Source organism: Gymnoscopelus braueri (assembly GCF_963280865.1).
Source record: "Gymnoscopelus braueri genome assembly, chromosome: 5".
Lineage (NCBI taxonomy): Eukaryota > Metazoa > Chordata > Actinopteri > Myctophiformes > Myctophidae > Gymnoscopelus > Gymnoscopelus braueri.
Window position 1 is genome coordinate 50,266,983 of NC_137606.1, and position 144,179 is coordinate 50,411,161.

The 144,179-nt window shown below is 40.6% G+C and overlaps 5 protein-coding genes across 9 annotated transcripts in view; 3 read left to right on the top strand and 2 right to left on the bottom strand.

Moving 5' to 3' along the window:
* Window positions 1-424, top strand: part of cldn15lb (claudin 15-like b) — a gene marked incomplete at both ends in the record, with an annotated part of 7,175 nt that extends 6,751 nt beyond the window's left edge. The window contains one exon of the mRNA XM_080429281.1: window positions 334-424. Within this exon, the coding sequence (XP_080285407.1) occupies window positions 334-424 (91 nt within the window). The remainder of the gene's footprint in view (window positions 1-333) is intronic.
* A 5,044-nt stretch (window positions 425-5,468) lies between these two features.
* atg16l1 (ATG16 autophagy related 16-like 1) lies at window positions 5,469-29,428 on the top strand. 5 transcript variants are annotated; one of them, XM_080427828.1, is made up of 21 exons: window positions 5,469-5,640; window positions 7,029-7,137; window positions 8,802-8,895; window positions 10,574-10,679; window positions 11,771-11,844; window positions 12,427-12,496; window positions 13,295-13,476; window positions 14,157-14,222; window positions 14,661-14,747; window positions 16,604-16,669; window positions 16,775-16,819; window positions 19,690-19,792; window positions 20,537-20,642; window positions 21,981-22,054; window positions 22,169-22,240; window positions 24,135-24,255; window positions 25,317-25,422; window positions 25,712-25,861; window positions 26,404-26,451; window positions 26,561-26,662; window positions 28,487-29,428. In XM_080427828.1, exons 2-21 carry the CDS (start codon window positions 7,035-7,037, stop codon window positions 28,578-28,580), a joined length of 1,869 nt encoding a protein of 622 aa, XP_080283954.1. In that variant the 5' UTR covers window positions 5,469-5,640; window positions 7,029-7,034; the 3' UTR covers window positions 28,581-29,428. The 5 variants fall into 5 exon arrangements, with proteins under 5 accessions (XP_080283954.1, XP_080283953.1, XP_080283955.1 ...); XM_080427827.1 differs by having other exon boundaries at window positions 5,469-5,628; XM_080427829.1 differs by lacking the exon at window positions 16,775-16,819 and having other exon boundaries at window positions 5,469-5,628.
* Window positions 29,429-44,476: 15,048 nt separating this feature from the next.
* Window positions 44,477-111,729, bottom strand: man2a1 (mannosidase, alpha, class 2A, member 1). Its single transcript, XM_080428956.1, has 25 exons — window positions 111,081-111,729; window positions 110,683-110,982; window positions 99,652-99,915; window positions 91,338-91,482; window positions 89,897-89,984; window positions 87,443-87,526; window positions 86,293-86,420; window positions 84,138-84,311; window positions 83,151-83,236; window positions 82,604-82,704; window positions 80,147-80,324; window positions 76,765-76,985; window positions 71,945-72,136; window positions 70,742-70,856; window positions 69,615-69,682; window positions 67,444-67,609; window positions 65,023-65,265; window positions 63,465-63,587; window positions 59,626-59,740; window positions 57,410-57,543; window positions 56,318-56,459; window positions 54,851-54,981; window positions 53,667-53,858; window positions 53,069-53,182; window positions 44,477-46,257 (listed from the first exon to the last, which is right to left on the bottom strand). Exons 2-25 carry the CDS (start codon window positions 110,815-110,817, stop codon window positions 46,075-46,077), a joined length of 3,522 nt encoding a protein of 1,173 aa, XP_080285082.1. The 5' UTR covers window positions 110,818-110,982; window positions 111,081-111,729; the 3' UTR covers window positions 44,477-46,074.
* A 4,280-nt stretch (window positions 111,730-116,009) lies between these two features.
* LOC308085967 (kelch domain-containing protein 3-like) lies at window positions 116,010-117,179 on the bottom strand (the record flags this gene model as incomplete). The annotated part of the gene is made up of 1 exon (XM_080429282.1): window positions 116,010-117,179. The coding sequence occupies one exon, from the start codon at window positions 117,177-117,179 to the stop codon at window positions 116,010-116,012; it is 1,170 nt and encodes a 389-aa protein (XP_080285408.1).
* Window positions 117,180-132,422: 15,243 nt separating this feature from the next.
* LOC308085968 (solute carrier family 35 member F2-like) overlaps window positions 132,423-144,179 on the top strand; it is a gene marked incomplete at both ends in the record, with an annotated part of 19,868 nt that continues 8,111 nt past the window's right edge. Inside the window, 8 exons of the mRNA XM_080429283.1 lie at window positions 132,423-132,487; window positions 136,257-136,432; window positions 137,856-137,983; window positions 139,193-139,352; window positions 140,029-140,185; window positions 141,547-141,599; window positions 141,980-142,134; window positions 143,386-143,595. Coding sequence (XP_080285409.1) covers window positions 132,423-132,487; window positions 136,257-136,432; window positions 137,856-137,983; window positions 139,193-139,352; window positions 140,029-140,185; window positions 141,547-141,599; window positions 141,980-142,134; window positions 143,386-143,595 — 1,104 coding nt within the window. The remainder of the gene's footprint in view (window positions 132,488-136,256; window positions 136,433-137,855; window positions 137,984-139,192; window positions 139,353-140,028; window positions 140,186-141,546; window positions 141,600-141,979; window positions 142,135-143,385; window positions 143,596-144,179) is intronic.

Below are 144,179 nucleotides of genomic sequence, written 5' to 3' on the forward strand. Positions count from 1 at the left end.
CATTAGTAATTAGCCTGTACGCTTTTAAAAACAAGAACAAATGGTGGTACCACGATAAGAATCATGTTTTGGTTGAATGGTTAGTCTGATATCATTCATGTATAGAATAAAATCAATAATCATACAACCATAAATATGGACAGCAGTCAAATAAATCATCTGTGTGCTGCAGGGGCGTAGCACCAAATTCTGGGCCCTGGGGACAAAGATTCACTGTGGGCCCCCATATGATTTTTTTTCTTTAAAAAAAAAATAGACTAAATTCAAAAGTAAAGAAAGGAATATGTATGTATTTTATACAACCTGTTATATTTGTGTTGTTTCCTGTCCCAGGAACTTCTCTTACAACTACAGCACCACCGACCACAAGATCTACAGAGCAGCTCCTATGTCAGAGACCGGCAGCTCCAAGGCTTACGTTTAAAAGTCTACGTCTCTGATTCAGTTCATTCTTCAACTGTTACTGTTGCTCCTTCTCTATTCTGGTACAGTCACATTGTGGCAGTACTCCTCTCTTATCTCTATTCTGTAATCCAGGCCCTTGTACTACTGTTGGTTGATTGTAAACGTTGCTTGTTCTATTGGACAAAGTGCCATTTTAACACTCAGGGGATATAAACTTTGCTTTGTATTTTGCTGTTGTAGTTTATTTTTCGTTTGTTTGTTGCAACGAAGCAACATTATAAACTACAGCTTGTTGTCTTGAAGTATCTCTTTAGATCATCTTACCACGACCTCAATTATTTTTCTTTTGTGAATTGTGAGATTATGTTTTCAAAAAGGAGTCCCACTGGGACTAGGCCAGGGGTCGTTTTTCAGGCCAAGGACCCCTTAGCCGAGAGACAGATGAAGCAGGGACCCCCACTACATATTGTATAACATTGTGTTGCAGATTAAACATTTTCATAGATTCCATAGATAGCTTCATAGGCTTGTTTGACAGCACTGCCATCAGTGTTGGATTCATGCTCATGTGCTTTCAGACAGTTAACCCTTTAAACCCTCAATATTTAGTCAACTTGACCGTTGGCTCTGTACTTGGTCTGCTCTTTTTCCTTCTACACCAACTCTCTGAAAATAGACGATCTCAGCTTGTAGATCTGCTATTTTGGGCTAATATTACCCATCACGCAAAGATTTGGTGGACCCCCTGTAGTTACTCTGAGGACCCCCTAGGGGTCCCGGACCCCCTGTTGAAGACCCGTGGACTAGGCTATAGTGCCATATGTAGACAAAACCTGGGAAATAAGCTGCATCAAAGATCAATTTTAGTTGATAACCTTACCTTCAGGCATAAAAGTTAGCCCTCCCTGCCAAGCAAAAGACATTCATGTGTGTGTGTGTGTGTGTGTGTGTGTGTGTGTGTGTGTGTGTGTGTGTGTGTGTGTGTGTGTGTGTGTGTGTGTGTGTGTGTGTGTGTGTGTGTGTGTGTGTGTGTGTGTGTGTGTGTGTGTGTGTGTGTGTGTGTGTGTGCGTGTGTGTGCGCGTGTGCGTGTGTGTGGGTGCGTGCGTGCGTGCGTGCGTGCCTGTGTGTGTGTGAGAACACACTTGGTTTGGTTCTTGAAGTTGACTCTTACCTGTAGCCTACTTCTCACTGTTATTTGCTGTTATGACACCTGCATTTTGCCACAGGGATCAATTCAGGTTTATCATTATATGTTTCTAATTCTATTTATTCTATTCAGACCGGAACATAATTTTGTGCAGTCAACGCACTTCTGCCCCTGACACTAGAGAGCAGTGATGAATGAGTTGTACTCTTTATGGAGAGTAACCCCCAAAATGATTAATTACTTTGATTGATTGAGTGAGTGACATCTTTATTGACAAAATACATTTTTTATAAAAAACAATAAAGCTTCAGAGTTTATTTCCATTGTGGTCCTTATTATTAATATGATCGTTCATATAAGTGTACATTATATTTAATTGCTGCAGTATTCAGTTTGTGATTGCCAGAACGCCATATTTACTGAAGACATTATCTCCCATAGCCTGTACATACGAGCAATGGTGTGCACTGTACACGATCCGGTTGTCTGGGAGACAGCTAGCCATGGTTCACATCACATGACGGTCGTCTGTTACGACTGTCATGGATGAACTTCAACCTGGTGTTTGTACTTTTTTAAATTTACGGCCCGTACATCTACATAAAGTTAAAATTTCAAATATAAAGTGCTTACCCCATGGCCATGGATGTTGAAATTATGTACGGTCTCTCAAAAGTACCCGTATCTTCCGTATTATTCAATAAAAATCATTTTGATGCGATTGGTGGCCATTTTCCCATATAGTTCATTATGTATCAAAGTGCAATACACCTTCCACCCAATAGGGTCACGTAGATGAACACATATGGAGAAACTACGGAGAAGGTGGCCACCGCTTTTTATTGAACAATACGGAACACGCAGGTACTTATGTAGATCTAGGATTACTTCTATGAAATGTACGTGAATACAGGTAAAACATCACATCATAGACTCCCAGTCCCACTCACCTACGATGCCTAGCGGCCAAATGGCCACATTGCATATTCATACCTTCAACTAACTCAGTGGTTCTCAAAGTGGGGTCTGGAGACCCCCAGGGGCCCTTGGGGGGGTTCCAGGGGGTCCCCAGCAAAATTACGAACAGAATGCATGTGAATGACTGTTCTGATCATACGTTTAAGCACTTCAGCCCCATTCAAAGTTTTAAAAAAATAGCTTATCTACAAGCTCATGTGTGATGCGACGCATCTTCCCCGGTATCTTCAGAGGTGCAGAAAGAATAGTCGAAATGTATGGAAAGAGCGTTTCAGTGAAAGTGTGTGTGAAGGTGTGTAGGTGTGTGTTAGTATCAGGATCAGAGAAGGACAGATTTCCTTGGCTCCAGTACAGTTGGACTCTGACTCAGCCCTCAGAACCCAGCACCTGGTACAAGCTGTCAAACCTCTCTGGGTTGTCAGGAAGCTGCTGCTCCTCGCACATCTCACACTGGTCAAATCATCAGACAGGATGTATTCTGGATGGGCAGTGTTGGGGTCCAGAATGACAGGAGTGTAGGAGACAATGTCCTTCATCTTATCCCAGACTCTGAAGGTCAGGTTTTTCAGGTGTTTTGCCTCATCTATCTATCAGTGCTCCGGAGACCAGCTGTGGGTCCTGCAGTGTGAACCCGACTCTTTCCACTGTGGCCTTGTAGTTCTACAGAAATGAGACGTGTTCAGCACTCAGCTCCTCCTCTATGGCTCTGATTGTGTTTGAAATGGTTGATATGTCTCTCAGACCATCAATCTTCTCCATCATCATCTGACTCCTCTGCTGCTCTTCCTCCCTCAGTGCAGTGATCCCAGCCTCCTCTTCGTCTTGTAGAAACTGATGAAGCTTCTTAAACTGGTCCTTCATCTGCGTCTCTGTGTGCCGGGTCTGGACCTTAATGTGTTCTGTTGTTTGGTCACAGACAGTTTGTTTTAACTTCATTGAAGACCTCCAGTTTATCTGGTAAAAAGCCTTCAGTGATGTCTGGACTTGGTCCTTGTGATCCAGCTTCGTCGACGGGTCTGATTCTGTGTTTGGTGTGTTTTTTACAATTTCGACACACAACACACACTGGCTGTTGACATTCCAGACAGAACAGTTTGAGTTCCTCAGCATGCAGGCTGCAGAGATCCTCAGACCCTGTTGAAGTTCTCTGATGTCTCTCCATATGAAGTTCTCACACAGGTTCTTCAGACCCGGGTTAAGAGGCGGTTCCATTGAATGTCTCTTCTTACAAACGGGACATTCCTTTATGTTCTTCTCTCTAAACCATTCCTGCAGACAGGCTTTACAGAAGCTGTGGCTACATGACAGAATAACAGGATCTTTGAAGATGTTGTGTCTTTCACAGGATAAATCCTCTTCTGTAAAAGACGACGACTGGGAAGTCATTTTGTGAAGCTACACACACTCTGATCGAGCCAGGAAATCAGCCAGTCAGTGGTGGTACTGGTAATACTGTGAATCCTGGTCCTTATTAAAGTCCATTCAGCAGACAGAGTCAGCAGCAGGTTGGAGTGGTCTAGGTCAGTATTCCCTCCTGTAGCTGCAATGACAGTGTGTCCTGGCTCCTCACACTGGGAGTTATGAATTTGATTTGATCTTATTACAACAGGTCAGGTGTGTGACCCAAACATATTGAATTGATTGAATGAGATGTGTGAAAGTCAGGACTGTCTTTTATTTATTATATTTCGTATACAGACAGGGAACCATAGAGAGAAATTTTCTTTTTTTTATCATCTCAGAGTGAGCTTTGACAGTGTTAAAAGTGCTTTACAATGTACAGCTCACATTAACCCTTTCACACACCGATGGCAGAGGCAGATATTCAACTCACCTACTTACAGGTCCATTTGGTTCCATTTACACTCTCAGAGTTACGGGGGTCCATGGCTCTAATGCATACCAAACTGAGGATCCTTGAAATAAAAAAAGTTTGAGAACCTCTGAACTAACTAACTAACTAACTAACTAACTAACTAACTACTGACAGACTGACTGACTGACTGACTGACTGACTGACTGACTGACTAAATAATATGAATAATACATCCATAATCCATATACCGTAAGTCCCATTGTCCCACAGTCCCACAGTACCTTACTTTATTTTTTTAAATACAAGCTCTATATGATTGGTATGAACATTGCCTTTTTTATCGTTGATTTTGTATATCTAAAGTGGTGGGAAAAGTACTCACATGTTTTACTTAAGTAGAAGTATCAATACTTCAATATATAAATACTCTGTTACAAGTAAAAGTCCGGAATTCAAAATTTACTTGAGTAAAGGTACAAATGTATTGGCATCAAAAATGTAGCCTGGTAAACCCTCCCTCCGGAAATCTCAATTCTATTTGATAATGGAATTGAGATTTCCGGAGGGAGGGTTTACCAGGCTATCAAAAATGTACTTATAGTTGAAAGTACTCATTATGCAGAATGTCCCATTTCACACATTTTCAAATGTATAAAACATGTATAAAAACCTTTTGGAAATAGCAGATCTACAAGCTTACAATGCGTCACATCGCGACGCATCGTGAGCATTGTGAGCTTGTATTTAGCGCTGAAGTGGTTAATGTATGTTTTGTAATAATAATCAAAATCTACAAAGTAACTAAAGTTTTAAAATATAATTAGTACGTAGTAAGTAAAAAGTACAATATTTACCTCTGAGATGTAGTGGAGTAGCCTAGAAGTAAAAATACAGAAAATTGGAAATACTCCAGTAAAGCTAAAATACCTCAAACTTGTACTTAAGTACAATACTTAAGTACATATACTTAGTTACTTTCCACCACTGTCTATAACCCACAAATAAAGTTGTTTAAAAAAAACCCCAAAAGAAACACGCCCTCCTCAAATAACCTCTATGCAAATCACACATGACGTCAACACATGACGTCAAAAGCCTGCGCCATCCCCGGAAGTGTCGGAGCCAAAATGGACGTGCAGTGGAACGAAGCGACAGAAGAGGCTGATGTTGGATAGAAGCTTTAATGACTGACTGTTATTCTCCTCGTTTCTCCTCAACAAGACGCGGTGTGCTCATACTTCCAACGCGGCGAGCAGCGCGGGGACACTTTGTTTAGATGCTGTGAGTTGGACGGTGTTTATCCTTTTATTTAATTACCTCTCTGCTTTGGGGCGTTGCGACTTTAGCTTTAGCATGCTAGGCTAACGTAGCATCATGTCAAGTCACGGCTCTTGTTGTTTCCACCGCTCTGTGGTTGATGTCAGTTAGCCAGGTAGTAAACACACACTGTGGTTAATGTCCAGGAGTGCTGGAAGAAGTACTCACATGTTTTACTTAAGTAACTAAGCAATACTGCAATGTAGATTTACTCTGTTACAAGTAGAAGTCCCGTATTCAAAATGTAGCCTACTTGAGTATAAGTACAAAAGTATTGGCATCAAAATATGCTTAAAAGTACCAAGTCAAAGTACTCCTTATGCAGAAATGTCCCATTTCAAGTTTTCAAAACGTTTAAATACCTTTTGAAAATATCATATAATTGTAGTGGAGTAAAAAGTACAATATTTGCCTCTGAGATGTACGTGGAGTAGAAGTAAAAGTAATACTCAAGTAAAGTAAAAAATACCTCAACATTTTACTTAAGTACAGTACTTGAGTACATTTACTTATACTTTTCACCACTGTTAATGTCAGTAGCCAGATGGTAAACAAACACTGCTCCTAATTGATGTATAATAACTCTTTAGTAAGACACTGTCGCCTGCCGACAAGGACGCGTTGTGAGCTTGTTTCTGTAGACCTGTTGTTGTCGGGAAGCAACACCTTAGTAAATGTGATGATGTCAACAACTGCGATCTGTTGTTTTTGTGTCGTAAATATGAGAAAGAAAAGGTTAGCATGAACAAAACAATCTTGATACACGGGCAACATTTGTTGCAATCTTAACTCTATATGAGGATCTATGCTAGTTTAAAACTAGGGTTGGGATCCTTTAGGATTTTACGATTCCGGTATCCGGTTCCTTAAAGATTCCCACTTAACGGTCCGATTCCTTAACGGTTCCATGTAACGATTCCTAGGGGGTTCCAAATGAACCCTTAACTCTGAGAGTGTAACTCTGAGAGTGGACCAAATGATTTGGTCCATTTGTACACTTGTAGATTTATGTTGGTCCTTGAAATAAAATAAGTTTGAGAACCACTGGTATTATAATTGTATAGCAGACATTAAGTCCACATACCAGCTCTAACAGTGTGATAAAACCGGTTCCGGAAACGGTTGCAAATGTGATGGAACCGATTCCGATTCCAAAACACAAGATTATTTCTTAAACAAAATGACACAAACCTTGAAGTGTCTGTTTTCAACATCTAACGTTTCAGTGCCCACGTCCAATTGACTGTGGAGAAATCATTGATATTTTGATTTTGCACGGGGGTTGTTTTTACTTAGTGAGATATCACATGTGGTCATGATGATGTTGTCGCATGTTTTTCATTCGTTCTGGTGTGTGTGGTTAGGTGGCCATGGAGCGGCGTGTGGAATGTACTTGGAAAAGACATATCGCTGAGCAGCTGAAACAGAGAGACCGAGTTCAGCGACACGCCTTTGAAGAAATCATCCACCAATGTTAGTATATCTCACACAACAAGCTAACACCAGACCACCCATCGACCACCCGTTCTCTACCTGTTTACAGGTGCAATCACATTACAGTAGAGCAGAGTCGGACAGTAGGACAGCTGTGATAAAGACACTGTAGGAGAGATAGAGACAGTAAGACAGCTGAGAGGGAGTCGGTGTAGGAGAGACGGAACATTAGGACAGGTGAACGGGACACAGTGTATTAGAGACGGACAGTAGGACAGCTGAGAGGGAGACGGTGTATGAGAGACTATGGTGGGCCATGAGAGAAGGAGACGGTGTAGGAGGGACTTGTCAGTGAGATAATGGTCTGGCAGGTACTATAATAAGCTTGTATGTGGTTTCTTGCCAACAGTTGGACGTACCGTAATGGAGTTTTGCAGGGAGTGCATCACTGCAGGCATTGCAGCATTGTCTGAAATGCTGATTGCTGACTGACGTTTGGCTGAGTAACGCTGGAGAGACCGTAGTCAATGGAGCTTGTCGGGTGTTCCTGTTTCAACCAGAACCATGCTATTATCTAGTTGAGCAAAACAAAGGATTGCTTGATTGTAAATTTGTAACAATGGAACAGTATTGGCAGTTTACCATAGCGAAAAACATAGCCAACATTCTAAACCATTTGGCACTGGATCATTTTATGCTTAATCTTGGCTGAGAAGGAAACCTTACAGTGCCACCACGGTGGTTTATTGGAGATCTGTGGAAATGATCATCTAGGATCGTCAGAATGCTCGTTGTTGTGTGGTTCAGTCTGAGAGGCAGACAGTAGGCGAGATAGATAGGACAGCTGAGAGGGAGACAGACCCATAATAATTAAAATCACATCATACAAATTATATTACTTGGAACTCAGACTTGGTGAACTAACGCTTTATTTAAACTGTCTGGTCATATGCCATGCAGGTGGATGCAGGTTTTTCATTCCAACCTATTAACCGAGTCAATCCTTCGTCTGTGGTTGATGGACAAGTTTATCTCCAAATGCTGCATTCACACGACAAAGAGTCGCCATTGAATTGTTGCTCAACTCGCCCGTTGACACCGTCAAGTGCACATGTGTGTGGCAGCAACAAGCAAGATTGCTGAAACAAGTTGAAGCCAGCTATGTTTTTTTATAGCTTTTGTAGCTGATCGCACAGTGACAAGTGTCGGCCTTCAGTTTGCATCTAGATGTTTCTAAGTGACTTGTGGCCTGTCGCTTTGTCGCCGCTTGTGTGAACGCAGCATTAATCTGTGAGCAGCAGATCAGGAGGTTTAATTAAGATTGGATCTGTGAACCCCTCACACTAGACACTACAGGATAATCTGGGCAGAGAAGGTTCTGACCAGCCTCAAACTAGGAACCCCCCCATGATTGTCGAAAGGGGCGTTTCCAACCCAAAATCTCCCCTCTGTAGTGTGAGCCCAGCTTTAATCACTGATGAAATCAGCTGGTGTCAGTCAGTGAAATCAGCTGGTGTTAGTCAGTGAAATCAGCTGGTGTCAGCCAGTGAAATCAGCTGGTGTCAGTCAGTGATATCAGCTGGTGAAGTCTTTGTTTAGAAGGAAAACCTGAACAGTTATCCACGATGGACGACTGGACAGCACTAAATATCAAAGCATTTTTTCCAATTTTCTGTGTGTTTTATGTGTGGTTGTTTCTTCAGACAACCGTCTGTTGGAGAAGTCGGACCTGCAGACTGTTCTGTCAGAACGCTACCAGACAGATAAATATGACGCCCAGAGGGGACATGAACCCAGGTAAAAGTAGAACTTTTATGGTTTTAGCATGTCAAGGTCAACCTCTGTGTTCCCTTTGCTGATCGGAAATTCATATATTTCAAGACATCGCTGACTTTTAAGTTTCGGTGCAAGCTTTGGTGATGCAATGGTAATGGTCACTTCCTTGTTATGCTGCAAGATTGTGAGCACTTTAAACTGAAGCCTTTGATTACATTTTGGTTGTAGAAGATGGGAGGATGAAAGGTGATTTATGCTTAGTTGCGCACCTGTAGCATACACCAAAAATAGCCGATCTACAAGCCCACAACGTGTCGCAGCACTTGACACGTTGAGCTTTTAGATCGGCTATTTTCGGTGCGTGAAGGCAACGCACGGCAGGCTTCAGGTGCTGGTGTAATGTGGTCCTCTGTACTACAGATATTTCAGCTGCAGCTAAAGGGAAACATTATAAATGTATGATGAATCTGAACATCACTGACTTGTTGAACCTGGTGCTATGAAGCTAGACGTTAAATTGCCATCCTACTCCCATCCCTACTGTTGTGCAATGGTTTCCAAACTGGGGGTCCCCAAATATTTTTTGGGGGGGGTCCCCAGATGATTAGCTTACTGTGCAACATTGTTTTCTCACTCAACAGTAAACAAAGAAACCATCTTACAGTATACGTGTATACAGGGTATCTGCACTTTTCGAAAGTTACAATTTAGGGACTTTTAATACCTCTAAAATGCAGAAGAAAAAAATACCATTAGTACGTCAAAAGTAACCAACAAACTCGCAACGCCTCGCATTACAATAGTCAAACTAAATGTAATGCCTCAACTCCTATATTTTCAAGTACTTGTCAGGGTGGGGGGTCCCCAGTTCAAATATGGTTATTTTGGTGGTCACGGCCTGAAAAGTTTGGGAACCCTTGCTGTAGTGTATGGTGACTCTGCTCATGGTGAGATGGACCCAATGAATGCACAATGAATACATGTATTAAAAACAAGTAGTCTACTATTACAGCATTACAATGAATGAGAAGTGGCATGGACTAATGCATTCTGGTTGTTAAAGTGACTATGTGTGGAATGATCACATGACTGGAAACTTGAACAGCAGACAGCAATTGGTCTCCCGGACGACAGGGTTATTATAAAATTGTGGAGGCATTGGGATGGAATTTATATTCCATGAGAGAGCCATTTTATTATGCGGGAGTTGTCTGTGAGATTCTAGTTAAATTACCATAATATATTAACCCAGGGATGGGCAACCTTTACTATCAAAGGAGCTTTTTTTTTGTGCCCATAAATGAATCTGTCTGGAGCCACAAAACATATTTGAGCCTTGTATGAAGGTTATTAAGTTAACAGCTTTCCACACCAGTAGGCTTATCTCCTGAGGTTGGACCTTTTTACAGTTGGAGAATGTAAGAATAACTTACCTAAATGAAAGTTGGAATGTAAAATTCATTTCCATATTGTTTTTCTTCCCAAAGCAACTTGGAGTGACTAGACGATGTGTGGTACTAGAGCTGCAGGTTGCCTACCCTTGTATTAACCTGCACTAGTAATACAACATTATTTCACCAGAGAATATTGACAGGTAGTACTTATCATGCTTGTCCTGATCAGTGCGGAGCCTTTATTTCCTTTGGTCATGCTGATCAACATCCTCTCTCTCTGTGTCTGTGTGTGTGTGTGTACACAGTGTGGGGTCAGACCCGGGCAGGAACGAGGCTTTGCAGCAGGAAATGTCACAGATGAGAATTAAACATCAGGAGGAACTGACCGAGTTGCACAAGAAAAGAGGAGAGGTCAGAATTCCGTTTTATCTTTCTGTGTGTCTGTATCTGTCTGCATGTGTCGGATAGTGCTGTGCAAAGAAAATCTATAAAGCTGATGTATCGATACATATGTTGTGTTTTATGATGCTCATGCAATATCTTTCCCGTGTGTGGGAGGGGCGGGCCCTTCATGCCTTAAAGAGCAATGAAATTGTAAACCTTGTTTAGCATTATTGAAGCGTTAACGCTCTCAGCCGTGGGTTGAAATGTTCTCTATTGCGCTTGGACCATGCCAATCTGTGGTGTTAAAGGAACATTTCCGCATTTTGTGGAGTCAAGCTCTGAATACCTTACCCTGTAGTAACTAGGGTTGGGATCCGGAATCGGAGTAACTGGATCCAACATTGAGGAACCGGAATTGGTTCCATCATATTTGGAACCGTTTCCGTAACCGGTTTTATCACACTTTCAGAGCTGGTATGTGGACTTCACGTCTGCTATACAATTCTAATACCTGTGGTTCTCAAACGTTTTAATTTCAAGGACCACCATAACTCTTGAGTTACTAGTCCATTTGGTTCCATTTGTACACTGAGTTACAGACCAGTCACCTGTATGTCTCAGAGTTACTGACCTCTAAGGGTCCATTTGGATTGGAACTACCTATAGTAATCGTTAAAGAGAACCGCTAAGGAATCGGACTGTTAAAGAACCAGAATCGTTTAAATCCTAAAGGATCCCAACCAAGCCCCCAGAACCCAGTGGTTGCATTGAAGCGCATTGGACATACTGGCCACTGTACATGAACGAGCGGAAACCGTTTTTGACGGGGCTGCGCACCGAGGTGATGCAAAACGTGTCGCAGAAACGCGTCGCATTTCCCAACCTGGAAGAAGGGGTGATTTCAGCCCATGCGCTGGGTGAGCAATTCAATGCAAGTGGATGGGAGGGGATATCCGGTGCACTCTCTATTATTTTTTTAACTCTATGATCCCAAACCTAGTATTAGCCACTCCCACCTACTCACATACTTTCTTCCTGTCAGATGAGGTGTAGCTGTTTTTTTGTTAGTTTACATGATGAACCATAATATCTGAGGTGTTTGATGTCCTGTGTTCCAGTTGGCATCAAGTGTAATAGATCTCAACAACCAAATCCACCTGAAGGACAAGGAGATCCAGAGCAATGAAGCCAAGTTAGTATGCACACACACACACACACACACACACACACACACACACACGTGGACATGCATGCAACACAATCACACCGTACATTATACACACTGTAGACATACTATACGTATACACAATCACATTGGCCACTTGAACATACGTCAACATCGCTGGTACATTAGCAGGGCCACCTTGCCATAACCCACTGCAAGAAATAAGTTTCAAGTACCTGAAACTAAAACCTATTTCTGTTTGATAATCATTACTGTTATCTAATTAAGATGAGGTGTTGTGGTACAAAAACCCACATTTTTAATTTAACAAAGTGTCCTGGATCATAGCATAACTATATGTGTGGCATTTGTAACAAACCAAACCACTTGAAAATGTGTTGCCAATATGGCGGCCGGCCATGGTGACGCATCACTCCAATGAACAGCAGTGGCCAATGCTGTACTATGTGTATATATCTAAGATTCATACATGCTATATGGAGCATTTTCTTGAATAAGTTGTGTGAAATGCAGTATTATATAATTATGTTAACAAATAAATCATTGTTGTCATTGCAAATGGAAATTATGTCCTTGTGTGTGTGTTAGGATGTTGGAGTACCAGCAGCAGATTTCTAGTCTAGAGGGAGAATGCAAAGAATTGAAGAGTAGCCTTCAGGTAACTATAACTACATACCAAAAGTTAAAGGGATATTTCACTTTAAAAAAAACTTTGGGTCATTTTATCATCTACTCAGGCTTTTGTGAGCCCCCCAGACCGTTTATAAGTTGCTTGATTCAGTATTTAGATATTTGATATTCATTTTATCAGACACGCCCCCTTCCTATATAAACCCATTATAACTTCAAACTCCATTTTAACCATGTTAGATTCATCAAAAACACCCGTCCTTGGTTCTGGTGACTCACCCTGCCCTCCTAAGACGCGAGGGCCATGTTTTTTCGATAACTTTTTTCATTTTTTTCATTTTTTTTTATTGTTTATTGTGCAAAGTTTTTTTGAAAGTGAAATATCCCTTTAATTATACTGAGGAGCTACCTTCAGGTAACTGTAACCATACAACAAACCAAGTTACACAAATAATATATAACTTTTATATCTAGATGTTTTTCCTGAGATGTGTGTGCTATATGTAAAGATTCTGATGTCTTTGGATCCTGAAACCTTTTCCCTTTTTTAACCCTTTAAGACCTGAGAAGATTCTAGAAATGTCTTCTAAATCCTAAAAAAAATTTGAAAAAAAAACCCAATTATTTTTTTCCTCGATTTTTCAAAAATAGCAGATCTACAAGTTCATAGCGCGGCACTCGGTGCCGCGCTATGAGCTTGTATATCTGCTATTTTTGAATAGCCTAAAGAAATCTAAAGTGACACAGATGCGTTCCAGGTATCAATGGGTTAAAATGTCATTGTCTTATGCATTTATGTGAGATAACGGAATGATAATGTATACAGGACCTGGAGCGAGCCAACCAGACCTTGAAGGATGAATACGACGCCCTCCAGATCACCTTCAGCGCCCTGGAGGAGAAGCTGAGGAAAACGACAGACGACAACCAGGAGCTGGTGTCCAGATGGATGGCTGAGAAGGCGCAGGAGGCCAACAAACTGAACGCTGAGAACGAAAAGGACACCAGGTACTACTACGCGCACTTGTGCAACAGAATTGGGAGTTGGAACATTATGAAATTGATAAATGGGTTGATTGGGTGAAACTGTTGGCCCGCCTGGAAATGTATTTTCTGTTTACTAAAATGCTGGGGAGACGGAGAGACCCCTGTTAATGAACAAACGCACACTCAATAGCAATGATTACTATGTATAGAACTTCTTTTACAAAAAAACATTCAATCACTTAACAACACCTTGTAATATTAACCCATTAATACCTGGAACTGTGTCATTTTTTTATTTGAGCTAAAAAGCATTATTTTACACTTTGGGCTATTCAAAAATAGCAGATCTACAAGCTCATAGCGCGGCACCGAGTGCCGCGCTACGAGCTTGTATATCTGCTATTTTTGAAAAATCATGAAAATGTGTGCAAATCTTTGAACATAATATATTTTTAAAGCGAACATTTTTAACTCAAATCTTTGCTTCTGGGGGTCCCTGGAACAAAATATTTTGATGGGGGTCGGCGGCCAAATACATATCATTTTGGGGGTCCTTGACATGAAAAAGAATGAGCACCACTGATATAGAAACATACGTTTTTCTGAATACTGTTGAGATTTAGGAGACATGTAGAATCGGCTTCAGGTCTCAATGGGTTAAATGTATGAGAATAATGTGTTTAATTATTGTGCTACTTCAGACGCAGACAAGCCAAACTTCAGAAGGATCTAGCTGATGCTGCCAAAGAACCCCTGCCCATCGACCAGTGAGTCCAGCTTTATGTCTTATGATTAACAGTGATTGTAGGTTTATGTCTATGATTTACAGTGATGGAGGTTTTAATTACTTGTAGTATTTAATAGAGCCTGCCTGACGCCAGATTATTGAGTCCGATCCCGAGTTTTGGCAGTCATAGATCAGCGTTTACCCATGTAAAAGAACTTTATTTTATTGAACCACTTAGCCCTGTTTAACAATCTTCAAGAATAGCGTATCTAAAAGCTCACAACGCGTCTCAATGTGAGGTGTTGTGAGCTTGTATTTTTGACCAAAATGGCGACGCCAAGGTTGAAAGTGGTAAAAAATCTGGACAAAATTGCAGATGTCGTCAAAAGGGCTCGAGTTGTTATTGCAAGACGTGCGATTTTAAAAATGATAAATGTATAAGGCCGTGGTGGTGATGTCGCTTGTTTCCTGTTCTCAGGGACGATGACATCGAGGTCCTGGCAGAAGACGGTGGGAAACCCACGGGGGAGCCGTCGCCCAACAGACCTCTCAGTAGAACTTCCAGGTTAGGATCTGGATCACCTTTTGTAGACCACTTTCAGTCTACTGCACTGGTTCTCTACCTCTACCTCAGTTACCACCAGGGGATCCAGTTGAACCCTACAGTCCTGTAACCCTGAGAGAGTATACTAAACAGTGGTGGAAAAAGTACTCAAATTCTTTACTTAAGTAAAAGTACCAATACTGCAATATAAAAATACTCTGTTACAAGTAAAAGTCCAGAATTAAAAATTTACTTGAGTAAAAGTACAAAAGTATTGGCATCAAAATGTACTTAAAGTACCAAAAGTAAAAGTACTAAATATTTGAAAATAGCAGATCTACAAGCTCACAACGCGTCGCATCGCGACGCGTTGTGAGCTTGTAGATCGGCTATTTTCAAATAGCTTAGGTATAAAATAGGGTTAAAGTGGGTAATGTATGTTTCTTTACATCATGATTTTTATCTGAAAAGTAACTAGTAACTATAGTTTTCAAATAAATGTAGTAGAGTAAAAGTACAATATTTGCCTCTGAGATGTAGTGGAGTAGAAGTAAAAGTATTGGAAATTGTAAATACTCAAGTAAAGTACAAATACCTCAAAATTGTACTTAAGTACAGTACTTAAGTAAATGTACTTAGTTACTTTCCACCAAAACAAATGGACCAGTTAGATTAGGGTCCCAGAGATAAAGATTTGTATCACTATGTACACTATGCAAGTGTCAAGATATACCATGTCCATCGTAGATTTTTACCTTGTTGTGACCATGTCACTTGATCTCTTCAACTCAGAAGTTAATAATCCCTTTGATTTGATTATACTAATTATCTATCAAGTTCTTGCATTATTTTCCTGTGAAGAGTGTTGCCGCCCAGCCTAGTTGATGCTACCTTGGACGACTCATACCAGCTGGACTTTCAGCTTTTCAACTTAGACCCCATTTGTAGCAGTGCTTCCTATGAGTTCAGTTCACATCTGCCCTCTGTTGGACCTCACCAGTACTCGCTAGTTTTCTATCTTTTGAGTTCAGTGCTATCATCATATAGTTTGTACCTGTTTCAGTCTAATATTTTAGTCCACAAAGGTGGAAAATGTGCAAAATAAAACTGCTGCAAGGTGCAGACGACTGACAAAGAACCCCAGGTTAAAAGACATGTTGGCTGTGATGCTTTAAATAAGCGAGTACTATTGATTGTCATGTTATTTATAGATATGAGCGTGGTAGCAATGTTGACATATCCAGGCACAGATATCATCATCAGACGTTGACACTGCTTAACCTTTTTCTTCCGGAGATGTTTAACCACTTGAACCCCAAAGGAAACGAAGCCAAAAATGGCAGATCTACAAGCTCACAATGTTTGAATGTGAGCTTGTAGGTCGGCTATTTTTGCCGACATTTGGTGTAGACAGAAAAAAAGTGGTCCAAGTACAGTTGCAACTATGGACCTAAGAGAGGGTTTAAGTGTTTAACTTTGGCAGGAGGTCCAAACTCGGACTGCAATTTATAATTTAGGCATTTAGCAGACGCTCTTAATCCAGAGCGACATACAGTGAGCAAGTTAAACGCAAGGTTATACATTAAATGCATAGACAGTGTAGTGCCTCAGTAATCTAGGATCATAGGTAAATCAAGAACATCATCATCAGTCTAAACTTTATAATATCAAAAAATAAACAATATGTACATTGAAACTATACAAACTAGACGACAAATTAATCTGGCATCTGTCTAAAAGCATGCTATCTAAATGACTTTTGAACCTTTGCATACGACTGCATGGTCGTCAAGGCTAGGGCAAGTCCTACGACAGGTTTTGAAATGGAGGCACTCGTATGGACTCGGTACTGAATGTTTTGTGGTGTTTTTATTTAGTAAACGGATGTCTCAGACTCAGACTCCTCCCGGCGGTCTACTAGACTCTATCTCCAACATGTTTGGGTATGTAAGTTAAACTGTTCACCCGTCTGTCTGATCTGTCTGTGCACCTGTCTTGACTTTCTATCCGTCTTGTCTGTCTGTGTCTACCTACCTGTCTGTCTGCAGCGTGTCAGATTGTGTTCAGCCTGGACTCGTCCCACCACACTACAGGTGAACATGTGCCTGTGTGAGGAAATGATAGGCCATAATAACTCCACTAGTAGACATGTACAGTAGTTGCTGTTCGGCAGAAACCTCTTATCTCATAGTATAACTTCATTTTTTTCCCCCCCCGTTAACCCATTAAGACCTGGGACGCATCCGTGTAATTTTTTTATTTGAGCTAAACATTATTTTACTTCTTTGGCTATTCAAAAATAGCAGATATACAAGCTCATGAAGCTCTTGAAAAATCAAGAAAATGTGTGCAAATATATTTATATTCTTTTAAAGCCAACATTTCTTACTCAAATCTTTGCTTCTGGGGGGTCCCTGGAACAACATATTTTGAGATGGGGGTCCGTGGCCAAATAAATATCATTTTGGGGGTCCATGACATGAAAAAGTTTGATCACCACTGATATAGAAACAGTTAGGATTTAGAAGACATTTGTAGAATCGGCTTCAGGTCTTAATGGGTTAATTAACGCCCTACTTGATCATACTACAGCGTCACACAAAAGCATCAAAGTAGCAGATCTGCAAGCTCGAAACGCGGCGCGAAGCGACACGTTTTTACCTTGTAGATCTGCTACTTTTGATGCTTTTGAATCCTGAAAAGTAACAGTTTTTGACATGAGGTTTCCACCCGACAGACGATATAGATTAATTATAAGAGTAGGGCTGGGCCATATGGACACAATCAAATGTCACCATGATGTTTGACCAAATACCTCTGTTGATATTGTAACTATTATCATATGGCGATATCAATTTATGTTTATAATTTTTCAAAAATAACAAATGGCCGATCTACAAGCTCACATCACGTGAGTATAAAATAAGGTGATTTGAAACCAGGAATATGTAACCATTTTATCATATCACAATATTGAATTCAAAAATCCTAGATTTAGTCTTATATCATATCTAGTCTTATATCATGATATGGATATAATGATGTACAGTATGTTGCCCAGCCCTAGGTAAGAGCCCAAACAGACCCAAGTCCCCTAAGCTGATACCAAAATGCCTTAATTGGCTAACCGGTTGAGGTGTTTATGGCGGCTCTGTACTATGAGTTTTAAGATGTGATCACCTAGCTTCTGCGGGATGTCATAAAAAAAAAACCAATACATTTCCATGTGAATTTTATCTAAACGGTGTAGGTTGTTCCTCTGCCAGTCACCCTGACAGGAAACCAGTTCACTTCCTTTATTATTCACATTCCCTTATGAAGAAGTGTGTCACGGTATAGTCACATGATGTGTTTGGACAGGTCAGTCAGGTGTGTGTGTGTGATGATGTTGTAAATAATACAACTTCACAACCAGTCAGCTTAAAGTTCATACAAGGAAGGTGCAGTAACGCCAACACTAAACCATTAACCACTAAAACCATATACTTTGTCTATAATTAGGCCCGCTCCTTTTCCCCCCCCGTCGATACCAAATCCTTTCGCCAAAAATAGCGGATCTACAAGCTCAAAAAGCTTTGCAATGAGACCCATTGTGCTATTTTTGCCGAATTTTGCCCCAGAATAAGGACACTAGGGCTCATGTGGTTAAACGATCTCAACACATAAGACACTAAAACGTAACAGAATATTATTCAATTTCTGACATGTTGCAGTGGACATTCACTAAGCCACTTTCATGCATTTAACTCCCTTTACCCCCAGGTTTTACCCATTTAAACTTAACTCATGGTGGCTCCAACACGCATTCTGTGATGAAATGTCCATGTTGCAGACGAGCTGAATAACGTGTCCAAAATTGGATACGTCTTTTTGTAGGGATGCAGCGATTGGGGAAATTCTGGGTCGATAACTGATGTTTTTTTTGTTATGAATTCCCCCTTTTGTGCCTGGGGAAACAAATGCATCATTATAAAAAAAATTATTCAGCCTTTCATATTTTTTTTTTTAATGATCATAAAATCAATCGGATTTATTAAACGGATAAACATTGGCCACAATCAACTTAACCCATTAATACCTGGGACGCATCTGTGTCACTTTTAGATTTCTTTAGGCTATTCAAAAATAGCAGATATACAAGCTCATAGCGCGGCACCGAGTGCCGCGCTACGAGCTTGTAGATCTGCTATTTTTGAAAAATCGTGAAAATTATTTTTAAAATATTTTTTTCCGATTTTTTTTTTAGGATTTTGAAAATGTTTAGAAGCGGCCTCAGGTCTTAATGGGTTAATGACACATCACGAGTATACAGGTGGTACGACGTGGTTGAAATTAGTTTTTTTGGTGATTTTCAGAAAGGGGGGAAAAAAGATGAGCACAGAGAAAATAAAAAACGGTAAAGAAACGTGTAAAAAAAATATAGTAGCAGGTTACGGTATGTACATGAATTTAGGCAAAAAATAGGAGCAACGCATTCGCAGGTTCACATAGACTGGTAGTCCACGTAGGAAGAATGTGATTAACCAATGTATGGACAACTAATTGACGCATCCCTGTCTTTTCATCTTGTAACTAAGTGCACCATCATCCATTTTCGGGGACTGAAAATAAGATGGTTTAGATGTGATACTAAACTCAGAAAAACACTGGAAAGAAAATAGTTTAAAATAAAACCGAGTAACGCACAGATGGAGCAAGATTAACTATCAAATACTGTCTGAAAAGACACCCCCCGCCCCCCCCCCCCCCAAAGCGTAAATATTATTTTGCCCATAATGACCTGCTTAAAATAGGGACACCAGATTGAAAGTCTTTAATGAAAACTGCACAGGATGAAATGAGATTCAATAATCATGTTAAAGTCGTTTGGCTATTTGGACATTTACACAATACCTGCTACACGCTATATGTTACGTGTTTAGGGTGTGTGAATGAATGATGTCGTGTCCGTCCGTCTCTGCAGCCGGAGAGCGGGCAACTCGTTCAGCTCGTCGCCAGATTGCCCAGAGACGCCGTCGGGCGGCTGTGCAGACGTCCGCCTCCCCTCCACCGCCCTGCACGTCTTTGTAAGTACCCCCCGTTTCCTGACTGTATAAGTACCTCCACTTCCTTCCCTTTTCTGAATCCTAAATGCCTTTTCCCTTTCCTGAATCCTAAATGCCTTTTCCCTTTTCTGAATCCTAAATGCCTTTTCCCTTTCCTGAATCCTAAATGCCTTTTCCCTTTCCTGAATCCTAAATGCCTTTTCCCTTTCTATTTTGACTATACAATAATTTCTTAACCACTCTGAGTCCAGCATTTAAGTGGTTAAGTATCGCCACATCCTGTCTCTAGTACCTCCACTTCCTTTCTGAATCCTAAGGGCCTTTTTCCCTTCCAAGTTCATGTTACAAATTAAACACTTAAGTCGATAAAAAAAACAATGTACCTGTAAGGTCAGTGATGAACTGTAAAAGGTCTGATTACCCATACAAGCCCCTCCCACCTGCCTTCTGGCTCCCAGCAGCCCCTGCTCTCTTTACCCAGCATGCTCTAGTGGTGCAGTGCTGGTCCCGGCGGGCTGCTGACATAACAGGATGTGACATCGCAGTGTGAGACAGTTAAGAGACCCTCCTGGCTCAGAGTGATGACTGACATCCAACACAACCAATCAGCAAGGAGCGTCGAGGTGGTGTGCGAGGGGGGCTTAGGGAACATGATCCCAAGTTTTCAATCTGAGACCAAAAACCATGAATGAAAAAAGCTTTTCATAAGTGTATTGAATCTGCGTTCAGTTGTGTGTGTGTGCGTGTGTGTGTGTTGGTGTCCAGGAAGCCCATGATGGAGAGGTGAATGCCGTGAGGTTCAGCCCTGGCTCCCGTCTCCTAGCAACCGGAGGGATGGACAGGCGGGTCAAACTGTGGGATGTGGTGGCAGGTAACCAATCTAAAAACACCTCACATCACATGACGCTGTCATTGAAAGGTCAGGGGGTCAGAGCTGAAGCAAATGTATTCTTTGAGCAGAGAGACACTATGTTGTCACTTAATATCTTGTGTCTTTTGGTTCCACACCCAGACAAGACCCTGAGTCTTCAACCCTTCATTTAAGTACAGACGGATGATGCTGCTCAATGCCACAAATCACCTTCCAAAGCAGCTTAGCCACTTTAATCCTGGCATCCCTATTTTGGGCATGTCATTATACCGTAGATGAAATACTTCAAAACAAATTCGGATATCTTTAAAAATAGTGAAAATAGCCATTTCTGTGAGGTTAGGTTTAGGCATAGATTCTATGAAGTTAGGTTTAGGCAAATTAGGGGCGGGCCCTGAGCAAAACCCTCTGAGAAAAGGGAGTCCCATGACCCTTCAGAGGAATTAACGTCCCACTTCACTAAACATGTCCTCGTTTCCGCCATACATTCTCGGTGGGACGGAATAAGACACTAAAGAGGCCACAAGTGAGGGGAGACGAGGATTTAATTGAAGGACCTGAGAGACGAACCCATTGGGTATCATTTTATTAGTCTTTGGTATGACTCGGAAGGGGATTGAACCCAGTACCTCCCAGTCTCACAAGGCCATAGAGTACAGACAAGAACTCAATGTCTGAGTTGAAGAGCAAACAGTGTTTTTGAAGAACCGTCTCCTCAGTGATGAGAGAGGGAGAGACACACACACACACACACACAGACAGACAGATTGTTGTTTCTACTGAAGGTCAGTGATGAACTGTAAAAGGTCTGATTACCCACACAATGCCCTCCCACCTGCACTCTGGCTCCCAGCAGCCCCTGCTCTCTTTACCCAGCATGCTCTAGTGGTGCAGTACTGGTCCCGGGGGGCCGCTGACATAACAGGATGTGACATCACAGTGTGAGACGGTTAAGAGACCCTACTGGCTCAGAGTGATGACTGACATCCAACACAACCAATCAGCAAGGAGTATCGGGTTGTGGGTGAGGGGGCTTAGGGAACATGATCCCAAGTTTTCAATCTGAGACCTTCAACACGAGAAGCTAAACTGAATGGTGCTTTTACAATGTTTTATTTTGAAAGGAAAAGCTGTTGAACATTTGCGATGTTTTATTCTGAAAGGAAATATATTGAACCTTTTACAGTGTGTTCAAAGTCGTAATTTCACGTTAAACTCCTGTCAAATAAATAATTGTCCAGATAGCTTTTGAAGAGTCTTTTCATTCACATTGTTTTGTCTGTTTGTGTGCCTGTATTGTGTGTGTGTGTGCGTGCGTGTGTATGTATGCATGCGCAGGTCGCTGTGAGCCCAAAGGACAGCCTCTGACGGGCAGCAATGCTGGAATCACCAGCATCGAGTTTGACAGTGCTGTAAGTTGATACATCTGCTACTATGACAGGAGTGTCTGTATCCATTAAGATCATATGATATGAAGATCAGATGTCGTGTTGAGTCAACGATGTGAATTTGTCTTTTCCTGACAGGGTACGTACCTGCTGGCAGCCTCTAATGACTTTGCCAGTCGCATCTGGACTGTAGACGACTTCAGACTGAGGGTGAGTACAAATGAAACGCTGAACACACTTTAAATAGTTGGCTAATAGTTTAACTAGTTATAGTTAAGATAACTAAAATAGCTGATCAATAACTGTTATACTTAAACACAAAACCTGGACAAACCTTTAATGTAACTGATTAGTAAATAAGTGTAAACGGAGTAGACTCGACATCCGGTAAACGGCTAACTCGCTCTGTACACAAGATTAAATCATTATTCGTTAGGACTGATTAGCTGAATCTTTTAACTAAATCAAAATACTGAGCTGCTTTCACATCTACTCTGGCGTTTGTGTGCACCCATTATGTTAATATTTTCTGTATGTTGCATCAAGGAGTCCTTTAAGTCCATGCATGAAATCCCTGAAGACTCATTCATTAGGACATTATCAGTCACCAGAAGCAGGGTCTTGTGTTTTCAATGAGTCTAACATGGAGTTTGATGTTAAATGGGCTTATATAGTAGATCAAATATCTACATATTGAATCAAGCAACTTAAAAACTGTCTGCGGTGCACACAAAAAAGTAAACTTAACCCATTAAGACCTGACGATTCTACAAATGTCTTCTAAATCCCAACAGTATTCTGAAAAAAACTATTGTTTCTATAACAGTGGTGCTCAAACTTTTTCATGTCAAGGACCCTCAAAATGATATGTAACTGGCCGCGGACCCCCATCTCAAAATATTTTGTTCCAGGAACCCCCAGAAGCGAAGATATGAGTTAAAATGTTCGCTTTAAAAATGTATATATTTAAAGATTTGCACACATTTTCACACGACAACTGAGACTTTGAACAGCCAAGTTTTTAAACCTGCAGCAGATGGTCAGTGATGTTTATGTAAAAGGTCTGAGGCCTACATCCCTACCACAGCACCAGCAGCCCCTGCTCTCTTATACCCAGCATGCTCTAGTGATGCAGTGCTGGTACCCAGGGGCTGTGAACATAAAACAGGATGTGAGTTCTATACAGGAGTTAGAGACTGTTGACTCTTTGGCTTGTTGCACATCCCACATAACCAATCAGGATGCTGGGCGGGGCATGGCTCATGATCTCACCTTTCCTACTGAGACCTCTGACTGCAGTTTAAATCAGTGACCTCTGATTGTAGTTTACATCAGTGGGTTAATTTGGTTCTATTTTTTACACTCTTAAGAGTTTCAGACCTTTCTTCACATTGGTCACATAGATGTGTAGAGTGTATTAAAGTCGTTTAAAAAAAAACACACGTGGACGTGAATTGTTCATTGATCCTAAATGCAGACGGAAAAAGCCAATAAAAATAATTAACCAAATCTGTAAGGGTCCATTTGGTTCCTCATTATCAATCATTAAGCTGGGGACCTCCTGGAACCCCCTCAAGGACCCCTGGGGACCACTTTGTGAATCACTGGTTTAAATGAACACATCATTTCTGGTTGTAGTTGAAATGAACACAAATGAATCAGACGTTCACATTAAAGCTGCAATGTAGGACTTATTTTAACTGTTAATCTGTTTATATTTTCTGTATGTTGCATCAAGGAGTCCTGTAAGTCCATGCATGAAATCCCTGAAGACTCATTCATTAGGACATTATCAGTCACCAGAAGCAGGGTCTTGTGTTTTCAATGAGTCTAACATGGAGTTTGATGTTAAATGGGCTTATATAGTAGATCAAATATCTACATAATATCTACATATCTACATAGCGCTAGGTATACTCTTGGTTGCTTGTTTTTGCAGAAAATGCACTAAAGACTTCTGGTGATTAGTAGTTTTCGTTCCCTACCTATGTTGAATACACTTATTGTAAGTCGCTTTGGATAAAAGCGTCTGCTAAATGACTGTAATGTCTGTAATGTAATTAGAAGCATTGATTAATATGTGTGTGTGTGTGTGTGTCTCCAGCACACGCTGACGGGTCACAGTGGGAAGGTCCTCTCGGCTCGTTTCCTATTGGACAACGCTCGCATCGTCTCCGGGAGCTACGACAGGACGCTCAAACTCTGGGACCTCCGCAGCAAAGTCTGTACGTGATTTTTGTATTCACTGTGCATTGAGACACATTGCCTTTTCTTAGTCAAATGAACCATAGCGTCCCTATTCTGGGCACATAATGGGTAAACATTCTGTGAAAATGGCAAGGATGGACCCCTGGGGGACCCCGGTCAACTTAGTATAAAGGGTTTAAGTGTTGTGTGGAGAAATACTGTGCTCTCCCAGTAGACTGAGAAGGAAGGATTATTGGCCAATGGAATAGAGAGAGATTGAGAACTGTTACTGTAATGTATTATAACTGTGCTTGGAAGAATTGTAATTGAGACAAAGTATTCACAACTGTTTTGCAAGAAAAGCACTTGTACTAAAAGCACCTGCAGAAATCTCAATGCTGCCCAACGAATGTGTAACTGGTTACAGTTGTTGCATTAAGACAGCGCATTAATATGCAATACAAACTAGAATAGGTCAAAATAAAAGTGGGAAATAAGAGAATACAGCTGCTATTAATTGTAGAGAAGACGAGGTCCATGTTAACGCTACATGGTACTGAGTCTCTCGTGGCCAGACTGTTGCCTCCCTCAATTTTCAAATGCTTCCGGTCATACAGTCTGGAGCAACGGAAGCTCTAATCATGAACAAGCGATAAAGTGGATGTGACTCCTCCTCCCCACTTCCGTTTCGTCTTTACAGTCGCGCAAATGTATCCTAATATAAATCAAAATCCTCTAAGCCTATATAGCTTGCTGCTGAGCAGAAAATAAAATGTAAAGATATTTTAAAATATATTTTCGTGAACGGAAATGACGAACAGATGCCAGCTTCCTTGTTCGGATTTCGGGGATTTGTAGCTCCAGGCTCTACATAGCATTCGGAGATTGTGGAATAGTTGTCTGGCTGTGCAAGACTACATGGTACTCCATGGTACTCCCAACTGCCTATCAGGAAACCCCTGGTACAGAGAACTAATGGCAGGGACACACATTTATGACATGAAGAGGTTATTATAATTATTCCATGTCTCTGTCCTGTTGTCACTGTACCATGTGTCTGTCCAGACAATGTGTGTGATTGGTTGTGTCTGTTTTCCAGGTATGAAGACAGTGTTTGCTGGTTCCAGCTGCAACGATATCGTCTGCACTGAGCAGTGTGTCATGAGCGGCCATTTTGACAAGAAAATCCGTTTCTGGGACATAAGGTGAGACCAACCTTGCCTGTCTTGCCTACACTGGCTCCCTCTCAACTGTCTTTCCTACACTGGCTCCCTCTCAACTGTCTTTCCTACACTGGCTCCCTCTCAACTGTCTTTCCTACACTGGCTCCCTCTCAACTGTCTTTCCTACACTGGCTCCCTCTCAACTGTCCTACTGTCTCTCTCCTATAGTCTCTCTCAGCTGTCCTCTCCTACACGGTCCATTGTGGGGATAGACTCCCACGTCCTAGCTGATACTGACGTGGTGTGTGTGTGTGTGTGTGTGTGTGTGCAGAGCGGAGAGCATAGTCAGAGAGCTGGAGATGCAGGGCAGAGTGACGTCTCTGGACCTAAACCACGACAGAACAGAGCTGCTGAGCTGCTCCAGAGACGACCAGCTCCAGATCATCGACCTGAGAACCAACGGCATCAGACAGTCCTTCAGGTTGGAACGCATTTTCATACCTCAACTAATAACCTCATGGTTTCAACAACATATCTTGTTGGTGTCGGGCAGAAACCTCTTATCTTCCTATTTAAACTTTTTGTGTTTTTTTTATTAACGCCCTACTTCATCATACTCCAGCGTCACAAAAGTGCAGATCTGCAAGCGCAAAATACTCTACATAAGTGTATGCCCATGACATCAAATATGTCGTTTTACTCAGAAGACCTAGGTTATTTTTCCTACACTATATCCTCACTCAAGAACAAAGGGATTTAGGTAAACGATTGGGGACGTTTCCTTTTAACTCATTCACTGCCATTCACTAAATGGCCCAAAAAGCCCACATTGCCAGGATTTTGCGATTTTCTTACCTTCTTACAGGGAATGAGTTAAGAAACTGAGGTGGTTGTTCAGACATGTGCTTGTTTTATAGATTAGGAATGCTTGTTTTATAGGTTAGGAATACGGTGCCAAGTGTTTTTTTTCCTTGAGAGAAAATGTTAATGTGTGTGTGTGTGTGTGTGTGTGTGTGTTTTCAGTGCACCGGGTTTCAAGTGTGGTGCAGATTGGACCAGAGTAACATTCAGGTGAGTGAAAGTCTCTCCTTCATGTTTCTGTGAATAACATTTAAGTGTTGAGCCTAATAAATATTTCTCTGATCCATTATTGTTCCTAATTTGTCTCATCCTGGATCAGTCCTGACGGCTGCTACGTGGCGGCAGGTTCTGCTGATGGAACCCTGTATGTGTGGAACGTTCTCACTGGGAAGGTAGACAGAACCCTGGACAAGAACCACAGGTGAATACTAATTAACAGTACTACACAACAATACTACACTACACAACGACTACACTGCTGCACTATAACAGTTTGCAACTATACTACTCAACAGAGGGATTGGATGCATGGATAAGGGGGTAGCTATGGATTGATGGGGGATAGAACATGGATGGATGAGGGGCCCTGCCCACACTGCCCTAGCTAATTGTACCGTTTTCCAGTGTATTTTGTTGAGATTCTGAATTCTTTCCTCCCCATCTCTCAAAGTTGATCCAGTTACTGTGATTAGTCCAGGGCTAAGCATGTATGAACTTTTGACTCGGGAGTTTATACAAAGTTTGATAATTTTTGCCAATCAATTATTTTGTGAAATAAACATCTTTTTGGGCTTAAAAGCGTTATTTTATTTGGCCCTTCTGCTTTTGGCCTTTGTGCCCTCAGCATCCTCACTCAGTGTTCTGTGATTGACAACGTAGGTTGGCCAATCAGGTGGCGAGTTCGAGTGAAACCGAATGGAACCGAGTGCAGCCGACAAAAATGGAGGCGGAATTTTTTTCTGTCCGCTGTTTTAAAACTTAAACGCTCAAACTCCTTTTTTGAGGCACGGAATTTACTTTTAAGATTTTAGTTTTTTAACTTCATATATGTAGTCAATTAATCATGACAGAGCCTATTTAAAAATAAAAATTCAGAGAACCGGCAGGGGCGGGCAGTGACACGTATGTATCCGAATAAAGCAACCTATTATCGGCATCATAGATATAGAAACCTAGATACCTCATTGGCCTCTGCACTTCGTTGGAGCGACCTGTTTCGTATGGTGGCCGCCATATTTCCGGGGGGCACGGGCACTGACCAATCACAGCGTGTTGACTACTGGCCGATCACAGCGCGTCTTTTCCAAGTCTTGACAGAATCTAGTTGTCCCGCCCCCACCTGCCTCTGATTGGCCTACTGAACGCCCCTTTCTGTGATGCACACGGACATTTCCAGCTGCCCCCCCGGAAGCTGAAGCGCGCCCGCCCTACAGACGCTTCAGAGCCAGAGGAGGCGTCTACCTTTATATGTCTATGATCGGCATGGCCCCTTCAAAAGTCCCCTTGCGTCATATTGGCTGGTGGTGGGGAAAACTATCTGCTGATTGGCTGAAGGGGAACGAACTGCTGATTGGCTGAAGGGGTTGTCAGTCAACGGTACTAATTCAGCCCAGCTCCCAAATTGCCCATACAGGCCTGTAGACCAGACTCCTTCCTGAAATCAAATGCAAATGAGATTTCCGGGGGGAGGGGGGGGGGGTTACCAGGCTTGTCGGGTGTAGCCTGGTAAAACCCCTCCCTCCGGATATCTAATTTCCATTTCATAACATGAACTCTCCAATCAGCGTCCTCGCTCATTGTTCTGTGATTGACAGCGGAGGTAGGCCAATCAGGTGGAACCCGAGTGAACCCGAATGGAGCCGAGTGCAGCCGACAAAAATGGAACAGGTTGCCATTGAAATTCTATCCGCTGGTTTTGGTTTTAAAGCAACCTATTTTCGGCATGGCCCTTTCAAAAGTCCCCTTGCGTCACGTTAGCTGGTGGTGGGGAAAACAAACTGCTGATTGGCCGAAGGGGAACGAACTGCTGATTGGCTGAAGGGGTTGTCAGTCAACGGTACTAATCCCGCCCAGCTCCCGGCCACAGACAAATTGCCCATACAGGCCTGTAGGCCAGACAATTCCTGAAATCAAATGCAAATGAGATTTCCGGAAGGGGGATGGTTTACCATGCTAGGTCCGGTAGATGGATGGATAAAGAGCAGTAAAAGCCAGTATGTAATGGTGTTGTTTTGGTGTCTTCCAGCTCGGCCATCAACTCTGTGTCCTGGTCACCGTCGGGAACCTACGTGGTGAGCGTGGGGAAGGGTAGCAAGGCTGTCCTCTGGTCTGACTTGTGATTGGACCACTCCACCTGTCCGTACAGACACAGCGGGGCACCGGAGGGAGGGGTCCGGACGGAGGCGGGACCTACCAGTGTTTCAGAGCCTGTGGGGCGTGTCCGTACCCCTCCTTGATAGTTGTTGCCATGGATACGGAACAAACAAAGACACAAGATGGTGGACTGCTCTCACTTGAGCCCAAACTTGTGTGTGTGTGTTGTATGTGCTGCATTGTGTTGAATGTACAGCTGTGTGTGTGTGTGTGTGTGTGTGTGTATGTATGTTGAATGTACAGCATTGTTGTTTATTTCATTCTATTGCCGTGGCCCTCAAACGTTTTATTTTCAAGGACCTCCCCCCCTTACTTTGAGAGTGTACAAATGGACTACGTGGACTATTTGTACACATTCAGAGTTAGACATGTAAGGGTCCATTTGGAACCCCCCCAACGAACCCTTAGTGTCCCTGGACCCCACTTTGAGAACCATTGTTCGATTGACGACAGCCAACAGCACCTTTTCAGCAACACCTGTTTTCTCCTGATGCCACGAGGGCCATTTTTTCATGGGTTCGGTTTACTTGTTGGGGGTTTCTAATTGAAGCGGGGTTCAAACCGGTGCCGGTGAAGACGAGCTGAAAGACATGCCACATGGACAGACTGTCCCTCCCCCCCACCCCGCTTCATGAAGACAGAAGATGAGTTTGAACCAGAGTGCTCTACTTGTATCAAATGAAATGTATGATATCTAGAAGAAGAGAAAATGCAATTATATCAGTTGACATGTGGGGAACAAACTGATTCCAAGGCTATGGTGTTTTGTTGCCGTCATTAATTTAAACAGAGCTGCGATAGGCTTTTAAAATGACTTCCGTCTACTGTCTGTTTTTATGGATTATGAGGGTTCAGGTTGTACTTGAAGCTGCACTATGTAACTTTACTGTTCTACCCCCGGATTTGAACCCGGGTGTACTGCGCCATGTGATGACATTTGTACCACTGAACTAATGGTGCCTGCCTGCTTGCTCAGGGGAGAAATTGAGTTTTGACCCTCAGGTCAAAGGGTAGAAGAGCAGGGAGACCAAATACAACCACCCCAATTGTAGTGTTATATTGTATTAACATACTGTACCATACCGAGTAGACACAGTCAAATTGTATTCACTAAAGCACGTTACATATACCACTTTAAACAGTGTCCCTATGCTGGGGTGAACATTCTGCGAAAATAGCCGACCTACAAGCTCACAGTGCTTTGTGAGCTTATATGTTGGCTATTTTGGGTGTAGAGGGGAATAAAGGAGCCAAGTGTAGAGCCCTGGGGGACCCCGGTCAACTATTTATATAGGGTTGGTTAACCCAAAGACCTGAGGCAGATTCTAAAAATTCTAAATCCTACGTTTTCTGAAAAACCTGTGTTGCTATATCAGTGGCTCTCAAACGTTTTCATGCCAAGGACCCCTAACATATGTATTTGGCCGCGGACCCCCATTTCAAAATATTTTGTTCCAGCGACCACCAGAAGCAAAGATTTGAGTTAAAAATGTTCACTTTAAAAACTATTCAAAGATTTGCACATTTTCACGATCAAAAATGGCAGATCTAAAAGCTCAGAGCTCTGCACCAAGTCACGTGCTATGAGCTTGTATATCTGCTATTTTTGAAGAATCTAGCTACAGTAATATCTGAAATTTACACGGATGCTTTCCTGGTTTTAATTGGTTAAAGGACTGCTATCTGGTATATGTTCAGCCCGTTTGGTATGCTTTGGAAGATGGTTGGCAATATTGTTTGTGATTTTCAATCGTATAACCTTGGTTTATTTGAACCGACATTAAAAGCTGCTTCATTGCTGTCAGGAAAAGACGACAGAATGTCACGCATAATTTACTTGATGATCAACCTGACAAAGCTGTTGGTTTCCATGAATTTCAGTTTTGAGACGATTGTGAATATTTTGTTAAAGGACAACTTCACCGCTTTTCACCCCATCTTCATATAATTGGTCCTCACTAATACTCATGATAAAATGGTAAAAAGAAAAAAATCTACTCGGTCTGTGTCTCAGAGGAGGGCTGTGGACAGTTCAGAGTCCCGTCTACCAGTGACATCATCAATGGGGAATCCAAGATAATAGAAACTGCAGGCTTTCTATTCCTGGAAAGTTGCAATGCAATAAAAGAAGAAAATGTGAAATCTTGTTGGAAAAAACTGGTAGACGGGTTTCTGGACTGTCCACAGCCCTCCTATGAGACACAGACCAAGTAGAAAAAAATTGTACCATTTTATCATGAGTATTAGTGAGGACCAATTATATGAAGATTGAAAAGCGGCGAAGTCGTCCTTTAAATGGAAACTTAACACTATAATGACCAGGTTTCGTTAAATATTCACAATATTTATACATTCCAACAAAGGCTGATTGATTGTCACCAGGCAGTCTGTTAGAGCGAAGCATAAAGAGAAATCAAAAAAGGCCCCGACTCGCTACTAGTATTGCTCTGGCAGAAGTGAACAAGCTGTCTTTTGTCACGAGATGATTGGTTAAACATTTAATTGGTCATTTTTTATGACCATGAAGTGTACAGTAGCTGCATTGTAAGCGTAGTTTATATCCTCTTCAATGCCATGTGGCTATTCTGTGATATTTACATGTTTTTGTTGACGGAAGTACAGAAGTTGGTAGAACAACCCTAAAGCCTGATTTATACTTAGTTGTGCGCTGATCTACAAGCTCACAATGCGTCTCATTGTGCTCTTTTCGATTTCATTTTTTTTGATGCGCAATTACAAATTGTGCGTTGTGTACACTTTCTCAATTTAGAATGGGCTCTTCTGTGCATAAGTGTAATCTCAGGTTTCCTGAAGGTGACATGCCTGTTTTTTTCATTCATATTTTTATTAGAAGTTGGGCACAAAATTAGTTCACATCTTCATGACTACACATATCAAGCTTATTTAGGTACACTTGAAGTGACAACTTTATACCTGTTCCCTGTTAACGGTTCAAGGTCTTTATTAATGTCCCAAAAGAGCAATTAGGTTTACAGCAAGAGTAGTGGTTTAAAACATACAGACGGTACAGGACAACAGACATGAAACACCATAGCATAAAACAGAAGTCTGGGTGCATCTAGTGCAAGAGATTAAAAAAAAGGCTACATTCAGAAAAAAGTGCTAGGATATAAAGTGCCGGCATAAAGTGCTTGTTTCAACATAGTCATCATCAGCAACATATCCTTTACCTGTTACTGGCAGCGTTGACTGTTGGTCAAAAAGTCAAGGATCCAGCCTACCAGACATGGGTCTACACTGAGGGTGTTCATTCATTTCTCAACCAGAACATGGGGCTGGATCGTATTGAACGCTGAGGAGAAATCAATAAAAAGCAACCTGGCATGCTTTTTACTGCCCTCAAGATGCTTGAGAACTAGGTTGAGAAGAGTGGCAGTTGCGTCCTGGACGCCTCTGCCTTCCCTATATGCAAACTGAAAAGGGTGAAGAAGGCTCTCAGTTTTAGCCACAAGCTCTGACTTGACGAGCCTCTCAAACTGTTTCATGACCAGGGAAGTAAGAGCCACGGGTCTGAAATCGTTAACTGTTTTAGGATTGCTGCTCTTGGCTACGGGTACAACAGTGGACCGTTTCCAAAGGGAGGGTACCATAGAGGTATAATATAAGGAGGGTACTCTCTGCTGGCTAAGAGATAGTTTAGTTTCACATAGCTTCGTTTGGTTCGTTCCGCAGCAGATTTGAAGGGGAAACTCATATGAAGGTATTGCATGTTTCCCGTTTAAATCTGCGGCCCAGCCAATCAAAAGAAGCAATGATAAATTTAACTGGAACAGGAAACGTGTATCTGGAAACCTGGGACCACAGCAAAGATGCTTAATTTAGGAAGGTGGCCAACCCACACAAATGGTCTCCTAAATCTCACGGCAGATCTCGCGAACGTCCTATGTTATTGTTTACTGGTGCTAGATCTCCTGAGAGTGTTGCTGGGACAGAGAAAGGTCGATAAAGTAGATTTTCTCCTGATTTCTCTGGAGAAAAAAAAAAAAAAAGCTTGTGACAAATGACAATTGGTCCAATATTTAGTTCAGTGACCATGGGGCTAAACGGGTCAGAAGCTGTGTTCATGTTCACTCTCCATTTGGAATCAATATACTCCAACCCACTTCTGGTCTCCTAAAGGGTAAAGGCCCGATGACCTACGACCCACAAATACGGGAAGTAAAAGCCAGTTGGGCTGTCTTGCTGTTTGTCTTGGACTACAGTTAGCCTATATATCTACTTGTACAACACCAGTGGTGGAAAAAGTACTCAATTTTTTTACCCTAAGTAAAAGTATTAATACTGCATTGTGGAATTACTGTTACAAGTAAAAAAGTCCCGAATTCAAAATGTCCTTGAGTAAAAGTACAAAAGTATTGGTATCAAAATGTAGTTAAACAAGTACCAAAAGTAAAAGTACTCATTATGCAGAATGTCAGAAGTTCAAAATGTATACACATCTTTTGAAAATAGCAGATCTACAAGCTCACAATGCGTGATCGTGTCGCATTGTGAGCTTGTAGATATGCTAATTTCAAATGGCCAACATATATATATAGGGCTGAAGTGGTTAATAATCAAAATCTGCAAAGTAACTAGTAACTAAAGCTGTCAAATAATTGTAGTGGAGTAAAAAGTACAATATTTGCCTCCGAGATGTAGTTGAGTAGAAGTAAAAGTATAGAAAATTGGTAATACTGAAGAAAGTAAAAATACCTCAACATTGTACTTAAGTACAGTACTTGAATAAATGTACTTAGTTACTTTACACCACTGCACAAAACTGTTACAAAGAGTAGTTAGTTTAGTTTTTCTCTAGAGGGCACCACTGCTTGATGAAAGCTATGGCTAAACTGTTTTTTTAAATTATCAAGTCTTAGAACCTTACTGTGATTCCATGCATACGTAGGTTAGGCTTAGGGTTAGGTGAGGTAAGGTCATGCCAATGGAACAATGGGTCAAAACAGACACGTGATTAGACAATGAAGGGCATGGCAGGATTCTAAGGAAATGCAGTGTCACTAGTTGGATGCTGTTTCCTTAGCCTGGCATTAGCCACACTGATAACGTGGATTCACTCTCACGTTCCTCCCCGGTATCAGTCTGGACTTCGGCCCATAGGGAGCGAGTATGAGAAATCAGAAAATGATTTAGATGCTTTTCACTGTGGTACGGACAGCAGTTGAAACGCAGTCACTGATTGGCCCGATCATTTTCTGATTTCTCATACTCCCTATGGGCTGAAGTCCAGACTGATACCGTGGAGGAACGTGAGAGTGAATCCACGTTATCAGTCTGGCCAATGCCAGGCTACTGTTTCCTGACAGTCAGAAACATTCCAGACAGAGAGGGTGGAGAGAAAGGAAGACTAGGTATTAATAGCTTGTGTTTCCTAGTAGATTGTGTTTTTCATGTTCTGTGTTTCCATTGCTGACCTCTATACATTATCATTATTGTGTTGCTTGTACAATCCTATATTAAAATTGGCTAATGGGAGGGTGGGCCAGCCGGCGGACCACAACCACGTCACTCTGACTCAGACATAACCAGAAACAAAGCCGATAGGCCCATATATACGGTAGGAAGGACCACGGCCACGTCACTCTGACTTATGTGGTATAGTGTGGAGAATGTTGAATACAAAAAAATAATAATAATTTTTTGAATAAGGCAGTAATATAAGAAAAAGTGAAGGGGTCAATACTTTCGCAAGGCACTTCTATTAAATGTGTTTATGAAAAAAATAAATGTGGGGGGAAACTTACAACAATGTACAATGACATTTAGTGTGAACCCTCTGTGGTACCTACAATATAACAAGATAAAATAAATCAATTAAAACACCAACAACGATCAATGTAAAAGAAAGAACAAAAAATATATATACGACTAATACAAACTCTGTATTGCACTATTCATGCAGTAATCTATGAGTACAGTTAATCAAAATCATTATATAAAAAAAGATATATTAATGCACAGAACATCATTGCACATTTTATTGCACAGTCCCAAGATATATTACACAGCCTTTTCTGTGTGAGTTCAGTTCTCTGAGGACTTGTGGGACACAAGTCAATAGTTTGGATATCTTAATGGACCTATAGCGCCCTCAAGTGGTCGTCAGAGTGATGACCTCCACAGTTTATAGTCAACTGCCTACTTAAAATAAGAACCTGGATGATCAGCACCTGACTCAAACTCAACAGCAACTTTCACTATTTTCATTATGTTCATTATTTTTGATTTCATGTGCATTTTCCCCTTCTTCCCTTGCTCCCCTGTTGACTCCAGCCACTACCGGAGATTTTTGTTATTTTTGTTATTACTATTATATATATATATATCAAATCTGTTACTAAATCCGCCTTCTTCCGCATTAAAACACATTTCCAGATTCCGGCCTTCACTCTCAGACTCTGTCACTGGGACGCTTACCCATCACCTCTTACAATTACCATTGTAATGGTGTCCTGTTTGGGGTCCCCAACAAAGCCCTTGACAGACTGCAGTTGTGTGTGCAGAACTCAGCTGCCAGCAGGGTGCTCACCCGGACCAAGCCTTGGCAGCACATCGCCGACACCCTTGAACACCTACACTGGCTTCCGGTTAAGTTCCGCATCACCTATTCACCGTTTCCTAGGCTGTGTGTTTTCCACTTCCTGTCGATTTGATCCAATGAAATCCAATGAAACTGGTCAGATGACCAATGATATCCAATGAAATCGACAGGAAGTGGAAAACACACAGCCTAGGAAACAGGTGAATAAAGCTCTCCATGTCCCGCCAGACTTCCTCCCCCCCATTGTGGTCTTCTGACTTGGGTCTCCTCTCCGTCCTTAAAAACCAGTAGGTGAACCTTCGGGCATAGAACCTTCAGTGTGGCGGCCCCTGCCCTCTGGAACTCTCTCCCCATGGAGATTTGCCAGGTGCCAACACTGCACTCTTTTAAAGTCTGCACTGAAGAGGCACTTGTTTACACAGGCTTTTTGGAAGCTAGCTTGTTTATGTATTTATTTATTAACTTTTTTGTTGATGTAAAGCGTCCTTGGGTCTCTTGAAAAGCGCTATAGACATTCAAGTTATTATTATTATTAAAAGGTGGTGTCCTTGATTATGTTAGTGGGCTGATGTAAACATGAGCCCAATACTTAAATGTCGGCCTCTTTGCCTCCTCTGTCGTCCAACCTCCAGCCTTGTGGTGTTATGGTGACATTGGTGACCTGCCAAAATATGTGACCATCTTGTAGACTTCACATAAGGCAGGGCTGCCAACACTCCTGGATCCCGCAGGAGTCTCCTGGTTTTTGACCACGTCTCCTGACACTCTCCTGGATCGTCATTTCTTCTGGTTTTCTCCTGGATTTGGTATCAAACTCCCAAAATTCACCAGAACACAGGAAATTACATCTACTATGGTAAAAAGTTTCTGGGGGAGGACCCCCAGACACCCCCGTTTGGGGGTGTGGTCACTGCATGCCATCATACAGAGATATTAACTTTTAAGTAATGAATGGTTATTATTAAGGATGGGTCTTACATTGCTTCAGTCATCAGATCAATTTCTGAAGGCCTACTTTTTAAATGGATGAAATTGTACCCATTAATGCTAGTAAAGCAAGCCTGATAAAAGTATCAAACTCACAAAATTCACCAAATTCACACAGGAAATTACATCTACTGTTAAAAAAATCACACCCTGTGTGAAGTGGGCGGTGTCTTGCTAGCTAATCACAATACTGAATGGAGTCAACCAATCATGTACAAAAGATAAATACATTTATTGAAACACTCTTTATGATGGACGAAACCATAACTTCACAAAAAACAATTTATGGTTTTTGTGAAGTTATGGTTGCTTATATAGGGCTATGCACATGTGTCATGTGACACTGGCCAATCACAGTCCTGAATAGATTGTGATTGGCCAATCACAGCGCAGGATAATTGTACAAATTTCCTGGGCCCAGATCACAGCGCAGGGAAATGTACATTTTTCCAAATCTCACTTATAGGGGCGGTTTCACCGCCCAAAAATCACACCCAGTGTGAAGTGGGCGGTGTGGTCATCACAGTGATGGAAGCTCACTTAAAAAAAAAGTGCTTTTTTTTAAGTGCATAGTCCTATTTATAGGTTATTAATGTCATCATGTGTCTCGCTAGCCAATCACAGTGCTGAATAGAGTCAGCCAATAGAGTCAGCCAATCACAGTACAGCTAGGGGTGTACTAATGCTAGGGGTGTACTAATTATGAGCCAATCACAGTACAGCGAAGGGTGTACTAATGAGGTGTCCCAACCCCACTTATAGGGGCGGCTACACCGCCCAAAAATCGGGGGGGAGGACCCCCCAGACCCCCCGCTAGTCACGCCCCCAACCAATCTCCTGAATAGTGTCCACTATTGTCTGAAAACTGCACTTTTCTGACCTCTGACCTCACTGGACGGTCCGCCACACTTTTTTCTACACCTCTCCGGCTTATCTGAGAGTGTGGCGTTGTAGGGGAGGCCTCCCCGCACGCGTGCGTATGTCAGAAGTGTTGGCATCCACAGCCGTCTCCTGTCCAGTGTTCAATTTGTATAGGCTATGCACTCCTTTGAACAGCATTTATCCATTTAGATGTTTTAAAAAACGTTTTTGTTACACAGACACATAATATGTGTTGTATAGCTTTGTTTAAATGCTTATTTATAGTTTTAATGTGCAAATGAACCGTTTTTCAATGGATCCTTTTTGCTCTAGAGGATACTCTTATTCTGAAGAGATCATCCACCGGAAGTCTTATAGTTGTTAAGCTATTATTGCTCACGGAACACAGCTTGGATTCTGACAGTCCAATGTTGGCAGCCCTTCATAAGGTCAATGTCCGTTTGTTTATTAACAGAGTTAAAGCTAGTGGTATTTAGGCCACTTATAGCAAAACCTCCTCCTCTTTCTGTTCAACATTCCCAGATGACAGGCGCCACCATATTTTTATCGCTTTACATAAGAACTGTGTTCCAAAAAGAAAAAGTTACGGTCTAACAATAATAATAATAATAAAAATACATTTGATTTGACAAGTAGGAAAATCAAATGAGCAAGAGCTAAAACAAAAAACTATCAAATAAACAAGAACTAATAAGACAAGAGCTCGTACAACTAGTTGACAACAAGTATGCAAGGCAAAGAGGAAGGCTAGCGTTTCCTGAAGAGGTGGGTTTTCAGGGTTTTCAGGTTTGAGGAGTTCCTCTATATCAGTGGTTCTCAAACTTTTCAGGCCGTGCCCCCCCAAAAGAATCATATTTGAACTGGGGACCCCCCACCCTAACAAGCACTTGGAATTGTAGAAGTTGAGGCATTACATTTAGTTTAGTTTTCTTTCTTTCTTTCTTTTTTTAGGTATTAAAAAGGTCTTTAAATATTAAAAGTCCTTAAAGTCCCGACCCATACAGGTTGAGAACCACTGCTCTAGATAGGAGGGAGCATTGCTGTGGATGCACTAGGTCTAAGCGTGGCATGGATTGCATGTGGCCATTCTATGATGTCACTCATCTAGGGCATATCTGTGGCACACGAGTCCACAGACACAGCATGCAACACACACATACAGACCCTCATATAGAAGACTTAGCTCTGAAAGTCCACTATCCAATCCCAGTCTATTGTGTTGTAAGTGGACAGATGTTCAGGACAGGACAGATGAATGTGTGTACACATAAATGTACACTAGAGGGAGCTGTGTACTCAAGAACTAGACCAGTCTACAAGCTGTCGTGGTACTAGAAACTATTTTGTTTTTCAGTAATTTATACTTCTACTCCATTACGTCTCAGAGGCAAATATTGCACTTTTTAGTCCACTGCAAATATTTGAAAACGTTAGTCACCAGTAACTTTTAGATAGCTTCACATTGCATAGATCTGATGATCTGTGACCATCTGACATTGGTGTAAAGTAACTAAGTATACTGTACGTAAGTACAATTTTGAGGTATTTTTTACTTTGCTGGAGTATATTTTGTACTTTTACTCAAGTACATTTTGAATACCGAACTTGTACTTGTAACAGAGTATGTCTACATTGCAGTATTAATACTTTTACTTAAGTAAAAAATATGAGCACTTCTTCCACCACACACTCAGGAACGGCTGCTTTTCTTGTTTACAATAAGCAGTCTTCTTTTAAAATAAGCAGTGGTGGAAAGTAACAAAGTACATTTACTCAAGTACTGTACTTAAGTAAAATGTTGAGGTATTTGTACTTTACTTGAGTATTTCCCATTTCCAATACTTTAACTTCTACTGTCTCCACTAAAGATCCAAATATTGTACTTTTACTCCACTACATTTATTTGAAAACTTAAATTACTAGTTACTTTGTAGATTTATATTATTATTACAAAACATACATCACCCACTTCAGCCCTATATACATTTCGGCCATTTGAAAATAGCCGATCTACAAACTTGTAGATCTGCTATTTTCAAAAGATTTTTATACATTTGAAAACTTGATATGGGACATTCTGCATAATGAGTACTTTTACTTTTGGTACTTTAAGTACATTTTGATGCCAATTACTTTTGTACTTTTACTCAAGTACATTTTGAATTCCGGACTTTTACTCATAACAGGGTGTTTCTACATTGCAGTATTGATACTTTTACTTAAGTAAAAAGTTTGAGTACTTTTTCCACCACTGAAAATAATCTTCTTTTAAACATCCTCCACATTTTAACCTCATATACTTAATCTTTCCTCGTTTTGAAGCGGAAAAAAAAGCACTGAGAACAAAGTAAAATCACATTTTTATATTTTCCCCCATATTCCCTTCACATAAAATCCAGTAGGTTACAGGACAAACATCACCAAAGTCTGCCGTGCAGTGCAGCTTCATTCCAAAATGTCCATGATACAATAAGCAATGTCCCAAAGTAAATACAGACTAGCAAACTACGAAGGTTAAGGCACATTATGGAGTAAACTAGTAAAGCATGAAAGTTAAGGCACATTATGTGTTATGAAATATAACATAATAAGTCATAACTGTTTTTTAGGTGATTATCTGTGTTTTGGTCATTTCTTTTTAACTACTAGGCTATAGGTGATGGATTTCAGCGTGTAAAATGTCTGTCACGTGGAAAGTAATCATTTAAGTCCAATAACTATAATAACTTTCACAATCACAAACCATTCATTTCCATTCCTATTAAAAACTTCAATCACGTAATGTCCTTGCAAACATATACAGTACACACACAAATTTACAAATTCCCGCAATACATAATTAAATAATTATAAAGTAACCATCACATTATATTTGAAAAAAGAACTATGACACTGCTGTAGAGGTATACAGCTTGTCTAGATGCGTGTGCACGTGCACACTCACACACACACACACACACACACACACACACACACACACACACACACACACACACACACACACACACACACACACACACACACACACACACACACACACACACACACACACACACACACACACACACACACGCGCGCGCACACACACACACACACACACACTCATTCACATTCAATTACAGTAAAACATTCATTTAGGAGACTACCACCCGTCTCAAAGGGCTGCATTATTTCATTCTACAGCAGCAGTGATTCATCCATCTTGTTTTGCTGCTTGTAACAATTCAACAATAACATTGTTTGCTGTTGAAAGACAGTGTTGCCCAACCATATTTTTTTCTTACATCTGACAAAAGCAGAGACCCCCCACACACACACACACATGTGGGGGGTCATTCTGTATACTGACTGTATACACACTGTATACTTCTGTATGACAAATAGCGAAAATAATAGCAAATCTACAAACGCGTAGCAGTGCATTACATTGCTTGTATGCAAACAAAATTATAATGTGTGGCAGCGCGGTGCATACAGTATATATATATATATATATATATATATGTATTATATCAAATGGGGGTCTGTGGTCCAAAGCATATCAAACTGGAGGTCCTTGAAATGAAAAAGAAAAGATTGAGGATCACTTCTTTAAAGAATAGCTTATAGTAGACTATTGTAACAGCATTGTGCTGGTCCTTATGGTACATAGTTACTGTGCTAAGACATAATATATGAGCCCGGTTTCTCCAGATGTTTTGTCATGTACAGTAGTTTGTGCTCAAAATCCAATATATTGAATTTCTCATATGATGTTGTTGTACTTCCATCTTTCCTTTTTACATTAATCTCTTTTTCACTTTCAGTCAATATTACGTAATATTATTACAGAACAATTTACAGCGCAATTGCAAGAAGAAATTTCACAAAAATTATAAATATACTGTATAATTTCCTCAATCTCTATGATTAATTAGCACTCAATATGAGGAATATGTTTGTACATAATATTGAACTTGAATATTTTGTTCACTGATATACATGGCCTTTTATCTGCTAGTATGTGTAATGGTGATATAGACACGAACACATCTCTGTAATGATTGTTTTGTAGAATAAACAAAAAATCAAGCATTTGCTGGAATTATACATAGAGAGCAGTCTTCACAGTAAATACACAAGCCTTTCACAGAGTACAGTACCTTCCCTGTTGGCTCAATAAGGGCAGGTTGTGCTTTGCAACGTGTACAATTGGAATCATTCATAATACAATATAAAAACAAGACTAAGGGCACAGTCACACCACACTTTTATTTTACCTATGGGGCGGAATCTGCCAATGCTTTGACAATGCATGTGTCATGGGTTTGGGCATCTTTCTTGCGAATCCACGCATTTTCATTGACAAAGCATTGTCAGATTCCGCCCCATGGGTAAAATAAAAGTGTGGTGTGACCGTGCCCTTAGAGTCTGAAAGCCTCACTAGCAGGCAATGCTAGAGGCGATGCTGCTTTTTACACCCAGCTGTAAACTGGCTGAAGGGTGTCACTAGAGTAAAAAAAAAAAATGGGGTCACCAAAATCAGTAGGGTTCATCCAGCAATCTGCCTATTTGATTTTGTTTTTAATATTTGCCCTATTGGTGGCGCTAGAGGAAAGCCCATTGGGTTACCAGTAAGGGGTCATTGTTTTGGGTTTGTGATGGATACACAGCAGATACCATCATCATAACATCATAAATAAGGTAAGAACATTTTCGGGCGAAATTCTCCTTTAATGTGTCCTGTGGTGGACAAGTAAGTAACAAGTAAGTAACAAGTAACTTTCCTTGCCCTGTAACTGTATCGTAACCGTTGTGGTGCCTTTGGCAACCAAATTTCCCTTGCGGGATCACTAGAGGTACTTGTTTCAGGGGTGGGGGGTGTTTCGGGGTAAAACTAGACTCTGTTATGGCCTGGACTTTGTAGATAAAAGCTTGGCTGCTTATTCACTTGCCTTGTCTAACATTAAAACAATCTGTAGCTGTTATATGATATTGGAAGATGCCGGCAAAATATGTTCTAAAAAACCGTGCGTATCAATATAAAATATGTTGTTTTGGTACTTAAGAGGAAGTGAAAATAAATACATTAAGTGGTATGTGCACAAACATCAATCATAAGTTAAATATTCCTGATTTGCACCGATTTTACAAACGGAGTGGACTCATATGGGGGAGTTTAAGGGGCGATGTCCACAGAAAGCATACATTTTTTGAGCAGAGAAGCGCTTTGGTTATCATGTCCAGAGTGCACAGTGTTTATCTATGCACGTAACTTTCTGAACCTTCCAACCATTGCTGTGCTCAAACGTCCTGTCATGTGTGTTATTTGCACAAATAGCTTAGCTGAAACCAGTGTTCATTTCGTTGACTAAACTATGACGAAAAATGTTCGTCGACTACCTTTTTCTTACAAAAACTAGACAAAAATGGAATATAAACTAAAGCTATGATGAATAAAACGCTGACTAAATATACTGGCTATTTGTAAACGTAAGAGAGGGGCTAGCGGAGAAGAGATCCAGTAGAACCTGTAAGACAAGTCGTTATGCTTGGCTGTGCGCAGGCGTCGTGCTCTGAAAATGGCATTCTTGCCGACAAAATCAACTGTACATTTGGTTGACTAAAATCTTATGATATTTGTTTACTAAAACTAGACTAAAACTAAAACATTTCAAATGACTAATATATCAGTAAAACTAAATGGAATTTTATTCAAAAGACTATGACTAAAACTAAATCACAATTTACTGTCAGAATTTACACTGGCTGAAACGACATGAACATGGGTCATGGTTCAAACCATCGGGTCATAAATTACCAGGTTGTCAGATACAATCAGCAGGAGGATCAAATGACCGGCAACTCCTTTCCAAAACATGAGCTATTGTCTGCTTGAAGTGCCCAGGGCGCTGTGCCAAGAAACGCTGGACACTTGAGAGTGTGAAGCTCAGGTACTGGGAAGGAATACAAGAACGCTCGCCCCGGGTCAAATCTGGCAACCTCAGAACGGTCGCCACCAGGTGTTCCTAAACGTAACCTCAGTAAAACTATGCCTAAACTTAACCTTCTTCCTAAACGTAACCTCAGTAAAACTATGTCTAAACCTAACCTTATTCCTAAACGTAACCTTAGTAAAACTATGCCTAAACCTAACCTTATTCCTAAACGTAACCTCAGTAAAACTATGTCTAAACCTAACCTTATTCCTAAACGTAACCCCAGTAAAACTATGCCTAACCCTAAACGTATTCCTAAATGTAACCTCAGTAAAACTATGCCTAACCCTAAACCTATTCATAACCTTAACCTCGGTGAAACGAATACAAGAATACAAAAACCGCTGGGGGCGAGCTGTCCGCGGGGGGAAAAAATGGGGGCAAGTGTGTTTTGGGGCGAGCGTTCTGGTTACCCTGGGAAGAGGAGCAGTGTGTTTTTACCATAGAAATGCATGGCAGACAGGCACTGACAGCAAAAAAAAAAACACTTCTGTGTTTTTTGTCACATTTTTGTAATCTGAAATGTTTTAGTTTTAGTCTAGCTTTAGTTGTGCAAATATAAGATTTAAGTCAACTAAATCTACATTTGATTTAGTCGACTAAGGTTTATGTTGGCGGGCCATGATGGCGTCGCAATGCCTGATTTATACGTAGCTGTGTGCCAAAAATAGCCGATCTAACTCTAAGCTCTCACAACACATCTGGCCGTCTGCGACGCGTTGTGAGAGCTCACTCATGTACAAGCTCACTGTACATGCTCACTCATGTACAAGTTCACAACTCATGTACGAACTCACAATGCGTCTGCGACGCGTCGTGAGCTTATAGATCGGCTATTTTCGGAGCGCAGGCAAGCATAGAATGACTTATACTACTCGACTACTCGATCTCTTGTCCACTAGTCCCTCCCTAACATTTTAGTCTAGTTTTTATTTGCTGATGAAATTGTCAATATATTTAAAATATTTAAAGTTTTAGTCATCACAGCTTACAAAAGGTAGTCGACAAACTTTTTTCGTCATAGTTTGAGTCGACGAAATTTCTGTGGACAAAGCCTAAGGCTCCAACTCCCAGAAAATTAGGTGGAATTTAAATCACTAGTTCAGAGAGACAGCACCACGTGCCTGCAGGGCCGGGGCTTCCATACAGGCGACCTAGGTGGCCGCCTAGAACGGCAGTTTGGAGAGGCGGCAAAAAAAGTCGGGAAAAAAAAAAATAATAATAATAAATCTGTAAAATCAGAATTAACCCATTAATACCTGGAACGCATCTGTGTCACTTTAGATGTCTTTGGCTATTCAAAAATAGCAGATATACAAGCTCATAGCGCGGCACCGAGTGCCGCGCTATGAACTTGTAGATCTGCTATTTTTGAAAAATCGTGAAAAACAAATGTTTAGATTTTTTTCCAAAAACTGTTAGGATTTAGATTTTTTTAAAGAATCGCCTCAGGTCTTAAAGGGTTAAATAGCATAACCCTAACCTAACCCTAAAACCGAAATAAAGAAGCCAAAAACGTATCATAATCCGCCCAAAACATCCGCGCGCGTGGGGGCCCACTGCACGCGCGCTTTGCGCGCACGGGGGCGCATCAGAGAAATCTCGCCTAGAGCGCTGATCAGCCTAGAACCGTCCCTGCGTGCCTGTCCAAATAAATCCCTACATCTCAATTTAAATCTAATGTCACCTCAATTCCCAAGACATAAAGTCAATTTGTCATCTATACACACATGTTTTTTAGAAATAGCATTGTGTGCTATTCTGTCAAACATTTGAATTGGTCAAATATGTCTCTTGCCTTGTTTGCAATTAACCCTAGATGAGTGTCAACTATATATATATTTTTAAATATCGTCGTTGTCGGGCAGAAACCTTGTATAAAAATATTTCTTGTTTTTTGTAAATTAATGCCCTACTTCGCAATACTGTCACATAAAAGTGGCCAATCTACAAGCTACAAACTCACAAAGTTTTGCGATGCGAAGCATTGTGATCCATTTTAGCTATTTTAGAAACCTTGTGAAAGTCAAAGTGGTTAAGTGTGTGTGCGTTTATAAATAATGAGAACCAATCAAAACTATTTAACAAGAGCTTGTGACTAAATAATAACTACATTGGATCCTTTGGAACAAGGATTCATGAGTTCTTTTTTTCATTTCCTGAAAAAACTAGTGTTTTGGTTTCCACCCGACAGTGACAACATATAAAAAGAATGCATGCTATTGATGGATACCTAGGAAATCAAACCTATTCTACCATTGCACTTGATATTTGTCAAAATATATGAATGATCAGTGGTGTGAAATAACTACGGTAAGTACTTGTACTCGAGTACTGTACTTAAGTACAATTTTGACATATTTTTTACTTTACTTGAGTATTTCCAATTTTCAATAGTTTTACTTCTACTCCACTACATTTCAGAGGCAAATATTGTACTTTTACTCCACTACAATTATACGAAAACTTCAGTTACTTTGTAGATCTTGATTATTATTACAAAACATATTAACCACTTCAGCTCTATATACATTTCGGCAATTTGAAAATAGCCGATATACAAACTCACAATGTGTCGCAATGCGACACATTGTGAGCTTGTAGATCTGCTATTTTCAACTGATTTTTTATAGATTTTAGACATAACTTGTGAAACGGGCCATCCTGCGTCCTGCGTAACAAGTACTTTTACTTTTGATACTTTAAGTACATTTTGATACCAATACTTTTGTACTTTTACTCAAGTAAATTTTGAATTACAAACTTCTACTTGTAACTTGAGTATTTCTACATTGCTTTATTGGTACTTTTACTAAAGTAAAATATTTCACTTTTTCCACCACTGATATGATGTTGTCATCGTCATAAGACTCTTCGTTCAGTTACGTTTGATGCCATTGCAGCCCAACCTTTTCTAGATCAGGTCCACTTGAAAAACTCAAAAGCATTGGCCCACCCAACTGACCACTTTTACGTGGTCATATGGGTGGACCGCGTGCATTTTCCAGAGCATGTTTTATGTCACGATATTCTATGATAGGGAATGTGTTTTCACTGGAGTTGGACTCTGTATGTGTTGACCTCCATCGGGCTGAGGTGGACCTCCTTGGGGTTGGCGGCGGGAGGCTGCTGGTTGGATTCCGACTCCGGATCGGCGGCCGGGTGCATCAGAGACAGCGTGACTGGGGAGACCGAATGGAAGTGCAGGTCTGAGAACAGCTTGTCTAGATCCAACTGGAGAGAGAGAGAGACAGAGAAAGAATATGTTTATTATACGTCACTATGTACTGTACAACATAGCATCATGTGAATTAGAGCTGCAACTATCCACAAGTTTCCTAGGGCGTTGTGGGCATCACTTCCTGTCAATTTGATCCCTGATACCTGATCAAATCGACAGGAAGTGATGCCCACAACGCCCTAGGAAACGTGTGGATAGGTTATTTTCTTACTTTTTTGATTAACCCATTAAGATTTTTTTTTTTTAAATGTTCAAAAATAGCAGATGCACATGCTTGCTGTGAGCTTGTATATCAGCTATTTTTGAATAGCCAACGCAAAAATCTAAAATGACACAGATGCTTTCCCGGTTTTAATGGGTTAATCGAATAACCGAGAAGTGTGTAGTTTTTATGTAAAAATTAAAATAAATGTATAGCACACATTATTGCAAGACTGTTATCCAGCATTATCTTTGTCACCATACTGTGGTACTTATGTATTTTGTTATATATATATTTTTTTAGGATTCCTAGGAGGGCCACCTGACTACCCTTTGTTTTTTTGTCCTCTCCAGCACATCATTTTCTGCCTAATTAGTGTGGTTGCCCTAACAGGACAACCAGACTATAGTAATCTTCGCACTTTATTATTATAATAGATAAACTTTATTTCAAACCGCATCTCCTCCCACAGTTTATATTTTCCCAATTTAGTGCCATATGTCAAAATGACCGGCCTCACCGGGAATCGTGCGCTTGTATTTTGCTAAGAGATTGGTTGCACAGTTTTATTGATATTGATTTATTAGTGCATTAAATGTCCCCATCCACTTTAATGGAAAAGTGAAAAAACTCAAATTCAAGTATTTTTTTCGCAGAAACCGTAAGAGCTAGAGTTACCAGATTTGGAGGGGAGGTTCATAATTTAGTCCGAAATTATTAAAAAAATAATCACACCATTTGGCCTCATGGTGGCGCTATAACAGCCCACTTTACGTTTTGGCTTATAACTCTTGAACCGTAGGTCCTAGAATAAAAATCTTTTCCCCCTAGATTCCTTGGGTCATGGCGCAACTCCCCATATAGGCCACGCTCATTTGCGTCAGGATAGATTTTCCGCCATTTAGAATTTTCTTCAAAACACACGTTTAGCTCCTCCTCCCACATATTTTGTCCAAATTTCACAAAAATCCGTACACATGATCTCTGGACCCATGCGATAAACATCCCCAAGCGGAGTTTTGATAGTCATTACCGTTCGTCAGTAAATGGCTTCCAAAGTTAGCGGAAGGGGCCCGTTTTACAAAAAAGGCCACAAAACACGAACAAAACGTCCAGTCAATTCCAAATTTGAATCACATGTCAAAGGTGGTTTACTCAACAAATCCCCAAAAGTATTTCCACTTTCATCCATAGGGGGCGCCACAAATGCTCAAAATGTAACCGTTTGATGCAAAAACCTTATTTTGGGGGGATCAATCCTCTCAAAATGAAACGCAAGTGATCTCAGGAGTTACGTGACAATGTAATTTGGCGCAGCCTCCGACGGTATTCCTCCCAGCGTATTCCTTGAGTCCCGGCGGTAGCGACCCGCGTCGGCGCAACCACACTCTGCAATTGCCCTGAATTGCGACGCGTCTAGTTTGTTTTGGTTATTGTATCCTACCTTCTTAAGGATTTGTTTACTCTTCCTTTCTCATATAATAATAATAATCCATTTTATTTGTATTGCACTTCCTCACCTCAAAGTGCTACAGTACAGAATAAAAACATTTGCATAAAACAATCTAAAAAAGGATGGTCTTAAAAAGAAACAATTAAAAACAAGCAAGGGGGCAAAGAAAACCTAGGGGTTATAACCTAAAAAGCTAACCAAATGCTTTATTAAATAGGAAAGTATTTTGTCCTCTCCTAAAAGGACTGTTTTAACTATGTGCAAATTAACTTAGAAACTAAATGAAAACGAAACCACTGAAGCATTATTTTATACTCGCAAAACTATACTTTTATACATTCACAGATGATATGGGTGTATGTTCATATTTACTGTCTGTCTGTCTGTCTGTCTGTCTGTCTGTCTACATCAGTGGTTCTCAAACATTTTCATGTCAATTCATTAATGTATTTGGCAGCGGACCCCCATATGAAAATATTTTGTGTCAGGGACGCCCATACAAGATATGTGCTGTTAAAATGTTTTAAAAGGGTTAGCCAATGTGTATATATAGGGTTAAAGTGGCTAAACAGATTTTGAAGCTATATTGCCGTAACTTTGCTACTACTTTTGCTGGGGACCCCCTGGAACCCCCTCAAGGACCCCTGGGGGTCCCCAGACCCCACTTTAAGAACCAGTGGTCTACAGTACATTTCTAATTGAGTTTCCTCCCCCATTCATGTTCTGCTCTCTGTAACGTTCTGTTAAGCTGTGCTGTTTCTTCACTTTCCAGGTCCTCTAAGGCTTGGTTGAGGTTTTGTTTACTCAGGGGCCAAAAGGTCACCAGTAGCCCTTATCTTTAACCCTTTCTACTGGGTCATGTGTTGAGAAAGGGGACTGAGTGTTATGTAAGTGTCACAGAATCATCTGTCTTTACATTATGGATTGCATTACATGCTTCAATAATAGACATGAGCAGAGTGTGTGTGTGTGTGTGTGTGTGTGTGTGTGTGTGTGTGTGTGTGTGTGTGTGTGTGTGTGTGTGTGTGTGTGTGTGTGTGTGTGTGTGTGTGTGTGTGTGTGTGTGTGCGTGCGTGCGTGCGTGCGTGCGTGCGTGCGTGCGTGCGTGCGTGCGTGCGTGCGTGCGTGCGTGCGTGTGCTGAGGTGTGTCTATGTGTGTCTATGTGTGTACAGTGACTCTATACCAGCATTTTGTTATCTGCACCGGCACGTTGTGAGCTTGTAGATCGGCTATTTTCACTACTTCTTAAAAAAAAAATTGCTTTTCAAATGTATGGAATGGAATGTATTGTATTTTTGTTTATGACATTTTTTTAGAAAAAAATGTTGAATTTGTTTTTAATTTACGAAAAGGTTTGAATTTTTGAAAAGTTTTTTTTAAATAACAATGATTAAAAACTAAACATAGGAAGTGTAAAATAAAGGGGATATTTACTCTTGACCCATAAAAAATGACACTTCATGAACTTCTAAACGGTCATGTTATAAAAACATAAATCAATCGTTAACTGTCAACACATAGAGGTAAACAGAAAAACCATTTCAGATGAGTCATGGCTGAAAGGCCCGACATTCTCACTGGGTTTCAGAGCTAGAGAACTTTAGGATTATCTCAGTTCACAGTTCACTTGTCATCGCAACAACAGGAAACAGAAATAGAGCGGTTTCCTGCGTACTTCGTTCTTACTTCCTGTCACGGCCAAGAGGTCATGTGTGTTTGTGTGCGTGTGTGTGTGCGTGTGTGTTGATCTTTCCTTGTGTTGCTCTGAGCAGTGCACCAGTGTGTGCACGTGAGTGTGCATGTGTGTACATTCCACTGCTATTTGACACACAGCAGCAGGACAGGATGTGTGTTTGCATTATGCCCTACTTTGTCATTATTATAGTGTCACACAAAAGTAGCAAAAATAGCCGATCTACAAGCTCACAATGCATTGGAACACGTTTTTTTTTTCTTGTTTCTTTCTGAAAATAAATCGTTTTGGACATCCAAGGTTTCCATCAAAAATAAATCACACTATAGCAGGGATATTCAACTAGATTAGGCAGGGGGCCACAATCGTAAAATTACTTGAAGTCATGGGCCACAAGACCGAGACAAAACAAAGGTTTAACCGCTTGTTGTGTGCTATAGGTGCGATTATGCGATAGGACACAATAATGGACACATTATGTCCATTATGGTAACTTACTAGGGCCTGCTTCATACTGCATCCATGCATTTTGATGTTTGATAGGAACATTTCTGTGTCAGTCCTTTATAAAAAATAAGTAGATATTTCAGTATGTTCTGTGCACAGGTCCCTGGCATGGAAGCATCTTTGTAAAAAAGAGTATTGGGGACCAGGTGAAGTGTTTACATGTTCGTATGAATGAAAGGATATTTGTTTGTTTTGAGTACCCGGGTGATAAGAGCACAAGGTCTTATGATGTATTTAAAGTGGATGAGGAACTCAGAAATAGTTACAGATGGATGGTTTGTGATGGATGCACTGCACTCAAAAACCCCTATTGTGCTTTGTAGTGAATAATCATAACAATTGCCTTGAAAGCTTTTGCCTTACTTGAAAGCTACATTATTCTGAAAATAGTTAGAAGCATGGACGTGGACAACATTTCCGGCTGTTTTGTTTCTTTTTACCATGAAAAGGTCTTTATACTTTTTAAAGATATTTCTGGGGCTTTTTCTGCCTTTATTTAAGAGGACAGTAGACTGACAGGAAATAGGGAGAGAGATGGGGGGGTGACACACAGCAAATGCCGTCGGGATCAGGAGTTGAACCCGCAACACACTGTAAGACTGGATTACCAGCCTTTGTGGTATGTGCCTGCCAGATGCTTAAATACATATGAAGTGAGCTACTTTAACAATTTGACCCAAGGGATTTTCTTATGGGTGACTTACATTTACCCGCATTTGGGTTCCTGTAGCAGTGTCTTGACTGCAAATGTAGTACTGTTAATTTTGGACCCTGAGTGTCCCAAATCACTAATATTCCTCCATTCTAAATAGTAGCCTACATTTTCTTCTTATCTGTTAATGGTTGATTAACCATTAACAAGCTTCAGTAAACGGTTAAGAAAAACATTCAAAATGGTCATCCTGTACAACCAACCATATAATAAATATTTACATTTAATGTAACATTGGAACATGTAAAAAGAACATGTTCCAGGGGCCACAAGAAAGCTACGCCGGGGCCGGATTTGGCCCGCGGTCCGCCAGTTGAATATCACTGCACTATGGGATGCCAGGTCAACAATGAACCTGGCATCTGTCTACATAACATGCTATATAAATTACATTCCAACCTTTGCATAAGCAATTCCAAGCAAAATCCCTCATCAAGGTTAGGGCAAGTGCTACGGGCTAAGGTGGAGTCTGAAGAGGTGAGTCTTCAGATTACGTCGACCTCGACGACCTTGCAGGCTTATGCAAAGGCTAAGATGTCATTTAAATACCATGTTATGTAGACAGATGCCAGGGCATTGTTGACTTGGCATCCTATAGTGTGTATAGTTTCAATGTACAGGCTGATGATATGTTCTTGGTTTACGTATGTATTAGTTATTATTAGATCATTGGTTTACTTATGTATTACTTTATTATTAGATTACTATTTTTATGCATATGATGTATTATCTTTTGTTGTCCTTCTGGATTAAGAGCATCTGCTAAATGCCTAAATTGTAAATTCTTCTGTGTGGCACCATGTTCTTTGTTCCCTGTTGTGTCGATGCATATGAAAGCGATCCCATGTCATACGAGCCAACGTGACGATATGTATCATTTGTGACGTCATACTGTATCGCAATATTGTTTTTCTTTGGATATTCCACTGTTAGACTGATGATAGGTTCTTGGTTTACCTATGATCCTAGATTACTATTTCTATGCATTTGATGTATTACCTTGTGTTGTCCTTGCTTACTGTAAATCGCTCTGGATAAAGAGCGTCAGCTAAATTGTAAATTGTAAATTGTAAATTGTAAGATTGGGAATGAGTCTGCAGTTCAAAGTGCACTGGGGAGTTTGTTCCACAGTTTGGGAGCCAGAGGGGAGAAGAGTCTGAGACGTGTGGAGTGTTGTCCTGGATGTTTCAGGGAAGGTTCAGACAAATTCCCTGTGTTAGCTGATCATTAACGATGTGTACAGTAGGGCTGAAACCATTATCAACACATTCTCAACAAGGCTGACATTAAAACATGTGCTGACAAATATTTTGTTGCTGTCAGGCAGAAACCTTGTATCTGAAACATTATCTGAAAATAATCAAGGACTGTCCTTTAAAAAAATATTTATTTTACAATTTGTATATCAACTGATCAAGTATACTTTTGTTGCACAATGGAATGGTGTCATGCAAAAATAGTTGAAAAACTTGGTGGTTAAACTTATTTTGATGCTATATCAACACATTTTACCCTGGAACATGCTCAAGCACCCTTAGGGGTCCCCGGACCCCACTCTGAGAACCAGAGGGACTGGTCATTTGTCCCATGATTCCGATGTGCCAAAGTGCATTACAACTAAACCCAACCATAACCCTAACCTCACATTTCAGACTATGGGACGTTGGACTATACTTTTTGAACCGTAGGGTCAGACCATCAAACATCTTTGAGTGTGTGCCGATTTGTGTGAGTTTTGGACAAAATCTGCATGATTATTAGCAAAATATGTTTTGAAGATAACGCAAAATCTTGAAAGCAGAAATGGGCAACTTTGCAAAAGTAGTAGCAAAGTTACTGCAATATAGCTTAAAAATGTGGCGCTTTTATCTGCTTCGTAACGGTAATGTTAAAAAATGGCATTAAGCCACTGGACTAGGATGGGAAGCCCCCAGTATTGAGACTAGATGGATCTTGTGTGCGGTACACAGACAAGCAGACAGTCACACAATCTTATCTTGTTTGGTTTTGTATGTGCATCATTTAGATCCTATCGAGAGGTTTCAAAATAAAGTGTCCCTCCGTGAAAAGTGTATGTGTATGTATGCCCCTCTGCTGATCATTGTCTGCTGCCAGCACTGAGCGGAGTAGCCCTGCCTGAAACCCAGAAGCCTAATGTCAAGCGACAGATGCTTGCTCACCGCCAAATACAGACCGTGTGTGTAATGTGTGTGTGTGTGTGTGTGTGTGTGTGTACCTTTCCCTGTGTTGTTGTACACAGCAGTCCAGTGTGTGTGTGTGCAAAGCGACAGTCAAATCCCTTCCTGTGCAGAATGAGGGCTGATTCGTCCGATGGCCCGCCTCCTTCTCCCTGATTGGACAAAAAGACATTTAATTACACTGGAAAAAAACACGGGACAGATGATTTCACACTATGTTATAACTATGTTTTAATGAAATAACGTTTTTTCATAAATTGTACAGATCACATTTATTTAATCTTTGATTATGTGACGATCAAGTACATTTACTTAAGTAATTTTTTTTGGTATCTGTACTTTACTGGAGTATTTCCAATTTTCAATACTTTTACTTCTACTCCACTACATGTCAGAGGCAAATATTGTACTTTTACTCCACTACAATTATTTGAAAACTTTAGTTTCTAGTTACTTTTTTGTTTTTGATTATTATTACAAAACATACATTAACCACTTCAACCCTATGCATTTCGGCCATTTGAAAATAGCCGATCTACAAGCCCACAAGCTTGTAGATCGGCTATTTTCAAAAGATTTTTATTTGAAAACTTGCGAAATGGGACATTCTGCATAATGAGTACTTTTGTCACACACCTTGTTCTGTATGCTCCTCAGATTAAGCAGGTGGATGTCGCAGGGCATGGAGGATGCCAGGGGCCTGCTGGAGCGCAGGGCCACAGAGGTGCTGTCGGAGCTGACGGCCATGGTCAACAGAGGATGGTTGAGGAACAGCAGAGACATGTGGCTGACTATGGAGGGATAGCTCACTGGAGACGCTTTATCCTCCTGAAAAACAACAGAAATATAGATTTATTGCGGTGGTTTTCAACCATTTTCATATCAAGGCCCATTATTTATTCGGACATTTGAGGGACGGACCACCATTGATGAGATTTAAACCTCTCAGACCCAAAACGTAGAATATTTTGTTATCGTTGGACACGATTTTATCCACAATTCCATGCTGTATTGATGTGTTCCCATAAGAGAGATAACAGGCAAATGTTGATCAAAATAGCAATTCTTCTACATTCTCGAATTGTGGAGACTTCATGTAAATTAAGTAATGCAGATTTTAAACAATAACTGAACTCTTGAGAGGGTAACATTAAACCAAATGGACCCATAACGGTCATTTGGTTTCATTTTACGTCTCTCTCGAGAGTTAAAGATCTATACGGGTCCATTTGGTTACGAACTCGTCCATCATTTAGCTGGGTGTGTGTGTGATTAACCCATTAAGACCTGGAACTGTGTCATTTTTAGATTTGAGCTAAAAAGCATTATTTTACACTTAGGCTATTCAAAAATAGCAGATATACAAGCTCATAGCGCGGCACCGAGTGCCGCGCTACGAGCTTGTAGATCTGCTATTTTTGAAAAATCGTGAAAATGTGTGCAAATCTTTGAATATATATATTTTTAAAGCGAACATTTTTAACTCAAATCGTTGCTTCTGGGGGGTCCCTGGAACAAAATATTTTGATGGGGGTCCGCGGCCAAATACATATAATTTTGGGGGTCCTTGACATGAAAAAGATTGAACACCACTGACATAGAAACATACGTTTTTCAGAATACTGTTGAGATTTAGGAGACATGTAGAATCGGCTTCAGGTCTCAATGGGTTAATTCACCCAAAATATATATTTTTTTGCCTAAAACCCACCAGAAGCACATCCACACAGGCGCATAGGCGTTTTATCGTTTTATCCATCACCGGGCGGATGACAGGCCCCTAAAGGTGCTAGCCTCACCTCCTAGTCTCCTATCCTTACCTCCTTTCCCTCTCTCCTCTCCAGCAGCAGTCTGAAGGCGCTGGCGGTCACTTTGTTGTCGGTGACGCCCTGACCCAGACCTCTGTTGTCATCCTGATTCAACCTGCGGTCTAGAATGACCTCTATTTGACCTGCAAAGAGAGAGAGTAGTTGTAGTATAAATATTTTTAGCATAAGCATTACTCCTTGTAGTATTACTAGCAGTGGAAGAAAAAGTGCTCACATTTTTTACTTAAGTAAAAGTATCAATACTGCAATGTAGAAATACTCTGTTTACAAGTAAAAGTCCGGAATTGAAAATTTACTTGAGTAAAAGTACAAAAGTATTGGTATCAAAATGTACTTAAAGTACCAAAGTAGAAAGTACTCATTATACAGAATGTCCCATTTCCCTAGTTTTAAAATAAGCTCACAATGTGAGCTTGTAGATCGGCTATTTTCAAATGGCCGAAATGTATATACTGTAGGCTGAAGTGGTTACTGTATGTTTTGTAATAATAATCTAAATCTACAAAGTAACTAGTAACTAAAATTTCCAATAATTGTAGTGGAGTAGAAGTAAAAGTACTGAAAATGGGAAATACTCAATTAAGTAAAAATACCTCAAAATTGTAGTTAAGTACAGTACTTGAGTAAATGTACTTAGTTACTTTACACCACTGATTACTAGTAGGATGCACGATTAATCATTAATCATAATCAGTCATCATATCAGTATTGGTAATATCTGCCTTAAAAATGCAATATCGGTATCGAACCAATATCATAATATAAAATCAGTTTTGGCTTTAAATGTATGCCTTTAACATTTATGCTTGAATGTGAAGCTGAAAAAAAGCCTTTTGTGACAATGAAGGCTGCAGATTCAATCCGTGTTTTCTGGGTAAGCTTTCAAAATGGCCAACAAATGTTAAATAAAAATACTGCATCTACATTGTGTGGGTAAATCGGGTAATAAGAATACACTGTCTGTTAGAAGTCTGCATCAGCACCCATAATCACAGTACTGGAAACTGGTACTGTAATATTCTACTACTCTGCCACCAAAATGTGGAATGCCCTGACACCATTCATTAAAAGATATAAATGCCGCTGTTTTTTCCTTTTTCTCCTTTGTACATAGTGTTTTGTATTGCTGATGACATGTATTATTGTGTAATTTTTAAAGCTATGTTGATGAATTGAATGCATAGGACCACAATGGAAACAAGCCATAGTGCTTTTTGGGTTTAAAATCCTCTTAACAGGCCTTGTATAGAACTGTAGATCTGCTTGTAGATCTGCTATTTTTGAAAAATCTTGAAAAAAAAAAAAAACTGTTAGGATTTAGATTTTTTAAAGAATCGTCTCAAGTCTTAATTACAGAATTCAATCAATCAATCAATTTGACTGACAATCAGTAATCAGATAAAACATAAATCTACATTGTGCATCCCTACTTACTAGTTTTATGTATTCAGCACTGACCTGACTTGAGGCTTGCGGCCCCCAGGGACTGAGCGGAGAGCAGGGTGAGGCGTGTGGCTGGGTCCTGCACGTAGGCCATGCTGGTCATGGGGTAGAAGTTACCTTGGAGACTCAGCTTGGACATGGTTCTACGAGGCTGGATCTGACACACACAAAACAATGTTGTCAAACATCTATTATATGAACCATTTGGTTCTCTATCCTTTTTTTAAATTTCAATGAACCCCAGTTTAATATGCATTAGGCCAGTGGTTCTAAAGCTTTTCAGGCCGCGACCCCCCAAAAGAATCCTATTTGAACTGAGGACCCCCCCACCCTGAGAAGCACTTGGAATTGTAGACCTACTTATTTAGTTTGACTCGGTTCCACAGATAAATATTGGGAAAATAGCCGGTCTACAAGCTCACAACGCCTCGCAATGGAAGGCGTTGTGAGCTTGTAGATCGTCTTTTTTTAAATTAAGATCAAAATGATTCCAAACTGTTTTCTGAAACACTTATATTGCTATTGTCAAACTGTTTCATGTCAAGGACCCCCACAATTATATGTATTTGGCTGCGGACCCCCATCTCAAAATATTTTGTTCCAGAGTCCAAAACCGAAGTTTTGAGTTTTTGAGGGAAAAAAAATATATATATTCAAAGATTTGCACACATTTTCACAATTTTTCAAAAATAGCAGATCTACAAACTCATAGCGCGGCACAAAGTGACAAAAATACACACTCTGTGACACGCTGTGAGCTTGTAGATCTGCTATTTGTTGAGAATTATGATTTTTTAATATATACATATATTTTTTAAAGCAAACATTTTTAACACAAATCTTTGCTTCTGGGGGTCCCTGGCGCAACATATTTTCAGATGGGGGTCCACAGCCAAATACATATAATTAGTAATATAAGTAGTATAGTAATATTGTTCATAAAACATATCCATGACTAATTTCCTGGAAACAAGGCCTCAGGGCTTTTTGTGTTATCCTTTTAGCATTATTGTATAACTGTACTTTTTGCAAACTGTTAATAAAGTATTCAATCAATCAATCAATCAATCAAAACAGATTTTCCCTACTGTCCATACTGTCCTGTACCTGGAAGCCATTGAGGTCTGTGAAGAAGCGGTCTTTGCTCTCCACATCCGTGTTGATTCTCATGGCCAGCTCCTTGTTCACCTCCCCTCTGATGTCCACCAAGTTAGACAGCTCCACAGAACACGCCTCAACACCTACAGATGGACACACGGAATTCTTTTTATATCATTCCATTTCGAAATTGTTTAAAGGTATCATGACATTCATTTTCACTTTTTTTATTTTCAATGTTTTATTTGGGGTTTTATGACCTCAATTACACCCAAAAAACCTGAACTTAGAACATTCAGTGGATTTTCTGTGGTCTGGGGTTTTCTGAATAATTAGGCTGAAAAGTAATCTGAGCTTGGCCCTTCGACAGTGAGGTCACTGTCGATTAATCCCGCCCACTCTCCTCCTTGCCCCTCCCCTCCCCTATCCTTTCCTTTGGGGGGGGGGCGGAGCAGAGGCGATGATTGACAGGCAAAATCCCTCACCAGCGACACCCGCAGGCAAAGATTTCTTTTTTCATTGCAGTTGAAAAGGCTTTAGAAATGTTAGAGAAAAACACCTGCCATTGATCACGGGAATGGAATTTTCACTTAAAACTTTTTGTACACTTTTGAAGGACCAGGACAAAGACTTTGAATGTGGTGTAAAAGTGAATGTCATTAAACCTTTAATATAATGTCACAATCATTGTAACCACTGTAACCATATTTTATACTTTGGCTATTAAAAAATAGCAGATCTACAAGCTAACTTTTTCAGAAAATTGTTAGGATTTAGAAGACATTTTGTAGAATCGGCCTCAGGTCTTAATGGGTTAATATGGTAAATTGATTACCAGCACGACCCCACCAGGGTTATTATTATTGAAAATGTTTGGGATATTTTGAATAATTAGTTTTCACAGAATATTTGTTTTTACAGAAATCTTCTCTTCTGAGGGTCCCTGGCACAACGCATTTTCAGATGGTGGGTCCGGGGCCAAATACATATCATTTTGGGGGGTTGTTCACATGAAAACATTTGAGAACCACTGGTGAACGGAAACAAATCCAGAACCTGCTAAATACATTTCTGGGCACAGTCGAAAAGAACCATAAATATATATTGAGGAAATGGATGGCGGGGTCAACAGCAAACCCATTCTATTAAATGCAAATTAATTACAGCCACCCTTTTTTTAAACCTGTAATTTGTTTATATAAAATGTCTATTTGAACTCTTCTAGCTGACATACATATCCACATAAATTACTGTGAGAGTAGCAGTAGAATAGGGTTTATCGTGGAAAGTTTTTGCATGATGCATAAAAGAAGTCTATAAACATTTGTCACATGACATTTCCTGCTGACATGTTGACACCAATCATTATAATCAGTAATAATTATATTGTGCATTTTTAAGTTCAGGTAGTCTGGAATTATCGTTCAGCAAATGGACATTTAGTGACATTTGAATAGTGTGCTTAAAATTCAAATGACATTTGGATGGAAACAGTGCATGCACGCACGCTCTCACTCTCGCTCGCGCGCACACACACACACACACACACACACACACACACACACACACACACACACACACACACACACACACACACACACACACACACACACACACACACACACACACACACACACACACAGTGGTGGAAAGAAACTAAGTACATTTACTCAAGTACTGTACTTAAGTACAATTTTGAGGTATTTGTACTTTACTTGAGTATTTCCAATTTCCACTACTTTTACTTCTACTCCACTACATCTCAGAGGCAAATATTGTACTTTTACTCCACTACAATTACGTGAAAACTTTAGTTACTAGTTACTTTTCAGATGTAAATTATGATATTATGAAACGTACGTTACCACTTTAGCCCTATTTTATACCGAGGCTATTTGAAAATAGCCGATCTACAAGCTCACAACGCGTCGCATCGCGACGCGTTGTGAGCTTGTAGATCTGCTATTTTCAAATATTTTAGTACTTTTACTTTTGGTACTTTAAGTACATTTTGATACCAATACTTTTGTACTTTTACTCAAGTAAATTTTGAATTCCGGACTTTCACTTGTAACAGAGTATTTCTAAATTGCAGTATTGATACTTTTACTTAAGTAAAACATTTGAGTACTTTTTCCACCACTGCACACACACACACACACACACACACACACACACACACACACACACACACACACACACACACACACACACACACTCTTTACCTGTGCCATGGAATAGGCGCGCTGTGTGTGTGAAGTGCTGGAAACAGGAAGTGATCTCAGAGAAGACACGCCCCCTAGTGACCCGGATGACGGGGGGCTGGGTCATTGAGTAGGGCTGGGGGGGAGAGGGTTAAAACTTACAACAAGTCATGTCGGGCAAAAACCTCCATATTTCAAATTTGAGTTTTTTTTCGTAAATGAATGCCATACTTCTTCATACAAGAGTAGGGTGACCATAGTGTATATTCAGTCCCTCAAACCGGGACCCTTAAATCAATGTGCACGTTCGTCGTGCACGTGCGCGCCCATTCATGAATGTCCATACAGGCAACGACTGATTGACAAACATCAGTGGTGGAAAGTAACTAAGTACATTACTTAAGTACAATTTTGAGGTATTTGTACTTTACTTGAGTATTTCCAATTGTCTATACTTTTACTTCTACTCAACTACAGCTCAGAGGCAAATATTGTACTTTTACTCCACTACATTTATTTGAAAACTTTAGTTACTAGTTACTTTTCAGATATAAATTATGATATTACGAAACATATATTAACCACTTTAGCCCTATTTTGTACCTAGGCTATTTGAAAATAGCAGATCTACAAGCTCACAACGCGTCGCTTTGCGACGCGTTGTGAGCTTGTAGATCGGCTATTTTCAAAAAGAATTGTACTTTTACTTTTGGTACTTTAAGTACATTTTGATACCAATACTTCTGTACTTTTACTCAAGTAAATTTAGAATTCCGGACTTTTACTTGTAACAGAGTACTTCTACAGTGCAGTATTGATACTTTTACTTAAGCAAAACATTTGAGTACTTTTTCCACCACTGACAAACATCAGCCTCAGTGTTGAATTCAGAACACGCAATGCATTCGCTCACGTTTTCCGATTGGGTTAGGTGAGCATGTTTACATGAAATGAACATGACGAACGCCTATGCAACCACTGAAAACAACTGTTATTATTGTAATTCTGTCGCAAACCGGGACAATTTTGCAGTGAATGTTGAAAACCGGGACAGGTTAGTGTTTTAGAGATATATTTGTCGGGAGTCGGGACCCTGTAGAGCAGGGGTGATGCAACTTTGATGATGGAGAGGGCCACTATATTTCCACACTCACTCCAGCGGGCCACATTGCATATACTGTGTAGGGACATTCTATGTCACACAAAACTAGCAAAAATAGCCGATCTACAAGCTAAATTTTGAGCTTGTAGATCTGCTATTTTTGCTATTTTTGAATTGGAATCCTGATTTTTTTGGTGTGGATATTTTTGAATTGGAATCCTGAAAAGTTACATTTTGATTTAATTTCAAAAGCATTTAGTAATACTTATGTTAACTTTATGAACTTAAATAAAAATACATTGGACATAAAAAAAGACAATAGAATTTTAAGCTACTAATATAGACTGTTAAAAAGTCATTAAAGCGGGTCAGGTTTGCAATAACTGAAATCAATAATATGTCAGTAATCCGATATTAACCTGCGGGCCGCATTAAAGGGATTCTAGGCAACTTCAGAGATCAAAAAAAGAAAAAAACAGTTGTCAAACACCGCCCCTCCACTCCACCCCCCCCCCCTCCACCCCCCCCCCCCCCCCTCCTCATCAGCAGTTCGTTTCCCCGACGGGCCATGCTGAAAAAGGGTTGCTTTATTCGGATACAATGCGTGTCACTGCCCGCCCCAGCCGGTTCTCTGAATTTTTCTTTTTAATTAGGCTCTGTCATGATTAATTGACCACATATATGAAATGAAACAACTAAATTCTATCCGAACGATATCTTATAAGTAAATTCCGTGCCTCAAAATAGAAGTTTGAGAGCTTTTTGAAGTTTTAAAACAGCGGAGAAAATAGCATACAGAAAAGATGGCTGCCGCTCGTTTTTGGTCGGGTGCACTCACGCTCCATTCGGTTTCACTCGAATTCGCCACCTGATTGGTCAACCTTCGCTGTCAATCACAGAACATTGAGCGAGGACGCTGATAGGACAGTTCACACGGATGCGCACGGACGCGCACGGACGCGCACGGACGCGCACATGTGTGCGTTTCATTTACGTCCCGGACAGAGCCGGATACCTGGATGTCAAAACATAAATAGTAGGGAAAATACGGATTTCAGAAAGAGGACTGTGTTTCAATGCAGGAAAACACCCCAGCATCATTATATAGTGGCTGATAGAGGGGAAATAATGCTAAATATATGTATATATAAATATTTTTTAATTTAGGCTTAAAGTTACCTAGAATCCCTTTAAGTGAAGGTGGGGGCCGTATGTGGTCCCTGGGCCGCCAGTTGCCCATGTATGCTGTAGTAGAGTGTCACACAAAAGTAGTGAAAATAGCCGAGCACTTGCAGTGTTATGGCGATATTGGACTGTCAAATATTGATCTATCATTTCATGATTGTATGTATATATTGAGATTCCATTTGCTCCACATCCAAGTGTCACTCTTTTCATGAGGAGATACGGGGCCACACCCCACCAGTATAAACAAAGCACGGGTTTGCACTGGTTTGCACTGGCACTGGCCAGGGGGGTATGCTGGTTTCGCCGCAGGCTGAAAACCCACCTCTTCAGGAAACACTACCCTTCCTCTTCGGCCTTGCCTACTTGTTGTTAACTAGTTGTACAAACTCTTGTTTTATTATTGTATTGTTTTATTGGATCTTGTTTAGTCGATACACTTATTTGTTTTAGCTCTTGCTCATTTGATTTAGCTATTTGTCTCATCTGTTTAAGAAAGTAGGTAGCTGATATATTGCACTTTTACCTCAGCGCTAGGTATACCCTTGGTTGCTTGTTTTAGCAGAATGCACTTAGGACTTCTGGTGATTAGTAGTTTCCTTGCCTACCTATGTTGAATGCACTTATTGTAAGTCGCTTTGGATAAAAGCGCTAAATGACTGTAATGTAATGTAATGTATGCCACCTCCTTTGTGCGAATTCCTGCTTAGAAATGAGTAAAGTGACCTTAACCCATTAAGACCTGGAACGCATCTGTGTCACTTTAGATTTCTTTGGCTATTCAAAAATAGCAGATCTACAAGCTCATAGCCGCGCTATGAGCTTGTAGATCTGCTATTTTTGAAAAATCTTTTTTAAAAAAATGTTTGATTTTTTTCAAAAAACTGTTAGGATTTAGAAAACATTTTTAAGAATCTCCTCAGGCCTTAATGGGTTATATCATAGGCCTTAATGGGTTATATCTTAATGGGTTATATGGGTTATATCATAGCGCGGCACTCGGTGCCGCGCTATGAGCTTGCAGATCTGCTATAAGCTCTGCTATAAGCTGCTATAAGCTTGCAGATATAACCTTGCAGATCTGCTATTTTTTTTTATCGTGAAAATGTGTGCAAACCTTTGAATGTATATATTTTTAAGCAAACATTTGTAACTCAAATCTTTGCTTCTGGGGGTCCCTGGAACAAAAATATTTTGAGACGGCGGTCCGCGGCCAAATAAATATCATTTTGGGGGTCCTTGATATGAAAAGGTTTGAGAACCACTGTTCTAAGATATGCATTCACCTTCTGCATGGACAATATATTATTTTTTCCATAACAGTAGGCTATTTTCACTATTTTAAAATATTTTACAAATAATAATGAAAAAGGAATGATTTTGGACGTAGAAGGTTTCCACCTGACAGCAACGAATATATCATCACTGTTGGCCTGAAACCTTGCATTTCCGACTGTTTTGTTTTTGTTTGTTTGCCGTTTGGTAAACCAATGCCCTACTTTGTCCTATGACATTTGTGAAAACAGTATAAAAAGCATTAACAAGAGCTTGTGACTAACATTAGTTGAATTACCTTGGCTTCTCCGTCAGGCATGAACAGGTAGGCTCCACTCTTGTCTCGGTTGGATGTCGTCCCGTACCAGAAGAACTGCACTTTGACCTCATGTTCCGACCCATCAGGTAACAGCTGGTACTTCTACACAAACCAAACACACACACTATGTTCTGATCCATCCTGTAATAGCTGTTACTTCTACATAAACCAAACACATACACACACACACACACACACACACACACAATGTTGCAGCGGCAATATGCCACCGCAAACGTCCAGTTATACTGTATCACGTCCCTTTTCGAAGAACGTCAGAAGGAGCATGTATTGGACTTAAAGTGCACAGACCAATGATAAAATGTCAAAAAAAAAATGCAATAAAACGAGTGGTCCCTTTTCATCAGCCCCACCTTTTTGAATCGGTTGATGAACAGATTATTATAGTTAATAATTCTCACAAAATAACAAACTAGATGTGGGTAAAAAAAATAAAAAAAATAAAAAACATTTGAGTTAAAGTTGTACAATGCAAAATCACAAATAACGATTTTTAGCAACCTCTGCTGGTCACTACCGTCACTGCATACAATTTCCCTAGTCCTCGATTACCCAGAATTCCATTCGTTTTCACCGGAAGCCGGAAGCGTTTCAAAAAGCGATCTTTTAATTGTTTTATACTATCTACGGATCGTTTCTCTTAGCCAGTGGAGCATTAGTTACCATGAGCTGTGCTTTCTTTTTCTGTTCTTTTTCGATCTTCCAATCCTACATTCTCTTAAAATCAGCGTGAGGTTCCTTTTTGATATTAGTGCGGTAGTTCCTGGCCAAACAGGAAACCGTTGCGGTGTTCCTGGCCGACGTCATGACGTCGGCCAGGACGTCGGCCACGACGTCGGCCAGGACGTCGGCCACGACGTCATGACGTTGGCCAGGAACGTCATTTTCCCGGGAAAGTCCCCCCAGTCCACGTTCAATAGAAAATATATAAATAAAAGGCTTCCGGGGGTGAAATTCATGGAGTGGGTGTTGTGAAACTTTTGCCACTCACAAAAGATATACAATTTAACTTTAGTTTTGTTGAAAACGTTACCTAGTATGCCTTTAACTGAAATTATATTAAAAAAATTGTAATAATGAAAAAATGCAAAACTTTGATTAACACTAGATGTAGCGATTGTGCTTCTCTCTGTCAAACTTTTGAATCAATCAATTGCATTGCAGATAAAGACATTTTAAACCCCATATACTTTGTTGACCGGGGTCCCCCAGGGCTTGATACTCGACCGCCTCCTTTTTCCCTGCAGATCTACAAGCTCACAACTCTTCTGAGCTGAGTTCTGAGCTTGTAGATCAGCAATTTTTGCCTAAAGTTCGCCTCAGAATAGGACCGTTATGGTTCACGTGATTAAACCGGTGTCCCGTGCTGAAAATAGCTAATCTACAAGCTCACAATGCGTTGTGGTGCGACGTTATGCCATATTATGGTGAAATCCAGCATAATTCTCTGTAATTACTCTCACAGATACTTGTCAGCAGAACAATTCTATATTTAATTACATTTATGTTACTGTACCTCCATTAGACCGGTGCTAGCAGAACTCCACATATGGACGTGGGCGTTCTTGATGCTCAGAGGGGTTTCGGCCTCCAGACCCATGGGGTGGGACACTGTGAAGTGTTTGGCTGTGACTGACGGCTGGTCTGACCTATCCTGTTGCAGGAATGTGTAGTCTGCCTTGTGGGCGCTGTCTATGAGAGATTCACTCAAATAATAGACAGACAGCCCAAAAGCTGGAACCTGAGCTATGAATGACAGCTAGAGAGAGATAGAGAGAGAGAGAGAGAGAGAGAGAGAGAGAGAGAGAGAGAGAGAGAGAGAGAGAGAGGGAGAGAGGGGCGGGGGGAATGAAAAACAGAAGAGGAATGAGAGAAACGTTTTAATGCTTTTAATACTTTTTAAATACTTTGCCTTTTGACAGGAAGCTACAACAACTAAATTAGTTACTAGTTACATTACCAACAGATGTGTGTTAGGACTGTAACACAACTAGTTTTTGCTGTACCTAGTATCGTAACTTGTTACTTTTTCCAATTCAGTAACACCTTTTTTTCCTCGTGGTTATACCGCCATTTAAATGTTGTTTAAGTGTTACCCGTTACTTTATGTGTAAAGTGCATGAACGAAAAAGAGGCTGGCTAGCGAGGCTCCTTTACGTGAAACTAGCCGTCAACGTCATCGGATCAAAGGTTTCTCCTTAAGATCCGACATCTACTCTACTCCTATAGACACAGGATCTGACACCAATTCTGACCTGATGGTCAAGATTAAATGTATCCCCTGAGCAAACAGGCGGGCTCTATTGGCTCAATGGTAAAACGTGTCGGCACTTGCGCAGGAAACCGGATTCAAATCCGGGGTAGAAGAGGAAAGTTACATAGTGCAGCTTTAACCCATTTAGACCGGGAACGCATCTGTGTAAGCACTTTATCCATATTTTATACTTTAGCAATTAAAAAATAGCAGATCTACAAGCTCATAGCGCGGCACCGAGTGCCACGCTATGAGCTTGTAGATCTGCTATTTTTAAAAATTCTTTATGCAAATTATTCTTTGTGCAAATATTTGAATGTATATATATTTTTAAAGGTGGGGGGGGGGGGGTGCGGGGTGCGGGGAGGAATGCAGCCGCTACTCCTCCAGACGAGAGATGCAACTGATATATACTTCTCCATACAACGGTGTTTTACCGGATTTGTGATGCTGTTGAAAAAGCGTTGTGATGCTGTTGAAAAAGCGTTGTGATGCTGTTGAAAAAGCGCTGTGATGCTGTTGAAAAAGCGTTGTGATGCTGTTGAAAAAGCGTTGTGATGCTGTTGAAAAAGCGTTGTGATGCTGTTGAAAAAGCGCTGTGATGCTGTTGAAAAAGCGCTGTGATGCTGTTGAAAAAGCGTTCTCTCCAGGTAGAGTTGAATGAACGGCCTTCATCGACAAGCTTTCTTTTCTTGGAAAGCATCTTGAATCACAGCAGTGGCGTCTTGTCTTATCAGCAGTGGCGTGATATCTCTGTGTCTTGTTGCCTGGCTCTATTCATTCTATGTTTGACGACGTAAGAGAGGCCATGGTGATGGTCCTCTGTATGCTAATGACCATGGCAGTCGCTTCACGGCTCGGCCATTGTTCTCACAGAACAAGTTTGTCCAGTATTCAGACCCAGCCCCAGTGCATAAGAAGCTGCTGGCAGCCGTTTTTTTTTTCTCTCTCGACCCCCTGACCTAGACAAACCTAGAGTTGCCTGTTTCCTGACTGATTTCTCCATCAGGTCCATTTATTTTGATAAGATAAGATATTTTTGTTTTATGTACTGCTAAGAATACACCCTGGAACAGTGGTTCTCAAACTTTTCATATCAGGAACCCTCAAATTAATATGTATTTGGCAGTGGACCCCCATCTGAAAATACTTTGTGCTAGAGACATACAAGGTTTTTGTTGTTAGAAAAACAAGGTTTTTGTTGTTAGTTTTTGTTGTTACAAGCTGAGCTTGTAGATTGGTTATTTAATATTCTATAGGGTTAAAATGGTTAAACTGATTTTGATGCCATATTAACACATTTTTCTGGGGAACACCCTCAAGGACCCCCCTGCCTTAAAATATGGGTATTATTCAATGTTAAAACAAAATGCTGAATAAATTACACATTTTTTTTTTGTATCGAACCGTGACATCAAAATATTGAAGTGAACCGAACCGTGAATTTTGTGAACCGTTGCAGGCTCAATCTATATATATTCAAAGATTTGCACAAATGTTCAAGATAAAAAAAATAAAAAAATATATATATATATAGCGTGGCACTCGGTGCCGCGCTATGAGCTTGTATATCTGCTATTTTTTGAATAGCCAAATTATAAGATAACGGTTAAAGTGGTTAAAATCCAAAATGACAGATGCTTTCCCGGTCTTAATGGGTTAAGTGTTACCATACGTTCTTACCTGGAAGGCTTCCTCAGATGCCTGCGTGGGCTTTTCCCACACGGCAGAGATCTGCGAGGGGATTGGCTGGCCGGTTTCCGAGACAACCCGGACGTGCGGCGTGTCTACGTACACGGTAGCGACCGACGATCGTTCCTGTTCCGTTGGGTTGTACACCACCAATGATCTGCCATGGAATACATATCATTAACCCTTTAAGACCTGAGGCCATTCTTAAAAATGTTTTCTAAATCCAAACAGATTTTTGAAAAAAATCCTCAAAATATTTTTTCCACGATTTTTCAAAAATAGCAGATCTACAAGCTCATATCGCGGCACTCGGTGCCGCGATATGAGCTTGTATATCTGCTATTTTTGAATAGCCAAAGACATCTAAAGTGACACAGATGCGTTCCAGGTATCAATGGGTTAAATGAGTGTGTAGCTCGGAAAGGCTTATTGTCGGTATCAGCCAGATTCCCTGCTTCGCAGTGCACTAGACTCCTGGGAGAGGGATTGCTGATGTCCAGCGCAACACCTACTGTACCATCAGCACCCAGTACTTACTGCACGACTTGCCACACCCAAGCCGTGCTACTCATTGGCTGAATCGATTAACTATAATAAAACATAATATTATGAATACATAGTTAATAACTGTTCTGTTGGGTTGTACACCACCAATGATCTACCATGGAATAGATAAAATATCATAAACACATAGTTGTTAAGCATATTATCAATTTAAATAACTACTTATGGGTCCATTTGGTTACATTTGTACACTGTCAGAGTTAAACTGAGGATTTTACAGTGTACAAAAAAATAAGTACCCACATATTTCCATATTTGAACTTTTTATTTAAACATTTGTTTTGGGGGGGGGGGGTTCATAAATTAATGTATGACTAGTTTGTCATACTACGGTGTAACACAAAACTATAAAAAAAATAGTAGATGTACATAGTCATAATGTGTCGCGATGCAAAATGTGTCGCGACGCGTTTTGAGCTTATAGATCTGCTATTATTGCTACTTTTGAATTAGAATCCTTTAAAGTAACAGCTTTGGACATATGAGGTTTGCACCCAACCGCAGCGATATCGAACTTGGGGTCTTGGAAATTAAAAAGGCTGAGAACTATAACTGGAACCTCAATCTACACCAGGGTTTCTCAAAGTGGGTGCTGTGACGCAAGTCCAGGGGTGATGCAGAATATTTTGATAATATTTGACCTTGTAAAACAGACCTGAGTTGCACTGTACTTTTTTCAGTCTACACCAAATCTCAACACCAAAAAATATCAGATCTACAAGCTCACATGTCACAATGTGATGCGTTGTGAGCTTGTGGATCTGATATTTTTGGTGAATGTTCACCCCAGAATAGGGATGCAGGGGTTTAAGTGGTTAAACTTCAAGTATAAAGTTATCTTCAATCCGTCCCAATGGAAACGGATATTCTCACACAGAAGTTTTCATCTTAGGGGGAAAGATTTACATATTTACAAAGTAATAATGTCATTCTGGGGTGCCGTGGATGAAAAAGTTATTTTGAGGGTTCCCTGAGACAAAAAGGTTTCAGAACCACTGATCTACACTGTAAAATCCCCAGTGTTCAATTAACTCTCAGAGTTAGGGGTCCATTTGGACCCCTGGTGGTCCATGACATTGACATTGACAACCAGTGATATAGACCAGTGGTTCTCAACCCTTTCAGGCCACGACCCCCCAAAATAATCATATTTGAACTGGGGACCCCGCACCCTGACAAGCACTTGGAATTGTAGGAGTTGAGGCATTTAATTTAGTTTGTCACGGTTCCACAGATAAATATTGTTAACATAGCCGATCAAAAGCTCACAGCGCCTCGCAGCTGTGAGCTTGTAGATCAGCTATCATTTTATAGTACAGTTTGACCCCCTGGGGGTCCCGACCCACAGGTTGAGAACTGTAGGTCTGTATTTTATCACTATTTTTGAATTTTCAAAAGAGAGAGAAAAATTGTTGTTTGAAAAATGTTCCCAATATAAGGACTCCAGTGTTTAATGTGGTTAATATGTATTTTACTTAAATAGTTAAATAGTTCTATTATCACATAAACACATATCAGACACAGATCAGATGTATATAATTCAGTGTGACCAGAAGCAAGGACACAACATATCCCCACCAAACATAGAAATGTCTTACCTCTGTGTAGCTCCTATTTTCAGGACAGTCTTCCTTGGCAAGGCGTCTTGAGATGGCTGTACCTCATCCTTAATGTAAGTAAGTGATATTTTTGGTTAAAACAAATAGTACTTGGTTAAAAAGTACCAAATAGTACTTGGTTAAAAAGTACCAAATAGTACTTGGTTAAAAGGTACCAAATAGTACTTGGTTAAAAAGTACCAAATATTAAAAAGTACCAAATAGTACTTGGTTAAAAGTTAAAACAGTTTATTCTGAGTGGTTATAGAGTGGTTTTGTCCCCCTGTCTCTCCAGCACTTTATAACAAGCAGAAAATACAGTTTTTCTGCTTCAGCTTCAATCAGCTTCAATTTCATAGTGTCTCAATATGTCTGCTCATTTCTTTGTGCCATCACTTCCAATTTCACTTGTTTATCCTATACTGTATGAGTTCTCTCTCCTGATTGGATTGCATCGATATCCCGACCTGAAAATCTCTGCTGTCGGGCAGAAACCAGCTATGTCCAAAATATAAACTTTTCAGGAAATGAAAAAAAATAAACATCTTTTTAGAACACAATACTGCCTCATCAAAGTTGGTGGTGATATAAATTGTCAGATACTTGAATGTGTCCTTAAATTATCATCACTTTACCCAAATACAGCTCAAGTGGAGTTAGGAGGTTTTTGACCATTAATGTGGTCTTCCGTCATTCTAATCAATGATGGAAAACACAGAGTTTGAGGATCCAATGGAGTTAGGCGGTTTGGTCAGAAGCACTTTTTAATACTTTTCATTGGTTCAATATTTGTAAAACCCACACACAGACGTAAAGGGTGTTCAATAGCACCGATTTATAAATAAAAAAAGTAGAAAAATTGAGACAGCGACAAAACGAATGTTCTGTTTACTAAAGAGCTTTTGGTAATAAACAGCTTACATTTTGGGAAAGTAAAAAAACGGGCGTCGCTATTTGGTGCAGATGCTAATGGGCAATGGCCGTGTGCAAATTCAGAACAATTGCTCCAGGGGAGAACCGGGCAGGACAGACAGGTTCTGTCCACAGAGGTTTCCTTAATTATATGTAGGATGAGGGACTCCGGTCAACCATATAGGGTTGAAGTGGTTAAGAGAATGTGAACATACCATGTGTAGGAAGGCCTTGGAGCTGTCATGGCTGTACTGGCTCTTGTCTTTGAGGATTAGCCAGTGGGCGGAGTTAACCATCACCTGCTTCAGGTTGAGTATGGAATGAAACAACCTGCAACACACACACACACATCAGTAAAAGTACTAAAATGTTTGAAAATAGCAGATCAACAAGCTCACAAAGCGTCGCACCGCAACGCGTTGTGAGCTTGTAGATCGACTATTTTGTATTCTCAAATAGCCTATGTATAAAATAGGGCTAAAGTGGTTAATGTATGTTTTATACTATAATTTATATCGGCAAAGTAACCAGTCACTAAAGTTTTCCAATAATTGAAGTGGAGTAAAGGTACAATATTTGCCTCTGAGATGTGGAGCAGAAGTAAAAGTACTGAAAACTGGAAATACTCCAGTAAAGTAAAAAATACCTCAAAATTGGACTTAAGTACAGTACTTGAGTAAATGTACTTCGTTACTTTACACCACTGGTGCCAGTCAACAACATAACCTACACATTCTCACTCTCACTATAGTGACAGCTTGGAGCGACAAGCTGTAAATGGTCGTCCATTTGACACAAATGCAGTGGTGGAAAAAGTACTCAAATTCTGTACTTAAGTAAAAGTACCAATACTGCAATATAAAAATACTCTGTTACAAGTAAAAACCAAAAATTAAAAATTTACTTGAGTAAAAGTACAAAAGTATTGGCATCAAAATGTACTTAAAGTACCAAAAGTAAAAGTACTAAATATTTGAAAATAGCCGATCTACAAGCTCACAACGCGTCGCGATGCGACGCATTGTGAGCTTGTAGATCTGCTATTTTCAAATAGCCTATGTATAAAATAGGGCTAAAGTGGTTAATGTATGTTTCATTATATCATAGTTTATATCTGAAAAGTAACTAGTACCTAAGTTTTCAAGTAATTGTAGTGGAGTAAAAGTACAATATTTGCCTCTGAGATGTAGTGGAGTAGAAGTAAAAGTATTGGAAATTGGAAATACTCAAGTAAAGTACAAATACCTCAAAATTGTACTTAAGTACAGTACTTAAGTAAATGTACTTAGTTACTTTACACCACTGCAAATGGATACATGAAAACAGGATTTTACATTTGTCCCCTCTCAGAGTTAGACATGACTCAGGGAAATCAGGACATGACTCAGGGAAATAAAGGAATAAATGGCATAAGTCACCTGGTACCATAGTCGACCACCACCCAGTCCTTGGCGGTGCCGGTGACGGCGTCGTGGTGCTGGAACAGACCCAGGTTACGCCTAGCATCCGTTAGCAACCGGTAGCCCTCGGCCGCTGGGTAACTGTCGCCACGGTTACCACCCAGCTGCCTTATGTGAGCTAGCGTCAGGCTGTACAGGATCTCTGCTGCCCTGGAGAGAGAGAGAGAGAGAGAGAGAGAGAGAGAGAGAGAGAGAGAGAGAGAGAGAAGTAGCTATTATTTTAGCCTGGCATGGCCAGACTAATATCACTGCGTAGATATTAGTCTGGAATCTCTGTGTGGAACCTGCATTTCCGAGGGGCAAATAAAAAAAAATGCCTCTGGTGATAAACTCGCCCCATATTTGCATACTGGGCCCTGATTGGCCCCTCACAACTTCGGAGGGAGAGAAATGGAATCTCTATAGACCAATTATTTGTTTACTAACATTGAGACTGGACGCACAGATGATTGTTTCACGCAATCAATTCCCAACCCAATCAACCAATCAATCCCAATTGTTTCGGGGTGCGCTGGGTTGCAGCACACCCCGACCCCCTCTTGTGTGTTGGCCAGTGAGGCGCGTCCTAGCGAGACCTGATAGAATGGGTTTCATTGCGCGCATACTGGTTGCACGCATACTGGTTCTTATCAGTGTGACGTCGTCTGTTAAGGGGTCTATAGAGAGGGGCCAGACCTAATCGCAATGGCAGATTCGTCTGGAACCAGGCTACTATTATTTAGCCCATTGTAATCATTTTGATTAAAGAATATTAATATTAATAATACATTTTAACCCACTGCTTTTTCATTATAATATTTACAACACATACATTTAATTGACTATTTATTTAGTTGACTAGATAGGGTTCATGCCATTTACTCTGATTTTACACTTTTAAGTCACTCTGGAGAAGAGCATCTACATTGTAATTTGGTGGCAAATTATCTACGTTGTTTTAACCCATTAATACCTGGAACGCATCTGTGTCACTTTAGATGTCTTTGGCTATTCAAAAATAGCAGATATACAAGCTCATAGCGCGGCACCGAGTGCCGCGCTATGAACTTGTAGATCTGCTATTTTTGAAAAATCGTGAAAAAATATTTTTTATATTTTTTTCAAAAAACTGTTAACATTTTTTTTTTTTTAAAGAATCTTCTCAGGTCTTAATGGGTTAACACATTGCGAGCCAATCGCGTTTTCTACGCGAACCTAAATAACAGCGCAGCGTGCCAGTCGTGTAGATCTACACAAAGTAGATTTTTTATTTTTTCTCGCAGTGACATATTTTCATTGTAGCACATCGGAAACGGAAATGAATGTCAATCAAAGATTTTCGTTCCCATCCGCCGCCGCTCTAAAGCTTCCGCTAATCCGCCATTATCTCGGTGTTGTTTTTCTCCACGCTGAACGCTGTTTAACCCATTAAGACCTGAGAAGATTCTAGAAATGTCTTCTAAATCCTAAAAAAAAATTGGGAAAAAAAACCCAATTTTTTTTTTCCTCGATTTTTCAAAAATAGCAGATCTACAAGTTCATAGCGCGGCACTCGGTGCCGCGCTATGAGCTTGTATATCTGCTATTTTTGAATAGCCTAAAGACATCTAAAGTGACACAGATGCGTTCCAGGTATCAATGGGTTAATAGAAACTGCGACTACTGCAAAATGGAATGTCGCCGATTGAACACTTCTTCTCTGGGCCACTCACACAGCTACCCTGTGTGTCTACAAACAGTTTAACGCGCGATTATAAGGTATTTAGCAAGGTCTGTGGCGAGGTGAAAAAAACAACAATAAATCGCTGGCACTGGTGAGTACATTATGATATTAAAATCTGGCATGGAATGTGTTAATTAACTAAATTGAAAAAAATGTAAATAAAAAATTATAAAATTGAAAAACTTTGTCTACTTGTCAAATTGTAAATTGTACAGTGGAGACCCATGTAGTTTTATTAGTCTCTTAAGCCCTATTTTATCCTTTAACCCATTAAGACCTGAAGCCGATTCTACAAATGTCTTCTAAATCCTAACAGTTTTCTGAAAAACCTATGTTTCCATGTCAGTGTTTCTCTATCTTTTTCATGTCAAGGACCCCCACAATTGTATGTATTTGGCTGCGGACCCCATCTCAAAACATGTTGTTCCAGGGACCCCCCAGAAGCAAAGATTTGAGTTAAAAATGTTCGCTTTAAAAATAATATATATTCAAAGATTTGCACACATTTTCACGATTTTTCTAAAATAGCAGATCTACAAGCTCATAGCGCGGCAGATCTGCTATTTTTAAATAGCCAAAGTATAAAATAGTGGTTAAAGTGGTTCCACACAGATGCGTTACCGGTCTTAACACGTGCGTGACTAACCAGTCATTCTGACTGATTTTGAGAATTTAAAGTGGATTATATTCTCTCATGAAGCTCTGAGGAAGTTCCCCTTTCATGACTTTTCCCAAATATTTGATTCAAATAATCCCTGTTTTTTTTTCATCTGAAACGTTTTCTAAATAGGAAATTAGCAACACATATACCATCTCTGACGTTATTTTTCGGCTATTTAGACCGGACTCACCCCTCTCTCCCCCTGGCAGAGAGGATTCACACCTCCAGACCACCTGGAGATGTCATTGTTCAAGATAATGGATGATTTGCATTTCACTGTCCGCCTGGCCAAGCGATTTCTCTCTTCTAGGCCTAATAATAATGCAATAAAAATAACAACTGCGTTGTCCCCATAAATCTAACCACGTAATGTTGTATTTGATCGGAGCAATGTACACTCTCTCTCTCTCTATCTCTCTCTCTCTCTCTCTCTCATGCAGTAAAATTTTCATCTTATTTCTCTCGCAAACAAATTTGGCAACACTGCCTGCATGTCTCTTGTACTTTTAGCTACGTAATGCTGCACCAACAGATCTGATCTACAAGCATAGGGCGCATCACGCAGCGACTGTTTTACGCTTGTAAATCAGATATTTTGCGCAGCAGTAGAGCAGGATTGAGCATGTGTGAAACATATACCGATGTGTTCACTTGTTGCGCTGACATTGAAGTGATAATAATATTGGTTTGTCAAGAGATATCCATGTGTTTTGGACAATGGAGACATAATTAGACAGAGGCAGGGGCGGCTGGTATCAATGGGCTAGTGGGGCTAAGCCCCCCCTATATTATTGAATAAAAATGAGAAATTATTATTAAATATATATATATATATTTAAAAAAATATATATATATATATTTTTTTTTTAATTATTAAAATGTTATTAAATGTTTTCGAATAGATTATTGTACATGCTGGTGGAAACTAGAGCAGCAACAGCCTCAAATAGTTCCAAGAAAAACACTAAATATGTCAAAATGGGCTGATTTCTTTTAGCCCAAATCAGCTTCCATTGAGTTGAGTGATTGACAGCTGACATGACACGCCTGCTTGATTCTCTGAGAGAGAGAGAGAGAGAGAGAGAGAGAGAGAGAGAGAGAGAGAGAGAAGCCAAGACCTTATGATTTCCTGCCCATTATATATGTCATTATTGAATGGCTTATTCTACTTTGTCAGTGTCTTTTGTCAGTCTTTTGCCTGTGATGTGTACCACAGCAGGTCAAATTGCTCAATTAACCCATTTAGACCTGAGGCCGATTCTAAAAACGCCTTCTAAATCCTGACCTAAGTTTTCTGAAAAACTTCAAACATTACAACAAATGTATGTTGCTACAGTATATACTTGTTGGTACGTACAGTATATAGTATATACTGTACGTACCAACAAGAACCCCAAAAGGGGTTCCCGTCCTGAAAGGTATAGTTACAAATAGGGGTTCCCGCCCAAAATGGGTTAAGGCCATACAATTTGTGGAAGCACTTTGCGAGCAGTGGAGGCGAGACACCTGCCAGGTAATTTATTCAAAGAACTAAAAGAAAATGACATAGGTTCAAAAGCCTTTTGTGGTGGAAACTATATGCAGAGACAAATTGCAGAGCTTGAAGCCATGGCAAGCTTATGAGCGGAGAAAGCTGGATTGTTCATGATCAGAAATTTATTTACTGGGTTTTGGGGTTTTTGGGCCTAAAAGTATGGCAATTGTTCGGACCGGCCCAGTAGGGCCCAGTTAGGGCCAGGCCTTAATTTTCAGGCCCGTGGAGAACTCTTAGACAGAAAGACAGACAGACAGACAGACAGACTTAATTTTTTTGATATCAATGCAAATGCATTGATGATGCTCAAATGCTCTCAGGCAGGATGCCATATGTGCCATCACTAGTTGTTGACGTGTGACTGACTGATTTGTATACTTTTGTCTATACTTTTGTCAAATAAAAGTATATTTTCCTAAATCTGGATATGTAAACTATACAGATTATGAATTATACGCTTAGCCCTCCCACCCAAAATTCCCACCAGCCGCCATAGCCTATATGAACCACTGAAGCCTCTGTCACAGAGGCTTCAGTGGTTCATATAGGCTATCCATGTTTCACTCAAGAGTTTAATGTGACGCTACAGATCGCGCTGTTTTATACGCTTTTGTCATAAAGATTTTACATACAGGATCTGCAGTTACCATTACAAGTTAGCCTATTTTATAATGTTTATAATGTTTCTGCCTGCCTGCAACAACATATAATGTGAGCTCACTGAGCAGAGTGGAATTGAAATGTTAATAGCTATTTAAAAGACGATGGAACCCCCCACTGTGTCCCGCAGCGTGGGGGAAAAGGTGTCAGCTTCTCCCCCAGGGCAGCATGGGGGATGGTCAAACAGCAGTCATGCGAGTGTTAATGGGTTAAACAAATACCTGAGGTGTGCCTCCAGCATGCGGTCCAGTCTCTTATAAAAAGGTCTAGAGGTGAAGTATCCGCTCCAGTAGTGGTCGTCCCGGTCAGCGTAGGTGAAGAAGTCCCCGCTCAGCACTGGCAGTTCCACCCCCCCACCACTAGGACTGCCTGCTGGGCGCGATGACCCCCCCGCCTGGCGCCTCAGCGCAGCAAAGTAGTCTGAGATGGTTCCGAACTGGGCCTAAAGAACATGTGCATAGAATAAACAAGACAGCGAATACGCCTGCATGCAGTGGTGCAAAAAAGTATTCAAATATAAGTAAAAGTTGCAGTATCAATACTGCAATGTAGAAGTACTCTAGTAGTAGTAAGTAAAGGCCTGTGTTTAAAATGTTACTTGAGTTCAAGTACAAAAGTATTGACATCAAAATGTACTTAAAGTACCAAAAGCACTCATTATACAAAATGTCCTATTTCAAGTTTTCAAATGTATACAAATCTTTTTTATCTACAAGTTCACAATGCGTCGCATCGTGACACATTGCAAGCTTGTATATCGGCTATATTCAAATGGCCGATATAGGTTAATGTATGTTTTGTAATAACAATCCAAATCTACAAAGTAACTAGTAACTAAAGTTTTCAAATAATTGTAGTGGAGTAAAAGAACAATATTTGCCTCTGAGATGTAGTGGAGTAGAAGTAAAAGTATTGGAAATTTGAAATACTCAAGTAAAGTACAACAACCTCAAAATAGTACTTAAGTACAGTACTTGAGTACATGTACTTAGTTACTTTCCACCACTGCCTGCATGCATGTTTCATTTATGACACACACACACACACACACACACACACACACACACACACACACACACACACACACACACACACACACACACACACACACACACACACACACACACACACACACACACACGTTTGTATTACTATATGTGTGAGGACATCAACAACATTTCCCGAGGAGATTTTATTGAATACCAGTTTTTGGCCATTTTGAACCCTAATCCTATAGCCCACAAACAGCGGATCTACAAGCTCACAAAGGTTATGAGCTTGTAGATCAGCTTTTCTTTTTATTTATAGAGTTAGAAAACGTATTTTCAGTGCACATCACTGAATCACTTGAATATTTTCCAAAAACAAAATGCCAACCAGAAAATTTGTTTCCATAAGGGTCCAATTGGTTCTATTTGTACACTCTCGGAATTACAGACCCATATAGGTCCATTTGGTTCCTAACTATCAATCATTTAGCTGGGGACCCCCTGGAAGCTCCTCAAGGACCCCTGGAGGTCCCTGGGCCCCACTTTTAGAACCAGTGGCATACTGGACCATTCATAGCCAGGCGCTGCAGTTCAGAGGTCAAACAGTGTTTGTACAGCCCTTAGAAGACATGGGACCTTTAGACCTAGACAGATTGTGTTACCTTGTAATTGTTTGAACTCTGCCACAGAAACACAACAATGTAAATACACACACCATGTAAATACACACACCATACCTGCATATTTAAAGATAGTGTAAGTGACTTTTTTGGGGGGGGGGGTTAAAATAAGTGTTAAATAGCTCTATATTCTGATAGTACTCATTTCTATAGTGTTTGTTCAGTAACCGGAGTCTCCATGTCTCTCCAGCTCTTTATTAAACAGAAAAAGCATTTTCCGGCCAGGATACCAATTGAATCCAATTAGGATAGAGAACTCAGACACAGATCAAACAAGTGAAATTGGAAGTGAGGACACAAAGAAGTGAGCAGACAAAACTGGAACTGCAACACTATAAAAATGAAGCTGATGAATGGATACTCTTCTCCTGATTGGCTGAAAGTTCGCAACCCACCTGAAAATGTGTTTTCTGTTTATTGAAGAGCTGGAGAGACGGGGAGACTACTGTTACTGAACAAACACTCTATAGCAATGATTACTATCAGAATATAGTGCTTTAACCTTTTAACAACAAAAAAACGTTTTTGTTTTAACCAAATAATATCACTTACCCTACCTTTAACACATTGACCGCCAGAGGTTAATCTCATAATGTACTCACCAGTGCCAACGTTTTATTGTTGTTTTTTGTTTTTTTCACGTCGCCATAGACGTCGTTAAAATCCTTAAGATTGATCTGTGCACTGTTTGTAAACATCGCGGACATCTCCCTGTGTCTACCAGTCCAAACCACGTGTCAAACGGGGCATCCATTGTTGAGTTAGAACGGTTTATGTTAAACAGTGATCAGCGAGGAGAAAAACTACAATCGAAGAAAATGGCGTTTCAGTGTGCGCTTTAGAATGGGAGCCGGCGTGATCGTCAAAACCGGATCCCAAATAATTCTGTTTCCGGTGGTGTTACAATGAAATGTGCCGTACCGGAAAATTGAAAAAAAAAAAAGAATTCGAAAAAAAGGAAAAAGCACCACAGCCCGTAGGCTACGGGATCGGCGCTTAAGCGTTGGATTTAACGGCCCGTAGAACTACGGGCCCGGCGGTCAATGTGTTAAAGCTCTATATTGTGATAGTAGTTTGTTCAGTAGCAGGGGTCTCCCCGTCTCTCCAGCTCTTTAATGAACAGAAAATAGGTTTTCAAGTGGGTCGCCAATTGAATCCAATCAGAAGCGAGAACATATTTATCAATTTAATAGTGTTCCAATTCCAATTTTGTCTGCAATTCTTTGTTTGTTTGTCTGTTTGTTTCCTCACTTCCAATTTCACTTGTTTATCCTGTTGCATTGGTAAAATTGGTATCCCAAGAGATCAGATCAGAGAGAGAGAGAGAGACATTCAAAAAGACGGACGGACGGACGGACGGACAGACAGACAGACAGAGGATGTTTCCATACTTTAACATGCAGTTCGGGATGGTAATACGTAGTTTAACCAGTGGTGTAAAGCAACTAAGTACATTTACTCAAGTCCTGTACTTAATTACAATTTTGCAATACTTTTACTTTACTAGAGTATTTCCAATTGTCTATACTTTTACTTCTACTCCACTACATCTCAGAGGCAAATATTGTACTTTTACTCAACTACAATTATTTGAAAACTTGAGTTACTAGTTACTTTTCAGATATAAATTATTACATTATGAAACATACATTAACCACTTTAGCCCTATTTTATACCTAGGCTATTTGAAAATAGCCGTGAGCTTGTAGATCGGCTATTTTCAAACATTTTAGTACCTTTACTTTTGGTACGTTAAGTACATTTTGATACCAATACTTTTGTACCTTTACTCAAGTAATTTTTTTATTCTGGACTTTTACTTATAACAATGTAGTACTTCTACATTGCAGTATTGATACTTTTACTTAAGTAAAACATTTGAGTACTTTTTCCACCACTGAGTTTAACATGCAGTCCAGGATGGTAGTACGTACTTTAACATGCAGTTCGGGGTGGGAGTTCATGTAGTCGAACAGTTTCTGGTAGTTGTTGAACTGTTGGTCCCACTCTAAGGACTCGGTGTAGCGGAAGTCATCTCCCAGTGGAGCCAGAACCACAGTGGAGCGGAACAGCTTGGACTTCTTGCGGTACTGATCCAGTAGCATGTGCACTCTGACGGGAGAAGTGAGTCACATAATATATCATTTGTCGTATGATGGTGTTGTGTGCCGTCAGATCTACAAGCTCTACCTACCTACCTACCTACCTACCTACCTACTGTACCTACCTACCTACCTACCTACCTACCTACCTACAGTTTACAATTTAGTCATTTAGCCGACGCTCTTAATCCAGAGCGATTTACAGTAAGCAAGGACGCAAGATAATACATCATAATACACCAATGATACTCTGTAAAGCTCTGTAAAGCACTTTGAGCTGCATTTCATGTCATGAAATACAAATAAAGTGTATTATTATTCTTAAATGCATAGAAATAGTAATCTAATAATGAAGTAATACATAAGTAAGCCAATAATCTAATCATAATTAATACAAACGTAAACCAAGAACCTATCATCAGCCTGTACATTGAAACTATACACACTATAGGATGCCAGGCCAACAATGACCTGGCATCTGTCTACATAACATGCTATCTGAGTTTCATCTTAGCCTTTGCATAAGCCTGCAAGGTCGTCAAGGCTACGGCAAGTGCTACGGGCTGAGGTGGAGTCTTAAGAGGTGAGTCTTCAGATTACGGCAGATTAGCTACCTAACTACCTACATATTTATCAATGTGTCTGTCTGTCTGTCTGCCTGACAGAGGTCATCAACATGTCCGTACACAGACAAACGTGTCTGTGGCACATTTTTTATTTTGAAAAAAATAATAATGTATATATATATATATATATATATATATATATATATATTATTTTTTTCTTCATTATAATGTAAAAACATATAAAAAATGTGTTTGAATAACTTTGGTGACTCGTAAAGTAACATGCTCATTAAATTGTTGCAGGAGATTTAGCATTGCACATGGTACATGTACACAATTGCATCAGGTGAAGACAACAAGACAGCTAGAAGAAATGATTGCTAATAACTGCCTCAACTTCTGTGAAAACAGCTAAATGTGCTATTTGTTGGAGAAAAACAATTTTTTCCTTTTTTTTTAAGACAACAGAGTGTATGTGGTGTGGTCAGACAATGAAATAATTAAAGTCAGCGAGGGACCACAGTGAAAAAATGGTGCAGGAAAAGAGCAAAAACGTGTGCGTCATCTGTTCAGAAGGAGCTATTTGCTTCCAAGGCAAAGGAGGGCAGAACTGGATAAGTAAAGCATGGTTGTCGTTAGTTGAGAGACAGTGTTTAAAAGTGTCCACTAATGACAATAACAACTATAAAAACACTCAACAATCATGATCCATGGAAACCCTCCATCCACAGGTCCTTCTCCAACCAAAAAATGTGCTCACCTCTGATCAAAGTTAGATGCCTTTCCATTAAACTATTGTGACACTGCATTCAATAAAAATCCTGGCATGCCCTTCATTAATCACTCATCATGTAGACCTACATATCTTTTGTGTCTCTCAAGTTTCCTTGTTCCAGTGTTCCATTGGCATTTTATCCTTGACATTTCCGTGAGAAGCATTTAACATGTTATTATTACGTCAATCAAATCAAGTGTAGCTTGTCGGGTGTGTCTTTGTTTCCATTGTTACATTTGCATGCTGTGGACTTTCTCATCAACCTGATCACCTTAATGGAATCCACAACTATCTACCGTACCTTGCCAAACCAAACCAACGGTTTAGCTGGTAGAACTTGATTTGATCTCCTTCTGTCCTCAAGTAACACTGTCTTTTGAAAAGCCAGCAATCTCTATAATAGCCATATAATGTATAATACGCAACCATTCACTATACCTTTGCAGCTAAGTGAATGATTATTATATATACGAGCTGCCATGGTGATGACCCCTGGTCTGCCTGCCTACCTACCTACCTACCTACCTACCTACCTACCTACCTACCTACCTACCTGCCTACCTACCTACCTACCTACCTATGTATCTGCCTGCCTGCCTGCCTGCCTGCCTGCCTGCCTGCCTGCCTGCCTGCCTGCCTACCTACGTACCTACCTACCTACCTACCTACCTACCTACCTATATGTGTCTGCCTGTCTGTCTGCCTGCCTACCTACCTACCTACCTACCTACCTACCTACCTCACTACCTACCTACCTCCCTACCTACCTACCTATGTATCTATGTGTCTGCCTGTCTGCCTGCCTGCCTACCTACCTACCTACCTACCTGCCTACCTACCTATCTATCTACCTCCCTACCTAACTACCTATTTATGTGTCTGCCCGTCTGTCAGCCTGCCTGCCTGCCTGCCTATCTATCTATTGCTTAAAAATAAAGCATGTCCTACCTCTCCTTGACATTAGCGTCTGTGATTGGCTGAGGAGGGATTCTCCACGGGCAACTGGTCCGCCCACCAGGAAGTCGCTTGAAGTCAAACTGACAGCAGATCTGCGGACAGAAGAAATTATGATGATGAATTATTAATACCACTCAGGAACAATGTATGTCGGGAATGCAGGCCCCACCCAGTTATGCAATACCAATTGTACCCATACCCAGTCAGAGTACCCGTTGTACCCATCTGAATGCATGTGTCCCTTTTATGCCCATAAAAATATGGCATTCCCATATTTGGGCATATCAGTCGGATAGGCGGTTCTGGAAAACCGCATATCCGACATACCATAAGTCCCATATATGGTATGGGCATGCCAATATATGGGCATAACGGTTGGATCGGTGCCCGCCCCCCTCTCCCTCTCTTTTTCTGAACGAGCTCTCACCTCAGACATACAGAAACACGGACTGATGGACAGACAGACAGACAGACAGACAGACAGACAGACAGACAGACAGACAGACAGACAGACAGACAGACAGACAGACAGACAGACCTTGGGGTCAGGTCCACAGGTATGAGGGACATCGTAGCTGTAGAAGGGCATCATGTGACACAATATGTCTGTACCAGAGGACGGATCTGTCGGACGGGACAGACAGACAGACAGTTTTTCTTTATGTTACATTCACATTTAACACATTCCATGCCAGAGTTTAATCTCATAATGTACTCACCAGTGCCAGCGTTTTATTGTTGTTTTTTTGTTTTTATCATGTCGCCACAGACCTCGCTAAATAAGTTAAAAGTGCGCGTTCATTTGGTTCTAAACACACAGCGGATCCGTGAGAAACGTCCAGCGAAAACAGTTTCCAAATGCGAGCCGCCATCTTGAAGCTACAGCCGATACACGCTAAACAGTGATCAGCGAGGAGAAAAACAACAAACCGAGAAAATCGAGTTTTAAACAGGATCCCAGACAGGAAGCGGATACGATCGAAAAAACCGGAACCCGAATAATTCCGTTTCCGACCGAAAACCGGAAACGGAAATGGATCAAAAAAATTCGGAAAGTGCACCTTGGGCGATTAACATGGGAATCGGCGGTTCGCGTAGATCTACGCGACTGGCACGCTGCGGCTTTAAATAGGTTCGCGTAGATCTACGCGATTGGCATTCAATGTGTTAAACAGAGACAAAAAAACACATGCTAGTCTTTGGACCTCAGGAAGACTAGCTGCCGTTTAGGCGTCAGCGACCCCAGCTACCCCATTAGCTGACCAATATCCATCTAAATAAACAAATAAGCACACACACACACACACGCATGTGGCAGGCAGGCAGGCAGGCAGGCAGGCAGGCAGGCAGGCACCACGCGCACACACACACACACACACACACACACACACACACCACACACACACACACACACACACACACACACACACACACACACACACACACACACACACACACCACACACACACACACACACACACACACACACACACACACACACACACACACACACACACACACTTACCCCAGTTCTGTCTCCAGTAGAATTCCAGGGTCTTTTGTGAAGCAAAATGCTTCTTGATGGAGTAGTGAACTCTCTGGATTAGCATATTGTTAAGCCCCGCCTTCTTCAGGAAGTATGCCATAGAGGGGGAGTGGCCAAAGGGGTCCACTGCCCAGCCTGTTGTGGGTTTGACTCCTGTGTACACAAAGACATTCATAGTATTGCACTTTATTACATTGTGTGGACAGTTCAGAAACCTGCCTACCAGTTGATTGATTGATCTCTTCCTGGAAAGTTAGAATGATGAAATAGCAGCCATTGTTCATGCATTCATAAAAAAGTTTGAAATGACTAAACCTGCCAACCGATGACGTCACTTTCTGAACTGAAAAATGAGCCGATGAGAATTTTACCCTATGGTATTACTTTGGCCTCCAGGGCCACTGTAAACAATCTGGGAGTTACGTTTGACCAAGATATGTCCTTTCAGTCCCACATAAAACAAATGTCAAGGACTGCCTTTTTTCACCTGCGTAATATTGCAAAAGTTAGGCCCATTCTGTCACAGAAAAACGTGTTCACGCATTTGTTACTTCTAGGCTGGATTACTTAGCCGTTATCAGGCTGCCCAAGTAAGTCCCTAAACAGCCTGCAGCTAGTCCAGAATGCTGCTGCACGTATATTGACAGGAACCAGAAGAAGAGATCATATCACACAGTTTAATACAGAGTGGAGTTTAACCCATTAAGACCTGAAGCCGATTCTACATGTCTCCTAAATCCCAACAGTTTTCTGAAAAACGTATGTTTCTATGTCAGTGGTGCTCAATCTTTTTCATGCCAAGGACCCCTAAAATTATATGTATTTGGCCGCAGACCCCCATCAAAATATTTTGTTCCAGGGACCCCCCAGAAGCAAAAGATGAGTTAAAAATGTTCGCTTTAAAAAAATATATATTCAAAGATTTGCACACATTTTCACGATTTTTCAAAAATAGCAGATCTACAAGCTCGTAGCGAATGCTTTTTAGCTCAAATCTAAAAATGACACAGTTCCAGGTCTTAATGGGTTAAGGTTCTCCTCCTCACCTACAAGGCTCTCAATGGACAGGCCCCATTATATCACAAAGATAGAGCCTTATGAACCTGCCAGAACACCATTGCGTTCACAGTATGCAAAAATGCTTACGGCTCCAGGAAACCCCCAAAAAGGTTAGAACAGGAGGCAGAGCATTTAATACAGAGTGGAGTTTAAGGTTCTCCTCCTCACCTACAAGGCTCTCAATGGACAGGCCCCATTATATCTCAAAGAACTCATCGAGCCTTATGAACCTGCCAGAACACCATTGCGTTCACAGTATGCAAAAATGCTTACGGCTCCAGGAAACCCCAAAAAGGTTAGAACAGGAGGCAGAGCATTTAAGTTTCAGGGACCTCGGCTGTGGAACCTTCTCCCAGTTTCAGTCCGTGAAGCAGCAGTGGTGGAAAAAGTACTCAAATTCTTTACTTAAGTAAAAGTACCAATACTGCAATATAAAAATACTCTGTTACAAGTAAAAGTCCGGAATTAAAAAATTACTTGAGTAAAAGTACAAAAGTATTGGCATCAAAATGTACTTAAAGTACCAAAAGTAAAAGTACTAAATATTTGAAAATAGCAGATCTACAAGCTCACAACGCGTCGCGATGCGACGCGTTGTGAGCTTGTAGATCGGCTATTTTCAAATAGCCTAGGTATAAAATAGGGCTAAAGTGGTTAATGTAAGTTATATATCATAGTTTATATCTGAAAAGTAACTAGTAACTAAAGTTTTCAAGTATATGTAGTGGAGTAAAAGTACAATATTTACCTCTGAGATGTAGTGGAGTAGAAATAAAAGTATTGGAAATTGGAAATACTCAAATAAAGTACAAATAACTCAAAATTGTACTTAAGTACAGTACTTAAGTAAATGTACTTAGTTACTTTACACCGCTGTGAAGCAGACACACTCACATTGAGAATCGGAAATCAATCAAGGTTCTGGTTGATCAATTATCTTATTGATTATTGATTTGAACCCCTGACTCCCAATCCACAGAGCCACTGAGCTGAACTAGAGGCTTCAAAACCGGTCTGTAGAAACCAAGGGGACAATAAATCTGATAGTGATGTGTGTGTGAAGGTCGTCACTCACCCAGGTGTGTGTCCAGCCACTGGTGTCCTTCTATCAGCTGGTCAATGAGGGCGTAGTAATGGGAGTTAGCTTCATCTGGCATCACCCAGCCTCCTGTAGCGATCTCCAACTGACCGCTATGGACAAGACTGTACACACACACACATGCACACGTACGTACGTGCACACACACACACACACACACACACACACACACACACACACACACACACACACACACACACACACACACACACACACACACACACACACACACACACACACACACACACACTACATTATAATGTAATAACTACATTTGTGAGATAGACAGACAGACAGACAGACAGACAGATCTTAGATAGACAGACAGTCAGACAGTCAGACAGACAGACAGACAGACAGACAGACAGGTCTTACATAGACAGACAGACAGGTCTTAGACAGACAGACAGACAGACAGACAGACAGACAGACAGACAGACAGACAGACAGGTCTTAGACAGACAGACAGACAGACAGACAGACAGACAGACAGACAGACAGACAGACAGACAGACAGACAGACAGACAGACAGACAGACAGACAGGTCTTACATAGACAGACAGACAGACAGACAGACAGACAGACAGACAGACAGACAGACAGACAGACAGGTCTTAGACAGACAGACAGACAGACAGATAGACAGACAGACAGACAGACAGACAGGTCTTAGACAGACAGACAGACAGACAGACAGACAGACAGACAGACAGACAGACAGACAGACAGACAGACAGACAGACAGACAGGTCTTACATAGACAGACAGACATAGACAGACAGACAGACAGACAGACAGACAGACAGACAGACAGACAGACAGACAGACAGACAGACAGACAGACAGACAGACAGACAGACAGACAGACAGACAGGTCTTACATAGACAGACAGACAGACAGACAGACAGACAGACAGACAGACAGACAGACAGACAGACAGACAGACAGACAGACAGACAGACAGACAGGTCTTAGACAGACAGACAGACAGGTCTTAGACAGACAGACAGACAGACAGACAGACAGACAGACAGACAGACAGACAGACAGACAGACAGACAGACAGACAGACAGACAGACAGACAGACAGACAGACAGACAGACAGACAGACAGACAGACAGACCTTTTCACAGCATCTCTCTTCTGGTCATCAATAGTGCTCCACCACTTGGAGAAGTAACTGATCTCTGACCAGATCATCTTCCTCCTACAGAAACAACAGGTCCTCAGAGTTACTACAGGGGGGCCACCAAATCTTTGTGTGATTTTTTTTTACATTCAACATTGAACTACCATCCCTATTCTGAGGAAAAACCTTCGCCGAAAATAGTCGATCTACAAGCTCACAACACGTCAGATCGGCTATTTTCACCGATCAGGTTTGGTTTAGAGGGGAAAAAAAGATCAGACAGCATTGAGGGCTTAAGGGGTTACATGTCTGAAAATACACATTTACATGTATCCAACATATTAATAGAAAAGATAATGTGTAAACACACAAAACAAAAAACATTCACTTACACAACACTGATGATAGTGTTGTCAAACAAGTCTATGAAGCTATCTATGAAATCTATGAAAAAGTTTAATCTGCAACACAATTTGATACAATATGTAGTGGGGGTCCCTGCTTCATCTCTTTCTCAGCTAAGGGGTCCTTGGCATGAAACATATTGAAGACCCCTGCTACAGAGTGTTTGTTCAGTAACAAGAGTCTCCCTGTCTCTCCTGCTCTTTAATAAACAGAAAATACATTTAGGATACCAATTTTATCCAATCAAGAGAGAGAACTCATACAGGATACATGATAAACAAGAGAAATTGGAAGTGATGACAAAACAAAATGAGCAGACACAATTGGAACAGGAACAGTATAAAACCGAAGCTGATGAATGGGTCCTCTCTCCTGATTGGATGAAATTGGTACAGTATGTGGGAAAAGCCCAGATACCAATAATATTGAATGCAATAGACTAATTACGTTCAGTACAGACAGTATGGACACTGTTAAAGGCAAGGGAGAATTACGCGTCGGTGCCTAATCACCCTGAAGGGATGTATTTATTAATAATGACCGGCTACACGTCAATTATCTCGCTTATTACACAGCTACTTAATAGATAAATTAATACATTGACCCAAAAGTAACAACAAAACACATTTAGTATTTCCTTGCTTACAGCAATGAAAGTATTCCATAAGTGTTGTGCTGGGCGGACACGTCGCCTCGGTAAACAAGGAAGTGTAGTGGATCAAATAAAATACATTTTTGGTTACATTGTCTATTTCTCGCTTCAAATGTTTTCAAAAACATTCTTTAGAGCAACGTTTAGTTGTAAATTACATGGTGTGTTTGTTTACATGGCTGTCATGTTGGATACAGCATAAAATTCAAGCAGCGCAGGTTGATATGAGCAGGTGCTCTGAGCCTTTGATTAGACAAGAGATCTGTTAAAGAGCTCATCGCTGAACTCAGTGATTGACCAATCAGAATCAAGCATTCAACCAAGCCGTGTAGTTAAACATGCTTACTGTAGCGTCCTCTTGTATTTTCCTTAGTCCTGCACTATGCAAGCACTGATGAGGGTGTGTCTATAGCAGTGGTGGAAAAAGTACTCAAATTCTTTACTTAAGTAAAAGTACCAATACTGCAATATAAAAATACTCTGTTACAAGTAAAAGTCCAGAATTAAAAATGTACTTGAGTAAAAGTACAAAAGTATTGGCATAAAAATGTACTTAAAGTACCAAAAGTAAAAGTACTAAATATTTGAAAATAGCCGATCTACAAGCTCACAACGCGTCGCGATGCGACGCGTTGTGAGCTTGTAGATCTGCTATTTTCAAATAGCCTATGTATAAAATAGGGCTAAAGTGGTTAATGTATGTTTCATTATATCATAGTTTATATCTGAAAAGTAACTAGTAACTAAAGTTTTCAAGTAATTGTAGTGGAGTAAAAGTACAATATTTGCCTCTGAGATGTAGTGGAGTAGAAGTAAAAGTATTGGAAATTGGAAATACTCAAGTAAAGTACAAATACCTCAAAATTGTACTTAAGTACAGTACTTAAGTAAATGTACTTAGTTACTTTCCACCACTGGTCTATAGTGTTGTTGCATAAATTATGATTTATTTATGTTTTGCCAATTATTGATGGTGTTGCATAGAATGCGAAGCGATTTTTATTTTTTTACTTTCTGTCATGCTGCAATACTTTTTGCTGTTTCTGGTGACTGAATTTCCCTCTCAGGATCAATAAAGGTCTTATTCTTAATATCACTTACTACACCTTTAAATGGACCTGACTGATTGTTTGGTGTAGACAAACTTCTTCTTCTTCCCGAAAATAGCCGATCTACAAGCTCACGTGTCGCAGCACTGTAGATCGTCTATTTTCGGCAAATGTTCCCATCAGCACAGGGATGCTAGGGTTCAAGCAGTTAATGTAAACAAATAAATAGATAAATGCTATCACACAAAGATTTGGCAGCCCCCCGCTGTAGTAACTCTGAGGACCCTACAGTATGTGGGACAAGCCCAGATACAAAAAAACAGATCTACAAGCCCAGCTTACCTGCTGTCCTCACTGAGTTTGACCACCATGTTGTTTAGAATGTGTTGTGTCTGGTCCCTGTAGTAGTCATCAAAGGTCTTCAACCAGCCTGTAACACACACACACACACACACACACACACACACACACACACACACACACACACACACACACACACACACACACACACACACACACACACACACACACACACACACACACACACACACACACACACAGTTATGTATTCTGTGCCCTTCTTTGTCCGTCCTGGAAAAAACATTTGATAACGAAGGTTTTTTCCATTTCCTGTGGATTTTATCATATTGTTTTGTATCCCCGTTGAGGGTCTGAGGTGACGGGGGTGTCATTTATTTCTGTCCTTTCCTGTTAACCCATTAAGACCGGGAACACATCTGTGTGTCATTTTTAGATTTCTTTGGCTATTCAAAAATTAAATTAAATTTAAAATATATATATTCAGATTTGCAAAAGTGTTCACGATTTTTCAAAAATAGCAGTTTTTAGTGAAAATGTGTGACATCTTTGAATACAAGCATATTTATTTTTTTCAAAGCGAACATTTTTTACTCAAATCTGTGCTTCTGGGGGTCCCTGGAACAACATATTTTGAGATGGGGGTCCGCGGCCAAATACATATCATTTTGGGGGTCCTTGACATGAAAGTTTGAGAACCACTGATATTATAGCAACATAGGTTTTTAAAAAAAACATAGGATTTAGAAGACATTTGTAGAATCCCCAGAAGCAAAGATTTGAGTTAAAAATGTTCGCTTTAAAAATACATATATTCAAAGATTTGCACACATTTTCACAATTTATTTTCAAAAATAGCAGATCTACAAGCTCATAGTGTAGTGCCACACTATGAGCTTGTAGATCTGCTATTTTTGAATAGCCAAATAAATCTAAAAATGACAGCGTTCCCGGTCTTAATGGATTAAGGAACTGGAATTGGTTCCATCACATTTGGAACCGTTTCTGGAACCAGGTTTTATCACAGAGCTGGGACAGTATGTGGACTTCTAAAAATGTCTTCTAAATCCTAACAGTTTTCTGAAAAACATATGTTGTCAAGGACCCCCAAAAGGATATGTATTTAGCCACGGACCCCCATCTGAAAATATGTTGTTCCAGGGACCCCAAGAAGCAAAGATTTGAGTAAAAAAAATCGCTTTAAAAAAAATATATATATATATTCAAAGATTTGCACCAGTTATCAAAAATAGCAGATCTACAAGCTCATAGCGTGGCACAAAGTGACACACTATGAGCTTGTAGATCTGCTATTTCTTAATAGCCAAAGTATAAAATAATGGTTAAAGTGGTTAAAACAGATGCTTTGCCGGTTTTAAATTTTTTTATTAAGAGAGTGAAACGGCAGTAATATTAATACGCTCATTTGCATATGTGCATATTAATGAGGGCATTATTTGCATACCAGGGTCGTTGTGAGAGTGAGGGACCACGTAGACCTCCAGGGGCTGCTTGTCCCATTCGTCGTCTTGGTAACTGATGTCGAAGCCCTGCTTCCACACCCCCCCGTCTGGGTTGTCGAAACTCAACAAGTCATACACGTCCATTACCTGAAAGTACACAAAAACAACAACACACAACATGTCATACACAATCCATGAACTGAAAGTACACAAAAACAACAACGCATAGCATGTCATACAAATCTATTAAAGGGATATTTCACCTTTTTTTCGTCTACTCAGGCTTTTGGGAGCCCGCCGGACAGTTTTTAAGTTGCTTGAACTTCAAACTCCATTTTAACCATGTTAGATTCATCGGAAACACCCGTCCTTTGTTCTGGTGACTGACATTGTCCTTCTAATACGTGAGGAGACCATGTTTTTTCAATAATTTTTTTCATTTGTTTTAAATATTGTTTTAGGAAAATGAAAAAAAATTAATACAATACAAAAATTAAATAAAATAGACGAAAATTAGGAGGGCAGGATGAGTCACCAGAACCAAGGACGGGTGTTTTTGATGAATCTTGATGAAGTTACAATGGGTTTGTATAAGAAGGGGGCATGTCTGATAAAATGAATATCAACGCCTCCGAGCGCTGAGTCGGCCCGAAATCGGTGCCGTGGACAGCTGCCTTTAGCTAACACTGTGTAGACCCTGATGCTAGACAGGAGGATGTGGAGGGCAGTGGATTCAGGAGTCCTGAGTTGGTGTTGGCTAGACCGCACGTTGTGAGGTTGTAGATCGGCTACTTTCACTACTTTTAGTGAAAAAGTAGGGCATTCATTTGTGAAACAAACTAAAAACTAACACATACAAAGTTGAAATATGGAGATATATAGTCATATTCATGTAAAAACGTAAAAAAATAATAAACAATTAAAACGTGACTGTTGTGTTTTTATTACTATTTTTTCAAAAGATAGTTTCTGCCTTACAGTGACGACATTGGGTTTAAATGAAGTGTTTAAAGATCACTAAAGCCAAGGTCACACTACAGGATAATCAGGGAGATTGTAGGTCGGGAGAGGCGTTCCCCCTTCCAAGTGTGATCGGGAGTGATTATCTAAGCAAAATTGTCCTTTAGTGCATTTGCTTCTCAACCTTTTCAAGCCACGACCCCCCAAAATAATCATATTTGAACTGGGGACTCCCCCCCCACCCTCCCACCCTGAAAAGCACTTAGAATTAGAAAAGTTGAGGCATTACATTTAGTTTGACTCAGATAAATATTGTGAAAATAGCAATAGCAATTGTGAAAATAGCAGATCTACAAGCTCACAACGCCTCGCGTTGCAAGGTGTTGTGACTTGTGAGCTTGTAGATCTGCTATTTTCACAATTTTCGGGGTTAGGGGGGGGTTATTTTTTCCCAAAAATAATCCCCAGAAGCAAATATTTGAATTAAAAATGTACACTTTAAAAAACATATACATTAAAAGATTTGCATGAATCAATTTGCTATGAGCTTGTACATCTGCTATTTTTGAATAGCCCAAAGTATAAAATAATGGTTATAGCTAAAAAATCTAAAATGACACAGATCCCGGATTGAATGGGTTAATAAAATCATGCTGTGTGTGTGATGCTGAATTCTATTTTAAAAATTGCCTAGAGGGTGGGTGGACCGACCGTGGTCACAAACGTAATATCCGGACCTAATATAGTAGTGATAATGATAGTGATACAGTAGTGCGAGGCACACCGTTGCTCCGATCCACACCAAACTGGGCACAAACACTGTTCAGGGGTCGAACATGAAAACACCATACCATGGCCACACCATACAACCACATATGGAGCACTACAGCAGTGTTTAACACTGATCTGATCGGCGCAATATAGAGCTGGATTTGTATTTTTAAAGTCTTTCAGTGTAAGCCGCATGCATTTTCAGCAATGATGGAAGAGGTACTCAATTTTGTTTAGTAAAAATATCAATACCACAATGCATTCTGTTCCAGGGACCCACAGAAGCAAAGATTTGAGTTACAAATGTTTAAAAAATATATATATTCAAAGATTTGCAAAAGTCACGATTTTTCAAGCTCATAGAGTTCCGCGCTATCAGCTTGTAGATCCTCTATTTTTGAACAGCCAAAGAAATCTAAAATGACACAGATGCGTTCCCGCATTGAATGGGCTTTAAGGCCCACAGGTTGGGTAATCGCTGATGTATTGAGCAGTGAAATAAGAGAGAAAGGAAAATGACTCCAAACATTATCTCCTGACCCCACCAGAGGTATTGTAGTCATAGAAACGGATTATAAACGTACATTGTTCCAGAAGTGAGTATAGGCGTTGTTTTGTCGTGTGTGCAACGTGACACCCCCAGGTGTGTGTGTGTGTGTGTGTGTGTGTGTGTGTGTGTGTGTGTGTGTGTGTGTGTGTGACACACTGAGACAACCTGCAGCCATGCGCCTTTTGAAAAGCATTCCAGCACTCTGAACAAAAGCAACCAGTTGCAACCAGAAACCACTGTACTTAAGTACGTATTGTTTTTACTTTACTGGAGTATTTCCAATTTTCAGTACTTTTACTTCTACTCCACTACGTCTCAGAGGCAAATATTTAGCTTTTACTCCACTACAATTATTTGAAAACTTCAGTTACTAGTTAGCAGTTACTTTGTAGATTTGTAGACATACATTAACCACTTCAATCCTATATACATTTCGGCCATTTGAAAATAGCCGATCTACAAGCTCACAATGTGTCGCGATGCGACACATTGTGAGCTTGTAGATCTGCTATTTTCAAATGATTTTTATTCAATTTATAAATTTGAAACAGGACATTCTGCACAATGAGTACTTTCTACTTTTGGTACTTAAAGTACATTTTGATACCAATACTTTTGTACTTTTACTCAAGTATATATATATTTTTTTTTTGACTGTAACAGAGTATTTCTATATTGCAGCATTGATACTTTTACTTAAGTAAAACATTTGAGTACTTTTTCCACCACTGAAAGCAACAATACACAGCAGCTAAAGCAGAACCCCTGACACACGGCTCTGTTAAACAAACCCATTCATACCATGAACTGTGGACATGAATTATGGAACTCTGATGACAGCTAACAGTGGAGGCAATATATATACAGTAGATGTACAGTATTAACCACTTAAAACAGTGGTTCTCAAACTTTTTCATGCCAAGGACCCCCCCCCCCCAAATTGAAATGTATTTGGCCGCGGACCCCCCATCTGAAAATGTTTTGTGCCAGGGACCCCTAGAACAGGGGTTCCCAAAGTTGGGGTCGTGACCCCACTTGGGGTCACGGGAGACCGACGGTGAGGTCGCGAAATTATTTTGGGAAAAAACAACAACATTTTAAATTTAAAGGGATTGTAGGCGATTCAGAGATAAACAAAGGAAAAAAATCCAGCAGTTCGTTTCCCCGACCACCAGGGGGTGACGCACGGAGGACTTCCATAGAGTAAGCAGACTTCTAAACGGGCCATGCCGAATATAGGTTACTTTTTTCGGATACAATTCGCGGAACTGCCCGCCCCTGCCGGTTCTCTAAATTTTTATTTTTAAATAGGCTCTTTCATGACAAATTGACCACATATATGAAGTTAAACAACTAAATTCTATCCAAACGCTTTTTGAAAAGTAAATTATGTGCCTAAAAAAAGAAGTTTGAGAGCATTTTAAAACCGAAAGTAAAAAGTTCACACGGACGCGCACGGATGCGCACATGCGTGCGTGAATTTACGCACCGGATACCCGGATGTGTAACCTAAATAGTAGGGAAAATACGGATTTCAGAAAGAGGAGTGTTTTTCAATGCAGGAAAACACCCCAGCATCATTATATAGTGGCTGATAGAGGGGAAAAAAATGCAAAATATATATATAGAGGTATTTTTCAAATATAGGCTTAATGTTGCCTACTATACCTTTAACAGAATGGATGAAAAACAACCTAAAATGATTACAAATAGTAAATTTTACCATTTTAATACATTTCAAATGCGCACCGAACGTGCAAGTTTATGTGCATAAAATACCCCCAGGTTTAGGTGGGGTCGCGAGTCAATGGCAGCCTTATTTTGGGGTCGCGGGCTGAAAAGTTTGGGAACCCATGCCCTAGAAGAGAATTGTGTAATAATTAGATTAAATAGATTTTTCAACCCCAAAAGAGCAATGCAATAAATTGCAGATATGCAAGCTTACTGTATCACACAGCTTGTAGATCTCCAATTTTTTTAATAGCCAAAATTTAAGTGGATAAAATGGTTAAAATGATTGTGATGCTGTATTAACACATTTTGCACACAAGTCCCTCAGGGCTCGATACTAGTGTCTTTTCTGTTTTCGCTCTACATTAACCCGATTCTACAAATGTCTTCTAAATCCTATAACCTTTTTCAGAAATGTATGTTGCTATATCAGTGGTTCTCAAACGTTTTCATGTCAAGGCGGACCCCCAAAATTACATGTATTTGGCCGAGGACCCCCATCCCAAAATATTTTGTTCTAGGGACACCGAGAAGCAAAGATTGGAGTTAAAAGTGTTCACTTAAAAAAATATGTATATTCAAAGATTTGCACACATTTTCAAAATGTAAATACATACTCTGGGGCGGAATCTGCCAATGCTTTGTCAATGCAAATGCGTGGATTCTTGGTCTTGCGGATTTTTTCCAAGAATCCACGCATTTGCATTGACAAAGCATTGCAGATTCCGCCCCAGAGGTAAAATAAAAGTAAGGTGGGGCCGTGCCCTTAGGAGGTTTTGTTCATCACAGTGTTGATTTTGCAGTTTTAGTCTTTTGAATATAATTCCATTTAGTTTTAGTCATCTGAAATGTTTTAGTTTTTGTCTTAGTTGACTAAATATCATAAGATTTTAGTCGACTAAATCTACTGTTAATTTAGTCGACTAAAATGTTTTTGGGCGGTGCCTTGATGCCGTTGTAATACCTGATTTTACACTTGGTTGCATGCTGAAAATAGCCGATCTACAAGCTCACAACGCGTCGCATTGAGACACGTTGTGAGCTTGTATCAATCTGCTATTTTCAGAGCACGACACCAAACATAAAATGACTTGTCTTAGTTCTACTGGATCTCATTTTAGTCTTTAGTTTTCATTTGTTGACGAAATTGTCAGTATATTTAGTCTTAGTTTTAGTCATCATAGCTTAGTTTTATATTTAGTTTTTATTTCGTTTTCGTCAGTGAAAAAAGGTAGTCGACGAACATTTTTCGTCATAGTTTTAGTCGACGAAATGAACACTGGTTCATCAAAACATCAAAACAGCTGAATGGACCTCCAAGCTCACAATGAGGTTGGAGGTCAAAAGGGGGTGGAGCGTGGAGTCAACAAAACTAGCTAACTCCACCCCCTTTGGTGGAGTTAGCTGGTTTAGAGGAGGCACGGTGGCGCAGTCGGTAGCGCTGTCGCCTCACAGCTAGAAGGTCCTGGGTTCGATTCCCGCCGGGGACGCTGTGGGCGCTGGGGGCGTGTCTTCTCCTCCGCGTCATCAGCGCCCATACCCTAGGTGGGGTTGGCGAAAGGGCCTACTCTGTGTGGAGTTTGCATGTTCTCCCCGTGTCTCCTAGGGTAGTTAATACCCTCACAAAAACATGTAGTAATCCTGGTCGCTATACCGCTCCCCCCATGACAGCCGGGGCGCCTGATGGAGGGGAAGGGAACTGGTTGGAATAACGTGTTCCTTCCACGCGCTACGTCCAACCAGGGAAACTCCCCCCTGTCAGGTGACAAGAAGGTCAGTTGGCTCTCATGCCTGAAGGAAGCATGAGCTCGGCCCTGGCCTCCCTACTGTGGGGGACTGGTGTAATGCTGGTGTAGGGCTGGTGTAGCGCCCAGGATCACTTAGGAAATTGGCACCGGGTGAAAAAAATGGGTTACATAAATCGTGGGATAAAATTTTTAGAAAAAAAAAAAAAAGAGTTAGCTGGTTTAGCAGAAAGTTTGAGGATCCAATGGAGTTAGCTGGTTTTGTCAGAAGCTTTTCATTGATTCAATATATATTTTTACCAACACACAGACGTAACGGGTGTTCAATAGCACTGATTTATGAGAAAAAAATGCAAAAGCGTCTAAATGGAGTTAGCTGGTTTCTGCCCGACAGCGACGATATCAGATATGTTCACTATCCATGGTACGATGAATTATATAGGGTGTTAAAGGAGCACTTCGCCCATTTCCAACCTTGCATTCATGTAATTGGTCCTCACTGATGCTCATTATGAGAGCGTCTGTCTCCCTCTGTGTCTCACTGGTGGACTGTGGACAGTTCAGAAACCAGCAATGACGTCATCAATGAGGATTCCAAGTTAACCCATTCGATCCGGGAACGCATCTGTGTCATTTTAGATTTCTTTGGCTATTCAAAAATTGCAGATATACAAGCCCATAGCGCTATGAACTTGTAAATCTGCTATTTTAGAAGAATCTTGCAAATTTGTGCAAATCTTTGAATATATATATATTTTTAAAGCGAACATTTTTAACTCAAATTTTTGCTTCTGGGGTCCCTGGAACAAAACATTTTGAGATAAAATATAGCTGCAAGCAGCAATAAACGGGTTCGAGGCATGAGAGGCAAAAAGCGATATGCAACAATAGCACAATAAGACGTAGAAACAGAATAGATTGAACTTGAGACAAAGCAGCCCATGCAATTAACAAATGAGCATTCTCAACAGCTGAGCAGAGGGATTGTGGACAGTACGGAGGGGGCAATTGGGGTTGAGAACCTCACTCATGGACACTTCAAACCATGGCAATTGACAGGAATCGAAGCCTTGACCTTTGGGACTCATAGGCTGGCACATTACCAGCACTTTACCGACTGAGCTATTCGATCCACAGACAGACAGCAGTGAGAAAGGAGCACACAAAGATGATTTTTCTTCCTTTTTTGATGAAGCCATGCCCTTTACAATATTATTTGGCTAATGAAGGCTTAATCTTTTCACGTACAAACTTCTCTTCAACTGAGATTTTCAGATAATGGTCCATAGAGTGTGTGTAGAACGTTTCACACAAATTGCTCAAAACTCCGGGCAGAAAAACTGGTTTAAGTGTCTTTCAAACTGCTCAAAATGGCAGAAGATCTAAGGGCGGAGCTTACTGGTTGAAGAGACAGATGTGTTCCTAATGAGTCAAGACACATGTGTAAGCAAGTGTCATGGCTGTCGGCCAAACGTTTGGATTTTCAAACGATTGCTATAGCGCCCCCCTTTGACCAATTGGAGTAAGATTGGTTTCAGTGATACTTGGAATGACCCTCTACATTACTGCAAAGTTTCAAACAAATGTGGGTCTGCATGTATGTGTTAGGGGCAGACGAATAATTTTCATAAAACTGCAATATTCATTGGCTCATAAAAGCTTAACGTTTTCACTTAGAAAAAATCCAGCCCCATAAATCTGTTGGTATAGGTCCAAAGTTCATGTGTAAAAGTTTCGTGCAGATTGCTCAAAAATCCCAGGAGGAGGGTGAAAGTTGTTAGGCATGAGGAGACGCATGTGTGTATCGAAGTTTCATGGCTGTAGGTCAAACAGGGCATGAGTTGTACCTGTTCAAAGTTGGCCTTTTCAATTGATTGCTATAGCGCCACCCTTTGGCCAATGGTTTTGAGTTTCGGGCCTTGGCCGTTTGGCATAGCCCTCTACCATATTGCAGAGTTTCGTAAAAAGCGAGCCTTATAGGCCTCGAACCCTCAAAAGAAAATCTAAATCCTAACTGTATGTTGCTATATCAGTGGTGCGCCAACTTTTCCATGTCAAGGACTCCTAAAATGTATTTGGCCACGGACCCCCATCTCAAAAGGTTTCCAGGGACCCCCCAGAAGCAAGGATTTGAGTTACAAATGTTGGCTTTAAAAATATATATATTGAAACATTTGCACACATTTGAGTGGGCAAATGTTAGTCGACTACCTTTTTTCTCGGACAAAAAACCAAATGAAGACAATGAAGTCACAAACTATGACTAAATACAGTATATTGACAATTTCGTCAACAAATACAAACTAGACGGAAATGTTAGGGAGGGACTAGTGGAGAAGAGATCCAGCAGAACTAAGACAAGTCATTTTATTCTTGGTTGTGCAATGGTGTCGCACTCCAAAAATAGCAGATCTACAAGCTCACAACGTGTTGCGAGCTTGTACTGTAGATCTTCTATTTTCGGGCACTTAGCTAAGTATAAATCAGGCATTACAACGCCATCACGGCCCGCCAAGACATTTTAGTCAACTAAATCAACTGTAGATTTAAATGACTCACCTGTACTCCGTCGGACGGTGTCTGCGCTTCTCTCGCCGCAAACTTGCAGTCCTCCACGTCCACAGGTAGGGCCGACGGAGCGGGCGGCAAGAGGAGAGGGTAGCTCTTATTTTGAAAGACCCTTTCCACCTCTCCGCCTCCTCTCCTGACTCCCTGGTCCTTCAGGTTGACCACCGAGTCTCGGATGTTGGAGATGATGTGGTTGTTCTCCCCTAGGAGGTGCTCCAGCCGGTCGATCTTGTCTTGCAGGAGAGACAGCTGACCCTCCAATGGTGAACAGACAGACACACACCAGTGTTAACTTTGTCGACTAAAACTATGACAAAAAAAGACCGTCGACCAGTGGTGTAAGTAAGTACTGTGTCGCAATGCGACGAATTGTGAGCTTGTAGATCTGCTATTTTCAAAAGATTTTTATACATTTTGAACTTGTGAATGGGACATTGTAAAGAATGTTCTATTTTAATAATTAAACTTAGGAGCTGATTGCTCAACTGGTGGCAACCTCCACAGAGTGTCCAGTAAAAACACAAAATTGTCCGTTCAATGAAGATTTATTATTCACACCCACTTCCTCTTTCCACCACCCTTTTCTTGTACATTTGTGTGTGGTTCTGCACAGCAAAGGAAATAAAGGCATTCATATATGACTTAACCAAAGAAAAACGATTTAGAATTATCCAAAAATAGGCTACATGAAATATTAATATAAAACTCAAAACAACATTTGCATAAACAAATAGCAAAGTGATTAAAGACATGTAACACAAATACTCACAATTAGTTGCACGCACACTAGGTAACAAAAAATGTCCAAGGGGGAAAACAAACAGAACTAGAACAACTGACGAGATGCTTCTCCAACAGAGGACTAACATAGAATAATGCAACCGTGTTCATACAGCAGGCTCAAATCAGGCATCAGGCACTTATCAAACAGGAGGCACTAATTGACCACACCTGGCCTGTGGGTCAGGTGACATGAGTAGGACATGGTGACAGTCCTATTAAGAATGCCTGAACATGCCACAACATAAAATAATTAACAAACATAGTCTGAGGGCAATAACTGGCGAAAACTAAATAAAAACTAAGCTATGATGAAAACTGTGACTAAATATGTATTGACGATTTCGTCAAGAAATCAAAACTATACTAAAATGTTAGGGAGGGACTAGTGGAGAAGAGATCCAGTAAAACGCATCTACTAAGTCATTTTATGCTTGGCTCGCGCGGGTGTCACGCTAATCTACAAGCTTATAGATCGTCTATTTACAGCCGAGCCAAGCCAAGTACAAATCATGCATCACGACCCGGCAAAATACATTTTTGTTGACTAAATCAAATGTAGATTTAGTTGACTAAAACTACACTAAAAAAAGTAAAATATATCAGATGACTAAAAGTAAAACTAAATTACATTTGCTGTCAAAATTAACACTGACACACACCAAGGTTAGTACACTTGCATAAAACTAAGCAAATAACCAATAACTAGTTATAAACTAGGAAGGGTCGCTCAGCGGAGCGCATATCTTTGCCAGGCTGCTTGGCCTACCCAGGACTGTGTAATGGGCTGTTCATACCAAGCACTATAACCTACTATTAAGATACCATTTTAAAAATAGTTCTAAAGGCCTGGAATTGTGTCATTTTAGGGGCAAAGCCACTTGGCCTTTGGTGCTGTCGACGGCACAAAGGTCAAATGCCAGGGCAGGAAGGCATAGCCTGGCATTGCCAGACTGATCACGTGGGATCACTCACACCACACGTTCTCTCCACGATATCGCGGAGAGAACGATATCCTGTCAATACAGTTTTCCTGTCAATACATAAAACATTTATTGACAGGAAAGAGGCAGAGGAGAAAACAGTACCATCAGGCAGTGTAGGCGGGGCATGAAGGCCACTGTGGCCTCAAGAGCATATAATGTTGTTTTGAAGGGCATAAGGCCAAACTGAGTGAAACTGTGAAATCCCTGCCCTGTATAGTTCTAGTTATAGATATGGATATACTTATAGGTGTAGTTATCATTATAGTTATAGTGGAAACGGCCCTTAAGTCATGGGGTTGCAGTCGTCAGGATGCAAGGAAGCTGGGTGTGATGGCATTTCTACAACATAGCCTACTTTACACATTTTCTAAATTTTGGTGCACCCTAACTAATTAAAAGTTAACTGAAATTGAAGACATAAATAATAAGTAATGAACAAAGCTTATATAACCTTGACAGAGAGAGAAGGTGAAAAGGTGAGAATATAAGACAGAGCTCCACATGGCTCACACAGCGATATTATTATAATTATTAGTAGCCCATATTATTTGGATATTAAAGAAAGTAATACAAGATTACAATACCTACATTTTCAACCATTGTAATCATATTAACGTTTTTTTATGAGCATACACTGCAAATCAACTCAGTGTTTTTTCCGACAGTCAGCTGCCCTCCTGAGCTGCGCCTCGCAATACACGCACGCACGCACGAACGCACGCACGCACACTCACACACACACACACACACACACACACACACACTCACACACACACACACACACACACACACACACACACAAACAAGGAGCCTGTTTCCTGATTTGTTCTTTGTTATAGACAGCTCTTTATATAATAACGCAAAACATTTCACAACATCAGCAGCAAAAGTATGATGTCAAATCTTTGACAGTGAATTCTAGTCAACTGTATGGCTGTTGGTCTGTCACAATCATTACTGTCCTATTTGCAATTATTTGAGCTAAATGCAATTAATTGACTTTTTGTTGTTTGTTTGCTTAATTGTTGGCAGGATGTCCATTCTGCGTAAAAACAGCTGCATGAAATTAACAGAAATTTATTTTTTCCAATATCATTTACATCGCTGTCCACACAATTAATTGTCAACCTAAATGCCCTATTTTTCTACAACCTCACAACTCATTGGTTGGTTGTAGAGGGAAAAGAGAGCAGACCAAGTACAGAGCCAAAAGTCAACTTTCCTAAGTATTGAGGGTTTAAGTCAGGGGTATTCAACTAGATTGGGCTGGGGGCCACAATAGTGAAATGACTTGAAGTCGGGGGCCACAAGGCCGTGCACAGAAATGAACAAAATGTTCATGGTTAACCGTTTCACCGTTTGTTGTGTGATAGGACACAACAATGGACATATATGTCCAATATGGTAACTTATTAGGGCCTGCTTTATACTGCATTCATGCATTTTGATGTTTGATAGGATCATTTCCGTGCCAGTCTTTTACAGTGTACAGGCTTAGATTTTGATATTACGGAAATAGGGAGTAGATACGTCAGTGTGTTGTGTTCACGGGTCATTGGCATGGAAGTGTCAGTGCTGTAAGAGTACTAGAGGCAGGCTGGCAAGGTGAAGTGTTTACATGATGAAAGGTTTTTGGTTCGAGCACCCGGTTGATAAGAGCACAAGCTCTTATGATGTGTTTGAAGTCAATGAAGATGGAGAAGATGACAAAATCCAGGTGAATCATTTCTTTGGTGTAAATGGACAACATCCATTCAAGACCCAGAAATAGATACAAATGATGGTTTGTGATAGATGAACTGCACTCAGAACTCATCTGTGCTCTTGTATGTTGATGCACCGCTGAAATGTAGTGATGTTGCCAAGCCTGCTACATGGTGGAATAATAAATGGCTGAACTACTTGAAAGCTACAATATTCTGACAGTAGTGAGAAGTAGTAGAAGTAGGCAACATTTCTGGCTGTTTTGTTTGTACTATGAAAAGGTCTTATAATCTTTTACTTGTGATACTTGTACTTTTACTTTTGATACTTAAATACAATTTAACACCAGATACTTTACTTAAGTACATATGAAGTGAGCTGTATTTTCTTATGGGATTTACTCACCAAAGATACATTTACCCATATTTGGGTTCTAGCAGCAATCTTGACTGCAAATGCAGCACTTGTGGGTTTCAATTGAGGACCCTGAGTGAATCACTAACATTCATCCATTCTAAATAATAGCCTAGATTTTATTCTTATCGGTTGATAGTTGATTAACCATTAACGAGCTTTGGTTAACAGTTATGAAAAACATTCAAAATGGTCATCCTGTATACAACCAACCACCTAATAATAATTTTGTACATTTATTTTTAAATTGGAATATAGAATGTGTTCCAGGGGCCACAAGAAAGCTCTACTGGGGCCGGATTTGGCCCGCGGGCCACCAGTTGAATATCCCTGGTTTAAGTGGTTAAATGTCTGAAAATGCACATTAACATGAATCCAACGTATTGATAGAAAAGATCATGTGCTGCAAACAAACAAACAAAAAACATTAATTTAAACAACACTGATGACGGTGCTGTCAAACAAGTCTATTTGATACAATATGTAGGGGGGGGGGGTCCCAGCTTCATCTCTCTCAGCTAAGGGGTCCTTGGCTTGAAAGAGCGTTGAAGACCGCTGCTCTATAGCAATGATTACTGTCACAATATAGAGCCATTTAATACTGATTTTAAAGAAAATCACGTGTCCTACCTTTAATGTCAAGGACCCCCAGTTTGATATACATTAATTAGGCCGCGAACCCATAAGTGATACTATTTCTTATCTCTGGGACTCCAATCTACACTGTCTATGCGTGCGTGTGCGCGTGCACGTGCGTGCACGTGGGTGCGTGTGTGTGCGTTTGGTCAATGCATTGGTTGTTTAACCCATTCAGATCGGGAACGCATCTATGTAACCACTTAAACCATTATTTTATACTTTGGCTATTCAAAAATAGCAGATCTACAAGCTCATAGCGTGGCACCAAGTGCCACGCCATGAGCTTGTAGATCTGCTATTTTTGAAAAATCGTGGAAACTTTGTGCACATCTTTATATATATTTTTAAGCAATCATTTTTAACTCAAATCTTTGCTTCTGGGGGGTCCCTAGAACAACATATTTTGAGACGGGGGTCCACGGCCAGATATATATCATCTTGGGGGTCCTTGACATGAAAAAGTTTGAGAACCACTGATATTTTAGCAACATATGTTTTTCAGAAAACTGTTAGGATTTAGAAGACATTTATAGAATCCCAGAGGCAAAGATTTGAGTTCAAATGTTCGCTTTAAAAATATATGTATTCAAAGATTCGCACAAATCTTCACTATTTTTTAATAGCCAAAGAAATCTTAAGTGACACAGATGCGTTCCCGGTCTTAATGGGTTAATAACCAGCATGTGATCACTAATAGCCTGATGAAACATTTGAATTGTGCTCTAATATGCCTAAAGCAACATAGCCTAAAGCCTAACATTTGAAATGACTGTCCCATTAATCAACACATTGAACTGATCCATTGTTCCATTCATAGATTAGGTATTTAGCCTGGGATGAAACAGGTCAAACAGCATTTTAAACCCAATCCCTGACTGAAGCCTGACCGATATCAGTGGAGGACAAAACACTCAACCCCAGTACTTGAGTCAAAGTATAGATACTCCTGGTCAAATATTATCACACTAAAAGTGAAAGTTGCTCTGATTTGTACTTGGAGTTAAAGTACTGGAGTTTAGAGAAGTACATTTCTTTTTTAAACCACCAATAAAATAAGTGCTTTTATTGGTGGGTTAAAGCCTCACTATTATATATATAAGGGTAATGGCAGCCGACACGCTGATTGGTTTAATTCATGGGTCTTCAACTTCAACATTCATGGGTTGAAGACCCACGAATCAAATCAATCAGCGTGTCGGCTGCCATTACCTACATAGGGATCCGGGACCCCTATAGGGGGTCCTCAGAGTTACTACTGGGGGGGCTGCAAAATCTTTGTGTGATAGGATTGATTTTGTTTTACCACTTTACCAACAACTTGACCCCTAGCATCCATGTTCTGAGGGGAGCATTAGCCAAAAATAGCAGAACTACAAGCTCACAACTCTTGTAGATCTGCTATTTTTGGCAAAGAGGTTTGTTGTTGAGGGGAAAAAGAGCAGAGTATAGAGCCAAAGGTCAAGTTTAGTAAGTATTGAGGGTTTAAACAGTTAAATGTCTGAAAATGCACATTGACATGAATCCAGCATATTAATAGAAAATATCCTGTGTAAACAAACAAAGAAACAACAAAACATGAATCTACACAACACTAATGATAGTGCTGCCAAATAAGTCTATTCAACACAATTTTATACAATATGTGGTGGGGGTCCCTAATTCATCTCTTTCTCAGCTAAGGGGTCCTTGGCCTGAAAAACATTTAAGACCCCTGGTTTAACTAATAGCTCTTTTGCACTACAAGAACTATGTGAACAGTTTTGTACAGTGAAACTCATTTAACAGGTTCTGGATGTGTTTCCCTACAGATAAGGTTATCAGATAAAGATCATTTGGACCCTGGTACTAACCCTAAGTTCTGCGAAGTGGGAACCCAGAACCCAGAACTCAGAACTTATCATTTCTTTATTCTATTTTATTTATGAAAAATGTTCACAAAAATAGCAGATCTACAGGCTCACTCACAACACGTTTGTAGACCCCAGAGGGGTCCCCAAATGACTTGGGAGGGGGGGGGGGGTGACTTGCTTAATGTAAAATAAAATCAATTTTCGGTTATTGCATCGTCTATTTCTCACTTCAAATGTTTAACATTCTTGAGGGCAACGTTTAGTTGTAAATGACATGTTGCGTGTGTTTACATCGCTGTCATGTTGGCTACAGCATAAAACCAAGCAGCGCAGGTTGATGTGAGCAGGTGTTCTGTGTCTTTGATTAGCCAGTGGTCTGTAATTGAGCTCATCGGTCATTATCCAGAAATAACACACCACTGAATTCAGCAAATGACCAATCAGAATCAAGCATTCAACCAAGCCGTGTAATAATAATGAACATATAACACAAGGCTTACTCTGACCTTGCACTATGTAAGTGACTCTTTCAGTCTGACTTCACTTTCTCTGTGTGTGTGTGTGTGTGTGTGTGTGTGTGTGTGTGTGTGTGTGTGTGTGTGTGTGTGTGTGTGTGTGTGTGTGTGTGTGTGTGTGTGTGTGTGTGCGCGTGCGCGCATACGCGTTATAATGCTGAGTGCTTTACTGTCAAGAGTAAATTCCAGACAAGACCATGTAATGGATTATCATTTGATTATTCCCTGATCACATATTATGCAATGCTGGAGAGAGAGAGAGAGAGAGAGAGAGAGAGAGAGAGAGAGAGAGAGAGAGAGAGAGAGAGAGAGAGAGAGAGAGAGAGACAGCAGTTCAGTGTTTTAACCAATGAAAGGGACACTTGTTAACTTTATAGTCTATGATCACTGCTGCAGAATCTCAATTCACACTATAGAGACACACACACACACACACACACACACACACACACACACACACACACACACACACACACACACACAGAGAGAGAGAGAAACAAGAAGACACGAGCACACACGCAACATACACGCACATCAGGGATGCATACATGCAGGACGCAATTTCTGAATTGACTGAGAGACAGAGAGAGAGAGAGAGAGAGAGAGAAATAGACATAATCAGTAAATCCTGTTTGAGTGACACACTCTTAAGAGTTACAGATGTCAATATGCAATATAGGCGAATAAAAACAACGTACCAAGACTTGTTTTGTCTTAATCGCGGTGTATGCATTTTATTTTTCCAGAGGGTCATACTGACTCAATAAAGTGAGCGATGGGCGACACACTGGACCACTGAACTGAAACTTGAAACACATGCTAAAATATGATAACAACTGGTATTGATTTGATTGATTTTCTAGTCGCTCTCCCTCGCCCCATGCACCTCCCTCTTCATTGTCTCCGCCAAGCCAAAGGCGTAGCGGAGACAAAGTTTTGCACCCTGTCCGTCTGTCTGTCCGTCCGTCCGTCCATGTGTTTGTGTGTGTTTGTCCGTCTGTGAACAGCTTATCTCCGGCACCATTGGCTTGCACACTGTACACACACTCCCTGGATGCCAGAGCAGAACCTCTGCCCCAAATTTTACACATGGGCCTGTTATAGTGCCACCAGGAGGGCAACACATTTTTTTTTACAGAACTCCTACAGATTTTGTCCAAACATCATGCAAATCGGTACACAGTATCTCTATAGTCATTAAACAAAACAGGTCTTTCAGATTTTTCATATTCCATCCTGATTGGCTAAGATTGGCTTCCATAGTTTGCTGGAGTGCTCCGTTTTGAACAAAATGCCTCAAATCATGAATGCAGCGTCCGATTGCGGTGCACGCACATTCGCACTATGAGGAACACAAGCTACCATTTTAACATTACCCTATCATAGCGCCAGCAGGAGCCTGATTTTTGCAAAACATTTTAACATTTTATAAAGCTCCTAAAAATGTTGTCCAAACATAAATCGGTTCACATTATCTCTATAGTCAAGTGATTTAGACGGATCTGTCCGATTCTTCATATTCCATCCTGATTGGCAAATTCCGAACATTGCTGGCCCACAATAACCTACCGGAGACCTGTGCTCCGAGGAGCACTTTTTCTAGTTTTCGTTATCATTCTGAAAACAACAAACGATGGAGCTTAAACAAAAACGAATTTCACCCACTTCTGTACACCTGTAAACCTGTGAATCCTTTCACAACACAAGAGTTTTTTGTTACAAACAGTTGACTGTTGGCTTTTTTCAGCTATACTGTATCACTCTGAGGTTAGAATGAAAAGATTGCTTACATCGTAATCGAGGTACGTTTGAATTATAATCATATATTGATTACCCAGGGGTCCTTCTTGAGGGGGGACCAAGGGGTCCCCGGCTAAACGATGGATAGTTCATCTTCAACTTCACAGATAGATAGATAGATAGATAGATAGATAGATAGATAGATAGATAGATAGATAGATAGATAGATAGTAGTGATGAGCGGGCCGACCCGTAACCCGCACCGCGGGTGGTCGAGTCAGGATTTCAGAGGCAATTATGCGGGCTGCGGGTGAGCGGGTCAGCCGCTCTTACACAAAAAAAATAATAAAAAATCACATGCTCATGTTTTGTCTTTATTCCTAATAAGAATAAGAATAATATCAATAAAACAGTTTGAATACACTTGGGGTGTATACTTATTATTTCTAACCTTCATGATTTTACAGAATTATAGGTACGACCCGCGGGGCTCAACCCTTGAGCCATAGATTTATATATGGGTTCCCGACCCGCACATCACTAATAGATAGATAGATAGATAGATAGATAGATAGATAGATAGATAGATAGATAGATAGATAGATAGATAGATAGATAGATAGATAGATAGATAGATAGATAGATAGTAGCTGTAGTATACAACCCTCGTAGACGTATTTATGATTCTGACGTTTTCAATCTACGAGAGTTGTAGGGTGCACTTCCTATAGTGCTTTGGACTTTCTGCACTATGCCCCGTAGACACTCCAAACATTGTACAAAATGAAAATAAAGGCGCTTACCGCCGAGCCCCAAATGTTAACTACTTCTACGGGGTAGTAGTGTAATGTAATAATCCATATCTTTCAATAAAGAAGTGTTTTAATGCCGTCTGTGGCCGAACGCCATTTTTTCACCCTCGTTTACTTCCTGTTTACATTTAGTGTAATTCCGGGTTCCACCAGATGCGCCCCCTCACTCACGTCACTACCGCCCATTGGGAACTTCCGACAGAATCGGCCACAGACGGCATTAAAACACTTCTTTATTGAAAGATATGGATTATTACATTACACTACTACCCCGTAGAAGTAGTTAACATTTGGGGCTCGGCGGTAAGCGCCTTTATTTTCATTTTGTACAATGTTTGGAGTGTCTACGGGGCATAGTGCAGAAAGTCCAAAGCACTATAGGAAGTGCACCCTACAACTCTCGTAGATTGAAAACGTCAGATTCATAAATACGTCTACGAGGGTTGTATACTACAGCTAGATAGATAGATAGATTGTGGACTATCATATAGAATCAAATAATGTCTAAACAGTGATGTCAGACTGGGGTTCCAAAGATGTTCAGATGTTATTAAATTGTTGATCCTTGATATTACAAGAGGGCCGAGAATCAATCAATCAATCAATCAGACAGACAGACAGACAGACAGACAGACAGACAGACAGACAGACAGACAGACAGACAGACAGACAGACAGACAGACAGACAGACAGACAGACAGACAGACAGACAGACAGACAGACAGACAGACAGACAGACAGACAGACTGACTGACTGACTGACTGACTGACTGACTGACTGACTGACTGACTGACTGACTGACTGACTGACTGACTGACAGACAGACCTCACAGAGAGATCACAGGTTAAGAAAAGCAGCAACATGAGGCAAGAATATGCAGCCTACTGTATATAGATAGAAAAGTCTAATGTTCATATACGGACTCATAGTGCAATGGTGTCACATGTCAAAGTAGACCTATGAGTTGTTGTAGATCTAAGTAGGCTATAGTATTGTAGTTAGGAACCAAAAGGACCCTTACAGGTCTGTAACTCAGAGAGCGTAACAAGTGGAACCAAATGGACCCTTACAGGTCTAACTCTGAGAGTGTACACATGGAACCAAATGGACTCTTATTGATCTGTAACTCTGAGTGTACACAATCATGGAACCAAATGGACCCTTAAGGGTCTGTAACTCAGAGAGTGTACAAATGGAACCAAATTGACCCTTATTTGATCTGTAACGCTGAAAGTGTACAAATGGATCCAAATGGACCCTTACAGGTCTGTATCTCAGAGAGCGTAACAAGTGGAACCAAATGGACCCTTACAGGTCTGTAACTCTGAGAGTGTATAAATGGAACCAAATGGACCCTTATTTGATCTGTAACTCTGAGAGTGTACAAATGGAACCGAATGATTTGTACACTCTCTGAGCTGCATTAATTAAATTAATACAATTAATTAGAAATAACAAAAAAATATTGATGAAATAAATAGTGTAAAAAAATCTATAAAATATCAAACTAGTCCTTGACATCAAAATAAGGTTGATCTTGCACTCCAAGAATTTTTTTTTAAAAAAATGTAAAAACTTACAGTGTGGAACAGCCTCTCGTTGGCAGAGTTCTTGGTGTTGTCCAGCTGAAGGTGGTCCAGCATCAGGTAGAGCGAGAAGACCACCACGCAGAAGATAACGCTGGCGAACACGCTGAACTGCCTGCTCAACTTCATCCTTTAAATAACAACCCTAATAAGTATTAATAACTGCGTTATAACTGATAAAACGCAACAAACAAAAAAAAGAAAAGCGTGACTATGCGGTGGCAGCCAGCGTTGAGTCCGTGAAAGGAAAGGTTTAACGAAGAAATACAGTAAAAAAAAAACGACAGTTAAAAACTCCTTCCCTCTCCTGAAGGCTGGAGCTCTCTGCTCGAACTGTTGCCCCCGCGACGCGACTCCGGATAAGCGGTTGAAGATGGAAGGAGTTAAAAAACTTTCAGTAACGCGTAAAAATAAAATAAAACCAAAAGTGTAACGCGACAGTACACTGTAAAGTGTTAAAGCAGTACACTTTACAGTGAAAAAAGCGCAAAACGTGTGACGTTACGGTAATACATACAGACAGCACATATGGGTCCGTGGAAGGACGAATTTGTGCAAGAAATTACCGTAAAGAACCAGACAGTTTAAAGACAAAAAACTACCGTTTAATAACTGTTTTTTATATATATATAAAGAGCAGCTTGTGTCTAATGTAAGGCTTAAGCTACTGTATATACAGTCAGTCAGCTAGTGACGAACAGAAAACTATATTCCAGCCAAAACCGACAGTTAAGACATTTAAAAACGCGTCAAAAGTGGTGTCCCCGGATGTGTCAATCCCTACTATCTGTAGATCAGATATGTGCAGCAGCAGGTCACGTTAAAAACACGTCCGTAAAACGAGTCCAAGAAAAAGTCTTCAAAACAAAAAGCAGACATTATTGTCATTATTCCCTCCTGTTGGTTCCGTGTGTTTCATTCAGGAGATTAGAGCTCCAAAAACAGCTGCGAAAACATTTTTTTACTATGTTTTAAAACTGCGACAAACATTGTTTATTAAAAAGTTAAATATTTAAAGACTGAAACGCAGCCACACACACTACACACGCACGCATACACACTTTGTAATGATTCAGCAGTGAAATACTGCTACACTTCCTGTGTCTGCGCGCGTGTGCGTGTGTGTGTGTGTGTGTGTGTGTGTGTGCGTGTGTGTGTGAGTGTGAGTGTGCGCGCACGCGCGCGCGCGTTGTTGTATGCAGTGGTGGGAAAGTAACTAAGTACATTTACTGGAGTATTGTCAATGTTCAATACTTTCTGCTTACAAAAAAGTACAAATGTTGTACTCTCCACTACTATTTGAAAACTTTAGTAGTTACATTGCAGATATAAATTATTATATTATAAAAACATACATTAACCACTTTAGCCCCATTTACCATCTGCTATTTTCAAAAAAGTGTAATAAATGTTTCCATTTCGGACTTTTACTGGTAACAGAGTATTTATATATTAGTAGTATTGATACTTTTACTTGAGTAAACCATTTGAGTACTTTTTCCACCACTAGTTGTATGAATGAACGAGGAAACAAATTGACTACACGTTGTCTCCGTGTGAGTTTTCCCACTGGTGCCAAGCGCGTGTGCGCGTGTGTGTGTGTGTGTGTGTGTGTGTGTGTGTGTGTGTGTGTGTGTGTGTGTGTGTGTGTGTGCTCGTTTTACAGCTGCTGACGCGCATGCGTGTTGTGATGGATTTGTGGATTGTGGTTGCGCAACGGCTCGGGTTAAAGCTTGAAAGCCCGAGTTCATGTACTTCAAAAACAGCCGATCTACAAGCTCACAACGCGTCGCTTCCGTTATGCGTTGTGAGCTTGTAGATTGGCTGTTTTCGACGCGCGACACCGTCGTGCGACGAGGTATGAATCAGGCTGCAGGGAATCAAATAGTCAGTAAAACATGAAGGGGGGCTACATCTACTGGTTGGACATAAGAATACACTAAAGGAAGTTATATATCCGGTGGAAGAAGTAGCCTACTCAGATTCGTTTTTTAAACTTAATGATTTCAAAAGTATCAATACCACGGTGTAGAAATACTCTGTTAGGCCTACAAGTAAAAATCCTGCATTTTAGTATTTAGTATTGCCATCAATAGGCTATACTTAAAGTACCAGAAGTAAAAGTACTCATTATGCAGTATATCCCATTTCATTCATTCAAGTATTTTTTTAAACGTTTTCAAAATCGGTCAAAATCATTTGAAAATAACCAATCTACAAGCTCACAGTGCAAAGTCAAAGTATCTCGAAGCTTTACATTAGTACAGCACAATTGAATAAATGTATTTAGTTACTTTCCACCACTAGGTTGTATGCGTGTTATTATGCAGGTTTTCCTGTTCCTTTCAGCTCTTTGTCTACAGAGATAAACCTGTCTGGATGACAATGTGTGTGTGTGTGTGTGTGTGTGCGTGTGCGTGTGCGTGTGCGTGTGTGTGTGTGTGTGTGTGTGTGTGTGTGTGTGTGTTGAAATGAATCTTTGTCTCTCAGTCAAACTGGTCCAACATGTTTTACTGGAAGTGTGTGCGTGTGTGTGTGTGTGTGTGTGTGTGTGTGTGTGTGTGTGTGTGTGTGTGTGTGTGTGTGTGTGGGGGTGCACGCGTGCGTGCGAGCGTGAGCGTGTGTGTGCGTCTTACCAGTAGGCTACCAAAGTAGAGCTACCTACCCAGGGGCGTCACAGGGTATAGTGGGACTGAGTTACTAGAGCCCCAGGTAAGGGGGCTCTAGTAAAGAAAAACAATCATAGGGGTACCCACAGTGAATCTTTGTCCCCAGGGCCCAGAATTTGGTGTTACGCCCCTGTACCTACCTGTTTTAACCTCTTAAAGGTGAATCAAGCCTCTCCATCTACCATTTAACATAGCTTTCTGCATGCACACGCACGCACGCACGCACGCACGCACGCACGCACGCACGCACGCACGCACGCACACACACTGACACACGTGTGCAGACACGCGCACGCGCACACACACGCACACTCAATACACAGACACTAGCACCCACACATTCAACTGCACTCAAGGTATTTGTGTTTTTCGTGTCTTATGTTTGATTATTTAACTTGATTATTATGTTAGGTGAGAACCTTTATAAGCCATTTATGGGTTTCCTTTTCTCACCTGCACTTATTTCTGCGTTGTTTTAATAATAATAATATTTTTTTTATTGTGCGGATAAATAAATAATTTAAAAAAAAGGTATGGTAAGTGATATTTTTTGGTTAAAACAAGAGGTTTTTGGTTATAAGGTTAAAGCACTATGTTGTGATAGTAATCATTGCTATAGAGTGTCTGTTCAGTAACAGGGTCTGCCTGTCTTTCCAGCTCTTCAATAAACAGAAAATATATTTTCCTGTACGCATTTTTCCTGTACGCAGTCAATCTAAATGAGTTTTAAGAAAAACATGTTTAATTCGCAATGTCATGGAGAATTACTGTACTAACCACAATCCTCACTCACTCACTCACTCACTGACTCACTGACTGACTGACTGACTGACATGTCCCTTTTATGCCCATGTTATGTATAGAGATCCCTGATGACATGATGTAACAGTGCTGACATCAGAGACTGGCCTCCAAGTACTCTGATAATGGTACTCTACTAAGTACTCTGACAAGGGGTACAACATAACCTGCATAACCTGAGGGGCATGCGTTACTAATGGGCATAGTACAGGCATCAGCCTTGTTTAACGTATGCAGACCTAATCTAATCTGTCAGCACCACTGCCCTAAACATGTAGTGTTGTTGTTAGTAGGAATAAACACAGAAGCACCGGGTAGGAAGTGGACTAAGAAAGGGAGGAGCCAAACCGAGTTCCTGTTTCTACACAAAAGAAGAGGTGGGGGAAAAAAATATTTTCCTTTTTTTTACCGAATGGGTTCCCAGAATGATGCAGACCAAAAAACGACCATAGTCATTCACCAACAACAAAGCAGTATCCCCGCTCTGCTTGTTGCGTCTGTATTCCCTTCACGTAGGACACTCTCTGGGTCCAAATGCTAATTCCTAATCTATATGCTCGAACTCAGGTCAATATTCTGATATGAGTCTCAGTGATATTAGTCTCGAAATAATGGTAAACTCTAAAAAAGCTCCTGTGCCCAGAAATAGTGCTAAAGAACAAACCCATCTGCACAGAAACCCTGTTCTATTCCAGCAACACAAGTCAAAGAATAATGTTTTCAGACAAATAAAAACACATAGTTTGAATTAACTGAGTGCCCCTCCGAATTGTGAAGCGCTCGAATTGCGAAGCGCTAAAGGAATAATTCCATAAATTTTCACACCCTTCATTTGTGGTGCAATTTATAGAAAAATAGGGGCCAGGTTTAACAAAATGTTTATTTCCTTTTACCCTCTGGCATAGGCCTACTCTCAAAGTGTCTGAAAGGACCATTATGCACAAAAAAAGAGAATGAAAAAAAGACACAAAATCTCCAAACACAAAAAAAAACACAAAAAAGAATAGAAACAATAAACAAACAAACAAACAAACAAACACAAAGGTCTCCACCTTTGCTGTATATTTCCTCTTTCTTCTGTTCCATTGTCTGGAACTTGTTCTCTGCCGTGTCAAGTCAAGTCATTTATCTTTATATAAAAACAAGAGGAGTTGACCCAAAGTGCTTTTCCATCTGGGGCGAACAAACAAAAATACGCAATAACCATAATTATGTGGGCATATTAAATAAAGACGTGGAGATGGAAAGTACTGGTGATGTAGCCAGATGTATGGAGGATGGAGATGACTGGAGACACTGCTGGAGGACTTAGGTTAGTGGTTCTCAAACCTTTTGATTTCAAGGACCTCCATGACTCTTGAGAGAGTACAAATGGAACCAAATGGATTACGGGTCACTTTGGTTCCATTTCCGTTTGCTGGGGCCTCCCTGGAACCCCCTCAAGGACAACCTGGGGGTCCCCAGACCCCACTTTTAAGAACCACCGACCTCGAGAAATAAATCAGTCCACAAAAGCAAAACTAAAATGCAAAACGCATACAACACAATAGAATGATAAAATTTAAAATAACATTTTTTATAACATAAAAATAACTTTTTTAAAACGTTATTTAAAACTATTTAAAAACAACATAAAAAGGTAAAGAGAAACTGAACAAAACAAACAACCGAATAAAGAGTTCTAAGGGGGTATTAAAACAGATTAAAATAATATTAATAAAAGAAATATTCAGTGGACTTGACAAAACATGAAACCATGGCTCCACCTCAGACTGTGCTAGAGGGAAGAGAAAAAAGGTGGGTCTTTAGAATTGATTTAAATTGTAAATGGTGGGGCATGTGGACTTACATTTATACTAATACAATGTTGCTATTGGTACTCATGGCAGCCAGTTCCCACCTGATGTCATGTGGGAGTCCCGACTGCTCCACACCGCACTGAGCAACCGCCAGCTTGCATAACGACTTAAGACTCGGACTCAAGTCCAAGATGTACAGGTCGTCGGTCATCTTGACCTCGTCTTCGTCTTCGTCTTCGAGATCCTCGACATCCGCGGGCGTGTATCTGCCTCGGTATCGCCCGAAGAGGATGATGCGATCTCCCACCATGCAGCAGCACATCATGTAAACCCACGAACACGGGCCTTTCCCCTTGGGCTCGACCTTGTTCCAGGAGAAGGTCTGCGGACAGAACTTCCACAGGTCATTGATGGCCTGGTCCAGGACGACGTTGTGGCCGCCGAATATGTACAGCTGTCTGTTGTAGGAAAAGGCTGAATGTTCCCCGCGTCGTTCTGGAAGGAGCTGTGGGGAAGGCGTGCTCAGCCAGCAGTTGGTCTCCGTGTCAAACACGCTGATGTCGTTGTAGTAGACCTTGTCCTCGATGATGCCGCCTCCAAACACGTACATCTTCGTCCCGATGATGGTGGCAGAGTGACACGACGACGCGGGTGGCGGAGCGCCTCTGCTGTTAATTAAAGACCAGACCATCGTGGTGGTGTCCCACTTGTAGATGTCATTGGTGCACCTAGTCTGCTGGTAACCTCCGAAAATATACATGACCTTCCCCGAAACGCAGGCCGAGTGCAAGCACCTCGCCTCCGGAACAGCCCCGGAAACCCTGGGCTTGAACCATCGGTGGGTGGTGACATCAAACGCGTAGAGCACGTTGCACTTCTCCCCCCTGGTGGCAAAGGGATCGGGATTAGTCCCGATCGCATTGCCGGCCTCCTCTATCTCAATACTCACTATTCCACCCCAGATGTTGATGACGTTGTCTATCAGCACGGCCGTGTGGCCCCTGCGCATGGAGGGAACATCGACGGGACGTTCTCCTCTTCCGTTTGTCACTGGGGGCAACTTCACCCAGCGTAAAGACACAGTGTTGAAGACGTGGACGCCGATCTGGTCCCTGTCCTTCGTGTTACCGTAACCCCCAAAGGAGTACACTTTATGTCCCACGGCCACAGCAGCATGATCGTATTTCTTTGGTCCTTCTTTCAGATGAACGACCCAGTGCATTTCACACACAAGCAACCCCTGTTGACCAAAGTTAAGTGGATTTGTTGAATCTTGCTCTGTGATCTTTCTGGATGCTTGCCTGATCGTTATGGGAGAAAACCACTCAGATATGAGTGGCTTTCTAATACTTGGGTTTTTTTGTTTTCCACTTTTGCCCAGAATGGATTGTCAAATATTGCTATTTGGCTTGTTACCCCTTATATTGGATGTTGTGACGTCATGCCAAGGCTTGGCCAATCCCCAAAGCTGAGGATTTTGGTTGGCCAATCAGGGAAGTTCAATGCCCTATGCATGCAGAAAGAATAGTGAACATTCTGAAGCCTGCCTTTCCTTTGAGACCTCATCGTCACAAACTGACATTTATCACCTTATTCCAGTGATTGACAAAACCACTAGACCAAGTGTTACTTCATTCTGTTGTTCATAGTAACATAACAATGTAAGGCAGTGTGCAGGGATTCGGCCCACTGGTGGGCCGTGAGGATATTGCAAATAGTCTCCCAAATAATTGGCTAAACACCACGATTTTAATGATAATGACATGGAGAAAAAAAGAAATGTAGAATAATTTCATGGTATAACCTTGAAATAAGTGTTTTCATTCTGATACTGTTATAGAAACATAACATACATGTAACAATACTTTAATCGGTGTGACTTTTAGTATCCAATGCAGTCGTAAACAGGAGAAATAAAAGGCTGTGAATGTTCACCAGAAAGATATATTTAGCCAAGCACATCTCTGAGAGAGAGAGAGAGAGAGAGAGAGAGAGAGAGAGAGAGAGAGAGAGAGAGAGAGAGAGAGAGAGAGAGAGAGAGAGAGAGAGAGAGAGAGAGAGAGAGATGGATGACAGGATACTGACCAATGGGTCAGCCTGACCTGTAGGGCTAAGGACCTGGCAGGGAAAGAGGACATTCTCCTTAATCTGTTGCAATCATTGTATGATGTGTTGTAACAATTGAATATTTGAATAGGAATAGGATTTACTTCATAGGTCAAACAACAAAATATTGACTGGTTGCAGTGGTGGAAAAAGTACTCAAATGTTTTACTTAAGTAAAAATATCAATACTGCAATATAGAAATACTCTGTTACAAATAAAAGTCCGGAATTCTAAATGTACTTGAGTAAAAGTACAAAAGTATTGGCATGAAAATGTACTTAAAGTACCGAATGTAGAAAGTACTCATTATGCAGAATGTCCCATTTCAAGTTTTCAAATGTATAATAATCATTTGAAAATAGCATCTTGTAGATCTGCTATTTACAAATGGCCGAAATGTATATAGGGCTGAAGTGGTTCATGTATGTTTTGTAATAATAATCAAAATATACAAAGTAACTTGTAACTAAAGTATTCAAATAATTGTAGTGGAGTAAAAGTACAATATTTGCCTCTGAGATTCGTTTTCACCGGAAGCCGGAAGTGTTTCAAAAAGCGATCTTTTAATTGTTTTATACTATCTACGGATCGTTTCTCTTAGCCAGTGGACCATTAGTTACCATGAGCTGTGCTTTCTTTTTCTGTTCTTTTTCGATCTTCCAATCCTACATTCTCTTAACATCAGCGTGAGGTTCCTTTTTGCTATTACCGCGGTAGTTCCTGGCCAAACAGGAAACCGTTGCGGTAGTTCCTGGGGACGTCGGCCACGACGTCATGACGTTGGCCAGGAACGTCATTTTCCCGGGAAAGTCCCCCCAGTCCACGTTCAATATAAAATATATAAATAAAAGGCTTCCGGGGGTGAAATTCATGGAGTGGGTGTTGTGAAACTTTTGCCACTGACAAAAGATATACAATTTAACTTTAGTTTTGTTGAAAACGTTACCTAGTATTACTTTAACAATAAAGCAAACAAAAATAAAATAAAACAACATTAAAATAGGCAATACAGTGAGGAATTAAAAATCAACCAAAGAATCAGCTAAAAGCAAGAGTGAAGAAATAGGTCTTGAGCTGTGCTTTAAAGCTATCGACAGAGGATGCCTGTCTTAGGTGTAATGGGAGTTTATTCCACACTGTCTGTCCGTAAAAGCAGAATGCTGCTTCACCGTATTTTTTATATGTCATTGTAGGCACCTCGAGCAGGTCAGCACTTGAAGACCTGAGGGCCCGGTTTGGAACATATCTCTCTAGGCAGTCAGAGAGGTAGGAAGGTGCCAGACCATTTAGAGCTTTATAAACTATTAAAATAATTTTAAAATCAATCCTAAAAACAACCGGGAGCCAGTGTAGTGAAGCTAGAACTGGAGTGATATGTTCTCTCATCCTAGTTTTAGTAAAAAGTCTGGCTGCCGCATTTTGAACAAGTTGTAATCTGTCAGTTGTTTTCTTTGGCAGGCCAGAGTAGAGTGCGTTGCAGTAATCAAGCCGAGAGAAAACAAAAGCGTGGATCAACGTTTTTGCATCGTCTAACGACAGATAGTCTCTAATTCGCGCAATATTTCTAAGATGAAAGAAAGCAATCTTGGTGACATGATTAATGTGTGTATTAAAATTCAATTCAGAATCGATAATAACCCCCAGGTTCTTTACTGTGGTGTTACTTTCTACAGCCAGGTTACCAAGTCTACTTATTATTGATTCTCTCTGCTCACTGGAGCCAATTATGAGAACTTCTGTTTTATCCTCATTTAGCTTAAGAAAGTTCTCACTCATCCAGCATTTTATACTGGACACACAGGTCAACAATGGGTCTAGAGCGCAGGGGTCGTCTGGAGCTACTGAAAGATACAGCTGGGTATCATCAGCATAGAAATGGAAGTTCACTCCGTGATCGGCGATGAGTTCTCCCAGCGGTAGTATATACTATAAGGGACCCAGAATTGAGCCCTGTGGAATACCAGAACAGATGTTGTGTTTGTCTGAGTCAAAGTTAGCTAGACTGACAAAATAGCTTCTGCCTGTTAGGTAAGAGTAAAACCAAGACAAGGCTGTGCCTGACAAACCAATCCAGGACTCCATGCGTTGTAGTAGAATTGTGTGATCAATCGTATCAAAAGCAGCGGTCAAATCAAGGAGTAGGAGAACAGATACATTTTTGTCGTCAGCGGACACACTAAGATCATTAATTACTTTTACAAGTGCTGTTTCTGTGCTATGACCTTTCCTGAAGCCAGATTGGAATTTGTTATGAACCTTATTGTTCTGTAGGAACACATCCAGTTGATGAAAGATAGTTTTTTCTAAGACCTTGCCCAGAAATGGCAGATTAGAGATTGGTCTATAATTACCCAGCACCAATGGATCAAGGTTGTGTTTCTTGAGTAACGGCCTGACTACAGCCGTTTTCAGTGAGTCTGGAAAGACGCCTGAAAGTAGAGAGCTGTACAATTCTTAGGATATCTCCAATCACACTGTCTAAAACCTCTTTGAGAAACGGGGTGGGTATTGCATCCAGTGAGCAAGATGATGATGTCATCTGTGATATAGTTTTACGGAGTTCCTCTTCATTAATTGCGCAGAATGATATTAGACTTCCTCTGGAGTGATCTACATTTTTGCACCATGCACCATTTGCCGCATTTGCAGTGCTAGCAGCAGCATTCATAATACCAGCTCGAATGCTAAAGTAAAAATACCTCAAAATTGTACAGTGCTTGAGTAAATGTACTTACTTTACACCACTGACTGGTTGCGATGTGAGTTGGATGCTATATAAGAAAGGGAGCTGATGAGGTTCTTGAGCTCATCAGCATAGGTTCATGGACGGTTGGCTTTGCATGGCTCATCTCTAACGACCATAATTCAACACTTCTAGTCTGTCATCTTTTGAGAATCCTCGGCAATACCAATAAATAGGAGCTTAAAGTATACTGTATCTCTGCTGTCCAGCAGCAACCAGCTAACTCCAAAATGTTCATTTTTCAGTAAATGACAAAAACAAAACAAAAGTGGAGTTAGGAGGTTTTGTTCGTCATTGATAAGAACAGCTGAATGGACCTCCAAGCTCACAATGAGTTTGGAGGTCAAAAGGGGGTGGAGCCTGGAGTCAGCAAAACCAGCTAACCAGCACTTTTTAACACTTTTCATTGGTTCAATATTTGTTTAATCAACACACAGACGTAAAGGGTGACGTAAAAAAAATGCAAAAGCGGGAAAATGGAGTTAGCTGGTTTCTCCTGGACAGCAACGATGTTAGTTCCATTGACCCAAGCCGGAACACACTCTTTTTTTATTGATCATTAAAGGAGTAGTTCACCCGAAAAATGTCTTACTTTCTATCAAATACACACCCCATGAAGCCTTGAATTCATGCAGATTTTTTAGTTTTTGTCGCATTCCTGAGCCAATAATTTGATGACCGGCGGAGGCAGTCATCATGGAGGCGGTAGGAGACACAAATGACCTGCATTTGTGTCTCCTACCGGAGAGACCACCGCTCATCAAATTATTGGCTTAGTGTGCGACAAAAATGACAAAAAAAATCCATGAATTCAAGGCTTCATGGGGTGTGAAATCGATAGAAAATAAGTATTTTTTTGGGTGAACTACTCCTTTAAAATAAACGTGCTAAACAAGGTCACGTTTTATTCCACCCATGACAGAAGAGTAGGACCAGGATTACATGTGAATATTCCTCAGAAAAGCCCCCTTTCGCCTATAATTTGCTGATTCACAATAGAACCAAATAGTGGCTTTCTGATTGTTTTGGCATGTAGGGACACTAGCTGTAGACCATCTGTGCAAGTGTGATGAAAAAAACTACCAGCAGGTAGAAAATGACAAAGGATTGACTTTGAACTCCCTCTTTCAGGGTATAGGCTTTTATTTTTTCCTAAGTGGTGTGTCACTTCATGGATACATTGAATGACTTTTGCAGTAAAAGTAAAACTTCATTTCATGAAGGGGACATCTTAAAGATATGAAAAACCTGATGTAGCATTATTATCACACACACACACACACACACACACACACACACACACACACACACACACACACACACACACGTGCGCGCGTGCGTGCGTGCGTGCGTGCGTGCGTGCATGCGTGTGTGAGAGAGAGAGAGAGAGAGAGAGAGAGAGAGAGAGAGAGAGAGAGAGAGAGAGAGAGAGAGAGAGAGAGATGACCTTCGCCCTGTGCTTGTGTCATGTTAATCATTCAGCACATGTAGATCTTTAAGTTGCTTGAGAGCATTTAAAGAACAGACACACACACCCACACACTCACTCCCAACATGGATGCTAATAAGGACACAATGACATCCACAAGAACCTCTGGCACTAAGAATTACCAAACATTCATACAACAGATCAGAAGCATCGCTCCAAAAGAGGCTTGTACATGGTAAGTTATTTTATCTCTTCCGTACTTCCCTAACTCCTGTCTAACTGCAAATGTGAAGAAATGTAACCAAATTGGACCCGTAAAGGTCTATTTGGTTGCATTTGCACACTCTTGGAGTAATGAATGAATTAACGTATCCATTTGTTCCTTATTTTCCTGAGTCATGTCTAACTCCAAGCTCCAAGCAAACTTAAAATTTTGCACACAGTTACAAATGAATGAATGTAAACATGTGTTTGATAATCGTGTTAGACTCATTGAAGACACACGTCTTTCAATTGCATTTATTTATGTATTCATTGTCAAACAAAAGTAAGTAAAATGACATATCAGTCAGCAGAAGCAGGGAGGTGTGGAGTCTATCATGGTTAAAATGGAGTTTGAAGTTACAATGGGTTTGTAAAGGAAGGGGGCGTGTCTGATCAGATGAATATCAAATGTCTAATTATTGAATCAAGAACTTTACAAACTGCCTGGGGTGCTCACAAAAGCCTGAGTAGATGTTAAAATAACCCCAGAAGCGATTAAAGTGAAATCATCCTTTTAAGCTCTGTATACTTGGCCATGTGATAAATAGTGAAAATAGCAATCGACAAGCTCACAACATGCTATTTTCACTATATTTTCTATTAATCTGTTTCTGTTGTTGAAAATTGTTGTTGTTGTAGAACTTTTCATTCATTCATTCATTATGTTTCTTGTGTTTTTTTTTTTGGGTGTTTTGTTTTCCCTAATGACAATTAAAGCATCATCATACATAAACGATTATAGTATAAATGTCACAGGGAAAATGGCATTCCAGGGAAATTGACAGGGGAGCGCTTGTTTTATAGGCACGGGGCGGTGCTGCGAGGCGGGGCTTTGATGCGAGGACGACGACCACAACAACAACATACTAACCAGGAAGCTACGCTAGGGGAACGCTGAAAATAAAATGGATAATATGAGAGAAATACTCAAGTAAAGTACGAATACCTCAAAATTGTACTTGAGTAAATCTACTTTGTTACTTTGTACCACTAGTACAAGCCTCAGTGGCGCACTTCGATAATCATTGGACTCCCCACCCACTACCACTGGGAGCCGGGGTTTGACTCCAGCTTGGGACATTACTTTTTCAAACAACCGCGGACTACTTTTTTTTCGCTGATAAAGTATAGTTTTGGACCATGACGGAAGGCGCTCCGACTTAGCAGACCTTGAGGCCGAGGAGTCGCGCCCGAGCGCCTCCAGGCGCGAGTGCCCGCGACGACCGGCCGATGGTCTGCTAGTCGACTTAAGCGCCGTCCGAGTTATGTACCGATAGGCACAGAATCGTAAATGATGTTGTGTGGGGACTGCGTTTGCCCCAAGTGCCACTCACTGCACTAACATAGCCCGCCAGGCCCGCCCCCTGGAGTGTGTGTGTGTGTGTGTGTGTGTGTGTGTGTGTGTGTGTGTGTGTGTGTGTGTGTACACGCGCGCGTGTGCGCATGCGTGTGTGCGTACTGGTTTGTGCATGCGTGCGTGTGTGGTGTGGGGCTCATGTCTGGCTTGCATTGCCCTCTAGCGTTGATTCTACAGAATTGCATGAGGGGCATGAAAACAAGCGTACCCCTTTCAATTTCCCTGGAATGCCATTTTCCCTGTAACATAAACACCTGGTCTGTTCCCTAATCATGCCATTTTTGGTGTGTGGGTCTTTATATTGTTATTAGAATGTATGTTGAGTAATTGCATTACCATGTGATTGTGACCTAACTTATAAAAGTCACTGTATTGTGGATTGAGCTGTGGAATAAGTTTGAGAAGTTTGATGTGATCAATCAGTGATTTGTAAGTGGCTATATGTATCACCATAGCATTCAAATTACTCAAGAGCCATTGTGATGCTGAGTGTAAACAGGCTCCTGCCTTGCTAATGAGACTTTGAATATAGACAGTGGTGGAAAAAGTACTCAAATGTTTTACTTTACTGTAACAAGACTGTTACAAGTAAAAGTCCGGAATTAAAAATTTACTTGAGTAAAAGTACAAAAGTATTGGTATCAAAATGTACTTACAGTACCAAAAGTAGAAAGTACTCATTATGCAAAATGTCCCATTTCACAAGTTTTCAAATGTATAAAAATCTTTTGAAAATAGCAGATCTACTGTACAAGCTCTGCTATTTTCAAATGGCCGAAATGTATATAGGGCTGAAGTGGTTTATGTATGTTTTGTAATAACAATCAATCTACAAAGCAACTAGTAACTAAAGTTTTCAAATAAATGTAGTGGAGTAGAAGTATTGAAAATTGGAAATACTCAAGTAAAGTACGAATACCTTAAAATTGTACTTAAGTACAGTAATTAAGTAAATGTACTTAAATACTTTCCACCACTGTTGACACTCAATGCAAAAAAAAATAAAAAATTCAAGGACCCTTAGTTTTATATGCAAATTAGACCACTGTTTCCAAAACAGTGGGTTAGGACCCAAATTTGGGTCGCGGACCAATGTTTGTGGGTCGCGAGTAAATATCCCCTTTTTTTCGTTTCCTACAGTAAAAGAAATATTTATATTATTATTTCAAAATATTTAAAAAAGCTTTCAACAAAAAAAGGCCCAACTTTTCATCAATTAAAAACAATTCCAACATCTTGGCATAAATAAAAGCAAATAACAAAAAAGGTTATTGCCATTAAATGAATGAATATAAACGTTTAAGAAGTAGTGAAAAAATAGCGGGTCCTCAAGTTCGCAACGCGACGCGAAGTGACACGTTGTGAGCTAAAAAGTTTGGGAACCACTGTATTAGATGAAGATCGGAAGTAGTGCACGCACATCTGTGGCCCAGGTGCAAAACAAGCGAAAGTATAAAAAAGAATAGAGTCTGCACACTGGTGATGCTGAAAAAGCTTCGATCTATTCAGATCTTCTTCAGGACATGTGTCGTGATGAAGATCTGAAACCACTGTATTAGACCATGGAATGGACCCTCATTTGATACCATTTTCATCTCTGGGACCCTAATGTACTGTAAAATTGTGTACATTTACAGTAGCCTACTGTGTAAATTTAAGTCTGACCCTTACGGGTCCATTTGGTTATAATTATTAATATGAGGAGTACATAATATATTTTTTAAAGACATCAGTATTACACTTGGCGAGTAACTTGGCCAGCACTGATTCAAAGTGATGCAGGGGTGAGGTGTTCAGCCCCTGCCCAAGGTCCAGGAGCTTGTACATCTGCTATAATTTTGAACAGGGGACAGGGGACGTTTTTTCAGGCCAAGGACCCCTTAGCTGAGAGACAGATGAAGCAGGAACCCCCCACTACCAGTGGTGGAAAGTAACTAAGTACATTTACTTAAGTACTGTACTTAAGTATAATTTTGAGGTATTTGTACTTTACTTGAGTATTTCCAATTTCCAAAACTTTTACTTCTACTCCACTACATCTCAGAGGCAAATATTGTACTTTTACTCCACTACAATTATTTGAAAACTTTAGTTACTAGTTACTTTTCAGATGTAAACTATGATATAATGAAACATACATTAACCACTTTAGCCCTATTTTATACCTAGGCTATTTGAAAATAGCAGATCTACAAGCTCACAACGCGTCGCAGCGCGACGCGTTGTGAGCTTGTAGATCGGCTATTTTCAAATATTTTGTACTTTTACTTTTGGTACTTTAAGTACATTTTGATGCCAATACTTTTGTACTTTTACTCAAGTAAATTTTTAATTTTGGATTTTTACTTGTAACAGAGTATTTTTATATTGCAGTATTGGTACTTTTACTTAAGTAAAGAATTTGAGTACTTTTTCCACCACTGCCCACTACATATTGTATAACATGTTGTGACACAGCGTTCTCATCAGTGTTTCAAATGTTTCAACATATCAATATGTTGAGTTGGATTCATGTTCATGTGTATTTTCAGACATTTAACCACCATCAATACTTAGTAAACTTGACCTTTGGCACTATACTTGATCTGCTCTTTTCCCCCCCTCTACACCAGTGGTTTTCAACCTTTTTCATGCCAAGGACCCCTAAATTGATAGACATTTGGCCGCGGACCCCCATCTGAAAATGATTTGTGCCAGGGACCCCCAGAAGGAAAGATTTGAGCTAAAATGTTCGCTTTAAAAGTGGTTTCAATGATTGTGACGTTATGTTAACTAATTTCACTGGGGACCCCTGGTACCCCCCAAGGACCCCTGGTGGTCCCCGGACCACTGGTTGAGAACCACTGCCCTACACCAAACCTCTTTGCCAAAATCTACAAGCTCACAACGCATCGCAGCGCCATGCGTTGAGAGATGTGAGCTTGTAGATCCGATGAATGAGGCAACCCCCCCTGTAGTAACTCTGAGGACTCCCTAGGGGCTCCGAACCCCCTGTTGAGAAGTAACCCATATGATTTTTAATTTTTAATTGTTTTTATGGTTAAGTGGTTAAAGGACGACTTCACCCATTTTCAACCTATCTTCATATAGATCCTCACTAATGCTCCAGATAAAATTGTGTAATTCTTTTCTACTCAGTCTGTGTTTCATAGGAGGGCTGACACTTCATAGACCCGTCTACCAGTGACATCATCGTTAGGAAGTTTATTTTTTTCTTCAATATTTCTTTTTTTAAATTTTTATTTTTATTAACGCAAGAACAATGGCTTCCATTATAGCATGCTAACTTTCCAGGAATAGAACGCCTTTAGTTTCTATTAGCTTGGATTCCCCATTGATGATCTGGTAGACGGATTTCTGAACTGTCCACAGAGCTCCTCTGAGTAGACAAAAATGGTGCCATTTTATCATGAGCATTAGTGAGGACCAATTATATGAAGATAGGTTGAAAATGGGTGAAGTCGTCCTTTAATATTATACCTTCTGAAAGCAATATAATTCAGTACTTGGGTACAGAAAGTATTCTAGTAACATACCTTATTACTTTTAAATGACAATAATAATTAATATGTAATTATTGACATTTTGAAAGTTAACCGCCACAGTTTTATCTTCCCTGCACAACCTGTCTGTCTCTAAACCATTGCTTTGTCTGAGCTCACATGACAGTTAATCTCCACTTCCCCCGGTGGAAAGAAACTATTACGTTTACTGATGTGTGAGCTTGTAGATCTGCTTTTTTCCTTAGAATACATGCGTGCCTTGAGGCTGTGACGTGCCCATCGGTGTGATTATCAACCTTTTTAGTTTCAAGGACCCCTTGTTTGATAGCATACCGGTTTTATTCCTGGGTTCATTTATCTTCGAGAGTGTTATGAATTTGGTTCCATATTGTACACTCTCAGAGTTACAGACCTGTAAGCCCATTTGGTTCCATTTTGTACACTCTCAGAGTTACAGACCTGTAAGGGTCCATTTGGTTCCATTCATACTCTCAGAGTGACAGACTTGTAAGGGTCCATTTGGTTCCATTTGTACACTCTCAGAGTTACAGACCTGTAAGGGTCCATTTGGTTCCATGTGTACACTCTCAGAGTTACAGACCTGTAAGGGTCCATTTGGTTCCATGTGTACACTCTCAGAGTTACAGACCTGGCTGTAAGGGTCCATTTGGTTCCTAACAACCATTAATTTAGCTGGGAACCCCCTGGAACCCCCTCAAGGACGCCTGGGGGTCACCAGACCCCAGTTTGAGAACCACTGATCTATAGGACACACATAGAGCAACCTGCCATGCAGTACTGTGTGTCACCAGTAGATGGAAATAAAGGCTGCTCTACCCTCTGTGACTCTGATGGACTTGCAGCAAACATAATAATAGATTTGAAAGACATGATTAATAACTTATGTCAGTGGTTCTCAAAAACGTATTTGGCTGCAATCCCCCACCTGAAAATATGTTGTGCCAGGGACACCCATAATAGAAGGTGCATATTGTTAAAATTGTTCTAAATTTTTTAAAACAAAGTGCAATCATTTAGAATCTAAATGATAGCAATTTTTCTTCACAATCTTTCCAAATCTTTGAAAAATAGCCGATCTACAAGCTCACAACGCTTCGCGATGTGACCCATTGTGAGCTTGTAGATGGTATATTTTCAAATAGAGCGGATTAAAGTGGTTAAACGGATATTATGCAATATAAACTAAAACCCTCTGTAACCCCTTCAAGGACCCCTGGGGGTCCCCGGCCCCCACTTTGAGAACCACTGCAATACATCGTATGAATAGATTTTAAATACACAATTAGTGGAAGTAGTAATCAGTGGTTCTCAAACATTTTCATATCAAGTACTCATACATTGATATGTATTTGGCTGCGAAAATATTTATTTTGGACCCCATAACAGAGGATTTGTATTGTAATTCCTATTCTAAAATATAGCATTTCCCAAAATATTTAAAATAGCAGATCTACAAGCTCTCAACCTGTCACATCATGACTCATTTTGAGCTTGTATCTGTTATTTTTGAATAGCTGAAGCTTAAAGTAGGGTTAAAGTAAGTGGTTAAACTGGTTGTGATGCTATATAACCAATAAAGCTGGGAGTCCCTGGACCCCACTTTGAGAACCATAGACAATCATAATGATAATTCCATTTAGCTGTCTGAGCAGCATTGCCAAGTCTGCTTATTATAAACGACTTCTTGGGGCTTGTTATTCTGCAAAGATGCTTGTAAATACTGCGTTAAAAGGTGTGTGTGTGTGTGTGTGTGTGTGTGTGTGTGTGTGTGTGTGTGTGTGTGTGTGTGTGTGTGTGTGTGTGCGTGCGTGCGTGCGTGCGTGCGTGCGTGCGTGCGTGCGTGCGTGCGTGTGTGTGTGTGTGTTTGTGTGTGTGTGTGTGTGTGTGTGTCTTTTGGGCTTGTTTTCTAGACCTGTCTGCTTGTTCATCTTGCTAAATCTGGCAGCACTGTCTGTAACTCGCTACTTAGAAAATGCACTGATATGCGATAGTGTGTCAAGTAACTAAGTACAGTACATCTACTCAAGGACTGCACTAACTCTGTAAGGTCGGGTCTATAATGCATTATAATGCACTTATAAGGCATCATAACACTTGTTATAACTTATAACAACTTTTATGACGTATTATGAGTGCTGGTTATAATGCATTGTAAGCTCATATATGGCACATTATAACTACCATAACTCAGTCAGTTATAAAGGCATGCACATGTCTTATGTCTTATGTCTTAAACATCAATAATATGATTTATTTTCAACCTTTATGTAATTATCAGAAAAGAGACCCTCTTTTCCCAGTGGTGCCGAGATTCATATCTCGGCACCACTGGGTTGCGAAAAGCAACAATATAAAACCACATTTAAAATAAACAAAATAACATGATTTAAAATGATTTAAAATGCTATGGTTATTATAGCATTGTATCATACAATAATACCTTGTAACGTTATGACCTTTAAGTACTAGAGGTTCGGACCACTACACTGCCCTCACAGCTACGTTGCACCACGGTCCGACCAATATATCTAAGTCATAGTGTCGGGGGCTTTGTCAGAGTACCCGTCTGTCTGGGTCTCTTTTCTGCCCATATATTGAGATCTTTGTAGCTCCCCGTCAGGTGACCTGTGTCCCTTTTATGCCAAAATATGGAGATCCCTGATATCATCAGTTTATGCCCATATATTGGCATGCCCATATATGGGCATGGAGCTGACTGATTTGTTTGCGCCTGATGCCATGACGACATTGAGGTTAGGCAACACACTCCAATTTGGGTGTAGCTGCATTGGGAACTCCTTATATGGTTATGGCTGAGTCATCATCAGTGACATTTAAGCGTGATGACGTAGTCCGCCCACTCGCCCTCCCATTGGCCAAGGCGGATAATGTGTTCTCTCTACAGCCGTGATCACAGGGAGCGCTCCCTCCGTTCTAATGACAGCGACTGGAGGTGAGGAGGTTTGGAGGACAACTGCTTTGAATCGCTATTATTGTACACACAACAGAAACCCAGGATTATAAATTTCAAGAGCAAGAGATCACAGTAAACATCAACAAAGCATTCTTACTCCACAGTGGGAGGAAAACTGCATTTGAAAGTTTGATGGAGTGCAGTGACCACTTTTACATTGCATCTTAAGAGCGGTGGGGTTCATTTGGTGCCGGCCTGCTCGCGCATACTGGTTTTTATCAGTGTGACGTCGTCTGATAAGGCGTCTATAGGAAACGAGGTGAGAGGAGAGGAAAGGAAGACATGTTGTTTATAGAAATGGCACGTGAATTTTGCTGAAGCGGCATGTTAAGCGACGTCAATTTCTGATGACAACACAGCTGACACGCTCCCCCCATGTAGGGCATGATGCAGGGGTGTTAATATTGCCGGCTGGAGAGGTGGGGTAATTACACACCTCATGACATTCGGCTTGCAAAGTCTTCCTGGTAGGATCTCCTCTCGCTCCTACCTAGCTCTTCCTCAGCGATGCCTCCTATCGTAATTCCTAGCTCCTTCAAGCAGGAATAAGAGACTGGACAGTGGCAAAATGGCGGACCAACTTCTACTTCCGTGGTTCGAGTGAGACTGAAAGTTGCTCACCCAACGCATGCTCCTCCGGAAGTACACTCTTCTTCCGGCATTGGCACGAACGTTGGTGCCAATAGAGAAAGCGCACCAGAGTTTCAGGCGATAGATAGCAAGTGCAGCAGTGTCCCTCATGCGCTAAATTTGCACTAACAGATTTGGCCACTAGACTTGCTTCAATAATCCCCCACGGTCCTGGGGCTTGGTCCTGAAGTGTGAAGACGCTGGTGTCTCTTGAGGTTACCTAACCCACTGAAGCTTTTGTCAAACTGTGTACAGTGGAAAGTTTTTTTTCCAGTGTGGACACGCTGGTGTGTCTCCAGGTGACCTAACCGACTGAAACCCTTGCCACCCTGTTTTCAGTGGGAACGGCTTTCTCCAGTGTGCACACGCTGATGGTGTCTCTTCAGGTTATTTAACCGAATGAAACTCTTTTTACACTGTTTACACTGAACAGGGTTTTGTTCAGTGTGTACCCGCTGCTGGTGTCTCTTCAGCAGACGTAAATCTGCGAAACTCTTGTCACACAGAATACAGTTCAAAGGTTCTTTTTCTCCAGAGTTTAGATGCCGCCGGTGTACCTTCAGTTTCCATACATCTTTGAAGCCCTGGTCACAACGGCTGTAAAACGATGGCTGACCAACCACTTCTAATGGTTGAGTTAAAGTCTTGGTAAACTGTTGATGACTGTGAGATTTCGGTTTGTCTGTGTCTCCTTGTTTCTGGCTGGTTACAGAGCCAGGGATTTGCTCACAGGCTGCTGAGGTGATCTGTCTCTTCTTCAGCATTTGGCAGTAGTTATCGTTGTGGCTCAGTGAGGTGATCTGTCCTTTCCTCAGCATTTGGCAGTAGAGGTCGTTGTGGCTCCTCTTCAAGTGTTTAATGAGGTAGACCTTAGACGTGAAGGCATATTGACATTTAGGACAGGAGTAGTGTCCTAAATGGAGAGTCTGGGAAGATTGAACGACACCATTGTCCGACTGATTAGAGTTCAAAGGTTTCTCTCCAGTGCTGTGCAGGAGACACTGGTGTTTCTTCAGTATCCACAATTCTGTGAAACTCTTGTCACACTGTTTACATGCGTGGGTCTTCTTTTCTGTGCAAGCCGGCTGATGTGTCTGTACGTCTTCTGGTTCTGTTAAAGTAGTCTTTTCTGTAAACTGTTGATGTTTTGGTTTGTCCGTGTCTCCTTGCTTCTGGTTGGTTGCTAATATAGCCAGCCGATGTGTCTGTACTTCTGCTGGATCAGTTACAGTAAACTGTTGACGATGACTGTAAGATTTTGGTTGGTCTGTGTCTCCTTGCTTCTGGCTGGTTTCAGAGCTGGTGATTTGCTGACAGGTTTCTGAGGGGATCTGTATGTTCCTCGGCATTTGGCAGCAGTAGGTATTGTTGTGGCTCAGTGAGGGGATTGGTCCATTCCTCATCATTTGGCAGTAGAGGTCGTTGTGGCATCTCACCATGTGTTCATGGAGGAACGTGAATGCACAGGTGAATGGGCATTCAGAACAGGAGTTCTCAGTCTGGCAAGATGGTGACCTTGTTCCTTCCAGGGCTGGTGGTTCATCACCAAAGCTATTCATCATGGGGTCGTCTGTTGTCTGCGGTCTATTCTAATGTCTGCGGTATATTCGAGGAGTGCGTTTATCCATCTGAATGTCTCTCAGGGAAAATGCTGTTGCTTAAATACTATCTCGATGACATCACATTGACGTCACGGTGATGTCACAATGATGTCACGATGAGTCAGCCATGCCCAAATATGGAGTCCATGATGTCAGAATTAGTCTCGAGTATTCTGACAAGCAACAGTGGTAACCATAACAAGCATTCATAGCACTCAGACATATTGAGTAACTATGGCTACCTAATATCAACAAACCTTGATGTTTAACAACTGGTATTGCGTAACCGGAGGGGCATTCCCAATCAGTCTTGTCCACTAGTTCTCAAACTTCTTAATTTCAAGGACCCCCAGTTCGGTATGCATTAAGCCACGGACCCCCATAACTCTGAGAGACCCTTACGGGTCCATTTGGTTCCATTTGTCCACTCTCAGAGATACAGACATGTAAGGTTCCAATTGGTTTCCAGTGATTAACAGTCTCATGATTTGACACAGGCAGGTATCAGTCAATTATGACTTCAGTCTCCACCTCAGAACAACAGGAATAAACAATACTACAAAACTAGAAAATGTGCTCCTCGGAGCACAAGTCTCCGTCAGCAGACCCGTGCTATTTTAATAGCACGGGTCGTCTTGGTAGAACGGGTCGTCTTGGCAGAATGCGCGTGGTTTTTGGTGTTCTGCAGGGGCGACTGAATATGTAGTGTCTGCATCTAAAAAATGTTCTTCTTGAAGCAATGTGTCATATGGGAGTCCTCGTAATTGACTGGTTTGTTCAAATGCTTGTCTGTCTTCTTCATCTTCATTGTCTTGAACAGTTTCAGCAGTTGATTGGTGTGTTTGATCTATGTCAGTTTTCTCTAGTGCTACATAATGTATTTGATCAAGGTGGCCAATAGTATTAAGACTTCGGCCTTGTTGTGGGATCAATTCAACTCTATAGTCCTCTTCTGTGTTACTGTTGTAGATGAGTATGCTTTCTTAGCTTTGGCCTTCTGCGCCTTTGCTTGACCAATGTTAGGTGTTCTCAGAGGGACACAAGCACGCACGGACGGGTGATTTGGACTGGAAGGTACTGTTCCAATCAAGACTGATTGATCCTGTCTTACCTCACTTCAGAGGGAACCCTCTCAACGATCCATGGGGGTCTATGAGTCAGTCGGATAGGCGATTGTCCAAAACCACCAATCCGACCGATATGCCCATATATAGGTATATATGGAGATCCGCTTGTTCGGGAGCACCAATCCGACTGATATGCGCATATATGGGATCAAACTCGGTGTGTGTATTGCTGTAGACCTGAGGGAGAGATGTGCCAAGTGGGAAGCTGGTCGGATCAGTGGATCTCCAAACAATATCCCAAAAACAGCAAATCCCCATATAGAGTACCCTGATAGCGTCGATGTGACGTCAGTCTGACCTGGACTCCACATTTGGGCATGCCTGACACCGAACTCCATGTATGGGCATAAAAGGGACCCAGATACAGAAATCTCCATATATGAGCATAAAAGGGACCCAGAGAGACAGATACAGACATATCCATGAATGTGCATAAAAGGGACACAGGCAAATGACCACAGCTATTAGCAGGGTGGGAGGGAGGGAGGGGGACCCTCACAACTACGTCGCACTGCCGATCCGACCAATATGTCTGAGTCATAGAGTCATAGTGGGGGCTTCGTCAGTTTAACCCGTGGTGTCCCTTTTGTGCCCATATATGGAGATGTCTGTTTCTGTCTGTTTACCTGAGTCCCTTTTATGCCCATATATGGTGATATCTCTATCTGCCAGTCCTTGTCCCTTTTATGCCCATATATGGAGATCCCTTTAGTCATCAGTATATGCCATATATTGGAATGCCCATAAATGGGCATATTGGTTGGATCTCTTGGATATCTGAACTACTCGATGGCGGGCACCACACTCTTGAAGGCGGTCTCTGTATCTGTCAGACTGATGTCATCAGTATATGCCCATATATGGGCATGCCCCATTTGTGCCCATATATGGAGCTGACTGATTTGTTTTGGGCGGAGCTGCATTGGGAACTCCTTGTATGGTTATGGCTGAGTCAGAGTGACGTCAGAGGTTCGCTGGCCCACCCCAATTTTAATGTAGGATCAGTGTTGTTAGGCAACGGTTTCTGTTGTGTCTGACATCAAATGCCCATATATAGAGATTCCACAACATCAGTGCACATAGGCATTGTTGGGCAACAATTTGTGTTGTGTGTGACTTCACAAGCCCATATATGGAGATCACAGATGTATGAGGGGGGGGGGGGGTATTTCTCCCACACAATAACCTGGCCAATGCTATCAAATCAAAATTAAGTGTAGTAACATTAGGTCATTTCTCTTAAAGGAACAGTACACTCATAATTGTCATTATTGTTTTACCATGGCAACCACTGGTTTACCATGGCAACCACAGAGTTTACCATAGCAACCACCTATTAGACCCTAGCAGCCTTTTAGACCCTAGCAACCACCTTGTAGACCTCAGCAACCTCTGTTTTACCCTCGAAGCCATCTGTTTTACCCTAGTGACCATGCACCTATTAGACCCAAGCCCCCAGAACCGCGGAGAATGATTGAAGACATTGTCACATGACACACAAGACCATTTCTAAGTGTGGGGGGATCACATTTTGGCAGCCAACAGCAGTGATGGAAAAAGTACTCACATTTCTTACTTAAAGGAGTAGTTCACCCAAGAAATTACTTATTTTCTATCAATTGTACCCCCCCCCCCCATGAAGCCTTGAATTCATGGATTTATATACGTTTTTGTCGCATTCCTATGCCAATAATTTGAGTGTATTTCTGGTAGGAGACAGAAAGAGTCTACTTTGTGTCTCCTACCAGATACATTGGCATCTTTCCACCGGTAATCAAATTATTGGCTTAGGAATGCGACAATAACTAAAACAAATCCATGAATTCAATGCTTCATGGGGGGTGCAATTGATAGAAAATAAGTACTTTTTTGGGTGAACTACTCCATTAAGTAAAAGTATCAATACTGCAATGTAAAAACACTCTGCTACAAGTAAAAGTCCGGAATTCAAAGTGTACTTTTGTACCAGTACAAAAGTATTGGTATCAAAATTTACTTCAAGTACCAAAAGTTGAAAGTACTCATTGTGCAGAATGTCCCATTTCACAAGTTTTCAAATGTGAAATGTGTACAAAAATCTTTTGAAAATAGCAGATCTACAAGCTCACAATGCGTCGCATCGCGATGCATTGTGAGCTTGTAGATCGGCTATTTTCAAATGGCCAAAATGTACATAGGGCTGAGGTGGTTAATGTATGTTTTGTAATAATAATACAAATCTACAAAGTATACCTGCAAAGTAACTAGTAACTATAGTTTTCAAATAATTGTAGTGGAGTAAAAGTATAATATTTGCCTCTGAGATGTAATGGAGTAGAAGTAAAAGTACTGAAAAGTGGAAATACTCCAGTAAAGTAAAAAAAATACCTCAAAATTGTACTTCAGTACAATACTTGAGTAAATGTACTTACGTAGTTACTTCACACCACTGACCAACAGTGACATTAGTTTCATTTTGTGGGTGTAAATGAAATAGCTTTTGGCTCTGCATTGTTCAGAGTGTGATGTGTGATGTGCAATGCGTTTTTTTTTCTTCTCGTGAGGCGGCTGGTGCAGACGGTGCTGATGGGTCAGGGTCTGGCTGCGTTGATCTGTGGTACAGCCATCAGCTCTCAGTACCTGGCTACCGAGTTCCACGTCAACACCCCCATGATGCAGAGCGTACTGAACTACGCCCTGCTGTGTGTCACTTACACCACCATGCTGCTGTTCACGCCAGGTAACCAACCACAATTTACAATGTACAATTTATTGCGATTGACAATAAGCAAAATAAACACGACAAGGTACAATATTACATCAAATGCATAGAGATAGTAATCTAGGATCATAGGTAAACCAAGAACCTATCATCAGTCTAAACTATGGAGATGTCCGGTAATATAACTGCAATGGGGGACCACACAGCCCATGATGAACCACAACAATTACTATCTTCACTCTTATCCAGAGTGACTTAACAAGTGCGAGAACTGATTAAGCAGAGTAATATAGTCATATAGACACACGCCAAGTTTTAGAGCGTTTGATCTGACGCTTGTTGAGTTACGCCGTGACAGAGTGACACACAGAGATTTGGTGAATTAATAGAAAGGATTGCGGTGAAATCGTGGGCCTCATTTGATGAGCGTGATTGTTTTCTATCTAACTCCGGGGGCCCGGGCCGTCAGATCACATGGACCTTTATTTTATTAGAATTAGATGCACTTTGCGTGCTACTGCGAGCAACTTTCCCAGAGATTCACCATCTTACATGGAACTGCAAATATATTCGAGGCACCCCAATACACTGTTGGAAGCTCACCCTAAGCCTAAAACCGAAATAAAGCACAAAAACGAACACAATCCGCCCCCCAAAAAAAAAACGCGCGCACACGGGCTGGGCGCACGCGCAGGGGTGCCGATCAGTGTGCCGTGCCTACCGGCCAGGCTTTCAGTTGTTCCGCCACTGGTCATCACATAATCAAAACCACACTAAGAAATAATCACCCTCAGACCTCCAACCTAAAAGTTTGCTTCTCCACTTCTCATCAAAGTTGGGCGCGCTTCACACAGACAAACATTGCAAATGACTTAAATGAGATGTTGCTACGTGAATACTGAGCAGTGGGAAAAGTACTCAAATTCTTTACTTAAGTAAAAGTACAAATACTGCAATATAGAATTACTCTGTTACAAGTAAAAGTTCAGAATTCTAAATTTACTTGATTAAAAGTACAAAAGTATCGGCATCAAAATGTACTTAAAGTACCAAAAGTAAAAGTACTAATGTTTGAAAATAGCAGATCTACAAGCTCACAACGTGTCGCATCGCGACGCGTTGTGAGCTTGTAGATCGGCTATTTTCAAATAGCCTATGTATAAAATAGGGCTAAAGTGGTTAAAGTATGTTTCATAATATTATAATTTATATCTGAAAAGTATCTAGTAACTAAATCTTTCAAATAATTGTAATGGAGTAAAAGTACAATATTTGCCTCCGAGATGTAGTGGAGTAGAAGTAAAAGTATTGGAAATTGGAAACACTCAAGTAAAGCACAAATACCTCACAATTGTACTTAAGTACAGTACTTAAGTAAATGTACTTAGTTACTTTCCACCACTGATACTGAGTATGTGGGCTGTTCCCCTTTAAACCACAGGGGATGGACATATCTTACAGGTTCTAAAGAAAAGAGGATGGAAGTACCTGTTGCTTGGACTCGTGGACGTACAGGCCAACTACACTGTGGTCAAAGCCTACCAGTACACCTCTCTGACCAGTGTGCAGGTACCAGTACACTTCATTCATCCATTTCTTCCCAATTTTTTTTTACTGATTTAACCAAATGAACGTACGGGTCCTTTTGGTTACATTTGCCCCCTCTTACAGTTGGACATGCCTCAGGAAAATAAGGAACACCATTAGCATTTGCATTTGTACGGGTCCATTTGGTTACATTTGTAGTCGGGCGGAGGGGACGGGTAGTTCACTGATCAGTCAGCCTTCTATGGGATTTAAACTCTGCAACTTCCGTTGTGCACTGCATCAAGGTAGTGTTGAATCAAGTTTAGTACAATAAATGTTTGTTTATATTTGTAAGCTGTGTCTCTTTGTAAACGGTTATGTGACCGCCATTTTTTATATGATTCAAAGATGGCGGATAAACCGAGTAATAACGTCCTCTTGTCATCATATTGTTCGTTGAAATTGGTCGGGACCTGCTGATGTAATGACGCGTTGCGTTTTTGCTTGACATGAAGTAATTAAGAATGGACTTTTAGGGACTTTTGGTATGAAAAAATATGTTCTCATAAAAAAGTTTTAGGGATTTATTTGTTCTATGTTTCCATTATAACAACGGATATGCTTTAAAAGTGTGAAAAACACTCTTTAAGTATCAATAATAGTCAAATGACTTAAAGCAGCACTATGTTGACAGTTCAGAAACCCACATACCAGTTACATCATTGGTAGGCAGGATTGGTGATTTCAAACAATATATGTAATGTTTTTTTATGAATGCAGGACCAATTATAATGAAGATAGGTTGAACATGGGTGAAGTGGTCCAAACACATTGACTGCCAATCACGTAGATCTACGCGAACCGCTTTAAAGCCGCCACGTGCCAATCGCGTAGATCTACGTGAAGTGAAAAAAAAAAAAAAAAAAAAAGGCTTTTTTTTTTTTTTTTTTTTTTTTAATGTTTTTTTTTTCCAATTTCACCCAAAGACCAAGGAGATATGATTAGTTGAAGATCTAGACTCCTATCCACCTCCTTGTTAACTTAAAACTTAAAAAAGCTGTATTTCGGCTCCTGAGTACTTTTTTTTTTCCAATGAAAAACTCTGGCACTGGCTAAAAAAATATGCAATAATTCTGGCAGTCAATGTGTATATATTATCATGTCCATTGTTGGACCTTTGGGTAACAGACAGTCTGTGTAACCACTGAGCCATCCAAAACCTAATGTCATGTCATGTTTGTACATTTGCAGCTGCTGGACTGTTTCGTGGTGCCCATGCTGATGGTGTTGTCCTGGTGGTTCTTAAAGACACGGTACACAGTGATGCACTGCGTGTCCGTGTGTGTGTGTCTGCTGGGGGTGGGGGCCATGGTGGGGGCTGACATCCTGTCTGGACGAGACCAGGGATCCAGTAAGACTGCAACTCTTCTCGCCCTTTCGATTTTTTTCAGTGTCAAAATGTCTACATTCTAACACATTTTTGAAAATAGGGAAAAAAATACTTCACCCCCCATCCAAAAAAACTAAATAAAACTAAAAACTGTTGTATAATGGCTGCCGTCAGCTTACGACTTACAAAGGTAAACAAACCAATAATTCTGGAGTTTTTGCGTCCCATAAAAAATATTAAAATGCTTTTTAATCAATTAATTAATTAGTTAAAGGAGTAGTTCACCCAAAAAGTTGCTTATTTTCTGTCAATTACACAGCCCATGAAGCATTGAATTCATGGAGATTTTTTTTGTTTTTATCGCATTCCTAAACCAATAATTTGATAACCGGCGGAGAGACCTTTGTGACACATTCCGGATACATTAGCATCTTTAATATTATCATCAAATTATCGGCTTAGGAATGTGACAAAAACTAAAAAATCTCCCTGAATTCAAGGCTTCATGGGGTGTGTAATTGATAGAAAATAAGTACTTTTTTTGGGTGAACTACTCCTTTAATCTGTTTATTTACTGGGGGGGGGGGGGGGGGGCATTTTTTATTCCATTATGTGTTTCAGTTTGTTTGTTATCTCTGTGTATGTATTCCTTTCTTTGTAATATTTGGTAATAAAAATGTTGTCTATCTCCTTGTAGCTTCCAACATCTTGTTAGGCGATGGTCTGGTGCTGATCAGTGCCACGTTGTACGCTGTGTCCAATGTCTGTCAAGAATACACCGTCAAGAACCTGAGCCGAGTGGAGTTCCTGGGCATGGTGGGTCTGTTTGGAACCCTCATCAGCACCGTGCAGATGTAAGTGTGTGGCAGTCAAGCCATTATGTTCCACTGGGAGCATACCTGTACCTAGTATGTTAACATAGGGTTGCCTTATGTTCATGCTTTTATGTTATCAAGCCTATAACCTTAACCAGTGGTGTATAGTAACTAAATGCATTTACTCAAGTACTGCAAATTTGTTTACTTTACTGGAGTATTTCCAATTTTCTGTACTTTTACTTCTACTCTACTACATCTCAGATGCAAATATTGTACTTTTACTCCACTACAATTATTTGAAAAGTCTAGTTACTAGTTACTTTGCATGTATAAATGATTATATCATAAAACATACATTAATCACTTCAGCCCTACTTTATACATCTAGATCTAGATCTAGATCTAGATGTATCTAGATCGAGATCTACAAGCTCACAACGCGTCACGATGCGACGCGTTGTGAGCTTGTAGATCTGCTATTTCATCAGTTTAGTACTTTTACTTTTGGTACTTTAACTATATTTTGATGCCAATAAGTTTGTACTTTTACTCAAGTAACATTTTGAACACAGGCCTTTCACCTGTAACAGAGTATTTTTATATTGTGGTATTATATTATATATATATTGTGGCTTTTACTTAAGTAAAATATCTGAGTACTTCTTCCACCACTGACCTTAACCTTAACCCCAACCCCTCTACCCTAACCCTAAACTGAGGAAACATAGGGTTGAGGGAACATAGAGTTGAGGGAACATAGAGTCCCTTAACTCTATATGTTCCCTCAACTCTATGTTCCCTCAACCCTATGTTCCCCAGTTTATGGTTAGGGTGGGGGTTGGGGTTAAGGTTAAGGTTAAGGTTAAGGTTAAAGGAGAATTTTGGACTAAGTTTTTTTTAAAGTTTTTTGTATCTTAGGATGAATGGTACAGTAGAACATTTTCATAACTCGATCCCGGGTCCGCCACAGCTTAAAACGTGCGCGGATAGGCCTTGCGTCAGATCACATATTTTTAATAGCTTTTTTTTTTTTTTGAGATCTGACGTTCATAGTGAACACTGAACACTGAGATTTCAATCTCGTCTAGCGAGACTTTTTTTGGTTGCATAGTGTTCACTATGAACTATTCCTTTAACATAGGGTTGAGGGTTGTGTGAGTGTGTGATGTTCCAGCCTTGGTGTTTATTGTGTGCTGTGATGTGTTCCTATGTACAGGGTGATGCTAGGTGGTTATTGTGTGGTGTGATGTGTTCCTATGTACAGGGTGATGCTAGGTGGTTATTTGTATGGTGTGATGTGTGTACTGGGTAGCCTAATGCTAGGTGTTTATTGTGTGGTGCGATGTGTGCAGGGTGATGCTAGGTGGTTATATGGAGTGATGTGTTTCTCTCTACAGGGTGATCCTGGAGCGTAATGAAGTTGCAAAGATCATCTGGAGCTGGCAAATTGGTAAGTATATATTATGACTGTAAAAACATGATTCTGCTGAGAGGATTTCTCTCTGTATGGACGAGGGCCATCAAAAAGCTATAGGCCAGGGATTTTCAACCCTTTTCATTTTTGTATGTATGTATGTATGTATGTATGTATGTATGTATGTATGTATGTATGTATGTATGTATGTATGTATGTATGTAGCCTATGTATATGACATACATACATACATACATACATACGTACGTACGTGCGTGCGTGCGTGCGTGCGTGCGTGCGTGCGTGCGTGCGTGCGTGCGTGCGTGCGTGCGTGCGTGCGTGTGTGTGTGTGTGTATGTATGTGTATACTCTATGCATGTTGTGTGTTTAAATACATTATTATTGGGTCTCTCTAGGTGTGTTATTCGCTGGCTTTGCAGGGTGTATGTATACTCTGTACAGCTGTATGCCCCTAGTGGTGAAGATGACCAGCGCAACATCTGTCAACCTGTCCCTGCTGACCGCTGACCTGTTCAGCCTCTTCTGTGGACTCTTCCTGTTCCAGTACAAGGTACGTCTTCTTCCTCATCATCATCATCATATGAATTCACACATAAGAATGAATGCCACTGTAGAGTATTTGTGACTGATGAAATATCCAGTTCTGTTTAGGTTTTTCACACATGCATGCACACACGCACGCACGCACGCACGCACGCACGCACGCACGCACGCACGCACGCACGCACGCACGCACGCACGCACGCACGCACGCACGCACGCACGCACACACACACACACACGGACAGGTGGGAGGAGAACGTTACCTGAGTAAACAGGAATTCACCCAAATGAAAAACAATCGTTTTTTTTTTTTAAAAGGGGATATATACTTTTTGTTTAAAGTTTAAATATTGAAGAATTCACTCAATATAATCAAACTTAAGTTGTATGATAACAAAATGATAATTTATAATTTGTCATTAAATTAATAACTGCTGTAAGACGTGTGATATAACACAGATCTTTGACACATTCTTTTTTTTCTCAACTTCTTGATTTGAGGTTTAACAACATTCAAATGAGTTTATCTTTTCGTTAATGGTGTGCACTAGAAATGTGGTGCTGACATCAGCCAGCCAGACAGACAGACCCTCATATAGACAGCTATAGACTCCTGCAAAACCACACTGTAAATATAACCACACCAGTGGTGGAAAAAGTACTATAAGTTTAACTTAAGTAAAAGTATCAATACTGCAATGTAGAAATACTCTGTTCAAAGTAAAAGCCCGGTATTCAAAATTGACTTGAATAAAAGTACAAAAGTATTGGTATCAAAATGTACTTAGCGTACCAAAAGTAGAAATTCCTGTTTCACAAGTTTTAAAATGTATAAAAATCTTTTGAAAATAGCAGATCTACAAGCTCACAATGCGTCGCGATGCGACGCATTGTGAGCTTGTAGATTGGCTATTTTCAAATTGCCGAAATGTATATAGGGCTGAAGTGGTTAATGTATGTTTTGTAATAATAATAATCAAAATCTACAAAGTAACTAGTAACTAAAGTTTTCAGATAATTGTAGTGGAGTAAAAGTACAATATTTGCCTCTGAGATGTAGTGGAGTAGAAGCAAAAGTATTGGAAATTGGAAATACTCAACTAAAGTACAAATACCTCAAAATGTAAGTCATAAGTCAGTAGGCCTTAAGTCATAAGGCCTACTGTACTTGAGAGTACATGTACTTAGTTACTTTCCTCCAGTGAACCACGCCTCTCCGTCACTAAGCTATACTCTGCATCCTGTCTTGTGTCCTCAGTTCTCAGTGCTCTACCTGGTATCACTGGCGGTCATTCTGATTGGCTTCATCGCTTTCAACATCACGCCCACTCCCGTCGCGGACGACGCCCACTCCGACCCCTCGGCCTCTTCCCCCGCTGAGGACGGTTGCTACGAGAACCCCGCCCTCGCTGACCGCGGTGACGCCACCGGCCAGGAAGTGAGGGTGCAGGTCACCTCTTCCGGGGAGGTACAGAGAGAGGAGGAAGGAGAGGATGGACAGATGGACAGATGGAGGGATGGAGATGATGGACAGATGGAGAGATGGAGGGATGAGGATGAGAGGAAGAGTAGATGTGGGCTTTCAGAGGACATGGAAGAAAGGATGCATTGTGTAGCAGTGGGACGTGGCACTAGAATGTGAGGTGTAGTCAAAGATGGTTAAAGGGATAGTTCACCCCCAAATTGACTTTTTCCATCGATTAGTCACCCCATGGATTATTCTTTTGTTTTTATCGCATTCCTAAGCCAACAATTTGATGACCGGCAGCGGTTCCGGTAGGAGACACAAAGAGTCTCCTTTGTGTCTCCTATCGGAACCACTGCCTACCGGTCCGCTGGTCATCAAATTATTGGCTTAGGAATGCGACAAAAACTAAATAATATCCATGAATTCAAGTCTCCATGGGCTGACTAATCGATAGAAAAAAAATTATTGTTTGGGTGAACTATCCCTTTAATTTATGAAGATCCGCCATCCCAATTGAAGCCCTAGAGGCTAAATGAGACTCAAATCCTACAAATGGTCTCCTTAAGTGGGTGCCATCTGATCTT

Bases quoted from the DNA above. Each gene is read 5' to 3' on its own strand.
- atg16l1 (XM_080427828.1), top strand. From the start codon at position 7,035: ATGGAGCGGCGTGTGGAATGTACTTGGAAAAGACATATCGCTGAGCAG. The intron at 24,256-25,316 runs GTACGTGATTTT...TCTGTTTTCCAG, and splicing joins GGACCTCCGCAGCAAAGTCT to GTATGAAGACAGTGTTTGCT. The intron at 25,862-26,403 runs GTTGGAACGCAT...GTGTGTTTTCAG, and splicing joins GGCATCAGACAGTCCTTCAG to TGCACCGGGTTTCAAGTGTG.
- man2a1 (XM_080428956.1), bottom strand. From the start codon at position 110,817: ATGAAGTTGAGCAGGCAGTTCAGCGTGTTCGCCAGCGTTATCTTCTGC. The intron at 99,916-110,682 runs GTAAGTTTTTAC...TCACCATTGGAG, and splicing joins ACGAGAGGCTGTTCCACACT to GGTCAGCTGTCTCTCCTGCA. The intron at 63,588-65,022 runs GTACAGTAACAT...TGGTTTGTGTAG, and splicing joins CTAGCACCGGTCTAATGGAG to AAGTACCAGCTGTTACCTGA.